The sequence below is a fragment of the Furipterus horrens genome, unplaced genomic scaffold (assembly GCF_987537825.1).
Source record: "Furipterus horrens unplaced genomic scaffold, mFurHor1.1.pri manual_scaffold_4, whole genome shotgun sequence".
In the NCBI taxonomy this organism is placed as follows: domain Eukaryota; kingdom Metazoa; phylum Chordata; class Mammalia; order Chiroptera; family Furipteridae; genus Furipterus; species Furipterus horrens.
Genome location: NW_028327174.1, coordinates 199,237,569 through 199,375,860, shown reverse-complemented (window position 1 = coordinate 199,375,860; position 138,292 = coordinate 199,237,569). Strand labels below are relative to the sequence as shown.

General features: G+C 51.7%; 4 protein-coding genes, 2 long non-coding RNA genes and 1 other non-coding gene across 22 annotated transcripts in view; 1 reads left to right on the top strand and 6 right to left on the bottom strand.

The window, feature by feature from the left end:
- Positions 1-46,196, bottom strand: part of SPTAN1 (spectrin alpha, non-erythrocytic 1) — a 52,413-nt gene extending 6,217 nt beyond the window's left edge. For both annotated transcript variants that reach the window (XM_090274836.1, XM_090274837.1), the window contains exons 1-49: positions 46,149-46,196; positions 38,636-38,875; positions 37,662-37,787; positions 34,761-34,901; positions 34,287-34,433; positions 32,914-33,047; positions 32,621-32,765; positions 32,388-32,542; positions 31,657-31,792; positions 31,133-31,234; positions 29,843-29,980; positions 29,134-29,244; positions 28,536-28,613; positions 28,245-28,400; positions 27,823-28,027; positions 26,988-27,169; positions 26,400-26,643; positions 26,092-26,214; positions 25,393-25,610; positions 24,261-24,353; positions 23,681-23,815; positions 22,383-22,531; positions 21,296-21,355; positions 20,009-20,207; positions 18,931-19,035; positions 18,478-18,501; positions 17,980-18,015; positions 16,964-17,011; positions 16,117-16,208; positions 15,832-15,976; positions 15,534-15,715; positions 13,898-13,997; positions 13,537-13,734; positions 13,294-13,440; positions 12,448-12,551; positions 12,177-12,339; positions 11,781-11,795; positions 10,031-10,162; positions 9,692-9,829; positions 8,651-8,755; positions 6,352-6,560; positions 5,419-5,539; positions 5,132-5,253; positions 4,675-4,807; positions 3,007-3,105; positions 1,984-2,143; positions 1,055-1,131; positions 389-598; positions 1-77 (exon numbers count right to left, since the gene is read on the bottom strand). The exon at positions 1-77 is cut by the window's left edge and continues 220 nt beyond it. In XM_090274836.1, coding sequence (XP_090130962.1) covers positions 1-77; positions 389-598; positions 1,055-1,131; positions 1,984-2,143; positions 3,007-3,105; positions 4,675-4,807; positions 5,132-5,253; positions 5,419-5,539; positions 6,352-6,560; positions 8,651-8,755; positions 9,692-9,829; positions 10,031-10,162; positions 11,781-11,795; positions 12,177-12,339; positions 12,448-12,551; positions 13,294-13,440; positions 13,537-13,734; positions 13,898-13,997; positions 15,534-15,715; positions 15,832-15,976; positions 16,117-16,208; positions 16,964-17,011; positions 17,980-18,015; positions 18,478-18,501; positions 18,931-19,035; positions 20,009-20,207; positions 21,296-21,355; positions 22,383-22,531; positions 23,681-23,815; positions 24,261-24,353; positions 25,393-25,610; positions 26,092-26,214; positions 26,400-26,643; positions 26,988-27,169; positions 27,823-28,027; positions 28,245-28,400; positions 28,536-28,613; positions 29,134-29,244; positions 29,843-29,980; positions 31,133-31,234; positions 31,657-31,792; positions 32,388-32,542; positions 32,621-32,765; positions 32,914-33,047; positions 34,287-34,433; positions 34,761-34,901; positions 37,662-37,787; positions 38,636-38,875; positions 46,149-46,181 — 6,392 coding nt within the window. In that variant the 5' untranslated portion in view covers positions 46,182-46,196. The remainder of the gene's footprint in view (positions 78-388; positions 599-1,054; positions 1,132-1,983; positions 2,144-3,006; positions 3,106-4,674; positions 4,808-5,131; positions 5,254-5,418; positions 5,540-6,351; positions 6,561-8,650; positions 8,756-9,691; positions 9,830-10,030; positions 10,163-11,780; positions 11,796-12,176; positions 12,340-12,447; positions 12,552-13,293; positions 13,441-13,536; positions 13,735-13,897; positions 13,998-15,533; positions 15,716-15,831; positions 15,977-16,116; positions 16,209-16,963; positions 17,012-17,979; positions 18,016-18,477; positions 18,502-18,930; positions 19,036-20,008; positions 20,208-21,295; positions 21,356-22,382; positions 22,532-23,680; positions 23,816-24,260; positions 24,354-25,392; positions 25,611-26,091; positions 26,215-26,399; positions 26,644-26,987; positions 27,170-27,822; positions 28,028-28,244; positions 28,401-28,535; positions 28,614-29,133; positions 29,245-29,842; positions 29,981-31,132; positions 31,235-31,656; positions 31,793-32,387; positions 32,543-32,620; positions 32,766-32,913; positions 33,048-34,286; positions 34,434-34,760; positions 34,902-37,661; positions 37,788-38,635; positions 38,876-46,148) is intronic.
- A 9,854-nt stretch (positions 46,197-56,050) lies between these two features.
- Positions 56,051-77,152, bottom strand: GLE1 (GLE1 RNA export mediator). The gene is made up of 16 exons (XM_090274833.1): positions 76,966-77,152; positions 71,610-71,840; positions 70,086-70,199; positions 67,676-67,824; positions 67,362-67,422; positions 66,879-67,133; positions 66,183-66,399; positions 65,482-65,594; positions 65,252-65,321; positions 63,172-63,314; positions 62,882-63,072; positions 61,997-62,126; positions 60,824-60,928; positions 59,373-59,455; positions 58,407-58,470; positions 56,051-57,158 (listed from the first exon to the last, which is right to left on the bottom strand). The coding sequence occupies exons 1-16, from the start codon at positions 77,062-77,064 to the stop codon at positions 57,090-57,092; spliced, it is 2,094 nt and encodes a 697-aa protein (XP_090130959.1). The 5' UTR covers positions 77,065-77,152; the 3' UTR covers positions 56,051-57,089.
- Positions 77,153-79,597: 2,445 nt separating this feature from the next.
- On the bottom strand, positions 79,598-105,726 carry ODF2 (outer dense fiber of sperm tails 2). 14 transcript variants are annotated; one of them, XM_090274823.1, is made up of 22 exons: positions 105,536-105,599; positions 104,291-104,511; positions 102,786-102,876; positions 101,789-101,905; positions 101,395-101,520; positions 98,032-98,202; positions 96,707-96,867; positions 95,898-96,027; positions 95,179-95,310; positions 93,027-93,122; positions 91,692-91,763; positions 91,469-91,585; positions 90,683-90,868; positions 90,097-90,206; positions 88,200-88,335; positions 86,434-86,544; positions 86,167-86,271; positions 85,028-85,186; positions 83,632-83,732; positions 82,049-82,211; positions 81,523-81,648; positions 79,598-80,862 (listed from the first exon to the last, which is right to left on the bottom strand). In XM_090274823.1, the coding sequence occupies exons 2-22, from the start codon at positions 104,320-104,322 to the stop codon at positions 80,674-80,676; spliced, it is 2,631 nt and encodes an 876-aa protein (XP_090130949.1). In that variant the 5' UTR covers positions 104,323-104,511; positions 105,536-105,599; the 3' UTR covers positions 79,598-80,673. The 14 variants fall into 14 exon arrangements, with proteins under 14 accessions (XP_090130949.1, XP_090130951.1, XP_090130943.1 ...); XM_090274825.1 differs by having other exon boundaries at positions 93,027-93,098; XM_090274817.1 differs by lacking the exon at positions 104,291-104,511 and having other exon boundaries at positions 105,536-105,726.
- Positions 104,875-106,811, top strand: LOC150013783 (uncharacterized). The gene is made up of 2 exons (XR_016510587.1): positions 104,875-105,088; positions 105,747-106,811. It is a non-coding gene; the product is annotated as an uncharacterized LOC150013783 (long non-coding RNA).
- Positions 106,812-115,510: 8,699 nt separating this feature from the next.
- On the bottom strand, positions 115,511-124,643 carry CERCAM (cerebral endothelial cell adhesion molecule). Its single transcript, XM_090274816.1, has 13 exons — positions 123,943-124,643; positions 122,439-122,549; positions 122,171-122,288; positions 121,547-121,681; positions 121,185-121,389; positions 120,460-120,579; positions 120,053-120,129; positions 119,835-119,941; positions 118,840-118,972; positions 117,457-117,584; positions 117,104-117,307; positions 116,345-116,597; positions 115,511-115,761 (listed from the first exon to the last, which is right to left on the bottom strand). Exons 1-12 carry the CDS (start codon positions 124,140-124,142, stop codon positions 116,345-116,347), a joined length of 1,791 nt encoding a protein of 596 aa, XP_090130942.1. The 5' UTR covers positions 124,143-124,643; the 3' UTR covers positions 115,511-115,761.
- A 192-nt stretch (positions 124,644-124,835) lies between these two features.
- LOC150013781 (uncharacterized) lies at positions 124,836-129,908 on the bottom strand. 2 transcript variants are annotated; one of them, XR_016510586.1, is made up of 3 exons: positions 129,785-129,908; positions 125,950-126,203; positions 124,836-124,887 (listed from the first exon to the last, which is right to left on the bottom strand). It is a non-coding gene; the product is annotated as an uncharacterized LOC150013781 (long non-coding RNA). The 2 variants fall into 2 exon arrangements; XR_016510585.1 differs by lacking the exon at positions 129,785-129,908 and adding an exon at positions 128,435-128,977.
- Positions 129,909-131,468: 1,560 nt separating this feature from the next.
- On the bottom strand, positions 131,469-131,683 carry LOC150013780 (small nucleolar RNA U3). The gene has a single exon (XR_016510956.1). It is a non-coding gene; the product is annotated as a small nucleolar RNA U3 (small nucleolar RNA).
- Positions 131,684-138,292: the final 6,609 nt, after the last annotated feature.

The window sequence follows — 138,292 nt, the reverse complement described above, 5'->3', positions numbered from 1 at the left end:
AAATCTTCCTCTGCGTTTTCAAACCAGCTGTTGAAGGCAGAAGCCTTTTTGGCAAAGGTCAGGAAGAGGTCCTCCACCTGAAAGCAAAGGAGATAGTGTCGTGACAGCTCCCGAGGCGCCAGTGGGAGATGGCACGTGGCTGGCTCGGCTCTCTGCCACCTCTGCTTCCGAGAAGTCCTCCGCCCGTCTCTCCTGCTACCCTTCCCCTCGTGCACGTGAATTCCGTCTGTCCCGGGTGCTTCTGAATGGCAATCTCACCTTCGTCGGAGGTGACCCCACACCCATGCAGAACCTCTGGGCCACGCGCTGGCTGCGCAGCACGCCAAGTGGCAGCTGTGCTGGCCCCCCCAGGCGCTGGGCCTGCTAAGCCCGGCCCGGGCCCCCTCACCTTGCGGAAGTGACCCTGAGCCTCCAGCAGCTTCTTCCTCCGGGCGGCCGAGTCGGCCAGCAGCTGGCTCCAGCGCCTCATGAGGGACGCGTGCCGGGCCTCGATGGCCTTGGACTGGACGTGCTTAGCGGCCAGCAGCTGGTCCTTGAGAGCGGTGATGTTGGCGATGCCCTCCTGCTGGAAGGCCTGCAGGCCGGCATCGAAGGTTTCCTGGAATACGAGCCACGGGTTAATCTGCAGTGACCGCAACGAGCCGCGAACCTGCTGTTTCTGGTGCCACGGCCCGACGGTCAGCCTGGAGTCCCCACCTTGTCCTGCCACAGGGTCACACTCGCCCTTGTCCTTAAGACTGTGGGCGTGACAGCAGCCTCTTCCCAGCCCCCTCCACCCCCACGCAGACTGCGGTCGGACGCCGATGGCAAGCCCCCAAGCGCATCGCGCAGCACACGCAGCCCTGCTCGGGCCCCCCCCCCCCCAGCGCTGCAGGTTCGCCCAGTGTGGGAGTGCCCAAGGGCCAGGGCCAGGGCAGCGTCATGTTTACCGCCGCGTCCCTGGGGCCTAAGGTGAGCACCCAGCATCTCAACAGAAGATGCTGAGCATCGTGTATCTGCCAGAAACCACTGCTTGAGCAAAGCTTAGTCCGTCAGCCAAGGGGCCACAACTGACCTGTTTGGTAAGGAGAGTCTGGACAGAAGACAGGTCTCGGCCATAATCGTCAGTCTTCAAGCTGTTCTCCTTTTCACCTAGAAACCGAGCATGGGAAATACAGCAGCCCCTCTCTATATCGCAGTTCACTTATGATGGGATTTAAAAAATATATTTAATTATTTATCACGGGTTTTTCGCTCTATCACGGGATTCTACGGTACTGTAGACGTGTATCGTTAAAATCACGTAGGTTTAAGAGTGCAGAATAAACGTAAGGTTGTTACTTTGTGGGGGGGTCTAGAACGTAATACCCACGATAAGTGAGGGATCACTGTACGCCTCTCCTCCGTGCAGTGAGATTAAAAGGAAAAAAGATACTGAGGCACAGTACTTTTATTTCAGTTTCAATATTACCAACGGCAGTCTCTGAATCCACATTAGCTGGCTGCCTCCTGCACCCCAGACCCCCGTTTTCCATTTGTGCCATGAAGACGTGGTTCAGTCTCTATGTGACAGCAACTACCAAGGTCACATGGCCCCGAAATCAGAGTCCAGCTCCCCCTTTCAGGAAAGCGGAGCGCACCTGGACCCATGTGGCTAGAGGCAGTACGATGCAGCCTGGTGCCAGCTGCTGTGATTGTTTTGTCCCTACTGTGACCTCCACTGCTCCTCCCATTGGCCAACAGCCTTTTTTTTTGGTGAACCCTTGTTGGCTCAGTGCCAGACACCGCCAAGGCCTCGGCTCTCTGGGTCAGGACACTGGATCCCTCTGGCTTCCGCCAGTGATCTGCCCTTGTGGCGGGGTCTCTGAAACGCCCCCATCTGAATAGTTTTTTCTCTGCAAAAGGAAACCCACTGTGAAGGGAAGAGACAAGCTGGGGTCTGGAACAAGCAAACCAGCTGCACTGGGGGGCGAGGGCCTCGGGGCCGTCTGAGGCAGTGCTCACCGATCCAGGACTCCACCACATCCGCCTTCCAGTTGAACTGAAGGAAGGCCGAGTTCTCGTCAAGCTTTGCCTTCCTCTGGGCGGCAGCTTTCTCCAGGTCGGACACCTTCCCGTTCAAGCCCTTCATCTTGGAAGAGATGTTCTCTTCATGGTGATTGTTCTAGGCCAGAGAGAAGGCAGGCCCAGGTCAGCCCCGGCACGCACCGTGGCCGCCCGGCCCGGGGAAGGCCTGCTCTCCGGGCGCTGGGGGGAAGCGCGGGCAAGGCCTCTGAGAGCAGCACAGAGTAGGGGCCTTAAAAGGACGGCCACTGGCCACTCCCCTTCACGGAGTTAACTCCAAAGGAGTCATCAGGAATGTACTGAAATGTGAAGTTACGATAATGTTCTATCAGCGTTAGTCTCGATAGCAAAATAACCGGAAAAAGCCTAAATAAAGGTCCCTTAGAAAAAACACTTTACATCCAAAGAATGGCTATTATACGTGCTCAGTAAAAACAGAAGAACGGTTCAGCAAAATGTTTTCGCACCGTGGAGACCAAACTTGTGAAGCCTCAAACGCTGATTCAGCTCGTACTTGGCCGTGCCGCAGAGCAGCCAGGTTACAGAACGGCGATGGACCGCCGCCAGGCAGCACCTGCCTCACCTGGGGTAGCGGCGCGTGCGGAGGAAAAGCCCGAACGCCGGGCAAAGGCTCGTACTGGTGGTCTCCGGTGTCGGCCGAAGGGCGGGGGCTATGACTTGCTTACCTGCATCTCCAACTCTATAAGGAGCTTTAACACTTGAGAAATAAGAGAGCAGCCACGTGGGAGGGAGCGCCGGCACCACAGAAGGAGCACCGGGGGCTCTCCTCTGCTTCATCGGCGCAGAGGCCACTAGTGCTGCCCCGATCTCTACGGAGAAACTAGCCAGCCGACTGTGTGGCCCCCCTTCTTTATGAAATGCAGAAACGGCGCCGCTGTTGGCTCCGTGCACAGCTCTGAGGACTGATTAGAAACCAGGGTCTCAGCGGCGCGCCAGGCTCACCTTTTTAACGAGGTCTTGTCCATTAGTGCAGACGTCGTTCACACGGTCCTTGTGGACAGTGAAGTCCGTCTCGAAAGCCTCATGTTTCTTCAGTAAGCCCTGCAAGGGAGGCGTGACCGGCACTGAGCACCAGCTGGCATGAGCCAGTGTGCCAGGTTGGGACAGAGGGTAACGAGCCCGGAGGTGTGGGCCCTCACACGCTTCAGCCTAGCGGAGGACTAAGATGGCAGACGGGTGCAGAAAAACGGGTGACTATGAAGGTAGGACCCCTGGGGGGCTGCAAGAGGAACCGGCGGGGGGCTGGCCTTGGGAACACCGCCAGGGCGGCCTTTCTGAAGGGGTCAGCTCTTGGCAGCCAGTTGGCACAGCGTCTCTCTTGCCCTCTGGGAGACCAGGAGTGAACAGAAAACGAGCTGGAGAGAACCTTCCTAGTCTTGTCCTCAGCACGACCAAAGCGTGGGAGACCGCGCTCCCAGGGCCTGAACTGCACAGAGGTGGGACGCCCTCACCCCATTTCAGTTCTAGCTCCTCCACCCTGACTAGCTGCACAGGGTCCCCACTGTGAGGGCTGTGGCTCAGGGGCTACCCCGATTCTTGGGAATGCAGGCTCTGCTTCCGCAGCTGGTGCTACACATTCAGGAACGTTCTAGCATAATGTGCAGCCCCTCCTATCAAGAGGGGAGTCTATTCATCCACCCGTGACCCCGGCTGCTTTGTGACTGCTTTGACCAACAGAAGGCAGCTATGTCGTGTCACGCCAGAGACCAGGCCCGAAGCCCCCTGTGCCTGGGTGATGGGTGCTGCCTAAGGAAAGCGGTCTGGCCCGCTGGGAGATGAGAGGCCGCGGGGACAGAACCAGCCTCCAGCTGCGTGAGCGACGCTCCTGGATCTCAGCCCAGCGGGCCTCTGCCCCACGGCAGCTGTGAGGGAGCCCAAGGGACAGCAGCAGAGGGAACATGACCCAAGCAACAGAACCATGGGAAATAAGAAGCTGCTGTTCTGGGGCTGTTACAGAACGACAGTGAACCAATGTATTTAGGGCATATGCTGGGTGTGAATTGTGTGCCTGCAAAAGGTATGACGCAGCCCTAACCCCTGGCACCTGGGAATGTTCACTGTGGTCTCTGCAGAGGTGACCAAGTTAAGATGAGGTCATAGGCTGGGCCCTGACCCAACGACTATGTCCCTGAAGCAAACGGAGCCCTGGACACGGGCACACCCAGAGAGTGCCCCGGGAAGGCACAGGCAGAGGGAGGACAGCCACCAGGGAGAGACTGAGACTGGAGAGGAGCAGCCACAGCCGGGGGCACCTGGGGCCACAGGGGCCGGGAGGGGCGAGGACCGACCTCCCAGAAGTTACGCCTCGCTCCCAAGACTTCCGGCCCCCAAAACCACAAGCACCAACTTCCGCTGTTTGGGAGCCCCCATGGGCGGTACTTTACGGCAGCCACAGACCACCGGGGCTCACCAAGTCAGGCCAACTTTGCCTGCAGAGGGACACTGACAGTGTAAGATCTCGAGGGCAGACAACAACCAGCGCGACTGCGACCCTGGCCGCTGGCTCTGTAAACCCCGGCTAAGAGCATGGCCACTCAATGCACCGGGAGGAAAACGGTGACCAGAGGCGGGGGCTGGGAGAGGGAGCAGGGGGCGTCTCCCGGCTCTGACCTGGATAGCGGCCAGAGTGTCTCCGTAATCCTCACTGGCCACCAGGGTCATCTTCTCATTGATCCATGCTTCTTCCTCTTCCACGTTGGCTACGAACTGCTGATATTCCAAGGATTCTTCTAGCCTCTGGCCCCTATTTATAGCAGACACAAAAAAATCAGCTGCGACCTCTTCCAACTTCGATTCCGGTAGTTAACATGTTTAAAAACACCGACAAGCTTGGGACATAAACGGTTCAGTCAGCCCCTCTGCTCAGTACAAAGACAGTGTTGGTGGGACAGGAAATTCTGGGACCCCATGCTGGGTCCAGAGTCTCATAACGGAAGCGGCCTGCCAGGGGCCTGTCAGAGGTGGCTCTGAGCAAGCCAGCCGCGGCCCCTGCACACGCAGGGCCTGGGGCTCCGCGCAGGCCTCCCGCCGCCCCCGAGAGGGACCCGTGTCCCCTCCGGCCGCGCACCGGGCCGCCGCCAGCTGCTTCAGCTCTCTCCAGTGCTCCACAAACTGCGCCAGGCGCTGCTGGATCTCCTCCTTCCCGATGGTGTTGTCGTCGGACAGCTTCTTCCCAGTGTCCAGGACGCCCTGACAGGCAAGAATGAGATAATAGCCATCTCCTGCTTCCAGATGCTTCCCGGAGAAGGCCTTGGTGTCAAACCCAGACGTCTGCCTGGTTGGGGCGAGGGGGTCACAGCCACCGGAGACCTCAGTAACGCCCCGCCGCCCTTGCCACCGGAAGAGGCCCCCCACCTGAATCGCAGGCTCGTGAGCTGCCAGCTCGGCCTCCAGCCGCTTGTGCTTCTTCCTCAGGTTCTGAACGCCCGTCAGGTCCCGGCCGTAGTCCTCGGAGCTCACCAGCAGCTTCTTCTCTCTGACAACACCAGCAGGCAGTCGGTGTCTGCGCCGCCGTGTTTTCCACCGGAGGCGTGTGGGCAAAACCGCCGGGAAGTTCCCAGCCCTCACGATGTCTTTCACCAACATCTACCCCTCTCTCTAGGAAAACCCCATCGGTCACTGGAAAACAAGTCTCTACTTTCCAAGTGAACAGCGACCGTGTCCGGGTGTGGGAGCACATACTGTGCCCGCCTTTGTGAGGGCTGGGTGTGCCCACGGCATTGCCCTTCGACCCACCGTATCAAACAGACACCCATCATACACGGAGGTAGAAAGACGCTGACGTTACTTTTTTTAAGTAAGAAATTAACAGACTTCCCCTACTTTGAATTGGCTTGTTTATATGCTACACCAACTAGAAAAGGTAGGCCAGACTTTTGGGGAGATGATTAAAAACAAACTCCGCTCCCTCCGTCAAGAATCGATCTTCCCCAGAGATCAGACGGTCTTTTCCAAGTGGAACTCACTAATTTCCCCAGGGATCTCAGGGCAGGGTCTAACCAAGGTCTAGTGCAATCATCATGCATCATGATCACTACCATCCAGAGGCCGCCACCCACCAGCACCACAGCGCGCCTGGATGTCGGAGAGGAGACCAAGGCGTTCCGCGGTGAGCGTGGTGGACAGAGCTGCGGCCCAGCGCAGCGGGGCTGCGGAGGCCATGCCGTTCCTGCCACCCCCGTCTCACCACCACAGGCCAGGAGAGACCCGCACCTCCTCACTCTCACTCAGCCCCACGGCCCCGACTGCCATCAGAGGCCCAGAGCATGACGTCCCAGGAGCACGTACTTGATCCAGGACTCCTCGTCATCCATGTCCCGGAAGAACTGGTGCAGGCGATGGGATTCATTTAGCTTGGCTCGCCGGGAGGTCGCCATGCTCTTAATTTTCTGGAAACGACCGTTGATAGTGTCCCGCTTGTCCTTTACTTGCGAGGTGTCGAAGGCACTGCTGGTCATCAGACTGTCTGCCTGACTGTTCAGGTCTTTTAGGCGATCCTGGGGCAGGAGACATAACGGGAGGAGGGGTCAGAGACCCGGGCGTCCATGAGCGCCTGCTTGTAAGAGCCCAGGAAGTGCTCCTCACTGGGGAGCGGGTTTCAGACACACTGGGTGTAGTGCTGATATTCTCAACGTGTGGCGTGTGGACCCCTGGGGTTCTATGCGATCAAAACTATTTTTGCACCCTCGGTGCGAGAGCAATGGCCATGTGGGTGGAGTGTGCGTGCTGAGGGCTCGGCTCAAGGCCGGGCAAACCGCCACACAGATATAAACTCCTCACTGCCCTGCCCTCCCAGAAAAAGGCTGCCTCACAAACACCCTTTAAAAAGCAGCAAGAGCTGTTAATTGTACTAAACATCCGTGTTTGAATACATGTCATGTAACATAAAATGGAAACACACACAGGCACTGCTGCAAACGCAGGGCCGGTGCCTGTCTCGAGGAAAAGCACGCGGGGCGAGTGCAACGGGGCTCTTTCTCCACGGACCACCGTTTTTATTCAAAAGGACCAACCCATAGACTATCCGACAAATACTGTGTCGGGTATAAAAAAAGTAGATCTGTCACTTTAAGGAAAACTGAGTTTGCCGCTAATGGTAACATTCAAATTTTCATGAGAAAATCGGAATTTGGAAGATTCCTGTCTACCTCTATGAGTGTGACAGCGTTCCGACAGGTAACGTTTTCTGTGTGGAGACTGGCTGTGATGTTACCCAACACGATGACTGGATGAAACGGGTCTGCATGTAGCAGGTCCATGTAACTCAGCGAACCAGTCTTTCCAAATGGTTCTGTTATCTCACGCGTGGGTAAAAGGTCCATTCAAAGTCCAACATGGACCGGTGGATTTTAACAGAAAATAGTATAAAAAACTGATCGATAAGACTTCCACATCCACTTTGCAATCTTTTTCTAAGATTTTAAAACTTATTTGTTTGTGGAGAGAGGAAGGGAGGAAGAAAAAGGGAAAGAAACATCAAAGTGTGGTCGCCTCTCATGCACCCCCAACTGGGGACCTGGCCCGCAACCTAGGCACGTGCCCTGACTGGGAATCGATCCAGCGCTTTGGTTTGTACGCTGGCGCTCAGTCCACTGAGCCACACCAGCCAGGGCTGCAACTGAACTTTAATAAACTACCACTTGCTGAATTGGGTAGCATCAAATATTCACATTAATTATCTGAATTAAAATATTACTCCTGTCTCAAACTATCTGTGCCAGGCTGTTGTGTCAGATGACACATCCTAAGAAACTGAATTCAGAAGCGGCCATGAGAGGCCAGTGGTCTCCTATTAAGCTGGACATTAAGATATTTGTAAGAATATAACCAATGCCACTCTTCTTACTCTATTTTTGTTTCTAGAAAAACTTAAATTATAATTCATAAAAACATTACTTATGTTAACTTGTGATGCGTTTATTATTATTTTAAATGAATCAATAAATTTATACTCCCAAGAAGTTGCAAAGGCCACACAGGCTCTGTGTGTCCTCCCACCAGGTCCCCCAACTGTCACAGCTTTCATAGCACAGGATCAAAACCAGCACCTCCACTGACTCTGCTATTATCGACCCACAGGCCTTATTCCGGTTCCACCCTCTTTATCTGCATTCATTTGTGCAGGTGTTTGTGACTGGGCTGTGTAGCCCTGTGCAGTTTTATCCTATCTGTAGATCGGTGTCATCGCCACCGAGACCAAGACACAGACATTGTTCTATCGACACAGGAACTTCTTGGGCCTTTACAGCTGCACCCCCACCCTGACCCCAACCCCTGGCAACCGCTCATTTGCTCTCCACCTCTGTAATCTGTCATTTTGATAATGTTATATAAATAAAGTCCTAGACTATGTAATCCACTGATACTGATTTGTAAAATTTAAACTTTTAAAACTTACTTTTAATAATGGTGACTTATTGATAAACAAAGCCCATAAGCTCTTCGGGGCCCCTCAGTGACAGCTGAGAGCATAAAGTGGTCCCAAGATCACAATGTTTGAGACCCTCGGCTTTGAGGGATGGACACCCTCTCCTTTCCCAAACGCACAGCCGTGTCCAGACACCGGCCTCGCCGCCCCTCTGCTCACCTCGTGGGCGGATATGTCTGCCTCCAGCAGCTGATGTTTTTTTAGCAGGTTGTTCACAGAAGCCAGGTCTTTGCCGTAATCCTCAGACGCCAGGAGGGCCTCCACCTGGCAGTGAAACAAAAGCGAGAGGCTACTGTACGGGGCACACGGAGGCTTCTGGGGCGCCAGGCTGCTCAGCTGCTGTTCCTGGTCCCGGCGAGGAGGGCCGCATACTTCTCAATCAGAAGTTCCTGCTGTGCCCACTCAGCTGGGTCAGCCCACGTGGCCCAGGACGCTCTCCTTTTCTGTCAAACACCCAAGCGCCTGTGAATTTAAACGCTACAGCTGAAGTCAGGGCCACTGAGCCTTCAAGGTGGTCTGATGACAAAATGCAGAGCAATCCCACTTCAAGGAAACTCCGCCAGGGGAAAGGTGAGCAGCGTGGGCAGAGAGCCACACAGGGCCGCTCACTGCCGCGCGACCCAGGGCACCAACAACTGGAGACCTGAACGGTCGGTTTCCGCGACAGCACAGCTAACTCTTATGGACCTGGGTAGCCATTCAAAAGGTTAGGAGGACTTTTAGGGACTTGGGGACAACACTCCCAACATATACTAACAAGAATTATACCATGAGCCCAACTATAGATAAAAAATATAGCTATACAGACATTCACGGAACTATGTATAGATAGGACACATAGTGTGGGTGACTCTAAACATTTCTATTTCTCGTGGCTTCTGTACTCTCTCACTTTCCTGTGGAGCGCACACTGCTGACGGGCTGCCGACTCCCTGCCGTTCTGGTTTCCATCTGCACTCCCTCTGGAGGAGTGAGCTCTAGTCCAAGGCCATCAAAGCTAAGGCCACTCTTCTCTAGAACATCCCTTCCCTCTGCCTCCGAGTCCCGTACAGCACGCAGCTCACATTCGATAGCGAAGGCTTCTGCTAACAGGGGCGTCGGGAGGGCCCTGACTCGCCCTGGTTTCAGGCTCGTTGACAGACCCATTGCCCCAAGTGACTAGACCTCTTCTGATGACAGGAAGGGAACACTTGGCATCACCTCGGAGAGCCAGAAGTCAAAGTCCTTGATCCCAGTGTTAAAGTTCTGCTGCTTGTTGGCTTCTTTCAGTTTCTGGCTCTTCTCAGCAGACTTCTGCACCAGGAACTGCCACTGGTCAGCTAAGGCCGCCAGCCGGGCCTGGGGAGGAGAAGGGAGACGTCAGAGATGGTGAAATCCATGGAGAACCCGCTCTGCTAAAGCTGATCCCACACACTCGCAAGGGGAGAACGGAGGACATGCAGCAGCCATTCCGCTGCACCCCGACGTGTAAGTGGCCCGAAGCCCCCTGGCCTGCTGAACCCGGCCCCTCGTCCCCTCGTGCAGAGCCGGGGGCCCTACCTTCACAGCATCCTCGCTGCCGGCACAGGCCCCGCGCTCAATCAGGGAGTTGCCCGTGTCAATCACGCCACGGATGCGGTCAGCATTCGCGTGCAGTTCTGCTTCGAAGGCCTGGTGCTTCTGGTGCTTGCTCTAAAAAGAGCAAAAATCACTTCTCAAAACCTGGTCCTGCACTTGACATCTCAGGGATAAGGGATTCTCCAAAGGAAGGGAGTGGTAGCAAACTTAAAGGATCTGGGGCAAGGGTTGGCACTTTTTTAGAGAACGCAGTCACAGTATCTGTGTGACTACGTGGGGGTCAGTCTGTTGGGGGTCCAGCAGAAGGGCTCGGCCAGCGGAAAGGAAATGCACCAGCTCAGGAATAGGTAAACTGAGTTAATTCTTAGATCAGTAGGACTGGCTATTTGGGAGTGAAAACCTGGAATTAAACACTTCCAAACATTTTTCAGAAGACCACAATGGCCAATTGAAGTTTGGACTCTATATGGACATCAATTTCCATCCACAGCTCTCTCCTCAGCGGACCGAGACTCTAACGATAACACACATACGAATCTCTCCTCATCTAAGGCAGCCATCACTAGGGAGCAATGCGTCTGATGGCCAGGCGGGCTCTCTGTGACGGAGAAGTCTGTGGCACTGCAGCCTGGGGCGTGGCTGGCTCCACGTTTGGTAGCTGTCATTATCAAGACTCCTGGATACTGTCAAAATCCGGGCTTTAGTCTAGGTAGGAGCTTCTCTTTGCTAAGAAAAGAGTGCGCTTGGGAGAGCGCTGGGCTCCTGAGGCTGGGGCCTGAGAGTGTGGTTAAGAATCCAGAGGAGCAGGAGGCGCGGGGACACAAGACACAAGCATGAGGACGTGGCTGTGGCAGTTCTGGGTGAGAAACGCAGGGTCTCGGGGGAGGATGTTATTTGGGGAAAAAAGAAACTAAAAGAAAAAAAAAGCAGTCTAGCTGGGGAAAAATTCTGCACCAAATGTTTCATTTCAGGGGCAGCAACTGTCAAAGGATGGAGCGGCCTGGCTGGCAGGCCACAGCAGCACTGACAGCGGGTACCCTGGCGCCTGCGCCCTAGAACAGGAACAAAACGTCTCGAATACCCACAAATCCTGATGAAGCCCAATTTACTCCTCTTGTTCTGATCACTCTTTGGCTCACATTCCATCTAGTCTATTACTTCTTTTCGTCCATCCATTTAAGCAACTTCTGAACTACATTTGGACGGAAACATCTCTTTCACAGCCGCTTGGGTAATGTCCCCCTTTTCCTCAGCCCTTTGCCCCAGTTCCTCTTAGGTTTGGAAGCAGGGAATCTACCTCTCTGGGGATCTCCTGCTGCCCCTCTCCTGTGACCAGCACGGAATCCTCACACTCCGCTAGACCCCCTGCTCTTAGGCCACCAGAGGCCAGGAGCTGATGTCTATACAGAAAAAGCTGATTATTTCATTTTTTAAAAGAAGCACTTCTAGAAAGAAAGCAGTCAGTTACTGCCCCTCAAATCAAACACTGCACAGAACTTGCCTACGTGATAAACTGGGAGAGGGAACGAAACGAAGGGGTGCAGGCCAATGACAACAGAGAAAGCCACATCCCACAGGGACACGTGGATGGAGTGATGGGTGATGAGAAACGAGCAGACGGATGGAGAGATGCCAGCAGACTGCGTGTGACCACGATCACAGAGTCTGCACAGAAGGACACAAATACTGGAGAGCTCATTAAACTAAAACTTTTAAAGAACAAAAAACTTACCAGCAGCTTGGAAAGCTACAAAAATAGATTGAAATAACAAGAGTTCAGTACACTGACGTGAATATACAAATCAGCTATTAAACAGAACCTCATTTTGCTGTCCTACTTCCCCTGGGAAGCCCAGCATTTGGGGACAGTACACAGAAGGGGGCTCTACAGACTTTTTAGAGCAGATACTGACGATTTCAACAGAGACGAAATAGCCTTGAAAGGGCTCCGACAATTCATTGGGACCTTCTCATCAGCTCAACTTACTAAGAAAATTTTCATTGGCTTCACCTCGGGCACCAAGAAACTGTTTGATAGGTAACCCCCCCTTTAAAGATGCCATACTCAACATGACCTACTCCAGAGCACCAGCTGCTCTAGAGGAAACCGTCACACCGCCCAGCTCACCTGGATGTTGGTGGGGTCCTTGTAGGACTCGTCACTCGCCGTCTGTAACTTCTCGCTGATCCAGGCCTCGATCTCATCCACGTCCCGGCTGAACTGCTGGAGGGTCTGCGATTCTCCCAGCCTGGACCTCTTCTCAATCATCTGGGTTTTAAGACGTCGCCATCTGAGCAAGGGAAATGGAGACCAAATGTGCACAAACGTCCCTCAGACAGGACTGGCCGGGACTCTCCCTCAGGCGCGGTGGGGTCTGTCAGCCCCGAAGAACACCCACCTGTCCAGAACCTCATTGCGCCGGCTAGAAATGTCGCCTTTGGCATAGTGGCCGGCAGCGATAAGCTGGTCAGCAAAGGACTGGAGAGCGGCAATCTTCTCTTCCTGCGGGCAAATGTCAGTGTCACGACACCGAGGGCAGAGGGGACCTGCTCGAGGTCCAGGTGGGTGAGGCGCCTGCCTGCCCCAGACTGCGCGTCTCAAGCAGAGCGGTTATTTTGGGTGACAGAAGCAGCCGGCGGCAGGATCGGAATACACTGACACTTTAGAAGCGGGAGCGCAAAAAGCCAGAAGAAAGCTTGATTTCAATCATTACGAGAGTAGAGTTTAACTCAAGAAGACTCCAGGTCGCACGGGGGTGGGGCAGGGGCTAGGACACCAGTAAATGCCACACACAAAACTGGGCTAAACAGGAAAAGGTGGTTAGATTTCCATCACAGTGGTTTATAAACCAAAGCGTTTTACATCTTCCTGATTTGCGTTAAGATGCTCCCTTACCTACCCACAACTTTGTTTTCCTTCCCTTTCACAATAAACGTTTCCCCCCGTGGCCCCGCCATCATCACGCCCTCACGACTGATGCGCGAAGGTAACAAGATCATCCCTGTCACTCGTTTCTCCTGGACAGCACAGAGTCTCCGGGAGCCGCGGCTGTGACTGTGCTGCCTCCTTTCTGAAGTTCACGTTGTGCACTGTGCTTTAAGGAAGCAGCCAGAGCTCTCTAGCTGAACTAATCAAGTGAACGACTACTTTTTATTCTCCTCGTCAGCAGAGGAAAGGAGAAAAGGCCAATGAAGATGTCAATCGGGGAAAGTACCGCTCAGACTCCCAGGGACAAAGGCCTCACCTGGACGTTAATGGCTTTGTCAAAGTCCTCATGTTTTTTGATCAGGGCCTCCACACTGTCCAGTGAGTCCCCTTTGTCTTCTGTATTCAAGAAGGCCTCCCGGGCAGCCATCCAGTTCTCTGCTTGCTCACAGTCCCGATGAAAGAGCTAAAGGCGGCGAGACAGGTGAGAAGATGGAGCCTTTGGCAGCGGAACACCTGGTCAGAACCTGGCAAACAGGAAGCCACTGCCCAGCACATGTACCTGCAGCTCGAGGCACTGGTCCAGCATCATCCTGCGCTGCACCCAGGCCTTCTCCAGGTCTGTCCGCTCCTGATCCAGAATATCCAGTTTCTCTTTGATCTCTGGGCTGGCATAGTGCCCATGGGCCAGCAGCTGCTGCCCAAACTGCTCAAATGCCTGGAAAGTGCCAGCCCTGGCATCAATTTCTGTCCGGTGTTCCTGCCAAGAGGAGGAAAGGGATCAGGTAACTGGCAGAAGACGCCCACTCTAATGTCAACCACTAACTCATCACAAAGGGCGACGGGAAAGGCGGGGCGGTGAAGGCGTCACAGCCCAGCTGCGCGACAGAGTTCCTGGCTCCTCAGCAGGCAGGCCCACCCACCTGGTGTCGCTCCAGCAAAGCTTCAGCTCCAGTGACATCCTTGGCCAGCTCATCCGAGGACACCAACCCACGTATTCCATTGATCCAAGACATGAGGTCCCTGGAAACCAGATCCACAGAGGAACAGTCATTACGTTATCTGGCAAGCAGGCTTTCTGCCCAGGAAAGGAGGACTACGTAATTCTTGTCTCAGAAGGCTACTTGGGGTGAGTCTAGTTAATCTAGCAAATGGGGCTGGATCTCTGGGCAATTATTTCAAGGCCTCTAGTTCATCTTACTGATAGATTTTAAAAGATCAAGAATTCTTCAGAGGAAAAATGAATAGGTTCGTTACGAAAATCTTTCCATCCTATCAAGTAATAGGGTCTAACCGAGACGAGAGCCGTGGTTACGGCCTACGGCTGCAAGTGAAAACGCCTTTCTTCAGGATTCAGCCTTGACAGTCCTGGGCCTACGCAGGCCTGTAGTCCAGCTTCTTACGGACGTGCCCGTACGAGGGCGCACAGACTAACCCAGAAGGCCACGCGGAGGATGCTTCCTTTCACATCATAAACCCAGAACAGGCAAATCCTCAGACATAAAGCGGGTTCAACGGGAAGCATAGAACGGGAGTGACTAATTATGGGGGTACAAGGTGCTCTTCTAAGGTGATGGTGAGTTTCACAACTAGAGGCAGGGTGACTGTATGACACTGTGGATACACTAAATGCCACTGAACTCTCTACTGTAAAGTGGCTGTTTTGTGACCTTCATTTCAAACAAAGGTAACAAAAAAACACACCTGGGCCCTCCTACTGGCAGAGGACATGCCCAAGACTAACACGCACACACATGACAGGAGAGCGTGAGGGTGCTTTTAGCACAAGCGTATTCAGGAGTGTCTGTCACACACGATATTAAACAAGCCACACATCACCCATTTGGGGGAATGGTATGCAGCCTTAAAGAGACTGAGGCCGCAGATCATGGGATGTTCTACCAGACAACTGGCCTGAACTTGTAAAAAATGTCAGTGTCACGACTCCAAGGGCAGAGGGGTCCTCGTTTAGGTTAAGGAGGCCAGACTACAAAATGCAAACGGTAGGTCTCAACTGGATGCTGGACCAAAAAGTAAGCCCTGCTTCAAATACCCATTTGAGACAACTGGAAAAGAACCAAATATGGACCCCAAATTAAAACCGTTGTGTCCGTGTTAGATTTCTTAGGTGTGGTAACGGAAACGCAGTCACGTGGCAGAAGGTCCCTGGCCTTAGGGGCTGCACGCTGACAGGCTGGAGGGCAAGCACCATGAACCGGCGACCCGCTTCCACGTGGTGCAGAGACAAAAGCCCAGATTTACAGAGAAAGCAGGTGACACAGAAGTTAACTAGGGACTAGAATGGTATCGATCACTGCCTGAGCCTTTCTGTTTCTCTGCAGACTTACACTTTTTTACATAAAACGTCTTCGTGGAAAAGACTAAGGTCTAACGGGTCTGAGGAAGAAACACCACCTGGCGGGGGCGGGGAAGCCGTGGGTGTGCGTGTGTGTATGTACACAAAGGTGACCGAGGAGGCTTATTCCGGTCTTTTTGGCATGAGTGTGAACGAAGACGACCAGCCCTCGGCCCCAGAGCTGAGAGCAGTGTGCACTTTACCGGAAGTCGCTCAGGAAACGCTGCAGGTCGTGGGAGTCGCCCAGCTTGGCCTTGCGCTGGTCCGCGCGCTTCCCTAGGCTGCTCCACGCCTGGTTTAGCTCGGTGCACTTTTCCTGCAGGTCCTCTGCTGACTCCGGGTGGGACTGGATCAGGCGCTCAGCTGTGTCCCCAAGGGAATTGACCTAGATGAGGACAGCAGAAAGCAGCGAGAAAGTGAGCAATCAGGAAGCTCCGCTCTGTGGAGCCCCAGGCCCGGCTCCGCCCCGGGCACAGCCGCAGCAGGACCGCGCGCCCTCGCCTTATCGCCCAGCGCCGCCAGGTCCCTCTCGAAGCCCTCGTGCTTGCGCTGCAGCGCCTGGACACTGGCCAGGTCGTGGCCGTAGTTGTCTGTGTTTAGGGCCTGATTCTTCTCTTCTATCCACTCTTTGGTTTCGTCAGCATCTCTGTGGGCAAGACATATTCACGTTGGTGACCAGTGAGGACAGCTGCCTTCGTTACAGGGCAAACGGGGACACTCTTCCACGGGCATCTGTCAGGGTTTACCACCAGTTGCTCCCAGCCACAGCCCGGCACCGGCCCTCACCTGTGGAATCTCTGCACCTCATGGGCGCTGCCCAAGAGCTGGCTCCGCTCCTCAGCCAGCTGCTGCAGCGACCGCCACCGCTCGTTCAGCTCCTGCGGGAAGACAGCAGAGTCGGCCCCTCTTCTATCAGGCCCGCCCCAGGCTCTGGGGAAAGGGCCAAGGGACTGGGGCCTTCACTTAAAAGGAAAGGCTGGGGCAGACAATGTTCTCCCTCCAGCCAGCCGAGGCAAACACATTCGTACACAGCTACGTGGAGAACGGGTCTGGACAGGCAGACCTCGCCAGAGCCACGTCCGACGGCGAGCACAGGCCACGCCCGGCCTGGAGTCCCTGCAAAGCAGCAGGAGACGCAGCGGACTCACCCCCACTCCCAGCTCCTAGCCTGGTGCCCACCACGGAGCACGTGCTTCATAAACGACTTTATGACAAACCCCGGAGTCCACGGCCTCGGAACACGGGGCCTGAGAAGCGTGGGAGTGCCGTGGGCCTTGTATGCTGGAGAGGAGCCTCTACAGACCCAGAAATGGAGGCCCAGACTCTCCTAAGAGGAGGCAAGATGGGGGGGGGGGCGGCGGCGGCGCTGCCTTCTTCGCAGCTGCTGGTCCTACCGGACCCACGGAGAAGGGAGAGCTAACTCTGGCAAGACCTGGTGAGTCTGTGGCCGGAAACACCAGCCTTGGTGCACAGAGAGTCAGCATTTGCCCAGGACATCCTCAGACCCAGGAGAGCGACCCGTGCTACAGCTCCCACACTACTCCGGACAAGAACTCCCCGAGGATGGGAGATGAAGCTGGTGAAGGAGACCAGGCAGGCCATGGAGGCAGGGCCGCTGGCCGAGCTTTCTTACCTTGATGGAATTAAAGGTGGCCACGGTGTGAACCATCAGGCGAGCAGACTGGTAGGAGTGCAAAGCAGAAGAGCAAAATGAATCAAATGTTTGTCAGCTAAGGGACAGAAACCTTAAATGCCATTAGTTAGTTCACAATTGTCAACCAAAATTATTTTAAAGGGATACTGTCAAAATTCCAAGCAGATGCATTAATAAAACTGTCAACCGCTAGGAAGTCACAAAAAATCCCAAGTGCACAATCAGACCCAACTCAATGATTAATTTTCCTTGATGAACAGTGGAAAGAAAATGGCGAGAACCACAATTAGAACAGCTGGAAGAAAACGTTTTCCCGCCTCCGTCACATCACAGGGAGATGCACGTTGATAAAGCAGAGACCTGCTCTATCTAACTCGCCTGCCTGTAACGCAAGTGATGTAAGAGCCAGGTCAGCAGGAAAGACGCTGAGCAGTTAGGACTCAGGAAACTAGCTCCACAATCACAGCTATAAACGCCTCACATCGCAAAGCTCCTGCCCTGGACCGCTGGCCAGGCGCCACCCTGGATTTGTTTGGGCGACTGTCCACTGTAGTTGGTAAACACCTCCTCCGCTTGGGATCAGCTTCTGTGCAGCCTCTCGGGGCACAGAAGGGTCAGGCGGACGGGCAGTGAGCGCTTCCTCTCCTCTACACCCTGTCCTTCTGGGCAGTGATCCTGCTGGTGGGACCACGCCTCACTGCGCGTTGCCACCTCTGCAAAGTGCATTCTGGCAGCGACGTGGGTAATAAATGCAATCTGACTGAACGCGTCCCCAGCCGTTTGCACGGGAACACTTTCCATCTGTCTATGAAGCATCACATTTCGAGAGGTAGAAGGATATAACGCCGGGACGAAAAGAAACCAGCCCAACAGCCCAGAAATGACCAAAGGCTCAAAACAAGCTTGAATACTCAGAAACGGGCACACCAGAAAAAGAAACAAAATACTTTTGTTCCCACAAAAGCTTCGGAAACCATTATTTGTAAGGTTCTTACCTTCCACGGGGAGGCCGTCTTGGAATCGGTATCATCCTGTGCAGAGGAGGAGGAAGAGTTTAGGCAGCCACCCAACTGACACAAAGCCCACCCGGCCTCTCCTCTGAGCCCAAACACTTTCTCTGATTTAGAGCCTATCACCGGCTGGTGGTAAACTGCTAACGAGCAGAAAAGAAAATTTCTAATTTTTTATGCAGAAGAAATAAAAAAATTTAATATGAAAATGATCAACGTTTATAGAAATTTTTTTGAAAAGGGGTAATAAATCTAATATTACTTTTAAAACGGTTTTAGAAAACTGAAGAAATAAATACTTTTGGTCTTTTGCAGAATGGCACATGAAAACCAACATCTGCTATTTCTTTACCAGATTCTTACATACGAAAGACATCTTTGAGGTTCAGAAACAGAAATCCTTAAGAGGGTTTAGACTTTCTATTCTTCCTAAGGCCTACTCCTTCTCATGGTCGAGTTCCGCGCGGAGCACCTGGGACTTACCCTGGGCATCATGCCGTGCACCTCCTACAAGGAGAAGGGAAAGCAGGGTTATTAGAGGAAACACACCCCGCTCAGCAATACTCCTGTCAAACCCAGAGTTACAGAAAGACAGAAGAACTTGCAGTTTCCTCGAGAGACCAAGTGATTACACATGAAGCCCTCCATTGAAGGAGTGCAGGAGTTTACTATTAGTTAAGGGTTCTGTGAACACCAAACAACTTCCCCAACAGTCAGTGATAAAGGGAGAAGACAGGCCGTTTCCGCTGAGGAGGGAAGGTAGGGGCTATCGGCCACAGACATTAAATGAAAAGGTTCGTCACACAGAGGACCTGACCTACACTCTGGCCACAACTCTGAAGGAGACACAGCCTGCTGGGCTATGAAAACGTGGTGAGGAATCAAGTTGCTTCTTTCTGACCAGAGCCTCCCCCGCGGCAGGACCCCCACACGCACCTGCTGCTGCACAGCCTGCACCTCCTCGGCCATCAGCCCTTCAGACTCCAGGTCTTCAGCCACCTTGTTAATGTCCTTCAGCCGGGACTCATTGGCCTTCAGATCCTAGAACACAAGAGTCACAATAATCAAGGCCCACAAGAACAATTCAAAGGAGGGCAACAGAGATTCATAAACTACAGTTTGCATCTATGAATTTCTGTTCAACAGGAATCCTAACAAATCGGTTTTTCTCAAAAGTGACATGAGTCAGGAAACCCTGTCACTAGCCTGGAAGTAAGAAAAAAGCTGGGTATTGCCAACTGTCTCAGACTTTCCTAATAAACTGTAGCTAATGAACCATTATTCTGATTGGATGGAGATTTTTAAAAAAGTTTCTTTGGGGGAGATGATACAATGTTTTAAAAATGATGAAATTTTAATGTTAGAAAAAGTCCCCCAACCTTTTTGATGGGTTGTAAGAACTCTTTTCAACTGAGGAATGAATAAACGAAGCGTGGACCGTGGCTACAATGGAGTATTACTTGGCCGTAAGAAGTGGTGGAGTATCGACACCTGCTTATAAGGACGAGCCCGGAAACATCATGCTCCGTGAAAGCAGTCAGTCCCGTAACATATGATTCCATTTACGTAGAAGGACCAGAATATGTAAACCCAGAGACCAAAAGCACATCTGTGGGCTGCCAGGAACAGGGCAGTGACGGGAAATAACTGTTTAAATGGAGTGTCGTTTCCTTTTGAAGTGATCAAAATGCTTTGGAACTCGACAGAGATGATGGTTGTACAAGACTGTGACTGTATCGTACCCAAAACTTCTAAATCATACACTTTAAAATGGTTAGCTGTATATGTTACATGCATTTCGCCACAATGGAAAAAAAGACTTGTACTAGTTTTTGTATTTCAGGGTTAGGAAAATCCTAAACCAATCCAAGAAAAGTCTGGGTTAAAGGCATTTAAAAATAGCTACACAGACGGTGGAATATAACTTACGTCATTGGCTTTCTAATAACCTGCAGTGAAAATCAAGAGCACTGAGTCTAAACAATTTTTGGCTCAGCAGCGAGCCCTGCCGCACCTTCTGGAAGTCGTCGAACTTCTTCTGCAGCACCTCGACCTGCTCCAGGTCTGCGCCGACCTCCTCGCTGGTCAGGGCCGCCTCCTTCTCGTGGATCCACTGCTGCAGCTCGTTCGCCTCGCGGAACAGCATGAACTTCTTGCAGCTCTTCTCCAGCATGCCCTTCCGCTTCTCACCCAGCTCCAGCAGAGAGTGGTACCTGATGCCATTCAAGAGGGTGACAAGAAGGGGCAAGGAAGGCAGTTAGCTTCCTACAGAGGCCATGCTCCTACATCGAGGAAACCATCAGACGTCGCGAAGACATGGGTCCAAGGCTATGAGTTTGGAATGAGGATGCCCTGGTGACAAAGTTATCAGAACACAGACGAAGATGAAGAGCCTGAGGACCCCACTACAGCCTCTGGGATGAGCACACGTGTCGTGGCACCGCTGGGTGGCCGGAACATACAGGCGCGCTCATCCCTGGGCTGATTCTGCAGCTACAACATCACGACCACGGATGAGGCAACCCAGCGCTCAGCAGTCACACAGGGCTCATGCAACTACAGCTGGGAGATGAGATGAGCTTGCTGGGTGGAATGTATGAAGTTTTTCTCCTTTCCTGCAATCGACCCTGCGAGCAGCCCCGTGAGGTGGGGCTTTAAATGCTCTCATACAGAACGTCAGTACCTCTGGCACAGTAGGAAGTTTCTAAAATGCTATACAGTATTTAGTTCTCAGAAAGTTTCGACAACTTCAGAAGGAAAACCAGGTAGAGTACAGAGTAGCTGTACCATCTCGTTAGCTGGAAGATTTCTTAAGGTGAACCCAAGAATATTCTAGCTCTTGGGAACCAATATACAAAAGGCTGAACTCCTATGTCTTTGAAAACATGAAATGACAAAAATTAGACTCACCATCAAAATCTAAACTTCCCGAAGTGCAATTTAGAAGGCAACGCATTACTAAGAACCAGAGCCCTGTAGGAGGTACTTAACTTCCTTCTCCCTACCAGGCCCAGGGCAGAACCGGCCTTCAGGTGTGCGCTGGGCCACCATGCAAGTTGACAGGAGGAGAACCAGCAACACTCTGAACATACAGCGGCACATGGAAGCCACCACAGAGCTAAGCGGCCATCAACTGACAGCTTCACCAACACCTCTACCCGTGCGAGCAGCAGCTGGGGCACAGACACGGTCCCACCCTCCACCTGGTCTTTCTGGATGAACAAGTGCCCTCACAAGAAGCGGCAGCAGATGGGCAGGCAGAGCCATGGACATGGCGCTCAGCAAGGCTGCGCCTACTCACAGTTCTTCCACCTGTTTCATACGCAGGGATACACTGCCGGCCTCCTTAGTTATGCGTGTCCTGCACAGAGGGGCACAGCAAAAGCATGCACAGGTTAGTGGGGCTCACCCACAGGGGTTAGACGTGGCAGCTCCAACGGGTGCAAGGATGGTGGGTGCACCATGGGGGGAGAATTAGGGAGTCATTCAAAGGCTCGTGGAAGCAGGCCAGGCCATGAGTAAAATCACGTAAAGGAAGAGCAGGAAAATGCAACCAAAGGGGTCAGTGCGCCTTTGTTTTCCTGGCAAGTCTGCCATGCCTAAGGCAGCCATTTTTCCTGTGCTGACATCCTGGGGACTTCATAGGGCAGGGCCAGGGACCGAAACGACATTACTGAGAGCCAAAAACACAGCTTTAGTCATTTTTGGTCCGCTTTTTTGTTCTCATTATTTATGATCCAGGCCAAAACCTCTCACTCTTGTCTTAAAAATATCCGAGAGTCTACGTGTACAAATAACTGAGCCTTTTGGGAACATCAGGGTCAGAAAAGTTCTGTTATCCTAAACTCTAGTGCAAACATGTTCTCTGGATCTCTCCCAGCGTGGGAAGCTGTTGACTTTACTAGCTAGCAGAGTCAGACACGCCCTGAAGGAGGGACACAGGTCGCCCTGGGGCTGGCTCTGGGAAAGAGGGCAGAGCCAATGCTACGTAGACTCCATTCTCAGAACGCAGCTACGGCACAGAGAGCAGCTCTCGAACAGGCTTTGAAAAGAGGCCGAGCTACAGAACGTCTGAAAACGCAATTTCAGATAGCAGCTCCTGCACCCGATGGTAATGCTCAGAAAAATGCTGTTTAGGAAAAAGAAACCATGCAGGGAGGAAACAGAACAAAGGAAAATAAAGCGACCGGTTAGGGGAGTGCGGTTCGAAGGGCACTGTGGGTTCAGAGGGACGTGGGAAAGCAGGAGGCACACGTCCCTGCGTGCGATGGGCACCAGAACACTCGCCCCGGACTCCGCAGGACGCGGTCTAAACCTCAGCCCGTGGGTGGTACCGATTAAGCCCCGAGCAACACCGGGGCCTTTGTGACCGAGTGTGTGGCCCTTACTGATTGTCAATCTGCTCCTGCCGCAGTGCTATGCTGCCTTGCTCCTCGAGGAGATTCTCCCGGGACGCTGACTGCGCAGGGTCCAACTTCTTCACGTAGGCAGCGGGCACAAAACCCTGGCGGTCATTCACTTCCACTTTCCACCAGTCCTGCGGAAACAGAGGCAGAGACGGCATGCTGAGCCCTTGCCTGAGAAAGGAGAAAGCAAGGAGGCCCGTGTGTCTGCACGCACGCTCACACGCACTCACAGGAGAGCTCTGATCATGTCAGGAGGGTCTCGTGAGTGTCAGTCACTTAGCACAAGGACTGAAATTTTGGTCCCCTTGTGACCTAAGCATGGAGAAGGTTGTGAGTGAAGCAGCAGTGACAGACACCAGCATGAAGGACACCTTTCTTTCTGCTTAGGCCCCGGAACTTACGTTCTATGCTGCAGCCACAAGCACATATGGCTAGGACAATTTCAGTAAATTAAATGAAAAACTTCAGTTGCACTTGTCACACTTGAAGCACTGAATCGCACGTGGCTAGTGGCTGCCGGAGGGCCAGCACACAGAGAAAGTTCTATTGGAAAACGCTGCTGCTGAGGAAACCAGAGGGTTGGTTTAGGTTTAAATTCACATCAACCAAAAGATACGAATCCCAGGTTTTCTCTAACTCTCACGACTAGGGTGGACCGGGAGTGTAGGAATAAGGACATTCTCAGCAGCGCCTGAGCACATCTGTCCCCCTTAACCAAGGTGGGGGCTATATCCCTTTGGATCAGTCAGATAACATGTGGAGTGTCATGTACCTCACTTCAAAGTCGCTGTCAAACAGAATGTCAAGGAAGCAAGGCTAAGAAACCAGGTGGCATTGAACTTTGAGAAGATGGAGCCTGTGGGGGACGTCAGAGCTGCTTCCACCACCTGCTGTGGCCGTACAGGCAAGATGAAGAAACAGCAGGTACAAGGGACAGGCCTGCAGTTACACACCAGCAGACTTCGGCTCATAAGAGAGAATCCTCCCGAAGTGTGGGAGAAACAGCTGTCACCGAGCATGCGGGTCACTATGCCCCCTGCAGTTACTCACAGAGACAGGCTGACTACCCCTTGATCATACACAATATAGGCAGGATATACTTATGTTAAGCAGAAGACCAACCCGGAAACTCTAGCATCTCTTCAAATTCTAAACCCGTTTCATTTTAAAAAGACAGAAGGACCCAAATACGCCCAACCTGAGCAGAACCGGTGGTGCTGATGGACACACACACGCACACACACGCGCGCACACACGCACACGCACTGCCTATGCCTTGCCTTGTTGGTGCTGTTGAGCAAGGTGAGAATATCTCCTTTCTTCATGGTGACCTCACGAGGACTCTTTTCCTGATAGTCATAGAGCGCCAAGACCAGCTCCTTCCCAGTCTCATCGTCCATGGGGGCCACTTGTTGCTAAAAATCCGAAACAGAAGCACGGTTAAATTAAGGGTGCTCATGACAAACCATGGACGCACAGGACAGAGTCCAACTTCCACAGCTGCACCAACTTCCCCAAATACACGCTTGTCAACGTTCCCTCCAAAGCTACTAATAAAATCTGACTCAGGAACTTTCTCTAGTGTCTTAAAAAAAGTTTCAAGCCATCTATAAACCTTCTTTTGGCTAATATATTTTTCTTCTCTTTTTTTAAACTTACTTTTTATTTTTCCTACGTTTAAAAAAATTTAGTTTTAGAGAGGGAAAGGGAGGTAGAAAGAGGGAGAGATACCTTTGTGTCCTAAGACTTAACAGTAAGGTCACAAGAATGTTGCCCACGACCGTGGCGCCGGCTGGCAAACTCTGCCCCCGCCTCGCCTCCCCGAGTAACGCGTAACCACGGGGGTCAGGCCGCGCTCACCCGGCACGACTGAGCTTGCTCTCGCAGGGCCTGAATGCTGCTGCCGTAGGCGCTGAGGTCAGACATCAAAGCCTCGTGCTTCTTCAGCAGAGCCTGGAACCAAAAGCGAGCTGTGAACCGGCGTGAGGGGCCTGCGCCCCGCCCCAGCTGCGTCAGCAACGGGCCGTCCCCCTCTGGGATCCTGTTGAGTCCCTTCATGCGCTACACTTTTTCTCCCCCCTGCTTTTAAAAAAGACTTTATTTCTTTTTAGAGAGAGGGGAAGGGAGGGAGAAAGAGAGGGAGAGAAAAATCAACGTGCAAGAGATACATCAATTGGTTGTGGTTGCCTCTCGCATGCTCCCAACTAGGGACCTGGTCCACAACCCAGGGAATCGAACAGGCGACCCTTTGGTTCGCAGGCCGGCACTCAGTCCACTGAGCCACACCAGCCAGAGCTCTCCTTTTAAAAAGACGTTTAATTTGGAGGAAATATTAACTGTGACACAGTATTTTTTCACTCTGCCTTTACATACTTAACACTTGAAATGCACAAGGAAGAACAGGACCGTATCAGCTGATCAGTGAACCCACCACCATCTTAGGAATAAACAACCAGGAAGTCAGAGCCAGCTATGGACAGGCCCTCCTGAAAGTGTGCCCAGCCCCCGCCGCGTTTGGCGCTTCTTCCTTCACTACCATTTCCAGAGCTTTTCAGTTCTGCCATCTTTGGAGAGAATCAAACATTGTTCATGTCAATGTTTCACTCATTCTGGGGTGTGTGTGATGATTGGCGAGAAAGTAGGTTAAGCAGGCTCAGGGATCGCACCTCGACGTTTATGAGTAACACGCAAATTTCAGTCAAAAACACAGAGGACCAGCAAAACAGTGTTTGTTAGCGCATGTATGCATGTAGTGGAGAGAAGAGGAAACAGGAAGAGCAAAATGTGGACGGTCACGCAAGGTAATAGGCAGTGTTCTCTCTCCTTCTGGAATGACGGAATTTCCATCATCAAAAGTAAAACAGACTCGAAGACACCTTAAAAAACCCTCACAACGCTGCACCTTCCACACCTGGTCCTTGTCCCAAGTGGCCCCCCAGCCCGAGCCCTGGGCCGGCTGCCCAGCCGCGCAAGGCTCCCCGAGCCCGCTCACCTCGGCAGAGTCCTCGTCCTTCCCGTAGTCGGTGCTGCCCACGATGGGCTCCTTCTCCCGCATCCAGGACTCAGCCTCATTGGCATCGGCGAAGTACTGCTGCGCCTGCAGCGAGTCCTCCAGGTCCTGCCGCCGCTGGGAGGCTTTGGATTTGAGCGACTCCCACTTCTGGTTCAGTTCATTGAGCTTGGCCTTCACATCCTCCGCGGCAAAGTGGCCTGGGAGGAAGGCAGGGGCAGGGGGTGAGGGAGGACAGGAAAGCATGTTGACATGCTGCAGGACAAAAAAGGTCTTCTGAAGTCTCAATTTCATCACTACACACTGGCGAGCCAGGCCCCTTATTCCCAACTTTTATGAGCAGGTTGGGTGGGTTCCAACCCTCTGACAGGTTTGCTCACTTTTGCCTCCTCAAACCACGAGCTCTCTCTAGACTCTAAGAATCAGATAGCCCCTTGCTGGCATCGATGAAGTCATCATAAAGAAATAAAAATGACAGTACTCCCATGTCACCAGGGGTTGTTATCCCTATTTCAGATAAGACATCTGGGCTCAGGGAGGCCAAGGTCAAACCAAGGTCACAGAGCTGGAAGAGAATGGAGATGGTCTTCAACCCCAGAGTCCAACCTGACTCACGCACTTAACCACCAGGGGGAAGACATGCAGAGCGGAAGCAAAGCCGCCTCCCCGGTGCCGGCTCACCCTCCTCCACCATGGCATTCCCCTTCTGGGTCACCGCTTTGATGCGGGGCTCGTGTCCAGCAATTTCTGCTTGGAGGGCTTGGTGTTTCTTTAGCAGATTCTGGACTCCAATCAGATCTTTGCCTGAAAGCAGAAGAGATCACCCCTGTCATCTAAGCCATCAAGAAACAAGCGGTGCCGTCACTTGCGGTGCCCACCGTAATGCAGTTTAATCTAGATGTGACCTTGCCCGTTCTGACGTGTGCCCCTTTAGGCTGGAAGGACAGAGCCTTTCCCAGCCTGACTCCTAGGCGACAGGGCAGACTGACCTCTGTTGGTGGATGCAGCGATGGGCTCCTTCTCGCGAATCCACGTCTCCTCATCCTCCACATCACGGAAGAGCTGCTGCAAACGCAGGGAGTCAGCCAGCTTCTGCTTCCGGGCGATCATGGGTTCCTTGAGCGCCTCGTAGCGAGCCACGAGGGCTTCCTGCTTCTTCTTGATGTTTTCAGCATCAAAATGGCCAGCATCCTGGAACTGGCGGGCCTGAATGGTGATGCCATCAATCCGATCCTGGGAACGGAAAGAGACGGGCAGTCTTGAAAGCTTGGACTCAAGCCAAGCAACTTTACTACTAGGCTGACTTTGTTACTTCAGGTATAGTTTGATCTCTACAAAGGAAAATTAACATGGTTCCTTCCCCCACCCCCACCATCTGTTTCCCTCACGCTGGGCTCCCAGAAAGCTCTGAGGGGACAACGGAACTGGAGCAGGAGCACACGCGGCACATAGGACTATGTAAGAAATCAGCACGTCTCCCCCCTCCCCGGCCAGCCTGGTCCTGCATCCCCACTTGCCATCCTTCATTCCTACCCGTTCTGCGCTCCCCGGCCCAGCAGCGCCCGTCTGCACCCTACCTGGTGGGCGGCCACGTCAGCCTCCAGCAGGGCGTGCTTCTTCTGCAGGTTCTGGACGTTCGTAAGGTCTTTGCCGTAATCATCGGAAGCCAAGTGGCCTTCCACCTCATACAGCCACAGTTCAATATCCTCAACGTTGCGGTTAAACTGCTGCTGCTGGTTGGCCTCGCGGAGCTTTATTCCTAGCCAGAGGGGCAGGGGGGTTTGTGTTATCATTACTTCCATCAATACACAAACGGTCAAAAGGAGGTTTACAGCTGGGAGTCTGCGCAAGAGCTTACTCTTGGATTATCTGTCCCATTACTGTTACTATTTCACGTCTTTAATGACGACTGGCAAGTTAACCTCCTGCTGCTCACCCGTTATGTCAATGAAGACCACGCTGAAGAACCATGCGGCAGGACCCTAGTTCCTGCCTCATTTTTCTCACAAAGGTGAAGAAAACAAATCGCAACCTCTGCTCTGCCTTCCAGGTGCCAACGTGGAATTGTTTAAAAAGCATTCGAACCCCTTTGAGCAGTATTAGGGTTGAAAATTAATGAAAGCCCTTGGGTCACAGCTGAACTCTGATTTTTAGCCATCAGGCCCAATTCAGAGAGGGTCGGTTGGTTGGCCCATCATCCCCTTCTCCCTCGGGATCTCCCACCAACCTGCATGGTCAACCACATTTACCAAATTGGAAAGCACTGTGGCCCAAGGCAGTAACGGCCCCAACGCCCAGGGCCATTCCCTCGCCTTCCTGGGTGGTGAGTGTGTCCCAAAGGCGCCTACCCAGGAAGGAACAGTTACCTCCCCGAACAACCCAACTGCAACCCCATGAACCATTTTCTCTCACCTTTCAGCTCAGTGGCCTCTAGCAGTTTCTTCCACAAACTGATGACCTCGTTCATCCGAGCGGCCACTTCCTCCTTGGCGTAGTGGTTAACGTCGATCAGCTTCTGCCCTGCTTTCTCCAGGGCATCGATGCGGCTCTGGTTTGCTGAGAGCTCAGCCTCAAAAGCCTGATGCTTCTGGACTTTTCCTTGTAGGTTGGATGGGTCCTGCCAATAAAAGAAAGAAGGGGGCTCCATCTTGAACTTGAGCCTGTTACCTCATGTTAGCATCACACTTATATTTAGGAGGGAATATGTCAAACGGTCAGTTTACATTAAATGGTATGGGGTTTAGAATGCCCTACTTTTCTTTAGCTGTAATTTATTTGTGGCCTTGTGTTTAGCTTACTACCAGTCCTACATGGCAATGCTAACAGAACATTACTTTATAAGCTTCATCTGTGGCAGTTTTCATCTTCTCGTTGACCCAACTCTTGAGCTCATCGGAATCACGGAAAAACTGTTGCAGGTGGAAGGAATCAGCCAGCTGGGCCCGGCGATACATGGCTCTCTCGTGAAGGGCATTGCGGCGGCTCAGGAGCTGGAAAACAAGGATCACGTGACGCTCCAGTTCTCACTGCCCCGGAGATATCCAGGAAGAGGCTACACTGCAACCTCTCTCTCAGAAGGGACATCATGGGGGGACAGGAAAGCCCAGGAAGAACCAAGAACTCACTGCATCTCGGCGAGTAGCCACGTCGTCCATGGCGTAGTGGTTGTTCTGAATTAGCTTGGTTGCGAATTCATCTAGTGCCTGGGAAGGAAGAAGAGTTAGTCAGTGGTGAGGGGACTATCCCAGAGCTTGGCCTCCAGAACAAACAGCTGAACAGCCACAGAACACGCTGAAGCTTCCCACAGGCAAGGCTGCTTGATGTTATTAGTCAGAATAACGCGGCCGGCTCCACGCAGGGCTGGAGACGTCACCTGTGTGATCTGACCAGCGTCAGACTCAGGCTAAAAGCCTTCCAGTCCCCACTTCTAAAGTCTGCTGCTAATGGGAAAGACTTTTTCCCTTATATTAATTCTTTACTACTTTCCTTAAAACGTAAACCTCAACTTGGAGGCTTATGTCAGGAAAATGCTTTCATCCTATCAGGCTGTGCTGTCTGCTCCCCGAGGGTGCATCATCCCCACCCTGGGATTTCCAGCGTGCACAGAAGGGCCTTTTGCACAGATGCCTCATCCCGTCTGCTCGGGAACCTTTCCAGAAAGAGGAGACCCCGGGCTTACTCTGAGGAGCCTCCGACGGCTCTGACAGCACCAAAGGGTCTTACCGTGATCTTTTCCTCCTGGGCACTCAGGGACTTCTCAAAGTCCTCATGCTTCTTGAGGAGCGCTTCCACGCTATCCAAGGAATCCCCCAAGTCTTCGTTCAGCAGGAAAGCCTGGCAACAGCAAACACAGGGCTCAGAAGATAGTCACGTTCCTTTCATCTCTAAGGCTGGAAAGCAAAGGCCACTTTCGCCAAAATACAAAAATAAGGAAAACAAGTCTTTGGCTGTTAAGCTTCTGAGGTCCCTTCTGGAGAGCCAAGAGCCCTTCCAGATTGATCTAACGACAGCATGAAATCCTGGTCCCACATTCTACGGCCATTTTTTTCAAATAGCTTCTGATTCGTCTATTGGATTTAGGCCTTAGGATTATGTGTACTCTACGGGGAAAAAAAAAAAATCTTCCTTTTAACATACAACAATTTCGAACCATCACACGTATCTAAAAAACTGGGGCCTTTCCAGAGGACCTGAGGCGACAGAGGCTGGCTCACCCTCCCGTCTTCCCTGCATCGGAACTGAAATGGTAATGATTTCCTACACGAACTAAGCGATCCACGGGAGGAGTGTAGGGGATGGGGAAAAACGCAACCATCCACAGTGCCGTAATGACAACAGCGGCCAACACTGAAAACCACGAAAGCAGCAGACAGAAGAAACACAGGGACTTGCCGCTCACGGAGCTGGCCGGTCGCCTCTGCTCACAAGTTACCTCCTGCTTGCTCATCCAGTTGTCCACCTGCTCGGTGTCACGGTAGAAGAGCTGCAGGTCCATGCACTGCTCGTACTGCTGCCTGCGCAGCTCCCACAGCTCCAGCAGGGCGGCGCGCTCCTCTGAGAGGACGGCCAGCTAGGAGAGAGCGCACGGGAGGCGGGTGAGACCAGTCGGTCCGGACGCCGCCGCTCACACAGAAGGCTGCCTGGGAAGTTCCAATCTCCCGCTCATCTGCAGGCCTACATCATATCCACCTGGGAATGCCAGCCAAGTCACGAGAACTCACGCAAATCCTGAGCAGCTTGCATGTTTACGCTCAATGAAAGAGGGATGGCCCCATTCTAATTAATCCACAATTAGTTATTGCCACATTATCACAAGGGATTTCACCTGAAAATACTAAGGAAACTCCTAGGCAGAAGGAAAAGGGCACCTATCTAAAAGTGAGGCAGGGGGAGCATTTGAGATCTTACTCCCTTGGGTATGTTATCAGTAACTCAAACTCTCAGAAATTTTCAGAGTAAAAATAGCCCCGGCTGAAGTGGTTCAGTGGATTGAACGCCAGCCTGCAAACTAGGGTAACTGTTGGTTTGATTCCCAGTCAGAGCACATGCCTGGGTTGCGAGCCAGGTCCCCAGTTGGGGGCATGCAAGAGGCAGCCACACATTGATATTTTTCTCCCTCTCTTTCTCTCCCTTCCCTTCTAACAATAAATAAATAAAATCTTAAAAATAAATTAAGTAAATAAAAGTGAGGCAGTATAAATGAGGCAGGGACTTTGAGAAATATGAATTGAGTGGGGTCTCCATAAAATTTTAGGTATTTCATGAACACCCTAGGCATAATTTTTAGGCTCCAAAGTCAGTGATACAACGAGATGTGTCTTTGAACTATCTCCTCTTAGTCTATATATAATACAGTATTTTAAAAAGTACACTTATCTAATGCTCCTCAGGCAACTTTATGCTCCAAGGTACTTTGAAATTAAATATACCCATTAATGTGATAAAAATTTGTTTCCCCTTGGCTCCAACTACTAACGCAGGACTCAACTTTCTGCAGTCTCCTTGAAGTAGGAAATATGTCACCTACATCCCAAATACATTGACTTTCTCTGTACAGAAATGCTGTACATGTATCTTTTTACGTGGGGAAGCTGCTCCTGAACTTTCCGGTGGACCCCTGCCTGAGTTTTCTCACGCCCCATGGTGAATGCCTGTCTGGACATTTAAGGCTGGGTAACAGCTTTCAGAGACTTTTAGTAAAAGAACCTTCCGCCTCTCTTACCTTCTCCCTCACTTCATCGGAGGCATAATGACCAGCGGCAAGCAGGGCCTGTCCAGATTCATCTGCTGACTTAAAACTGTCTTCATGAGCATCAATTTCACCCTACAGGGGAAAAAAGGGACAATTTATGCCCCAATCTTGCAAAAGAAAAATAAGTTGTGGAATTTCAACAATCATTACAAATCAGAAGATCACATCTAGAATGAGGAAGAGCTGAAAGACAAGGCCAGGTCCCCTGATACCAGCCCAGGCCATCAAACGTGAAAGCACCACTTGGTAAGAAGTCCTTTTCCTACTGGCTTTTCAGGTGTAGTTGCCACATTCACAGGGCCTGAGATCTCTGTCTTCTGTCATACCAGTCTATTTGTTTTCCTTGTGCCAAACAGATTCGTTTACTATGAATTTTGGTACCTGGCAGGGGAGCTACCCGTGAACCAAATTTCAACCACTCTGACCGTAAGTGCTACACCAATGCATTATAAGCCTATGCCTTTCCTTCTGAAAAACCCTGAGACATTAATTACCTTGTGCTCCTGATGCCTATCCAGAAGGGCTTCGGCCCCTGCCACATCATTAGCAAGTTCATCTGCATTGATGAGGGCTTTCATCTCAGTCACCCAGCTGGTGAGGTCACGGAAGTCAGCAAGGAAGCGCTGCAGCCTAGGGAAACCCAAAGAGAAGTCATCAGCCGTCTCCAGCAGAGCTCCGTGATGGAAAACAAGGCTCTGAAGTCTATGTTCTCAAAAGCCTAAGGAGCCATACAAATCCTAGTCCTAGGAAACATGGGTTCTCCCATCCAAAGGAGAGCGGGAGAAGCCTAAGGTCAATCCTCTACACTTGGGCTCTGTCCATCACCCTAATTCCTCAGTCTTGTCCCTCATTTTCAATTTCCTTGTCATTCCCAAATTCAACCCCTGGTTGGTAAGTCAGCAGCATTCCTTCCTTTTCCAGCTCTTGATTTGCTCTTTTAACAGGGCATTTCACATGGTCCTCACCTGCTAGACTACTGGTCCTAACAGTTATATAGAACAGGAGAGATTTACGAAGTTTATCAGGTGTACATACACACACTCGATAAAACTGCCAGTTTCCAAACACAACATTAAGGAGGAAAACGTGACCTGCATTTCCTTAGAGAAAGCTGCAGGGCATCCAGAAACCCTCAGACCACAGAACTGACCCTCAACCCCACCTTCCTCTCTTCTCTAAACAGCCCCACGATCCGGGTTGCTGAGCGCTGGGAGGGCCCTCCTACCTGTACGAGTCGTTGAGCCGCGCGTGTCTCTCCGCCGCCAGAGTGCGGATCTGCTCCCAGTTCGTGATCAGCTCCTCACGCTTCACTTGGCTCTGAGTGGCGCTCAGCGGGTGGGCCTGCTGCAGGCGGTCGGCTTCGGCGCACAGGGCTTTAACCTAGAGACACCCTCCATCAGAACTGCTCTCACTGCCCTTGGTGACACGTTTATACAACTGGCTGCTTTCAGAACCCACCTTGTCCTCTAACGCGGCCAGATCTCTCTCCAAACCCTCGTGCTTCCGAAGCAGAGCCTGAACACTGGCCAGGTCTCGGCCGAAGTCATCAGAGGCCATTAACTGCTCCTTCTCCTTAATCCAGCTGATGGTCTCATCCACATCCCTACAGAAAAAGCCACAATGACTGAGTAGGAGCGGGAACGCCACACCGGGCCAACACCCAGTTACCTCCGACCTCTCATGGGCACAGGTCGTGCACGCGAGCCCTCCTAGCAGTGGCCCGCTCCCCAAAGCCCCCTCGGGCACGGCACCTGTTAAAGCGCTGAACCTCCGCCGCCCCGAAGAGCTTCCCCTGTCGCTGAAGAGCCAGTCCCTTCAGCCGCTGCCAGGATGCGTTCACTTCATCCTGCTTAGTCTTGATCAGCTCCTCCTCTGGATGCTGCTCCTGAACAAGGAAGAGACGAGGAGGAGCCTTGGCCCACCGCCCCTGAGCCCCAACCGGCCTCCTGGGGTGGGCTCCCTGAGGGGTCTGCTTCAGTAAACCTTCAGCGTTCTAAAGAAATACTGGCTGTGTGGAGCAAGTAAAGCTCATTCAAAAAGAGCTGCTATTTCCCCGTATGTAAAGCGGGGACAGCCGTGTGCCTCCCTCGGAGCAGGACGCTCAGTCTATGGAGCGGTTACGTGCCTCAGCACCGGAGCCTGTAAGTTAATAAACACTGTGGCTCCAACTTCGGGGGACCTTCAGCAACGCCCCTGTCTCTGTCCACCTGGTCAAACTGTGGCCCTTCCAACCTTCACGATGCTGCTCAGCACGCCTGCCCGTAACCATGGCTCCAGGGCTTGCTCCTGACTTCAGACTGGAGCCGTGTCTGAGAGTACTACCCTTGCCCACCAGCCAGACTGTGTTGTTTCAATAACTCTGACATGTCAAGTATGAAGGTGAAGCATTTCGGGGCTCTGGGGTCTGTGCGAGACCTCAGGCTTGGTTGGCCTCACCGCCCCTCTGAGCACCACAGCGGGGTGGACCGGGGCTCGGGCAGGACCTCTGTCCCTGGAAGGATGAGTATTCCTGAGGAGTGCTGGCCCTCCTTTCATGCCACCGCTGATTAGAAGGGACACAAGTACCAGGCCTGACACAGACCCACACGTTTAAAATTTGTCCCCCCGATAACGTTTCCTAAAAGCAGCAGCTGCCCAGCTCCTACGACTGGAGGTCCTCGGGGCTCTCTGACCCTGCAGTGAAAGGTGCGGACAAGGGAGCAGCTCACAGGACCGCACACGCAGGACCGGGGAAGGGCGTGTCACTCCCCTCTTGAGGTGCCACAGCTCCCAGCGGGGAGCCCATTCGTTACAAGGTTCCCAGGCTCCCAGGAGCACCTGGGGAGGAGCAACCAGGCACCGGTGGGGGCCTGCCAACCCGAGAAGCATTCACCACCCCACCGTCGTCTGAGAAGCCCCGGCAGCCCAGTAGAGCTTTCCCAGCCCTGCGTGAGCGCGGGTGGAAGAGCTCCAATGCGCTCTGCCCTTCCAGCCCCGGCCGGTACGGCTGCCTCACTCCAACCTAAACAGAACTTAGACCTGCTTCCCAGAACTTGCTCCCTCAGAAATTACGGACCCGATCATCAAAATGTTCTGGAAACACTGGACAATATAAGGATGGGGGGAGAAGCACTTTGCTATTTACCTGAATGAGTTTGGCAGCAAACTGGTTCACTTCATTAACTCGTTCTTCATGGGCAGCCATATCTGTTTGAAACTCTTCAAACTTCTTCTGTAAAACCTCCACGTGCTCCAGGTCCTGGCCCAGCTCCTCAGAAGTCACAATTGCCTCCTATTCGGGGACCACAGCAGAGCCAGCGTCACTGACCAATGCTTGGTAACAGCCGCCCCGGAACTTCGGAACGAGGCGCCCTGGGCCCTGCTGGCTGCAATGGACGTGGTTTTCTGTGGGGTCTGTGGCCCCCGTTCCTGTCCCAGTGAAGATGTGACTGACAGCACGCCAGACCCCACGTTTCAGTCCCAGACCCCAACCACTCAGGGGGCGGCCGGAGCTGCTGCCGCTGCCCCCCGGCCACCACTCCCACTAACTCTGGCCCTCCGACGCAGATCCAGGGAGTCTCTTCCCCTTCCTCCCCAAGCCTTGCTTCTCAAAACATACCTTGTCGCTGATCCAGCCCATCGCGTCCTCACACTCCCGCAGGTACTGCACCAGCTTCTGGGCCTGCAGCAGTTTGACCCCCTTCTCCCGCATCTTCTCCAACAGCAAGTCCCACTGGCGGTGTAGCTCCAGCAGGCGCGTCTGCGGGTGGGAGGCCAGCCCTGCGCGTTACAGCCACTCCCACGGGGTCTGGCTTGTCCAGGGAGCCCCGGAAAGCCAGAAACCTCGCGGAGCTCTGAACAAGTCTTTTAAAAAGATAACCCATGGAGCTGAGAGGAAATTGTAAATTTAGCTGAGAACAGGAAAAAGTATACACTTCATAGTGGTCTGGTGGGCCTTAAAAGTACTGAGCTTTCATAGGTATATTTATCCTGGTTTACTTCAAGGAAATTATTAACTGTTATCAATTATGGAGTTTATAGTATTTGTAAGTATTTAATGTTATTATTATTAATTGTTAAATTACTAAAGCAGGTTCCTAGGTCAGAAAACTATCAGGGAAAGAAAGATGAGGAATTAACATGGAACCTCAGCAGGAATTACTGAAGGATGTATTCTAAATTCATGAAGGGAAAGGGAAAAATAAAACAAGAGGTCCAACAGACATCACAAATGTAAACAAATCGTTATGAGGCCCAAGGAAATAGGACAGCCTTAACATAAAAGCAGAAAAGATGGGGTCCGGAAACATCATCAGCTTAGCAAAAGGGTGCTTAGCAGAAAAGGTTTGGGAGCTTCTGTGAGGAGTTTGTGGTGCAGTACTTCTCACGTAAGGTTTCCTTCAAAGGTTCCCCAAGTGGCAGTCACAGGCCCAAACAGACTCACTTCCCAGCATCTTTGGGTTTTCACAGCACAGCCCTGGTAAGGACGTGTCAAGCACTGGGGGAAACTGACCACCAATCCAGGCTTAGGTGCTGCACCCTCAGATTCTCACCCAACCTCAATGCGCTGAGGAGGCACTGGTACCCAAGATACTGGGAGGTGCTGTGTAACACTCACGGACACAGCAAGTGAACACCACACAAGGTTTAAACACCAACGGGAGAGAAGTCTGGGATCCACCCATCGTTGAGAAGCCACTCCCAGCAAACTAAAAACTTGAAAGCCATGGAGAGTCAACATGGGTGGATTCTCTTAAGAGTGGTTTCTTTTGAAAGGAGAAAGCAGTGGGGAAAAAATAATGTTCACACACCTCACTCCCATCACTGCAATCTCTTCCCCCACGGATGGCTGAAACCGAACCCCCCCGGGAAGGAAGTGAAAGGCATTCCAAGGCAAGGGGAAGGCAACCCACAGCAACGCAACACTCCACCTACTCGGATGTGGGACCCAATGTGGGTGGCGGTGACTATGGGGCGCCACGCCGTCCGGTATGGTGTGAAAGTCTAAACCGGTGACAGACAGGTTACCCAGGACACACAGCGCCCCCGCAGCCCACCCACCGCCTCTACGTCACACCACCTGCCAGGCTGAGTCCCTGAGTTATGGGCCCGGGTGAGCTATCGGGCCAGGATCAACCTGGGGACTGTGAGCATGAAAATAGAGCTGACAGAGATGAAATGAGAGCCCTTTCCATCAGCTCAGATTAAAAATAAGTCCACAGGAAGTTAAAGAAAACCTCATCCTCAGGTCAGTCTTCCGTGTCTCACAAATCCCACGTTCACACCCTCAGTAATGAACTGGGACCCCGCCTGTCCCAGGCCTGGGACCCGCCCACTCCGGGTGTGCCTGATCTCGAAAACACTGCAGGTCACAGAGAGCGCAGCTTCCCAAGCACCCTGCTGTTTGAGCGCGTGAGTGGGCAGAGGCAGGGGCACTTAACAAACTCTCGGAAAGCTGACAGCGAGGAGGAGAAATCCTGGTTCTGACTCAGGCAGACTTCTCAACAGGGGCACGAGCAAGCAGCCCATGCTTCCCGAGAAGCAGGGCACAGAAGCTGTTCTCCCAGAGTGAGCGAGGCTGCTCTGCCGTGGCACGGCCAGGTGAGAGGGGGGACTGGAGAAACAAATCACGAGGGGAAATACCAGGGGTGGGCTATGCAAATGAAATGCAGGTTGGAAAAATAAAACAAATACTTGTGACGAGAGAAAGAGAACGGACTGAAACTCCAGTTCTGTCACCTGCTAGCTGTGTGAACCTAGGCAACTCAAACCTGTCCGAGCTGCAGGGTCTGCCCTCTACCCTATGGGGGTAATGGCTGCCTTGCTAGCTTATAGGGAAGATTAGAGAATACATAAGATTCCCAGTAGGGTGTCTGCACGTAAACAGTTACTAATATAGCTGTAACAAACAGAAGTCGAGCAGCACTTTTAAACGCTACTTTAATAAGATCCCTAAACAGGGAAGAAGTTACTTACTAACAGACCCGAATAAAGTGAGGTTGGATTGGGTCTCCCCGCCTCCAGGTTAATTACTAAAGCCAACACCTGATCAATTTCTCAGGCTCTCCTCTGTAGATGGGTTATATGACCACAGAGCAGCCCCTTTCATTCTGGGCAAACAACTCTATCAAGAAAAAAAGGCATGCTGATTTCATTTACTATGAGGTATATACAAAATAGCTGAAAAATGGCAGATAAATATTTGTATTTAATTGTAGAGACACATATTACATTAGCCAAGCAGGTTAAAAGTAATAATTGGTCACATGGCATTTAAAACTTACACTCTAATCTGTTTTACAAAAAGAATATTCATTTCCTCACTTGTTTATGTTCATAACTAATCATCACATTATAAAGGCAGGATGTGGGTGACTCCTTTAGGGAACTTCACGGAAGTCTTTAAAAACCTAGAAAAGCCTAACTTTGTAGGAACCCAAATTTAACGCAAAGCGCTAACCCATTCCTCCACCAGCCAGACAGATGAAGGCCACCCACCCCTACTAGGAAACACTCTTACCCTTATGGTTTCAGATGCAAAATGCCCTTCTGAGATCATCAGGTTTCCAGTTTCATCCAGCTTGACAATGGCTCCCGAGTTGGCCTGCACTTCCGCTTCAAAGGCCTGATGCTTCTGGAGCTTGCCCTGTGGGCAGACCACCATGTGAGCCAGGGATGCAGCCAAGCAGCAGCATCGTTCTGTTGTCCCCGCCCCCAGCCCTCCCCCCTAATTATGGACACACCGCTCAGCATCGCCCTGTCCCCCTACCTGCTCACTCACTCAAATACTCTCACTGCGCCTACACTGGCTCTCCTGCAGCTTGGCCACCGAGGACCACCAACTTACAGATGACAAGATGCTACAGAATATCCTAATGTGATTGTCTACCTGGAAGTAAGCCTTTGTGTGGACATCCAACCCCTTCCAGAACTACAGAACATACTGAGTCTTCCTAGCTTATAGTGTTTTCCCTTGAATGTCATCCACATTCACTCATAATACAATATTTTTAGCTTGTTTTAGAAGCCACGCTCTTTGATTAATTTAATTTGATACATTCCGTTTCTCAATACCTCTTTATTTATCAAACACTGAGCTGCGAAGGCGCCTGCCAGGCAGCTAAACTAGCATTCACCACTTGCTCTTCTTAGGTGACTTCGATAACGTGCATAAAAGAGCCATGTGCCCAACTACTGATCCACTGCTAAAGTCTTTACCAAAAATCAATGAATAGAAAGGCTGTCTTTTTTAAAAACAGCTTTACTGAGGTACAATTTACACCATCAAATGAACTTGTCTTATGTACCATTCAATGATTTTTAAAGGCTTTGCTTTTGATAGTGAGTTAGTCCTTTCTTATTATGTCTGATCTATATTCTTCTTGCTGCCCAATCTCCCACGGCCATAATTAAGTGACTTTTTTGGTATAATTTTTAGGCAAAAACATTTGAGCTCTTGAATTCTGGCACAAATCTGAGGGAGATCACACACACCTGCAAGTTGGTTGGGTCTTTATAATTCTCATCAGATGCAATCTGAAGTTTCTCCTGAATCCATTTCTCCAGCTCCTCGGCATCTCTTTGGAAAAACTGGAATCGATAGGAATCTTCAAGCTTCTGGCGCCTGAGGGTTGAGAGCTCCTTGAAGCGGTGGTATCTGTCTAGGACCTGCTGCCGCCGCTCCTGGATGTCCTCTGCTGTTTCCAGCACTTTGACCCCACTTGGGTCCATTTTCTGAAAAGAAAGAATGCTCTGAGACAAGCAGAGAACACCAACGTCGATTTACTGGAATTAGCCTCTCCGAAGGAAAGAAAACAAGTGATTGAACAGCCCTAGCAGACAAATGAACTGAGAAGGTAGCCCCTTCTCAGGACTGAAGAATGAAACCCGATCCTATTCCTTTGTAAAAAATAGCTACCCACGCCCTGCAACACCTGCCTATGTGGGTCCCTCTGAGGATGCCTAACCAACATGGCAACGAAACCAGGCGAAAAATATGAATAGGACTATGGTTATCCCGTCAATTCTGTAAGAGCTTTGAGAATTCAAGGACGTGCTGACTGTGGTGCTCTAAGAGTTACTGAGAAATCTATTCAAAGTCCTTTCATCTGGTCTGTGTATTTCATTATGGGGAGATTAGGTAGAATCTATTCTTAAGTCAGCTCTTCTATCTTTCTAGATCTCAGCCTGTTTGTTATTCAATGAAAAAACTGATTATGAAGTAACTGAGTCCTTAACATCAATAACCAATAGAATTTTCCTAGCTGATTCCTCAGTCACGCCAGAATGTCAATCCTACAGGCCTTCTCAGGGAGCCTGGGCAATGAACAAGCTTAGTTTCATCTGAACGTGCACAAGTGAAAGAAAAATCACACTGTAACTTAAAAAAGTGTGCTTAAATATTTACCCTACTTTACACCTCCTGCTTATTGCGGAAGGCAAGGAGGCTACCTTAAGTTCGGCATCAATTTCAAGTTCACCACAAATGCAGGCTGCCCAGGTAGGTGGTACTTCCCCATAACACTAGATCTGCCACAGCTTTAAACCCTCAGATTTCTGGACAATTTCACCAAATTTTAATGTCAGAAAGAAAACCTGACCTATTTATGGAAAAAACCCAGAACACACTACTGCTCTTATCAGGAATAAGCCATTTTATCCTCTAATCAAGGAAGCATCACAGAAGGAAACAGGTACAGACTAACGACAAAGAGCTTCTGAAACTGGCCTGTAACGCGGGCCTTCGCACAAGCCTCCGCCCTCTCTGAGCCTCCATTTCCCAGAATGACTGAAAGTGCCCCCCACCCCTCCCACCAGCTCCAGGTAACAGGGCTGGTGAGATCGGGGCCAGGTCCACGTGTCCAGCTCCTCAGGGAGGAAAGCAGCCCCAAGGCGTCTGTACCCGACCAATCTGAGGCCCCTTTCTATGCAGACGACCTTCCTAGGAAGGAGAGCACGGGGAGATCTCAGCCGCCCGCTGTTCCTTCTGAATGATTCTCTGTGTACTGACCAGTTATCTTTGTGAGTCTTTCTCCCCCAAAGTCCAGTTTATTTATTTATCTACAAAAAGGAATGTATTCCTTGCCATGTCACGCCCATGCTTTAGAACCCTGTCGTGGCTCCCTTCTGAGAGAGGAAAGACCCCACCCATTTCAGCAGGCCCTTCAAGCTGGCCTAGCACGCGTGAGTGGTATCGCTGCCTACCCTCCTGACGTAGCAATATTCCTTCTCCTCCCAAACACGCTTCTCCTGAAAGACTGCAAGCCACGTGCACAGGCTTCCTTCGTCTAGAATGTTCTCTGTCCCTTCTCTGTCTGGAAGACTCCTATTTATACCTCCACACCCAGCTGGAGCGATTAACCTGCAGGGTCTTGCCTCCTCACTGAGCCGTACCCACTGCTCCTTCCTTCCCTGGTCCTCAGATTTAATTACGCTTTTCGGAAGCACCTGTATATACTTCCCACAGTATAATTAGACCGTATGGTCTAATCTTTGTATCCTGACTTCCAGCACACAAAGGTCATTAAGAAACGCTTGTTGAATAATGATCAAGAGCATGCGCAGCCCTCAGTTTATTTGTAAAGAGCAGGAGAGAGCTCAATAGTCTACCCAAGTTTCATTTTCCCATGCAGTCAGACTGGAATCCTATCCAGGTAAAAGCTAGATTTGTGACAACAATCGCTGCACAACCAGGTGGCACCCTGGGGAACAAGTCTGGGTTACTAATCCTGGACTGACCACATGGCAGTTTACTCTGAGAAGCTAGCTGCTCTTTTCGCCCCGGTAGGGCGGGACCTCAGGGAACTAAAGCCCAGGAGGGCAAGTTTTGTGTCATCAATAGGTAGCTGTACCTGAAAGAAATACTTTCTGTCCTTAAAACAGGCTTCAGGAGAGTCCTTAAGACCAAAAGCTGAGGGTAACCCTGAAAAACTGAAGAGTCTGCGCAGAGCGGAGGTTCTGTAAGGACCGGGAATTACGACAAGGCGGTGCCAGTCTACGCCGGGGCCCCAAGCGGACCAGCCCCCGCTGGAGAAGGCAGACCGCTGCCTGACGAGGCCACCGCCGTCACCAGCCAGGTTTACTGGAACGGAAGCACGGCTCCTCTCACTGAGCTGCAATGTCCGCCCCAGTGTACGTCACCGCCAACCCCCTGCCACCCTAAGCTACCGGCCTGGGCAGGTGCGCTTCCCAGCTCGCAGGGTCCCCTCCGCAGGACTGTCCTCTTCTCCCCTCTCCCAGCCCCACCATCTGATACCTTACCAAGCCCTGCAGGTGTAAAGCAACCCCCTCGTCCCCTGGGAAGTCCCAAATCAGAGTCCTCACTCCCTCTGAGCTGCACCGCCCCATTCTGCTGTGTAATCACTGTTTTCTCCCTGCTGTTTTGTAAGCTTTTTAGGGAATTTAGAGTACCCAACGAATTATAAAAAATGCCTTGTCTTGGGGGGGTGGGACAGGGGAGAGAAATGGCGGGGGGCGAAATGGGACAACTATAATAGAAAAACAAGTTTAAATTTTTTTGAAAAAGGCCTTGTCTTGCTTGCCCTGCCTGGTGTGGCTCAGTGGATTGAGTGCCAGCCAGCGAACTAGAAGGTTTTGGTTCAATTCCTGGTCAGGGCACAGGCCTGGGTTGCAGGTCAGGTCCCCAGTTGGGGGCGTGTGAGAGGCAACCAATCGATGTTTCTCTCCCTCTCTTTCTCCTTCCCTTCCCCTCTAAAATTAAATAAAATCTTTAAAAAAACAAAACAAAACCAACAAGGCCATGTCTTACTCTCTGACCACACACCTTGGTGCATATCAGAGTCAATTACACTCTAAACTTGGAAATCGAGAAACGCTGTCAGTTCAGTACATGGGATACAAGGTCACCTGGTTAGCACGCCGCAGAGCCTAGAGCGACCCAGCGCGTCCGGTCCCCAGACTAGTATCTGCAACCAGTGATCCTGAACATGACTGGAGCGGACATAATCTTTACTGATGGCTGTTCAGTTATTTATTAATTCCTTTCACTACCTCTTACCTTTTTTATCCCCACTCTGAAGGGAAAAAGGAGAAAGATATACTAATCAACCAATCATTAAAATGCCTAAATTAGTTTTGTTTTTCAAAAAGATTTGAGTATCCTTCCCTGACCAGTGTGGCTCAGTTGGTTGGAGCATCGTCCTGTGAACCTAAAGGTTGTAAATTCAATTCCCAGTCAGGACATATGCCTGGGTTGTGGGTTCCTTCCCCAGCTGGAGCACATGCAGGTGGCAATTGACCAAAGTTTCTCCCCCTCTTTTCCTCCCTTCCTTCCCTTCTCTCTTAAAATCACAAAGCATGCCCTCCAGTGAGGATTAAAAAAAAAAAAGATTGAGTCTTCCTAAATTAGTAAACAAGGTTAAGAATAATTCATAAACTTCCCTTGTTCTCATCCCTCAGGAAACAGTTAAGATGGAAAAACAGCAGGCAATTGTATCTAATTTGCTTGCTTACATAATTTTCTTGCAAAGAAACTTTCCAAGGGCGGTACAGTTATGTCTGTGACAATAACTACCCTGCACGTGAGCTAAGTCTTTAGATTAATGCCCCTGGTGTTTGGCCTGCCTCCGCACATCACAGGATTCACTGCGTTTCTAAAGTCCTTTAACTGCTACAGAAATTTCCATGAAATCACACTGAGGAGCAGCCCTTCATAATGGAAAAAAGAATCCCCGACCTAACACTGCAAAGGTTCCACCTGAGCAATGCCCCTGCTTGGGTCCAGCTTGCTGATTTGGCCCTACCAATCCAGGGAGACAGTCCAGTGAGGCCCTGCTGAAATTAACCAACCTAAAAGGCCCTCTTTGTCACCCCAGTGAAGTAGAACGAGTCAATTCTATACCAAGTGCTTTGGTCAGGCAATAATGGACTTTTCTTTCCTGCAATGATCAGCTAACATCAGGGGGTGGGAGCGCTGCCAAGCCACGACTGGCCTTCTCTGGGGAGCTGGGCATCTGCAGCCAGAGCTCTCCCACTGTCCACGTTCCGATCGTGCATTTGCACGATTACAGGGTCCTGCATGGAGGTAAGTTTCCCCACCCTTAACCCAACAGGGGGCTGTCTCTAGTTTACCTGTACAAGTTTCCCGTTTCTTTTTGCTCCTCAGAAGGTATTTCCACAGACTATATTGAACACAGGAAATTTTTCATATCACCAAGAACTACTGCCACCCAAAGGTGCTATGTCACCTCTCACCCAAAGCTACGTGAGAGTGAGTGGAAGTCCTTGGGCTCTGCCAGTGTGCACCACGTTCCCTTCCCGACCAAGGGAGGCTGTGTGAGCTGTGAGCTCCACCCCTGCCCCGAAATATGCAGCTGACTGATAAGGCAGATTCCACAGAGAATGTTTCAGGCTGTTCCCAGCCTTAATAGGATTAACACCTCTGAAGAGCTGGAAGGGAGACTTTGGGACAAGTGCCATTAAAAACCAATCTCCAACCACACCAGCCTACCTATCTGTCCCACTGGCTGTCTGGAACCCCACACAGAAGCCCACTTCCCAGGACGACAATCAACTGACTGTTTATCGCGAAGCAGCAGGTCAGCTCTGATTTTGCCAGGCAGGTCTGCATACCCGGAGAGCGTGGGAGGGGACATGAAGCGCTGAGTGTATTCTCGGTATGTTTAAGGGCAGCTTCCCATCTAATGTAACCCAAGAAAAAAAGTCCTGTTTTTGCAAACACTGTTAGGCAAGGCTGAAGGCGCAGGCCAATTATAAAAGCTGCAATGCAGCAGTCAGAGCGCTGGCCGCATCATTCAGCAAGTCATGTGAATCGATCTCAGGGGATCAACAGGAATTACAACCACGTCCTCTACTGTAATCAATAAAAAGAACCTGTCAGAATTCTTACAATACTGCTAGAGCTCTATGAAGAAAGAGAGGGGTCTAACAACATGAAATCTGGGCCAGAAAGTTCTAGTTTAATCCGAAAGTATAGCGTGTCTAAGAATGACTGCTCTTATCAACACAAATGCATACACCCTGCCAACAGAAAATGGAGTCCTGCTAAAGCTAGCCATTAATCAATATCTCTGTCTCCTTCACAAGTGCCAGGAGACAGCTGTTTGAGACAGTTCTTGGTGCTTAGGGAATTTTTAAACACCTTAACCTAATCCACAGAAGCGATTTGCCCCTGTGCCAGGGGATGCATCTGTCATGTCTTTGGAGGATGGGGAGAGGCGGTGGGTGGGACGGATCCCGGGTTAAGCAACAGAAAAGACTGCAGACACGAACATTTTCAAGCCAAAGGTCAAACACTTTGGCCTCTGCAAACTTGGCACCTGTAGTGAGCGGTTTAGGACAGCCTCACCCCAGTCTGGGTGAGTGGGGGGAGTTCAGCTGCCAGGGCCTCTATGGAGCCTCAGGAGAGAGTGAAGCCGTAGCGAAGAGGAAAAGTCACTGAAACGAAGCACCGGGGCTGCCGGCATCTCACAGGCTGAGCGGGCCGGACGTAGAGGCCTTGGTAGCACTACAGGATGAATTCCTATGGCAGGGAGGACACGAGATACATGGTTTTGCAAGGAAAGGGATTTTAGGAACTAACAGGAGGAAGAGATCATTTGGCTCCAAGGGAAAATTCACAAACATCACCCAAAGCGAAAGGTCACAGACACCATTCGCCAGCTTTGTCTTCGTTGCTTAGTGAGAGCCCAAAGGTGCAGAACCGACAGTGTCCTTTTTCCATGGTTTATACAGATAGTTTATTTTACCAGATTCTACATTTCCAAAGCAAGAGAACTTTACACCCAGGGATGTGGAAGGGCTACCCCAGAACCAACCACCAAAGAACTGGTTAGCGCCCATAACCATGTTATACCAACTGATTCTCAGAGCAAATAAATTAACTCAAAAAACCAGCTCAGCTGCAGATTTTATTGGTGATCTGCTGATAAGCAGAGAGGTAAAAATTACATGAATTAAGAGTTTTTAACCAGAAAAAATATATCTTGGTTTAAACCACATTCCAATTAGGACTGTGGATCTGCACGTCAGCCTTCGAACTGATGCTTTCACTTGAACTCCTTGGCCGGACTCTGCAGAGGTGAGCAAGGACTTAGCTTTAGGAAAGCAAGTCTCATTCTGTATTGCATCAAAACCCAGAAACGAAGAGCAAGGTTGCAAAAAGTTACTCCCCCCAAGGCCCACCGCGCTGCTACTTACCTTTCGGCCTGTAAAACTCAGATGAGAGGTATGTCAGTGCAAAGCTCTGTTGCTGAGATGCAGAACAGGAGCAAGGTATAACGTGGCCCATTTTTATAAACCTCGTTTAAATAATTAACCAGGCTGATTTATAAAAGGGCCTGCCTTGGATTTATCACCCATAATCACTAGACATTTGCCAAGTTTGTGTTTCTCCTTGTGGGATATCAGGACATTAGCTTTAAGCATTTTTCGTTTTGAAAAAGTCCAATTTAGCAAACACTCAAAAGCTGTGCACAGACACAGTAGACATATGAGCTTCTTTTTAAAAAAATAAAAAATGCAAGCTCCACTTCATTACAAGGATTGTGGCGGAAAAAAGTCAATGGAAATAGGAAACAAACCCAAGTTTACAATATTGGTCCAATTTTAAAATACTATTTTTATTACATGTTTTCAGATTACTTTTTTCAAATATCTAAGATAATCTGTTCAGTCCTTTGGTTCTTAAGAACCAAGTAACCATCAATAAAAAGTAACCTGGCAAACATTACATGCAAAGACCAGGAGGGTGATAAGAAATGATATATTCATGCCTTAAAGAGAAGAAGGTAAAAAACAGGAGGAGGCTATGAGCACCGTAGAATAAATTTACTAAGACTTCTGTTCATATAACACCGAAAAAAAAACAAAAAACCAACCCCTAACAGAAACCTGAACAGAAAAGTCATGCAGGCAGAGTTTTCCCCCCTTTCTCTGGATCATTCAACCTCTGGGACACAAAAACGTCTTCACTGCAAACCAGGCAAAAGCGGAAAGGCAGGCGCGCTTCCTGCATGCGGGCAAGTACCTGGACTCTGCGCTTACGAAACGATGACAACATGACGGAGGAATGTGGAGTCTAGAGGGTGGGGGAAGAGCAAGATAACAAGCTTCTGAGGGCAAACAGAACAAAATCATTTCAAAGCGAAGAAAACAGATCCTTAAAAATACACGAATACCAATAAGAATCAGATTTCAGATACTTCCCCAGCGCCTCCCGGTGATAAATCCCACCAGGGATCTACCATGTGGAAAGAGAACCAAGGTTCTCTGGTCTCGGCGGTTCCTAGCTACGTAAATGTGCTACTGTGGCCAGGCCATACCTCTTCTAGGATCTCCATCTCCCCACTTTTCGAATAAAGTAATAATACTGAATTCACTTTTTTAATACTAAAAGTTCCAATGGATTGAGCCCTGGCTGGTGTGGCTCAGTGGATTTGAGCGCCAGCCCGTGAACCAAAGGGTCACCAGTTCGATTCCCAGTCAGGGCACAGGCCTGGGTGGCAGGCCAGGTCCCCAGCTGAGGGGTATGCGAGAGGCAACCACACACTGATGTTTCTCTCCCTCTCGTTCTCCCTCCCTTCCCATCTCTCTGGGAATAAGTAAATAACCCCCCCCACTTTTTTTTTTTGAAGTTCCAATGGATTCAGATTCCTGGGACTAGTAGATCCCTAAATCCTGTCCCATCCAGTAATTAAATAGCACAATTTCATGAAATCATCAGAACCAAGAATTCAAGCTACAAAGATCTGACCTGGGCCTAGTTTACAGGTCCAGGTCCACTTTGTCTACGAAATACTATTTCCTGCATAAAACGGGTGCAAGAGGCACGTGCAAAAAAGGTGGCAGGGAGGTACAGGAGCAGCTGCTCCAGTCCACGGCCCCGAGTGCGTTCCTCCTAAATTCCTGGGGCCAGCATTTGCTACCAGGGCCGAGTTCTGAATTCTTTTCCCTACCCTGACCACAGCTGACAAGCCCAGCAGGCCCAGCTGCGGACGGAGCGGCGCCCTGCAATAGGCCAGAGGGCTGATTACCAGGCAGGCCTCCTGCTGACTGTTCTCGGTGCAGGTTCGGTGGTGACAGCGCTGTGGACTATCCCTGACACCCGCTTCACAGGACTCACAGGGCGCCCCTCCCTTTGTGATGAAGGCAGGTAAGGAAGAGGGAGAGAATTCTAACCCAGGGAACCACCTGAACCTGTTCATCAGATTGCTTGACGAGCTCGTAGTAGAGCCAGTGACAGATCAGCTTTCTCCAATTATTAGATTAGCGCAGCCCAGAGCACGTGGGCGCACGCTGCGGAGCCCACGGTTAGCGCCGAGGACGGCGTCACGCCGGGCCAGCCCGAGCAAACCCTCCCTTCCAGGCGCGCCTCTCCATCTAGGTCCCTGGGTAACAGCTAACACACTTTGAGGGTCCTCTGAGTAATTACTGGCCCAGTTACTAAAAAGGGCTTATTGTTAATTTCCTGCACAGAGGCCCTCCCTGCAGCACATTCTTTCCCCTGCAGCACATTTTTTAAACTTTGACTTCGATGTGACCTTTCAAAAACGGTAGGACACTAGCCGCAACCGAAGGGAACACAAATAAATGACTGGTTTGCAGAACTGGACCCCGGGCTCCACGGCTGCACATCGCTGAGCGTCCCCACGGCTCTTCTGCAGACTTTCTTTCCCGGGTGCAAGATACCCCCCCGCCCCCAGTCTTTGACACATTGTTTTAGCAAAGCTCAATTGCTATGACGACGCAGTTTCTCCAGACGTTATGAAAATTCTTCCTACGGGCTCTCTTCTGTTCTTTCCTAACAGCCATCATGGTAACAAGTTCTTCTGAACTAGTACCACGATGGAGCCAGAACAAAGGGCCTACGGATTTCAGGATCTATTACGTAAAAGAGATGTGAGGAGGTGCTGCAGCGGTCCAAGCATCCGCTCAGCCCAGCTTTCGGATCCATTCGGGCTTTTAATGGAAAATCTCCCCAACCCTGGGCCTTAGCAGGCCCTTTATCTAACAGACACTTTACCCCGGGATATCAACGAGACTTTTCAAAGCAATTCTCTTCGGGAAACATCGAATCGAATATAGGGACGGCTTCCAAACAAAAGGCTGCTGCTCTATCATTCGACACCGGCATGGCTGTAGAAATTTTGACAAATAATATAGCGCCCTCGACTCGAAAAACCCGGTCTCGGGAAAAAAATAAAAAAAGGAACTCGAAGCTATGAAGGTGTTTGATTTGAGTCTCACACAAAGCAAGGGCCGCAGCGATCGGTTATTTTACAGGCAAATCACAACGGGGCAGGAAAGACGTGTTTATTGTAAGGGAAGAGAAAGAGATGGCAGCCCCGAACCTTCCTGCGTCCCGAGAGAAGGCCGAGAACGGCCGACCAGGACGCAATCACCCACCGAGGGACCGTCCCCTGAAGCTCGCGGCTCCTTCTGCAAAGGGGGGGCCCGCGGTGCTGGCAGGGGTTTGGGACGAGAAGCTGGAGCGACCCCCCACCAAGGGAGGCAGCTGGCTGCAGCGGGGAACGCGCTCCGCAGGAAGGGGACTGGCGACCGTGCCGCCCGGGGAGCCCCCGCCCCACCTGCCGCAACCGGATGGGGCAGGGCGGGGCCGCGGCCAAACTGGGGATGGGGGCGGGGAGCGACCCGGCGGCCTCGCCGCCACCCCCTCCGCCCAGTCAATGACATTCCAGCTGCCGACACCCGGGCTCGGCCAGGCGGCTCCGCCGCAGCCCACGCGCCACAAGCCGGTCGCGACCGGCTCGCCCGGCTCCCCGCCCGCCGGGGGAAGCTGCAAGGCCGGCGCGGCTCACCTGTCCGCGCGCTGGCCCCGCCCCTCCCCGGGGGCGCCCCGGCTCCCCGCCCAGGGGTCGGCTGCCCTCTGGCCCCGCTTCCGCCCGCGCTGCCCTGCTCCCCGTCTCACCGGTTCCTGCGCGTGAGGGCAGTGGGTGCGTGGGACTGGGGGGTTGCTGAGGGACCGACGCTCCTCCGCGGCCTCCGCTCCTCGCCGTTCGCTCCGCAGCGGGTAGTGGCGGCGACGCGCCCGCCCCGCCTCTTTTATAGGCGGCCACGCGCGTTCCGGCGGCGGGCGAGCGGGCGCGAGCGCGAGGGAAGCGCCCCGGCGAGCCGCGAGGGGCGGGGGCGAGCGCCGGCGGAGCAGAGGGGGCGGAGCTCCCACCGGCTTGCCTCTTGACCGTCGGACGGAAAGGGCCGAGCGCTCCCGGAAGGAGCCGAAGCGGCGGTGCAGGGGAAAAGAAGACTGCGGCCGCGCCGCGGAGGATGGGGAAGAAGGGGGCGCGCACCAGGGATGGGGGTCGTTGGTGCAGTGGAGTCTCTGCCTCCGCCAGGCGGACCGAGTGCTCCAGCCGCCCGACCCTCCCCGCAGCTTGGATCCTCCAATCCTGCCCCTCCCCGCCCTGCAGAGAATCTGCACCCCCCCCAACCCCACCCCTGGGAGCCCTTCCAGGACTGCAGCGAAAGGCGGGGCAGGGGTCATCGCCGCAGTCCTGGCTGGGGATGCTGCGCGCCCCGGCCGGAAAAACACACCCAGTCCCAAAGGATGAGATCACCGCGTGCTACTCTTCCTCCTGCCCACTTTCCCGAGGAGACGTCTGGGGCCGGGGCCGCTCGTCAGCCTATGCTGGTGGGCTCTGGGGTCAGAATCCGAGGATGATTTGGGGGCTCCGGGTTTGAGGATGTGGTAAGAAAAGGCCAAATCCGATCATAAAAAACAAAGTCGACTAATGTGGAATTGAAGTCTGTCATTCCGGGATTTGGAGAGTTAGTAACTTCTTATATTCTCACAGCAGAAGCTTTCTCACAGGTTACCAGTGGAATAGGATGCATTAGGTGTATTTTTAAAACAAAACATTAAGGTTCTGCCGGCCACAATTAATTGAACTTTCCTCGGGTGCTATGCTAAGCATTTCATGTGTTACTTTTCTTTTTAAGTCTTTGAGGCAATTTTATGAGATGGTTATTACTTCCCCATTTTGCAAATGAGCGCCCTGACAGGGAAGGTAGGAGCCTTGCCCTGCATCAGGCAGCTCGCAAGAGGAAAAGCTGATTTGACTGAACCTTCTCTTAAACGGTATGCAATACTGCCTTCCCATAGGAAGTGGAGGCATTGTGATGGTGGATGCTGGGGTGCCGGGAAAAGAAAAATAAGATTTCAGGAATTTGTTCCTTACAGTCTTGGCAGTTTGAGGACCTAGCTCTAAACTCAAGCCAGAGGCCTGGGTTAGGACGCCCTTTCCTCACCCCCACTGGGGTCACAGCTGGGCCTCAGCCATCGGGAGTGAGGCCAGGATCATTCCTGTGCAGTCAGGCAGACCAGGAGCTGTGTCTGCAGCTCAGGAAGGCCTCAGCCTCCCGGTTACCAAGCAGCCCTCCTCTTTAAATAAATATAAAGGCACTGGGCACAACACCAGAACTTGGGCCCGAGCCCAGCCCTGAGCTTCCTGATCCTCTGCATCCTGGCTTCTTCCCCTGTGCCTGGGGGATCTGCAATCTGGCTTCTAAGCCACCCTGGCTGTAGCCATGATAGTGAAGAAAAATTCTGCTCCCATAGTCCATCAGAGCCAAGAGAGGGGAAAAAAAAAAAAAAAGAGTGGCCACACCCAAGAAGCAGCTTTACAGAATCTGGAGGAAAAACGTAGGAGCTAGGAAGCATTTCCTGCAATCTTCTAAGTAGAGAAAACGGCCTGGTAACTCCTCCCTGGGATGTGCTCTTCTGGGAACAGCTGATGGCGGCCACAGCCTCTTCTCCAGCAGGTAACAGCAAGGAAATACTCAGCTCTGTGCAAAATGGCTAACACGATCATAGCTCTCCCAAACTTCCAAGACCTGCTCCAGCAAAGGAAAGGGTCTCCAGGCCGTGGGCAGGAGCTATAGAAGGGAGGGTTTTTCTTTTAAATCACTCTGGCCTCAGTGAAATGGAGGTTTTGCTGCCTTTGCCAGATGCAAAACAGATTGGACACCTTAGAGCTTCTGAGTCAATACAGAAACTAAAATCTCATTTGCTGATCCTTTGATCCGAAGATGTGGCCAAAAACAGTGTCTCCAGCCCCCTCCACCTCCCACTCACCCACCCACCCATTCAGCATTTGGCACTGGAGATGAGACATTAAAAAAACAACCACCTTGCTTCACAGGTTCTATTGTCTGCCTACCTCACCGCCCATCAGTTTCACCGCAGCCTAACACTGCTCAGTGTGGGCAGAGGGAGATGACAAAGCAGATAATGGCACTCTTTGTTGTCTGACACTCATTCAGAAAAAATTAAAAAAAAAAAAACAACACTGGACAGTTGCTCCTCTAACCAATCAAGTCCATGTCCTGAGTCGCATCGTTTCTGGCCCACTGAAAAACAGGAGGGAGGACTGAATTCTAAGTTCCTTTTCCTATCCCAGCTGTTCTTCAAAGGTCCGAGGTGTGCCCTAAGCCTAGGCATCTCAGGAGTCCCCATAGCTTTTCAAGTTGTTCAAGAGGTCAACCACTGGGAAACACGCTAAATGTAATAATGTTTTCATCATGTGTTCCAGCCATGGGAAGTTACTGCCCTCTCTCTGGCAGAGTCAAGTCTGTCTGTCTGTCTGTCTCTCACACACACACACAGCAAAGCAAACAAGCAAACACCAGCACTTCCACTATTTTTCGTCCCAGTGAGGGAACCCTGCTGGCAAGTGGGCTGCACTTCTTCCCAGATGACTGTCTGGGCTGGCAAGGAACAGCACAGAGCTTCCAAACAGTGACTGGAAAAACCGTGAAGACATGCTAAGTGAAATAAACCAGACACAAACAGGCAATTATTGTGGATTCCACTCACATGAGGTCCCTAGGATAGTCAAATCTGTAGAGACAGAAAGTAGAGCAAGAATTGCTAGAGGCTGTGGGAGGGGAAGTGGAGAGTTCGTGTTTAATGGGGACCAGAGTTTCAGTTTGGGAAAATGAAAGTTCTGGATTGGATGGTGGTGATGGTTACACAATGAGAGTGTACAACCCTGGCCAGGTAACAAGAGTCTGTTAGCTAGGCTGTGGGTTTGATCCCCATTCAGGGCACATACAAGGATCAGCCAGTGGGTGCATAGATAAGTGGTACAAATCCCTGCCTCTCTCTCCCTTCTTCTCCTCTAAAATCAATTGAAGTAATGTCAGGCCTTCTCAAAAAAAACAAAAAAAAACCCACTTTTTGGAAAAATTTGTATTAATTGATTTGAGAGAGAGGAAGGGAGAAACATCGATTTGTTGTTCCACTTATTTATGCATCATTGTTTGATTCTTGTATGTGCCCTGACCAGAGATCAAACCTGCAACCTTGGTGTATCAGGTCAATGCCTAATCAAGTCAGCTACTTGGCCAGGTCCTCAAAAAAAACTTTAGAAGCTCTTCATTGCCCAGAGTTGCCCAAACTGAGTAGAGATTCCAGAGGATCCACAAACTCATTCCCACTTCTTCCCAGAGCCATTTCCTAATGCTTTTCTCCAGACCTGAGCTTAGCCACTTCCTAAACAGGTTCTTTTATTTTTCCAACTTCATGCTTTTGCCTCCAATTAGAATGTCCTTTTTACTCCTGACATCCACCCTTCATTTCTGCCAGACAAATCTTACCCATGTTAAGTAGAAACTTTCTGGAAGAGCAATTTGGCAATATTGATCAGAATATAAAACTCATATGCCACTTGACACAATGTTATATCTAGGAATTTACCCGAAGGAGGTAGGACAAGATATATATTTAAGAATGTTAATAATTGTAAAAAATTACAAGCAACTAGTCACCAACTGAAAAAGTCCATTATGTATGATTCCTAAGTTCAAGACAATATTGGTGATATAGTTTATGATTGACTTCAAAAATATCTGATACACTACTGAATGATAGCAGGTGGCAGAACTTGGGAACTGAGTTTACTTAAGAACTATACTCCTCTCTGTACAAATGCATAGAGATGTTCACAGTGGGGACCTAGAATAAAAGAATTTTGGAACTTTTTAACAATTTTTTAAAATTTTTGAATATTTTTAAGTATCTGGATCAAATACTCTCTCCAAGATACTTTCTCGACCACCCTAACTAACCTCCAATTAAAGCATTTCAAAAAGTGTATTCCCAAAAATAGTAGGCCCAAAGAGAACCTCTGGGAATAGGGAGTTTCATGTTCAGTTTGGAGGTTAACAATTCAAAGCAACAAACTTAAGGCAACAAAAGGCCCTGCAGGAGAAAGTCCTTTTTTCCCTTTGATTTAGAAGTGAAACGTTTTGTTATGGAAGACTTCAAAGATAAACCTAGGAGACAGAATGTTACAATAACCCCCACCTTCAACAGTGACCAACACTGCCCTTCTCGTTCCATCTATCGCTTCCCCTCGCTGACCAGGAACATGGTACGCAATGCCCAGACTTCTCTGACCACTGAACTCTTTAGGGTCCTGCAGGAAAGTTTTCTGGGCAAACCTGCCCTAAGTGAAATGGATCTATCTTCTGAGCTCCCATGACTTGTAGCTCAAACCATCAAAGCCTCCAACTCCCTGAGTCACGTGTCTCCGCTGAGTTAAAATTCCACTCTCCAAGCACCTGTTTCACTTGACGTGGGAAGAAGGATCTTGTAAAACCTGTTTGGAAGCAACTCTCCACCCCTCCTACAGGCTGATGACGGCTTCAGTGTAACCTTCACTGTAGGTTCTAGAGCTTGATTCTGTCACCTCCTTAGACGGTAAGTATGTTTTTTTTGGTCTGTTTTGGTGGTGGTGGGGAAGAGGATTATCTTTTAATTTTGAAATAGTTTCAAAAGAAAAATACAGGAATAATACAATGAAATCCCATATACCCTACACCCACATTCCCCCATCTGTTAACATTTGACCAATTTGCTTTATTAGTCTATGTATTATATAGTTATCTATGTACACACACGTGCATGTGTAAACATATTCACCCCCACCAAATCATTTGAGAATAAGGTACAGATATCATGCCCACTCACCCCAAGTACTTCATGTGTATTTCTGAAGACCAAAAACATTCATTTTTATAAGTACAGTAATCAAAATCAGGGAATTAATGTCGTTGTCTAACAGACACCTTATTCAAGCTTTGCCACTGTCCCAATGGCCTTTATAAGACAAACACACAAATAGATATTTTTCTGGTCCAGGGTCACATAATACACTTAGTGTAATCATCCCTAAGGCACTAAAAGTGTTTCTTGAATTTGTCATCTGTATAAAGCAACATTAAAAAAGAAAAGCAGCAGCCTGGCTGTAGAGGATAAATTCCTTTAAAATGGGCATGTTTGTAAATCATCATCACACAGCTGAAGACCGCAGTTCTGGTCTGCTTTCTGCAGGTGCACAGAAAATAAATTTCAGGACTTCATTAGGTGGGACGGACAAAAGGGAGTGAATTTCCAGGCCTGTGTAAAGCTTCGGGGCTCTCTTGGTTGTCCCAGCACTGAGACAGCAGACAGTCAAGCTTAACTATGTCACTGCTCTTATCCCAGGATGCTTGAGAAGCAGGGGGAGGCTCCCAGTGCCTGGGGAGAAATCCACAGAACTCCATCCTTCTATGTGACGGATGTGCGGGATTTCGCTATGGGAATTTTCAATTCGTCAAGTTTCCTTTAAAATGATGTAGGACAATGATATGACAAAAATATGGGCACTCTGCCTAAGAAATGAGGTCAAGCCTGAAAGGAAGCAAGCAGGCAAGCGAGTACTTGAATTTAAACGGAATGCAGCCCTTCGTGCTCTCCTCTAGGGAATCTGATGCTACCAGCCATCAGGAGTTGCATCTACCAGCCAGCAGTCACTATCTCTGAAGATGACACCATGAGTATCAAAAACCCAGCGTCCCCAACACCCTCCCCTTGGCTCACCGTCAAGAACCCATTAGGAACACCGAGCATTGAACGGCATGTGCAACACTGCTGTTTAACACGTCCAGAGGTAAAACATTCAAATACTGGGAGAAGCGCTATCTGTGGAGTGACACAAATTCAAAGTAGCAGACACCTCGGGGATCACCGTGTCCAGTGACTTTTCACATTTTGTTGTGGGCAGAGGAACTTCTCCACATGCAACCTTACCGGGAACCCCAACATGTACAGCACAGAAGGCGGAAGTGCTGCGGCAGAGCGGCCCCTGGAGCGCCATCGGGGCCCCGCGGAGAGGGAGAGGTGGGAAACGTGAGCTGTGACGGCAGCCGGCACCCTTCCCCTCCAGTATCACAGGTTTTCAGTGACGAACAGGACGGTTTTCCAGCAGACGGCAGTGCCCCAGAGAAAGGGATGCCTGATGAAAATATGCATTGAAGCCTCCAGACGGTGACTGACTATAGAGCCCCATCCACTCAACGCCCCGAAGTCAGTGCTTCCCGGCTGTTCCCTGTCATGACACTTAGAAGATGATGCCATTTGTGCAGCACAGGTGAGGACAGGGAGTGCGAATGCCAACTGGCCCGGGGGCCGCAGGCGGGCCAGGGAGACCAGGGCACCGTGACACAGGCAGGAAGCTCTGCTACGACTCCGCTACGGAGCAGTGTGAAACCTGCTGACCTACGGGCTAGTCCAGTTCTCGTGTTCTGCAGGTGGGGGTGCTGAGGCTCGGAGGGCGAATGACTCACCCGAGGCCATAAAACCTAAAAGTGAGCCCAGCCCCAGTCTCCCAGCGTTCATTCCACTGCATCCACATTGCAAGACTTTAATTAATTTTCCCATTTCTGCTAGATAAAACAGGATCAGTTACTGACACCTAATTCTAAAAAGGAATGACAGTAAAAAAAAAAGGAATTTTCCTAAGGTGAAGGTCAAGAAGACAAAAAAGAAAAAGAACGGACAGACCTGGGCACCACCATGCCCCCCCCCAGTGACTGGCATAGCTCAAGGCACAGGAAGTCGACCACAGTGAACTAACCGAGTACCAGCAATGGGTTTTTAAAATTCAAGCTTTATTACTTATTTTTTGGTACCACAGTAAATAATCCATAGAATGGGTCACTTCAATAGTCCCCGGGAGTTCCCGCCCTCCCTCAAAACACCCACCTCCCCGCACATAATGTTTCGGAGGAAGAGACTCCGAAATGCCTCTGCCTGCTGCACAAACGACAGTGAGTCTCTCCATAAACAAATCTCAACTCTTATCTGAAAAGCCAAGCTTTGGATTTTGGCAGTGGGCCTAGTCAGGCAACTCTGTCATTCACTAGTCAGTAAAATATATGCATATGAAACAGTTCTCAATTCCTCCCTGACATTTTTACTTAACCCCTAACTCATTGCTTACGGGTGCTCAGCTCATGTGTACCGTGGCCAGTCCAATCTCAGCCCATCATGATTCAAACTGGAAAACAACGAAGAGGCACCTGCCCTGATTCACGCATCCCTAGCCACTCAGGCACTGAATTCCAACGAAGAGGGCAAACAGTGCTTCTTGGCTCAATGCAACGTGGACTAAGTCCTAATCCCAGACACTGAGCTATCTATTCCTGAGGCCATTTAGGACCAAATCCATGTCTGCATCAGGCATCTCCTCTGAGTTTCTAATGACTTCACAAGCTGAGAAAGGCGCAGCAACCATAGCCCAGATGTGCAAGTAAGGATTCAGACAACCACTGAGTGACATTTTAAAGTGGGGGTCTCACTTCAGCTCACAGTGAAATACTTACGGGACTACCTTATTTCTGAAAGGAAATAAAAAATGGGATCAAATGCTCAACATCTCTTCTCATAATTTTTGCAAAAGTGAGACAGGCCAAACCCATTTATTCAGTCATGTGGGTCCCTTAAGGAGCAATCAGACCTTGATTTTGTGACCCATGAAATCTCCTTTCTCAGTCATGAGGTATAAATATATAAAAATACGTATTAGTAGATTTCTAAATCTGACATGACTCTCCAAAATATAGCTATGTTTAGTTGCTTTATTATCGCCCCTGTGCAACTAAATGGTGACAGGGTGAGGGAGTGACATCAGGAATGCCAGAAGGAGGAAGTCAGAAAGCCCTTGGGGACAGGAATCTCCTTGTTCTGCAAACATTTCTGGTCAGGGAAAGAGAAAGAAAACAATGATTTTCTGATAACACTGCTTCCAACACTTAGCAACTGAAAGAAACTTTAAGGGGCAGCAAGCTTAAGTCCCAGAGAATGGTGGTCAAAAAGGAAAAAGCCAGGAGGACTAACAGTTGTGTATAAAGCTTCTGCTTCCGCGTGAACTGCAACAGAGGACACATGCTGTTACTATTACACCTGCCCCTCTCTCACCTCCCACAGCCTGGCCTCATCTGTCAACACCGCTGGTTTCCCAACTAGGCTACTGGGAACTAGAAGTCAGTAGGCTGCGTCGGCAGACCTACCACAGAGTTCTACGTTGTTTGCCAAAATTAACTGCTTAAAAATGTTGGCTCTTGGTCCTGCTTGGTGTGGCTCAGTTGGTTGGAGCGTCAGCCTGTAGACCTAAAGGTCATGGGTTTGAGTCCCAGTCAGGGCACATACCCAAGTTTGAGTCCCGGGTTGGGACACGCACAAGAAGGCAACCAATGTTTCTGTCTCACATGGATGTTTCTCTCTCCCTCCCTCCCTCCCTCCCTCCCAAAAAAACAAAACAAACAAAAAAAAGGAAAGAAAGAAAGAAAAGCCCTAACTGGTGTGGCTCAGTTGGCTGGGTGTTGTCCCACAAGGCGAAGGGTCGCCAGTTTGATTCCCAGTTGGGACACACACCCGAGCTGAAGGTTTGGTTCCCAGGTGGGGCACATGCAAGAGGCAGCTGATCAATAATTCCCTCTCGCTTCAATGTTTCTTTCCCTGCCTTTCTCCTTCCCATCCCCTCTCTTTAAAAATAAAGAAAAATTTTTAAAAAAATATAGCAATGAAAATACAATGTCCTCGGGTGAGGATAAAAATAAAAAAGTGGGCACTTAGAAACACGAGAGGGTCTGGCTGAAAGCGCAGTCCGCTCTCATGGAGAACAGTGAGCCATGGACCCGTTCTCGGGCCTGAGGCTGAGAAACAAACCCTGGCCTGCATATCAGAAATGTGTTGGTGAGACAAGGCTCACTGCACGGGGCCTGGTCATCTCACTACTGCCCACAGGTGGTGCGGACCATGACAGGTAGGAAGGAGGAATGGCAGCCCTTCAGGTTCAGGGGAAATTATGGACAAACAATAGGGTTCAGAAAAATCAAGAGGAAGAAACTACAAGCAGGGAGCCCGGATACCCAAGACCTGTCAGGCAGAAGCACATTCAAAGCCAGGGGCAACTTGGGACATGTTAGTCTAAGGGTACCTTACCTCCACGAACTGCCTGAGGCGTATGAAGGAACCCATCTGTCCTGGGCTTGTGATGGCTTCGATCCTATGGGGACAGAGAGAAGCCACGTGGTGAGGGACACCAATCTTTTGGAGAGGAGCTGGGGAAGGAGCAGATCAGATGACTCGCAGAGACACCTTCTAGACCAAGGATGCTGTTGCTCTTCCAAATGGTCTCAACCTGCTTTTCAAACAAGGGATTCAGGGAAAAGGGGGCTTGTCCTCTCCAAGGTCTTTGTGATTAAGCGGGATGGGCGGGTGTCAAGGCTTTTTCCTCCACTTGAAATGCCAAGAAGTGGAGAGGAAAGGGAAGGTACTTAAAGGTGAATGCCACACCAGAGTCAAGCGAACTGAGTGATAAGTTCATTTCTTAAGCTGATTTATTGAGGGGGTTTGACTCCTTGGTCTAATCCAAAACTGCATGTAAAATCACCACCCCAGATTATCTGGGGGCATTTGGAAAAGAAAATTTTTTTTTAAATGTCAGTTATTTGCCCTGGCTGGTGTGGCTCAGTGGATTGAGTGCTGGCCTGCAAACCAAAGGGTCACCGGTTCGATTCCCAGTCAGGACACATGCCTGGGTTGTGGGCCAGGTCCCCAAGTTGAGGCATGAGAGAGGCAACCACCCAATGATGTTTCTCTCCCTTTCTCCCTCCCTTCCCCTCGCTCTAAAAATAAATAAAATCTTTATAAAAAATAAAATAAAATTTAAAAAATGTCAGGTATTTGAATCTAAAATCTTCCTAATTCATATTTTTCATTTAGCCAATAATATTTCAGAGAAGCTCTTATTAGAGTTCAAAAATGTTTACTCAGGTATCAAAGGGGAGAAGGATGGAAGTATAAGATGTCACACTTAATGCAGGTGGCTTTAACAGCACCGAAGGGTATCTGATGTCATGAGTTTTACCTACCACATCCATGGTGTCTGCTCAACAAGTCTAATACCTGGGGCAGTAGTCCTCTTTGATGAGAAGCATCATCTTCCAGAACTGGGCCTGATACTGCTTCATGAGGGCATTCCCACACACCTGGAGGGAGACACGTGCCATCAGGGCAGGCAATGACAATTCACACTCATATGAGAGATCCAGAAACCACAAGTAGCCCCTTGTGTTTCACTCCCATCAAGAAACTCAGCCACAAAATGCCACTTAGCTCTCAACCAAGGGAATAATGGAAAAAATCCATCTTCTTTCTGAAGCATTTCTCTGCACGTGGCAATATCGCCATTTAAGCAGCCTGCCGAGTACATGAACCAAACTTAACTATCCTTCGATTTGACTGACTTTGCAAAGGTATGGGATGCCCTGCAGCCTTAGGAGGGAGGGTGTACAGAAACCTAGTTGTGTTCTCGATGCCTCGGGGTCACCGTTCACGTACTGTAGCTTCAGAATATTTAAGGTGACTAGAAACTATTGGCATTATAGGACAAGTGGCCCCAGATTCATGGGATGCGCCTTCTTTAACAAGCCTCCTCTCTGCAGAAACCCTGACCCTAACGCTACAGTGGTGGCCCCTTATAAGCAGATAGCACTGTACAGAGCCTTCTGGATGAGGGAGACACCCGACCCAAGCTGGTTAACCGTATTTTCTGTTCTGGGAATTAGGAATGACAACGGTGGGACACCTGTCCCACTAGACTGGGTGACCACACCATGACAGAGGGAGACAGCCCCGGAGGGACACCTTCTCCACTGTGCACTGAGGATAGAGAGAGCTGGCCTGTGGAGCAAGAATGAGGCAGCTGGCAGGATCGGTACATGCGAAACACGATGTGGCCCCAGGGAGAGACTCTTGGTACCTGGTGACATCCCATTTTCTGGTCCCAGGCTCTCAGGAGATTCAACAGTCCATCCTACCCTCGGTCCTGGGAGTCACTTCTCTATCCCTAAAACCAGTTCTCCTTTCCACTTGTGTCAGGGCGTACACTTTTCTGTTCTTTGCGATGAGAAGACATCCACATGGAGCAGGAAAGTACAGGGAAAAGAAAAACCAAAGGCTAAGCCTGCCTTAGGACTCAAGAAAAAAATCTGACACTGGACCCTAATGCACGCTGTTTCTCCATCACCCTCTCTTTGTCCCTCGTTTCATTTTTCTTTTGTGTTTCCTTCTTACCTCAGTATTTTTGTTTGTTTTTCAATTATCTGAGAGAGAGAGAGATAGAGGGAGAGAGGGAGAGAGGGAGAGAGAAAGAGAGAGAGGGAGAGAGAGAGGGAGAGAGAGGGAGAGAGATAAGAGGGAGGGGGGGAGGGAGAGAGGGAGAGAGAGGGAACAGAAACACAGAAACAGAGATTTGCTGCACGGCCCCGTCTCTGCGTTGCTTCCCCCCCACACACTGCATAGCAGCCCGAGACAGTTTCAACACTGGCTCTCTCGTGTGAGAACTGTACTTGTACCTCCAGGAAGTCAAAGAGGAGGGTGGCTGTCACATCTGTCAGGGGCTCCATGTTTAATATCTGTGCCAACCAGCGCCAGCCATGGTTTAAGCCATGAGGGTGAACCTGGGAGGAGAGAAACTTGGTCACAATCTGATCTCATTTTACGCAGAGGGCTAAACTCCCAACACCATCACCGGGCCATTGCCAAGTGGCTGTGCACCCCCAGATCATCTAACCCCAGCCCATGCCACAGGGCAAAACCAACACAAGCCAAACAAATTCTGTTTTTAAATGTTGCAACACACTGGAGCGCATACACTGCTTTTTTTGTTTTTTGTTTTTATTAAATAATTTATTTGTTTGTTTGTTTATTTTTAGAGAGGGGAAAGGAGAAAGAGAGGGAAACATCACTGTGTGGTTGCCTCTCACTGGTGCCCCCAACTGGGGACCTGGCGTGCAACCTAGTCATGTGCCCTGACTGGGAATCGAACCAGCGACACTTGGCCATACACTCTTTACAGGATCCCTGTAATACACATCTGTCAGCTTCAGTTTCAGGGATTCCATAGGCCAGCAGTTACCCTAACAGACATTTATCATCCTGATTCCTCAGCAAAGAACCTGGGGCATAACAGGTGCACAATAAAAACTTCTTGGATTCAATCAACTCAGGCTCCTTTCTCTTCAGGTCTCAAAGTCCATTAACGTCTCCATTTTGCTAAGCTGTACCTCTTGAAGAAAAAACTGGGCTGGCGGGTCAAACCTGTACCCCAGCTGTGGCTCTGTCATTGTCAAGAGTGTGTCACCACAGCTTGCTAAGCCTTCACCTGTCCACTTGTGAGTAATGTGTGTGACCTAGATGGCCCTAAAGGCACCACACCACAGGTCTAACATGACAATTTCTTATTCACTCCTCTGCTAATAAAATCTTCTAACCTTAATGACTGATTTACAACGGACTCCCGTCTGCCTGACTTATAAACTGAATTAACAGTTCAGCTGAGTCAGTTATTGAACAAAAAGCTCTGATGACCCAGAAGTTCCCTAACAATCAACATCAACTTCTCAAAAGAACCCCCAGGACGCAGCAAGTAACCAGAGGCCTCTCGGAAAGGAGGTCAGGGTGTCCTGCAGACAGAACACCGACTGAGGACCGGCCTCTCGTCACTGGTCGGAAGCCTGTCCTCCTACCTGTTGCCGGGTCCCATACGGCCACCGGAGCTGGATGATGGCAGCATAGAGACGGATCATCCCAGACATGCGCTTCAGGAATCTGTCCTGCTGCTCCACCTTGGAGTCTATCACTTGGTAGCCGAGCATCCTACATGGGACGAAAAACTTAGGTGTGACGAGGCCAAAATAAGGATGACAAATCAGATATTAGTTTTTATGGCCAGAAGTAACAATATGTTATTATGAATACACTATCTCATATTATTACACTTGTGGAATACTTGGTTTACAAAACACTCACATCCATGATCAAATCTGTGCACCACATAAGCCCTGCAAGGGCACACGTATCATTTAAAATAAGGAAAATGATGCTCAAAGAGGTCAAATGATTTACCCGATTTGCAAAGCTATTAAATGACAGAGCAGCCCTGACCTATCAGTGTGGCTCAGTGGGCTCGGCAGCATTCTACAAAGCGACAGGTCGCCTGGGTCGATTCCCAGTTAGCGTGTAGGTCTGCGCTGCGGGCAGGGCTGCTGGCTGGGGGCGTGCGAGAGGCAACTGACTGAGCTTCTCTTGCACAGTGATGTCTCTCTCCCTCTCCCTCCCTCCATTCCCCTCTCTCTAAAAATAATATAAAATCTTGAAAAGAAAAAAAAAGACCAAGCAGGGATAACATTCTAAGACTCCTGAATTCTAGATCCATTGCTCTTTCCACTAAGCTATATTTGTTATTGGCACCTCAATCCCCAAGTCCCAAAAGCTTCTCAGTTTGCATGAAAGACACTGTATTTTCTGATAGAACGTTCAAGGTACATAGAAACTGTGAGAAGGAGGAATCTATTTCTATCTCGTGAATCACCCTAGGGCCAGCAAAAAGAATGAAAGAACCACCACCTCACCTCTGATAGTCCTCCAGAGCCATTCCCTCCTTGAGAGCGGGGTAGAAAGGAACGGAGTACGGGCAGTTCTTGTGCAGGTGAGCGAGAATGAGGTCCCCCACTCTGGGGTGGAGCTCCCAGATCCCAGACGCCACCACTGCGATGGGGAACACTGCTTCACGATGAGAGGCTACTTCCTCCTCTCCTTGTCTCTGGGGACACAGAGACGGGGACAATGTTAAGACTCGAGAATGGCGTAAGTGCTGTACGCCAGCCTCTTCGGCCATACCTCCGGCAACAAGGCTTCTCACCACAAATTTCTCCGCCAGTTTGTACTGGACGAAGTCCAGGCCCTGAGGATTCAGTGTGACGGACACAGAGCGCCCCCCGGACTGAACGGGTTTTCCAGAGAGCAGGCTGTGGATCTTGTCGAAGATCTCCTTCAGCTTTGAGCCTGGGAATGAAAGAGTTAACGTGAGCTAAAGATACACCTGCGGGTCAGTCTATTTCTCCCCACTGCAATAAACACAGAAGGAATCTGCTGCCGAGACCCAACTCCACTCCTGCCACTAGGTTCTGTGAAATACCTCTTTATCTTTGAGGCAAAAGCATTTATTGATTGATTTTTTGCATAAGCAGATCTGAATTAGTTTCTGTGACCTGCAACCAAAGTTCAAATGAGCACAGCATCTCCAGCTTAGAAAGCCCCTGCCTAGATCCTAATTACGTTAAGTACTGTCACCCTAACTGGATGTGGAGAACGAAACAGAGGAGGCAGTCCGGGGGATGCCTCCCAGGTTTCCAATTAAGGGGACTGAGGAGATAACGGTGCTACCGACTACTTGGTGCCAACAAGAGAGAAGGCAGGCGTAAGGACGGTGACGAGGGCAGACCTGAACACACTATACCCGAGGTATCTGGGCGTCATCCTGGCAAAGATATCCCTCAGGTGGCTGGTCCCAGAGACTCTGAGGCTCAAAGGAACTGAGAGAATCAGAGGTAGATCTGGGAGCGGTCTGTATACGGGTCGCGTTGGAAGCCACGGGGTGCGTAGGATGAGAAGAACTGATGGGTGGGAGCAATCCCTAGGAAACACCTACAGCTGAGGTGGGGGGAGCAGCTCGAGGAACCCCCAGAGGAGGAAGACAGGTAGAGGGAGGACCCGGAAACGAACGCTCCATGGAAGCCAAAGCAGCGGAGCTTCATAAAAACGGCAAAACCAGTGCCGCATGGCAACATGAGGAAGACCGGAAAGTCCCCAGAAGCGGACTCAGAGGAAACATATTTTAGGATGTGGGTGACTTGTGTGTGCTTAAAGGCAAAGGGGCCGGTGCACGGGACTAGTCTGGCAGAACACAGGAGAGAAAGGCCATAAACGAGGAGGCCGAGTCTCGAAGGAGGTGGGAGGGGATGGGAATAAGGGCGGAGGCAGCAGTAAGCAGGGTCGGGAGCACATCCCATCCTTTGAAGTGGGAGCGAGAGGGAAGCACAGCGGGGACAGGCGGAGGGGCAGGCGGCGGCTGCTCTCACCCCCAACCTCTCGATTTCCTGACGAAGGAGCAAGGCAGGCCGTGGTCAGCTTGGGGGGAAGACCGGGGGGAAGCCTGAGGGGAGCGTGAAGGTGTGGGATGGCCACCAAGTCCCCTCGCTGCCGCTGCGACTGCTGCTGCTATCAAAGGGAAAGGCACTGCGAATCCCAGAAAGTGATACGTGCTTATTTATTTATTCACACCTTGCCCTGCTCCAGAACGAATTTCAGGCAGCCAGGTGATGTGCAGGTTCTGTCATGTAGCCTCTCGGGGGCAGAAAGTGCAACTCTCCTATGCTTGGTGGGCAGCGAGTTTATCAGGGGAACTGGGGTTCCCAGGTGTACACACTCCCCAGCTGCTCAGCGGCAAGTCTGTCGTTTTGGGGCTCCCACATTCAGAGCTCTGTAAGAAGCAAACCTGTTCTAAAGAAAGAGGCGAAGAAGAGCCTTTCCCCTGTCTGGTTCCTACTCTCTAAATCCTGGTCCTGGAGAGGAAAAGGAGGTATAAAGCATTAACAGGAAAGGCTTCAAGTTCGGAAAAGTGATGTAGGACAAAAGCAAAGAATACGCCCTAGGTTCCCTTCGTGGTGTTTTCCATAGTGACTTTCAATTTTAGGCAAGAGCCACCCTAAATAAACGACTATTAATATACAACTCATTTTTAAAAAATGAGTCAACAAGTTCATGACCATGACCTTCTATGTGCTGGGGAGGAAACAGAGGAGAGGGACACAGGACGCACGTAACTGACATACACCTGACGCGACTGTCAGCCTCTGGTGAGCGGACTCCGTTTCTAAGAGCCGTACAGATAAGCAGCTTTGGAGCCTCGGAGGGCCACGGCCTTAACTCCTCTGACCCACCTGCGATTGTGGAGATCTGGCTCACGGGGATGGTGGCAGCCTTCTGCAGGTCCGTCTTTATCCTTTTGACCTGCCGGAGGAGAAGAACAAGAAGGCAGACAGCTTTCTGAAGAGCTGAGTGGACGCCATTAGGAATAGGGAATATGACCCCTCGCTCCGTCCCTTCGGGACATGAGGCTGTTCAGCGCACTCTGACGCCCAGAAAATTCTCAGCTCGCACCCCTTCCTACCTGACTGTCTTTGCTGCTGGCCAGTCCCTCAAAGGCCAGCACGCACTGACAGGAGGCCTCCTGCAGCTGCTGGTACCACTGCATTGTGCTGTCTTGTGCCTTCATCTGGAGGTCTGAGGCGTGAAAGAAAGGCTCTCATAGTGTAACAGCTAGTAGTTACTGAACTCTTAGCATGAACCGGACACTGCTCTAATCACCTGATGCACATTTTAATGCTTCTACTGTCATAGTAACCCCATGAGATAGATATTAGTGTTACCTTCACGTTTCAGAAAAAGAAACAGATGTGGAAAGGCTAACTGATTTGCCAAGGTCACATTGCTAGGCAGCAGGGAAACCAGATTCCCACTGACCTGGCCCTAAGTCAGCATTCTCAACTGTTACGCTAGATTGATTCTTTTGTGTTTTATCAAACACGTATTTTGTACAAATTTACTTAAAATACTCAGCAGCAGCAATACCTGGAATAATATACCCACTAAATGATACAGAATTTCAAGTCCTCATGGAAGGTGCTGGAATGTGAAGTGAAGCTGCGCATGAACTGAAACCGAATGCACTTCAGTGAAAGTCCTGAATTTTACGTTATGTGAACATCCTGCCACATTTTCCTGTGGCTTCATAGTCAACACACATTCTCTCTCCTTTGCACATTCCAAACCTTACAGCACGGTGAAGGATCTTACCCACACCTAGCTCACCTCCATCCTGTTTCGCTCCGGGGCCCTGGCTGGGAGCAGAGGACTCCTTGCGGACCTCGGGTCCCTGCTGCACCTGCGACGCTCGCTGCTTCACCTGGCCCTCCTTTTCTTCCTGCCTTCTCTTGTCTTCCCAGGCCCTGGCGTTCGCACAGAGGTCCCGCATCTCCTCCAGCGCTCTCTCGGCCACAGCTTGGTCCTCCGCCGTGGGAAAGCTGTCCTGTCAGGGGACAGATGCAGAGCTCTGGGGTTACGCCCCGGGCGGCCTGTGGGGCTGAATCACACCTTTCACAGTCGGTACACGTCTAGAACTGGAACTGCCGCGTTCATGTTGTACCGTGACTCATCGGCACGTTGATACCTACTGCTTTCCTGTTCTAAAAGCAATGCCAATGACCATCACCATCCACTCACCAACCCCTCTGACAGGCTTCAATTTTTATCAGAAGTAGAGCAGGCGTTCAATATATATCAGTGGATGAACTAAAAGTATTTTGCAATCAGAAAACACTTTTTTTTTTACCTAAGATACTCCATCTATTTGGGATGGGGATAACACACACACACGCGCATCCACATGCATGCATGCACACATACATGTACCCTAAAGATGCACGCACCCCCACGTGCACGCACCCACCCACACCCACACACACGCATGCACCCTGAAGACGAGACAGGCCCCCGCAGCGCCCTCACCTCTGACGTGGCCTGGATGAGGCCGGAGATGAGGCCGCACAGCTGGTTGCCGCGGGTCCGGAAGGCCGACAGGCCCCCCCGCAGCGGGCCCCCGCGCGGGCCCTCGGCGTCCAGCTGCTGGCTGAGGCGCAGCAGCTCCTCCTGCAGGGCGTACAGGCCGCGCAGCCGGCCCTGGCCCTCGGCCCTGCGCAGCCGCTCCTGCTCCGCCCGCCGCAGGCGCTGCTGCTCGGCCTCGCGCAGCTTCAGGTTGAGAATCTACAGAAAGGGCCGTCAGGTTCCCTCTCTGAGGGGCTCCTGGGCTTTCTCTTTCTTCGCCCTCAGGTCCTGGGTGGGCTCCATCCTTTCACACGTGGGCCCAGAACAGGAAGAGGACCGCCCGGGGTCAGCCACACGGAGGCAGGACAGGGCCCCGGTCCCCCATGACTGCCTGCCAGAACCCGACGCCGGTGCCTGACGCACCCACACGATCCCCCAGGCTCTGACCTTTGCTCTGTGCCGGTGCTCAGCTTTGAGCTTCTCTTGCTGCCCCAGGGCTTCTCTGGAGCTGAATGAGGAACGGCGGGGAGAGCCGGTCAGGGGCGCTCGCTAAAGTGATTTTCTCCCTCCTAACAGCCTCCCTCTCTTGGTGGTCACCTTTCCCAGGCTGGCCGTTCTGCCGGGGTGTAAGCTTCTCCGCCTATTTCCTTTTGATACTTAAGGACTCAGAAGTTGTTTAGCTCTTTCTCTATGGGCTTCCTGGTGGGAAAGGGTTCCGGCTGCCGACCCAACATTTCTAGTCCGGATTCAGGGAGGCTCACCTCTTCTCCATCATCTCCCGCAAGTCCTGGAACTCTTTATGGTGCTTCAGCTGCTTCCGTTCGTCAAACCGCTTCAGTTGTTCAGACGCCATCTCAGAGAGGGCACGCACCTTCCTCTCCTGCTCGTCCTGCCACTGCCTCAGGCCCTCCTGGAAGGGTCAGAACTGGTCCCAGAGCGCCACGCCACCCTGCTCACTGACCTCTGCTGCGCCCACCTCCCGTGAGTCCCGAACTCCATCAGAGACACCCATGGGCATGGGATCACCTGTGTACTGCTCAGAACCTCTGCTCAGTCACCTCTCGCCTTTGGGTTGATTTCATTTAAATAAATAATATGTTGGGGTTTTTTTCCATTGATTTTAGAGAGAGAAGGCGGAGAGGGAGGGAGGGAGGGAGAGAAACACTGATTTGCTGTTCCACCCATCTGCATTCACTGCTTGACTCCTGTACGTGCCTCGACCGGGGACCGAACCGGCAACCTTGGCACACTGGGACGTTGCTCTAACGAGCTGAGCTACCTGGCCAGGGCCTCCTTTGGGGTGATCTTTAAACTCAGCAGTTTTGGAAAGCTCTTCCAATCTGCCCCATATGGTTTATGTCACTCCACTATAACCTGGGAAGGGACGAGTATTTACTTGTATCAAATAGTTCTGCACTTTTATGCTTCCACCCTGTGTATGCTTATAAGGATTTCAGGGTAATCTATCAAGACCCTTATTCCAACTCCATAAACTTGCTACGCGTGTTTCTGCCTCACTCCTTTCCTGGTGCCATTACTTCTGCCTAGAATTTCCCACCACCTCCACTTAGGAAAGTCCCTTTTCTTTATGCCTAAGGGTGTCAGGCATTTCATTTATTATTCTTGACAGTATTCTCATACGATTTTTAAGGGTAATTTGACATTTTTTAACTCTCAAAATTTGAAGCATATGTATATCCTTTGGCACTATTTATTTCCAAGTTAGGAATTTGTCCTGAAGAAATACTCGCAAATGGGTGCAAAGGTGTAGGTACAAGGATGTTCACTACAGCTCTGTCGACTATGGCAATAAATTTAAAACAAGTTAAATTAACTGGGGAAAGATTAACTATATTACAGTAGGTCATACCAGAGTATACTCTGCCGTCTTTACAGAAGGTGAGATGATGAGATGCTATATATACTGGCATGAAGACGTGTCAAAACATATTGTTACGATACTACTTTATTCTATTTTAAAAGTTATTTTAGCCCTGGCTGGTGTGGCTCAGTGGATTGAGTGCCGGCCTGCGAACCGAAAGGTCACTCGTTTGATTCCCAGTCAGGGCACACGTGTAGGTGGTGGGCCAAGTCCCCAGTTGGGGACACAAAAGAGGCAACTGATCGAGCTATCTTTTGCATGTTGTTTCTCTTCCTCCCTTCCCCCTCTCTAAAAATAAATAAATACAATCCTTTTAGGAAAAACTTCTTCAAAAAAAGTTATTTTAAAGCTTCCAGTGCAAAAAGGCAAATTTAACACAAGCATATACATCCTCTCCTCTGAGACTGTTTAAATAAGGTTTGGGAAGGATTAAAAACCTCAACAATTTATGTCCCTCAGCACACGAGGGAGACTATCAGCAGGGAAGTTTCTACACACGTCTGGAAGATACAGTCCCTGGAGACAGACACACAAACACACTCATTCATTCATTCTCTCTCTCTCTCTCTCTCCCCCCCCCCGCTCCACGGCTACCACCCTGGTCTAAGCAACCGTCACCTCCTTCTCTCCCGTGCCAAAGTGAATGCTTTCACGAGTTTTGCCGTCTTTCACTCAGATGACAATAGTCTTCTAACTATAGTTAACCTGTCTTGTTTACTTCTGTCCCTCCCCACCAGCACATAAGCTCTAAGAGGACATGGATTCGCGTCTGCTCGGTCCACTGTTTCACCCGGACCCAGAACGGAGTCTGGCACCCAAGTGCAGGTTAAGTGTCTGCTGACTCAGTGAGGAAATGAATGAGGGTAGATGCCAGACAACTTTCCCTCTACACACTCATGTACTTTTTAAAAACTTTTATAAAATCATTCATTGTTTCCCTAAAAAAATAAAAAAGCCAAATACATTCATTAAAAAAGTGCTACTCTTTTCTCAAGAGGCTGTTAAAAGGCCCACCTTCTCAGTACACTCTTATCTGACAACCCCAGATCACCTTCAGATTTTGGAGAGTCAATGGAAGCCAGGACAGCAGATGTCACTTTCCTAAAGTCGTGTGTGAGATAGAAGAGCAAGGACTGGACCCCAGATGTGACTTCAGGGGGCCCACTCAGGAGCTGCGAGTAGTGAGCTGGGCACGATGCTGAGCACACAGTGGGCACTCATAAACCCGAGGAACCACATCTACATGTGACCCCTGGGGTCGGGCCTGCCTTGCCTCAGGGGTCACTTACCATTCCTTTGATCCTGTGCACCAGCTCGTACATTCGGATGCAGCCTTCCACCCTGACGCCCCTGGAGGACTGCAGTGCCATGGTTTCTTCTGGATGCTGGGACTCCTGCTTGCCCTATAGAGACAGGAGATAGAAGAATTAAGCTTTTAAGATGTTATAGTTGGTGTTATCCCTTCTAAACAAAAACACTTATAAACAACAACAAAAACAAATAAGGTTAGGCCCTGGCTGGTGCGGCTCAGTGGACTGAGTGCCGGCCTGCAAACCAAAAGGTCACCGATTGGATTCCCGGTCAGGACACGTGCCTGGGTTGCAGGCAAGATCCCAGTTGGGAGTGTGTGAGAAACACATGATGTTTCTCTTCCTCTCTTTCTCCCTCCCTTCCCCATCTATAAAAATAAATAAATAAAATCTTTTAAAAAATAAATTAAATAAATATATATATTTTTAAAGCAGATTAGAACTAGTGTATTTCTCATGGTATTGACCTTGTTCTAATTGTTTTCCTTAAGAAACTGAAATGCCCAAAGCGCAGAAAACACCAGTTTCTTTTCTGCTTACTTGTTTATCTTAATCTGCCTAGTAAACTTTTCCCCTGTCTTCTGGTATGTGTCCATTTGTGCTAGGATGGTCTACGTGGAGCAACCCCAGTCCACATCCCCAGTATGTTCACCTTCTTGGCTTCAGGGGTAAGAATGTGATCAGCTAGCAAAGTCCTCTAGCCTCCTGTGGCCAGTACCTACTTCAGCAATGGAGCTTAGAAGCCAAGCCAGGCCAGAGTCCCTCTCTGGATTTCTCTGACGTAGCTACCTAGGGAGGCTTTCTCAGGGAACGCTCACCGTCAGTAACAACTCACTGTTTCTAAGTGAGAGAAACAGACTAAGGCAGGGACAAAACACAACTACCGATAGGGCAACAACTCATACAGAACCAGTGGTAAGGCACGTCAGCTTTAAGAGCAGGTATAAATTTTCCTCTATGCCTCTGGCAGCCAGCACAAAAAGGGAGACCTCACCAGTTAAGAAGATGCAAAGTTCACGGGGAAAACAATCCAACGGCTCATGACATTAATTCTTGGTACTAAAAATAGAGGGAAATTTCTCTTGGTCTTCATAAAGAGAACACTGGGTGATGTGGTCAGCACTGTAACTACAAACAGCTACAAGAACAATCGTTTTCTCCAGGGTAAGGTCACTGCCACATAACAATGTTACACAATTCAACTTTGCAACGCCCCCTTGTCTTTTGTTTTCAGTTAATTAAAAAACGTACCTTGGCCCTGATTGGTGTGATTCAGTGGGTCAGGTGTTGTCTCACAAAACAAAAGGTTGCTAGTTCAATTCCCGGTCAGGGTACGTATCTGGGTTGCAGGCCAGGTCCCCCATTGGGGGCGTGCGAGAGACAACCGATCGATGTTTCTCTCACATATAGATGTTTTTCTTCCTCTCTTTATCCCTCCCTTCCCCTCTTTCTAAAAATCTTTTTAAAAGTAAAAAGAAAAAAGTAAACAAATAAAAGCCTTACCTTGGTTTCATTTGGGGTTGCTGGTGTTCCTGAGGAGGCTGGCGAGAAGTCAAGGCTTCCGATGGAAGATCTGGGAGCAAAGGACGGTTGGTCTAGGCCTGAAGTAGATGTGGGGGATGCTGACGTCTCAGAGGGAGACCGGTTCTCTTGTGTATGAGGCAGGACATGATCTACCACCCATCCAGCGTAAGAAGACAGCTTGGGAATAGACATACATTCTTCTACAACATCCTAGAGAGAAGAAGAGGAGAAACTCAACTCATATGTGAACTGATCGAAGCAATCAAAGATAATCCATTATATGCCTTACTGAAAATCTAAGAAGGCACAGACACACGTATATACATAACATACATACCAAAGACCCAAAGTACCTGTATAACAATCAGTGATGAAGATAAAGTAGTTTCTTGACTAAACAACCCTAACTACAGAAAAAGGACCAATGCACAAAGACGGTCATTAAAGTATATGCGAAAGAAATCTAAAAGGCTGGAACAGAAAAGAACACAAGAAAAATTTTTAAGTATACATGTACTATAGCATACCCAATGGAACATCAGTTATTAAAAACGCTGATTGTGAATCCTATGTAGTAACATCTAAAGATTCAATTTTAAGTGAAAAAACAAGAGAATAAATACAGTAATCTACAATTACATTTTTAAAAAATGCTGCTACACTGAAAAAAGCACAAAGGAAATATACTAGAAATTATGCTTGGATAATAAGTGAAACATTTCTTCTTGTTCTAATTTTATATAAGGTTTTAAATGAACGTGTCATAATTTTTTAAATGAAAATAACAGACACTGAAAAGTAGTTACTAATGTAAAATCCGATGAAAGAAAATAAAATAGAATTTATAACAGAAAGATTACAAAAGGAGTCCTAGTAAATGAGCCCTGGCTTGTATGGCTCAGTGGACTGAGAGCCAGCCTGCAAACCAAAGGTTTGGTGGTTCGATTCCCAGTCAGGGCACACGCCTGGGTTGCGGGCCAGGTCCCCAGTTGGGGGCGTGCGAGAGGCAACCACACATTGATGCTTCTCGCCTTTTCTCCCTCCCTTCCCCTCTCTCTAAAAATAAATAACTAAAATCTTTAAAATAAATCCTAGACATTCTCCAATATGTGTGTGGACAACTTATTCAGCTGTACCAGTTAACTATTACATTATCTCTATATGTTTAGTGTACAGTGCTTTAAGCAAGAGAAGCTTATACCATTAAACTGTAAAGTACGCAGCAAATTTTGACTGGGAAACTTACTCAATGTCAGGAAAATATTACCAGGAAATATGGAGAAAACAGTATACTAGTGATTAATAGCACTAAGTTTAAAATCAGCCTTTTTTGGTTTGAATTCCATCTCTGAATCCCACTTACCTATATAACCTTGGGCAGGTTACCTAACCTCTCTGTGCCTCAGCTCCATCACTCTGAAATGGAATAAAAAAGGCCCTGGCTGACTAGCTCAGTAGGTTAGAGCATCGTCCTGATATGCCAAGACTGTGGGTTCAATTCCCGGGCAGGGCATATACAAGAAGCAACCAATGAATGCATAAATAAGTGGAACAACAAATCAATGTTTTTCTCCTCCCTTTCTCTCTCTCTCTCTCAAAAAAAAATCAATAAACTAGAAAATATATTTTTTGAAGATTTTACTTATTACTTCTAGAGAAAGGGGAAGGGAGAAAGAATGGGAGGGAGAGAGACATCAGTGTGCGACAGACACATCGATCGGTTGCCTCTCACACGCCCCTAACCAGGGACCTGGCCTGTAACCCAGCCATCTGCTCTGACCAGGACTCAAATTGGCAAACCTTCAATTTGCAGGCCAGCACTCAATCCATTGAGCCACATCAGCCAGGGTAAAAAAAAAAAAAAAGTTTAATGGAATAAAGGATCAATCTCAAAAGATTCGAAGGTGGGGTTTAAATGACTATTAAAAGACACAGAACAGTACCTAGCACATAATTACTCAAAAATTACAAGCTATTATTTTATCTAGATCAGTGGTTCTCAAACAGGGCCAATTTTAACCCCCAGGGGACATCTGGCAACATCCAGAGACAACTGGGAGGGTGCTAATGCCATCAAGTGGGTAGAGGCTAGGGATGCTGCTAATCCTCCTCTGATGCATAAGACAGCAGCCCCACCCCGAAGAATCATCCAGTTCAGCCCCAAATGCCAACAGTGCTGTGGATCTAGCCCTGGCCAGTGTGGCTAGTTGGTTAGAGCCTCATCCCATAACCAAAAGGTTGCAGGTTTGAGTCCCCGTCAGGGCACAGACCTGGGTTGCAAGGTTCGGGCCCTGGTCCAGACATGTACGGGAAGCAACCAATGCTTCTCTCTCGTATCAGTGTCTCTCTCTCTCTAAAAAGGCAATGAAAAAATGTCCGTGGGTGAGGATTTAAAAATAAATAAATAAATAAATAAAAGAAATGCTGATCTAGATTGTAGGTACATATACCATGTACAATAAACAGCTAATTAACCCATGAGGAGCAATCTGGACACAGAAGTGAAATGCTGCATCACACTTAATACAGTAATGAGGCTCATTTTAAAGACATATTAGAAATAATGTGGGGACAACACCTTTTTAGTCATTATACACCAAAATAAATTTCTGGGGCAAAGTTTCAAATGTAACAAATTTAAAACAAAAAAACAAAAAACCACCATAAACAGGCTGAGCTCGCGCCCAGGAAGCATGGCACTCTGGCGGGCATACCAGCGAGCCCTGACCACTCGCCCGCGGAAATACAGGTCCTGACAGCTGGTGGCTGTCCCTCTGGGACCTGAGCGGGACCAGAGTAGGCTACCTTGGAAGGCAGAAGCTCGCCCCACCACACCTCCCTCCCTTTTTGCTTCTATTCATCCCCCTTGAAGAACTGGCCGCCTCTCACCCCAAGCTGTTTCCAGTCCCCTTTGGAGGGTGGGTCCCGTAAGGAAAGGTGTATGCATAGTTGGCAGGATCTGAAAGTCCTCAGAAAGCTGAGCTGTCATCCCTTCAGGATACAGGTATTACCTCAGGAGGCCTTAGAAAACTAACCATAACAAATATTCCTCTAGCATTTTACAGTGTGCAAATCGCATTCACACAATTGTCTCATAGGGTCCCCACGAAGGTCTGTGAGCTAGAACTCCTTGAGTCCCCATTATATTACACACCTACTAAGTGCTGGAATCAGAATTCTTGCCCCACTTCATTTTTCTTAGTATTTTTTATTGTGAAATACATTCTAACATACAAAAGAACGATTAAGGCATAATATGCCTTGACCGGTGTGGCTCGGGCGGTTGGGCATTGTCCCACAAAGCGAAAGGTCGCTGGTTCCATCCTGGCCAGGGCACATGCCTGGGCTGCAGGTTTGGTCTCTAGTCGGGGTGCCTATGAGAGGCAACCAATTGATGTTTCTCTCTCACATTTATGTTTCTCTCTCTCTCTCTCTCTCTCTCTCTTTCTCCCTCCCTTCCCCTCTATGTAAAAATAAATAAAAATCTTTATAAAAAGAAAAACAAAACAAAACAGAAAACCCCACCATAAACAGAGAAAAAATTCAATTGACAAACTAGAAAAAAAAGCACATACGATATATATCACATATAAAGGTCTATCATTATTCCTTGGACAATTTAGGGGAACAAAACTCCAAAAGAGAAAATGAGCAAAAAATATTCAACAGGCAATTCACAAATAAAGATAGAAAGCTGTTCATTCTCAGTAAATCAAAAGAGAAACACATTATAACTACACTGAGACCACCCTGGCCAGTGTGGCTCAGTTGGTTAGAGCGTCATCCCATAAACTTAAAGGTTATGGGTTTGATTCCCAGTCAGGGCACAAACCTGGATTGCAGGTTCATCCCTGGTCTGGGCACACACAAGAGGCAACCGATTGACGTTTCTCTGTCACGTGGATGTTTTTCTCCCTCTCTTTCTTTCTCTCTTTCCCTCTCTCTAAAAATCAAAAGCATATCCTCAGGTGAGGGTAAATAAATAAATAAATTACACTGAGACTTTATGCTTACCTATTAGGTAAGCAAGCACGAAAAGTATAATAATATATTCTGTTGACCAGACTGTGGGCAAAGGTATTGCTGATTGGAAGGCAAACTGATACGCCCACTTTTGGGGGGGGATATGGAAATATATAACAAAACTACAGCTATGTTTACTTTTTGACCCAGCAATCTCACGTCTATAAGTTCATTCTGAAGCTATACTTCCCACAGAATGAAAATACACATACATAAGTTTCCAGTGGCTTACAACTCAGTGAATAAGAACCCACGAGTCCATATTGATACAATTAATTAAGCAGGGGAGACAAGAAAACCCTCCCTTATGGTAGCATGCCAATTAAGAAATGTAGAAGGAATGGTGAACACCGGAAAAACACCATATGGCTGCATCACAGAGGTGACTGATTCAGGCAGAAATCATTAATGAATGCTCCAGCTGGAGTTCTGATGCGAAAAAGGACTCCCATTCGTGTAACCTTGGAATACCTTCCCCCACAACACTACTTAATTAAAAAGGAAAAAATTATGAATTTTAAGTGGTGAGATCTAGCAGATACCACCAATGCGACCAGACGATCAAGGTTAGCGCCACCAGAGGTACTGGAATGGGCTGAAGCCTCCGTGTGTTTCCTGGCGCCTCTTACTGAGAACACAGCATCGTTTCTGTGCTATTCCTGTTAAGGATGCATAACCTGAGTATACACCAGACAGACCCATGCTGGGACTCCTCCTACAGAATGTAAGGTATTGTTCTTTAAAACGATCAAATATATAAAACACACGGAAATGCTTTAGAATTGTTTTCCATAAGGGTCTGAAGAGACAGGACAGTGGCTAGATTCCCAGCAACTCGGAACAGCAGCTATGCCTGAACTGTTTCTACACCCCGCCCCCTCCAGTCCAGCGATCTACTACAGGGTTTTGCGAATACAGCGATCACTCCCCCATTAAACTTTACAGGTCCAACCAATGTCACCTAAAAATCTGTTATTTCCACTTGCAACAATAGGTCATATTAATCGTTCACTGCTAAATCTGGTTCTCCTAGCACATTGTCCTGCGCAGAAAAATTAACTGACCGTGAGAGCCAAGGCTGCTCTTGGCAACAGGGTGGAGGCGTCTACTCCGACTGGGGCTAGAAATGAAGCCTTCAGAAAAAAGAGCGCCGAAGGAAGGGGAGTTCCCTCAATGGCTAGAACAGGCTGGAGAGGGCAGAAACCCTAGGACAAGATGATACATATACAGGAATCAAGAAACAAATGTGGACTATTAAGAGAGGACGCACAGGTTCCCGGCGCAGCGGCCGGAAGGGTCACAGCCCCCTCACCTCGCCCCGCCGTAGCCAGTCGCGACGGTAGCTGAGGCGACCTTTGTCGGAACTGCGCAGCGCCTGCAAAGTGTCCCAGCAGCGACCCTGGGACGGCATGACCCACGCTGTTGCAGCCCTGCAAAAACGCGACTTATGAAAACACAAGTCCTCGAATCAGCCGCGCGCATGCGAGCGCTCGTTTCCGCTTCCGGTGCACAATGAAACACCGCCCCACTTCCGGTGTCAACAAGAGAGAAAGCGCGCCTGCGCACAGGGTTTGGCTCCCGAGGAGCTTCAATCCCCGTTCCCCGGCGCTTCTAAAGCATGGATCCTCCTCTTGGCAGAAAGTGGAATGAGTAGCATGATGTGGATGTGAAGAAACTGGACCCACCCCACAACTGCTGGTGGGACTGTGAAATGGGGCATTTCCTGTGGAAGACAGTCGCGGCTCTTCAAAAATCTTTGTTACCGTTTGACCCAGCGATTCTCCTAGGCATGCGCGCACACCCGAGAGAGATTAAATGTGTCCGCACAAAAACTTGTTGAACGTTCCTACTAGCAGCATTACTCAGAATTGCCAAAAAGTGGAAACCCAGGTGTACATCAGCTGATGGGTGAATAAAATACGTGTGTCATGGAACGAAGTAGAAACACACAGTACGTGCTACAGCAGGGGTGAACCTTGACAACGTTGTGCTAAGCGGAAGAAGCCAGTCGTCAAAGGTGTGTGTTGTGTAATTCCGTTCATGTGGAAAGTCCAGAATGACAGATTCACAGGGACATTTACACTTTATTAGTGGTTGCCAGGGGCTGGGGCGAGGGGAATGGAGTGGCTACTGAAGGAGTTTTCTTTTTGGGGTGATGAAGATGTAAAAGTAGATAACGGTGATGATCACACAGCTTTGTGACTACATTAGAAAACACTAAGTTTCTACACTTTAAAAAGGTGAATTTTATGGTATGTGAATTATAGCTCAAAATAGTAAAACAGATGTGGTTCACCGTCACCCGGAGCCAGCTTTAATTAGGGTTAACTTTTGACATTTTTTTCAAATTAAAAATTTTTTTCCAAAATATTTTTTAGACAGGGGAAGGGAGGGAGAAAGAGAGGGGGAGAAACATCAATGTGTCGTTGCCTTTTGCGCGCCCCCATCTGGGGACCTGGCCCACAACCGAGGCACGCGCCCTGGCTGGGAATCGAACTGGCAACCCTTTGGTTTGCAGGCCAGCCCTTAATCCACTGAGCCGCACCAGCCAGAGATAAAATTTTTATTGATTTTAGAGAGAAAAACATTGATTTGTTGTTCCACTCACTCAATATTTCTGCAATCATTGGTTGGTTCTTGTATGTGCCCTGACCTGTGAGGGAAGCCACAGCTTCGGTGCATCAGGACAATGCTCCACCTGAGCTACTGGGCCAGGGCTTGACTCTTTCTTTTTCCTGTTTTATTAGATCAGTTTGAGGCAGAAAGGCTTGTCTCTGGAGTTTGTAGCAATATAAGCATTTTTCATTGTTTTGTTGTATTTTTATGAACTCTCTAAACAAAATAAAACAGAACGTCGGGAGTCCCAGCCATGGACTCCAAGAGAGGTGTTTCCCACACCATCATTTTAAGTACCAGTGCCCTGCATCGAGCTATTCGTTAGTCTGAGGAAAATAAGAATGAGTTATGTAAATAGGTATACACACATTCATGTAAGTTTGCCAACTGTCCTTTCTTGGGAAAATCAGAGATTGTGAATTCAAGCCCATTTACATTAAGGGTATGAGAACAGGCTTGGCTTTGTGGCAGTAACAGCTTGTAGTTGTTTTTTTCAAAACTTCCTTGGCAAAATTAACAGCAGGAAACTACAAATGTCACCAAAATGGGGCCCGGGATAGTTTTCTGGTCATGAAGTCCAGATGCCTGGGTGGGGCCCACTGCCCTTGAGGACACAGGGAAATTCTCAAGTTTTGGACTTGGGTTAGAGTTGCTGAGAGAGGACAAGACTGATCAGCGAGAAGGCCATTACCAACTAGAATGAAAAGGTTAGGGTTCAGCATAGTTCCAAATTTTTTCTCTCTAAAGAATTTTGTTACTTTCCCCTTTCTGCTCGGAGGAGGCTGAGGTGCGACTTTCTTCGGTCATCCTGAATTCAGGTACATCCAACACCTGCTGCCTCCACTATGCCACCGAAGTTCAACACCAAAAAGATCAAAGTTGTAATCCTGAGACGCACCAGTGGGGAAGTTGGTGCTGTGTTTGCCCTGGACCCCAATATCTGTCCCCTGGGCCTGACATCACCAAAGCAACCAGTGATTGGAAAGGTCTGAGGATTACAGTGAAACTGACCATTGAGAACAGATGGGCCCAGACAGAGGCAGTGCCCTCTTGCCTCTGCCCTGATCATCAAAGCCCTCAAAGAACCCCCAGGAGACAGAAGGAAGAAAAACAAAAACAAGTAGAAATAGCATGTTTGATGCAATAGTCAACATTGCCCGACACAGATCTTTAGCTAGAGAACTCTCTAGAACCATTAAAAGAGATCCTGGGGACCGCCCAGTCTGCAGGCTGCAATGTTGATGGCCGCCACCCTCATGACATCATAAATGACATCGCCAGTGGCTGTGCAGTGGAATGCTCGGCTAATTAAGAACTACAAAGGAAAATTTTTCAATTAAAGTTCATTTGACAACCAATGGAAAAAAATCTTTTTTCTTTTTCTTTCTTTTAAATACAGGAAAATGAAGAGAAAAACAGCCAATACATCCTTCAAAAACCAATTAACATTTTAAAAACAGTAATATATACAGATCTTATCTTTTTCCTAAGAGCTAAAGTGATCTGCCCCCAACAATGAGCAGTGCCTCCAGTCAGCCCAGAGAAAGCTCACAAAGAGGAAACTATCTGGGCCAAAAAGAAACGAAAACCCTAATGTTCCATGCACCAAGTACCTTAAAAATATTTCCTGGCTCCCTTGCAGCATTTTACTTAACCATTTTTAGAAGGCGGGTGAGAATGGGTAAAGAAAATATTAATTATAAGAGCTTTTTATAAAACAACACAAATATTTCAAAGATAAATGCATTCCTGAGATACAAACCTCGCAAAGAGAAACACAAATCAATGATCTTGGGATTTCTCTTTTAAAAGGCCAGCTGGACCTGAACTCTTGAGTGTCCACTGTGAAGTGTATGGGAGCAAGTGGCCTTCAAGGGAATTCGGGTATGAGAGGTTTGCCCTGGGCTTGGGGAAAGCACCGCCCCCATGAAATAAGGAAAAGAGGAAGTGCACATGCTCACACCCAGGAGGGGTGGCAAAGACCTCTACAGCTCCTGTTGGTTCAGGTCCTAGAATACTTAAGAAAGATCTTTCTAGAAAAAGGGCTATAACGGGACTGGAGGAAAATATCCAATCTAAACATTTTCTCTGGAAAGGAATGAGCAAAGTCATGGTGAGTTAAAATCTGGTTCCCTCATAGTAGTGGATTTACGAGTAAGGCCTGGCAAGGTAATTAAAACCTTCCATCAGGCAACTCCAGCAGAGAGGAGAGACTAAGTGGTTCCTGCTTCTTCATTCCCTGCTGCTTTAGGGACTTGCATGGAGCCAGTAGCTACGGACAAGATCCTGAACACACTTCACCAATGGAAGAGACAGGAAAACCAACAAGGCTTTCCAGGTACGGCTTGGCAACTCATCAGTTCCCACGGCATCAACGTGGGCTCCTGGCCCACGACGGGCGGCCTCAGGCAGGAGGAGATCTGGAGCGGATGGGGGAGCTGGTCAGGTAGGTGGTGTAAGGGCTGTCCCCAAAAACGTTGGCATAGGACGACTTGAGGAACTGGACGTAGTTCTGCATGCTGCGGTTGGTGCTCTCCGACTGCTCCAGGCGGTCCTTCAGGTCCTGCAGCCGGCTCTGGTAGCGGCGGTCAGCCTAAGCGGACAGAGATGGGTCAGGTGTGAAATGCCCAGAAAAGATGGCCATAGTGACACAGAGACTTTATTAGTGGTTGCCAGGGGCTGACAGGGAGGGGAATGGGCACTGACTGCTAATGGGTATAAGGTCTCCTGAAAATACCCTAAACTTAGACCAGGATGATGACTGCACAACTCTCTGAATATACTAAAAACCACCGAATTATACAAGTTAGAGTGAATTGTATGGTATGTAAATGATACCTTAACAAAGCTGATAATAATCATTTTTAGCCCTGGCTGGTGTGGCTCAGTGGATTGAGCGCCAGCCTGTGAATCAAAAGCTCACTGGTTCGATTCCCAGTCAGGGCACAGGCCTGGGTTGTGGGTCAGTCCCTAGCTGGGGGGCGTATGAGAGGCAACCACACATTGATGTTTCTCATCCTCTCTTTCTCCCTCATCTGTCTCTAAAAATAAATCAAATATTTCAAAATAATAATTTTTAAAAAAGAGATCTGCCTGGGATATCCTTCAGGGATGAGCAAATGATTAGAGAAAAACCCAACCATGTCATGTTCATAAAACCACAAAACACTTTGCTCTGCAGGCCCCAGGAAGCCAAAATCTCAATCCAGTCCCTTCTGCACTGCCCCTGCCCCCGACCCCCAGCCCGACTCACATCCTCACGGCTGCGCCGCAGCTGGCTGAGTTCAGTCTTGGTCCTGCTCAGCTGGGTCTCAAGGTCCAGGATTTTGCTCTGGGATGCTCGTTCCTTGGCAGCTGCGTGCTCCTTGGTTTGTTCCACCTGCCCCGAAGGAACAGAGGTGGAGGCGCCTACCTGACAGAGTGAACATCTGGCAGGAAGCCTGGGCCACTCCTGTTGTCAGGTCTGCACATCACCATAGAGAGTTCTTCGGAGCCTCGGACTGGGTGCTAACTATGGAGGCAACCTCAGCAGCCATCTTTACCTGCCCTTTCCTGTCATCACCTACGATGCGGCAAACCTGTCTCAGTCCCATGCAGTCAACAATAAAATGAGCAACCATGAGTCAGCTGCCAAGCCCTTTGCTCATTTAATCCTAATGGTGAATTCCCAAGGCAGAGACAACTCTATGCTCATTTTGCAGATGGGAAAAATAGGCTCAGAGAGAGTAGGTGATTTGCCCAAGGTCACAGAGCTAGTTAGTAATGGAAGTGAGACTGACCTGCCTCCGAGCATCGTCAATGGCACTCTCCAGCTGCCTTGCCAGGGCCCCACATTCTCGTGTTTTCTCCTCCAGCCGCAGCTGGGACTGGTGGATTGCCTCCTCCCTCTTGGCAATCACCTGTAGAAACTCGATATTCTGGGCACTGGTCGCCTCCAGTTTCCTAGGTGAAAGCACTCAATCAGATCCTGCTCATCCCGTACCTGTCCTGTTCCGCCTGGCCAGGGGGCTGCCAGGCACCTCTGGACCAGGGCTGTCCTCACGCAGGGAATCTCCAAGGAGTCACAGGACTAAACCAAAGGCATCTGGTCAGCCCAGCGGCAAGGAATTGCATCTGGAGCAGCTGGTGGGAGAACTGTATGAAAAGCGGGAGAAGCCAGCACAGACTGACCGCGGGCTGCGCTGCGTGCACACGTCACCACATGTACTGCAGCAGCGGGCAGCTCGGAAAGGGGGGTTCCCTCATTATCCCCCCTTCACAGCCTCAGAGATGTGAAGTCCAGTGTCAGCACAGCTGACGGTCCTGTCGCCAAATCTCATGCCCTCAACTTCTGTTCACTGCTGCCTCCTTCAGGAAAGGGACTTCAGCTGGACCACTCAGTAACTTGTGTGACCAGCCACGGGCAGCAGTGACCATCCCGATGTGCAATCACAGTCCCCACCGCACTTCTGGAACACGTTCCAATTTTAGGAGCTCTGCAAGTCCTGCTGAATCCAGCTGCAGGCTTGAGGCCAGCAAAGCAGAGCAGAGGTGGGGCCCAGGGACCACGTGGTGCAGGTTCCCACCATCAGGACGCCTGAGTGGTCACAGCCTCCTAGGACCTCAGGCCTTGCACCTCTCCAAAAAGGCGCTAGTCCTGATTTTACAGGCGCTAGAAGCTCTGAAGTAAGGGGGGCTAAGTTGCAGCTTTGCCAGGTACCAAGTGTGTAACCTTGGGCAAGTCACTTAACCTCCCCCAGAGCTCACTTGCCTCATATTTAAATTGGGATAATACCAACTACACACTAACTAAACTGCACATCTGTGTGCCAGATAATGTGCTAGTTCCTTAGAAGATGATCTCACTGAAGACTCACAGTAACCCCATGAGCTACACCATTTTCCCTGCCTCAATCCCTTTCTCAAGATGAGTGATCAGAGGTTCAAAAGGACAAAATAATGGGGCCCAAGGCCAGGGCTTCTGACTCCTAAAGGTGTAGTCTTCACCTGACTGCCTCCAACAGTCTACAGAATGGTCTTGGGAAGGATGATCAGGAACAGAGCAGAATGGAGAGGAAATGCACCCCCCTGCGCGTACAAGCCCTGCTGGTTTGCTTGGACAAAGCGTGCCTGACAGGCGGTGCCTATGGGCGATCTGATGGTGATCACACTGTTCTGGAGCCTGCCCCGAGGCCAGAGACCAGCTTCCTCTCCCTCACAATGCTTACCACTGCGCTGCAAGCAGCTCCTCCTCTGAGGTCTGCCTAGTACCTTCCAGGGCCTTGAGTCCCTAAAACACTTCCGCACACTAAGCCCAAAGCAGCTAAGTGGCCGAAAGTCTCAGGTCCTAGGAAGAGGACAGATGGGACCAGGTGCCTCTAACCTCTCCAGTTCATCCACCTTCAGACTCAGCTGTTTATTTTCCTTCTGGGAAGCCTGGTGTTTCTCTCTCGCCATCTCCAGCTTGTCCCCCTGATGCTCGATCTAAAATGACAGGAACACAGACTGGTTTACGAGAGAACTTCCCAGTACGGCCCTCCCTTCTCCATTGACCTGTGATCCACACCCGGGAAAGGCGCGCTGCCCTCAGCGGGCATCCAAGCCTTAACGCACAACCTGGAGGAGAGAGAGCAAGGACAGGTTAGGCACAGCTCCCCAGACGGTAGGCTTCCCGCACCGAGAGAAGCCAGGTTTGACCCTGAAGAACCGTGACGCTTTCTTGATCAGGAGAGGCCACTCAGTGGGATCCTGGGCAGACATGAGCGGGCAGAAGCAGACGGCAGCCCACATGACACACCGGGGAGCTTTCTACCAATTATTTCGTTGGCCCTGGTGATTCCCTTCTTCCCTTAACTGGGGACAAGGGCAGGCAAGGCAGCAAGAAGGCTATCGACTCTTCCAGGCCGGCAAGTTTGAGTTCTCTAGAGGGATGCTTTACACAGAAGCCTGATATCTGGGCTTGAAGTGCCCCGAGAATGCGCAGGTCCGAGTGGGCAGGCGACTGTAGAGTACCGAGAACACGGTCGTGGGAAGCAGATGGCTGGCTGGGCCCCAGGCCTGGCTGACCAGGTTTCAGCTCGGTGACCTCAGGAAATTACTTCTCCCCTGTGCCCTGGGCTGCTTTCTGTAAAATGGGGAAAATAATACCCCTCACGAAGTTCCTGGGAGAATTAAATGAGAGAAGGGTGGAGCACAGGGTGCGGGCTCAAAAATGGTAGCTACTATTACAAGGAAGCAATCAAGAGAGGGGACGGGCCTTGCCCAAGGTCACACTGCACAGGAGAGCCACATGCTCTCTTAGGCACTGCAGGCATGGTTCCGGTAACCCGGAGGCAGATTGCGTCTGGGACAGCGGGAGCCCTCTTTCAGGGCAGACTCTCAGGCAGTGGACCTGCTGGCTAGGGATGGCAGCTAAAGCAAGAGAACAGCGGGAAGAAAGGACGCCTGTGGCCTGGTGCCCGTCGTGCACAGCTGAGGGCTGCAGGGCAGCAGGAAGGGCAGAGGCTGGCGACGGGGAGCACTGAGGGCGGGGGTGACAGCAGGAGGGCCCAACGACTCCGATGAGTGACGGCTCCTAGCACTATAATCACTCCGTGCAAACACGAGGCATTTGGCACACCAGACTTTTATTTCACAGCACTGATGATAGCTCACTCCTTTCAGAACCAGCAGCCAAGAAAAAGGAAGTAGTCCTCCCTCGGGGGGAGCCGTGCAGCTCATCTTGGTAAGCGGGCCCCTCCTCGGACCAGTTCGTGGGACCCTTTCTGCCAGTCCCTTACCCGGCTGCGCAGATCTGATATGATGGCTGTAAGGTCGATGTTCTTCCTCTCGTAGCCCTGCAGCTGGTCTTGGCACTCTGCCAGCTTAGCCTCGGTGATCTTGAGGATATCAGGCAGCTGCTGCAGGTCGGCCAGCTGGGACTGGAACTGCCTACGTGCCTGGAAGGGAGAGGAAAAGCCCACCATTGGGAAGGGCCCAGCTGCTGAAGGGGCCAGGCGGAGCCCTTTGGAGTTAGGGCGGGGCTGCCCCAAGTCCCCAGAAGAGGACCCTGCAAGATCCACAGGTAAAAGTGCAGCTTGCCCTCCTGCAGGCCACTGAGCGTGTCCAGCTGCTCTCTGGGGAACACACTTGGATGCCACTCCTTTAGTCGTCACCACATACCACCACCAGGCCCCAGGCGCGGTGCCAAGGCCTCTCTGAATTACTCACTGAATTCATACAACAGCCTGTAAAGTACGTGCTGTTTTCCCCACATAAGGACATTGAGGATCAAGGCTCATTTGCCCAAGGTCACTCAACTAGGGTGGAAGATTTAAGCCTAGTCTAACTCCCATCCTCCAGAAAGGCAATCACAATGCTATGTCAGAGGGAAGGGTAAGAACTATCTGGTCTTTGTCCCCCGCCTTGTGTTAGCAGGGAGCCTGAGGACTAGGTAACTAGAAGGGGCAATGACTTGCCCAAGGTTATGCAACAAGTCAGTGGCTGAGCCTGGAATCAGCTGCCTCTGAGGTTACTATTCTGCAGATTCCCTTTGCCATCTCTAGAAGAATAAGGCTCTTTGGGGAACAGGATGGGAGGCACATTTTTTGAATGGCACAAAATTAAAGATGCCAAATGGAACAAAGCGGGCATGCCTAAGCATGGCATAGCCGTGCATCTGAATCCACTTGGGTGCTCCAATGAGAAGAGATTATTTTTTAAAAGGAAATTGGAGAAAGAAAAATAACCAACAGAGAGAGGAGATAAAGCAGCCCAATTGAGATATGATAAAAGATGGAGCACGGAGACAGCAGAGCGCAGCAGCCCAGCGATAAGAAAATTTGTCCATCTTCTTTGTCCACACCAGGGAGGGTCAGAGGCAAACAAGAAGGACAGACTGATGGACACAGAATTGGGAAGCGAGGAAGGGGAGCAGTACCGCCTCAATCTCCTTGTTCATCTCATCTTTAAGAATCTTGTTCTCTTTGTCACAGCGTTCCAGCTGGGCAGCCACTTCATCAGCCTCCAATCTGGTCTTCATCACCTAGGGAGCAACGGAGCATCCAGCCGTCTCGGACAGAGCCAATGTTTTGGTGAAGAATGCCTTCCATGCCCAGCCCTTCCCAGGAGAGGCCTCATGGTTACTGATCTCCCGGCCTGCTGAGAGGTGCTGCCTGGGCAGGGTAGGGCTGCCTGAGAGTCCTACCTGACTCTTATAGTTGTCAATCATCCCTTCATAGTTCTTAACCGACGCCTTCAGCTGCTGGACCTCGAGGTGTGACTGATTGAGTTTGTCCTCCATCGGAGCGAAACTAGCCTAGAAGAGGTGGCCCATCAGTAACCAACAAGAAGGTTCCAGAGCAGGTCATCACCCCACCCTCAGTTCCTACTCCAAGGGGCCAGCAAAGGGAAGCCCCACCTATTCAAACCCACACCAGAGGTTTCCTCAGAGAGGCACCAGGGCAAGCCCCCTAACATGACTAACTCAAGTGAATGTAGATACAAATAAGGACATGTGTTTTCTTGTTCTCATCACAAAAGCAATGATAACCAGTAAAGAAAATGGAGATACAGCCAATAAAAATGAATCAGATGGACGATATCTTGATTTATGGCTACATTAACAGTTGTGTAGCAGTTTTGCTCTTCAGCAAGAATGGGACGATACCAGACTTATTGCTTTGCAACATGTTACCAGCAATTACGTTATGAACTACCTCAAGGTCAATGAATATCCTCCTCCAACCTAAATGCTCACCTTAGCAGATGGGACAAAATAAATCATGGTATCTCAATACAATAAATAATAAGCAGTCATTTATAAGAGATATAACTTAAAAAAAAAAAAAACTGACCTAAAAGCATTAATGAGATATTGTTGAATTAGGAAAGCAAGCTGAAGAATACTGAATGAATATGTGTTTAAATATATATGTTAGTTTGGGGAGGGGACTGGAAAAATACACATCCACAGTTAACAGAGATGTTTACTTCTGTATCACATTTCTATAATGCTTTACATTTTTACTACGAGCAGATTTTACCTTTGTAATTATAATATCTAAGAAAATACACTTCTACACCCATCACTGAACAGCCACACTACATTACACTCTGCAGATAGATATTATCCTGTATCTAACCCAGCTAACTGTCTGACCTGGAGGCTGTCTTTAATCTGCACTGTGACAGGGAAGATATTACTACGCTCCCACCAGAGTGGCTAAAATGAAAGACCGACAGTGCCAAGTGTTGACAAAGAGACATGGAACAACTGGCAACTCTCACGTGCCCCTGATGGGGGATGTGCATTTGGACGACTACTTTATCGTATGGTATTATCTATCAAAGCCAAACTACACACACCACCAGATGACCTGGCAATTTTACTTCAAGGAGTAAAACCAAAAGATGTACAAAGATGTTCTACAACCCAAATCTCCATGCCCAGTGGAATATATTCTAGTGTGGTCCCACCGCACAGCACTGAGGATGAACAAACTGCCGCACACCACATGGGTAACTTTCACAAACACACAAACACCGAGTAAAAGCTAGGCACAACGTTCAGTAAAAAAAATTAAACCTAGTCGCCCATTTCTCCATCAGGAAGGACGGCGGTGTTGAGAATACAACCTCCAAGTCAGGTCTATTGCACGTGCAAGGCTGAGCGTGTCACGTTAGACATTTCACAAGCGTTGCCACAATCTCACAAGGACCTCACTGCCTTCTGCCAAGGAAACTGCAGCGACAAAGGGTGAGAGGTCTCCCCGGGTCCTGCTGCTAGTTAAGAGGGAGAAGCAGGACCTGAATCCGGGCCTTTCTGACCCCAGAGCTTCTTCCTCAGGCTGCTCCCTCCTGGCTGTCGTCCTCTGAAGACCCTTGTAGCCATCTCTGGGCCACCCATGAATACCCAGCCATCGGCCTGTTTGCCGTCCCCCATCTGCCCCGGCCCTGGCTCTCACTACAGACCTTCAGCCTCTCGTTCTCTAGTTTGAATGCGGAATACTCGGCAGTCTGCCGGTGTAGTCTCTCTACCAGGCTGTCCCGGTCTTCCCGCATCTTCTCCTCCAAGGTCTGCTGTTGGTTTACGAGATCTGTCACTCGGCTGCAAGGCGACAAAGTGAAAGCAGACAGGGAGAATCAATCACACAGGTGCTGAGGAGCCCAGGTCTTTGTGTGGAGTGGGATCAAGTGTTCCTCCCCAGGTCATGTCCCACCTCTTGGCCCCCCACCTGCTCCCCAACCTCCAGCCTGAAAAGCAGCTGCACTGTCCTGCCGTGGCTGCTTGTGGCATCCCCCTGTACCCCAGCTCCGATAACAACCTTTGAGATTTGTCTCCCATAGCGATCCCTCTAAAAGCCTTCTCCATTCTGATCCTCCCATGAGGCCACGGCACTCCCTGAAGACAAAGACTAGAGACTCGACTGCTCCCCAGCTCCCCACAGCAGCCCCTGGATCTCTCAGCCAATCAGGCCTGGAAGTTAGGACAGAACTCCACGCGGGGTGGTCAGGGATACCATGCCCCAGGCACCCCTCTCCCTCGGGGACATATCACACTGGGGTTCGGTGTCTCCCAGGCAAGGGCAGGATGATTGGCTTGTTCACGTGTGTGAGCACTCACCTGGCTCAGGTGGGCATTGCAAAGGATGTGAATGAAACGGAAAGAAGTGAACTCGGCAGCAGGCTGCCCCCGGCCCTTCTCCTTCCCCCCGTCACTCAGCAGGGAAACCACCCACGAACAGAGACTGGGCCTCAGAGGAGCACTGGCGCTCACAGACGCTCCTTGTCCGTCTTGACCACAGACCCGATACAGAACCTTTCCATAGTGTGCGTTCTCAGTATTGATCGATTACGGACCAGTCAGCAAATACTCCTGAGCACTGACTAGGCCCAAGCAAACACATCATGTTGTTTCACCCGGCAGACTCCTTCCTATTCATCCTTAACCCAGCCCAGGCATCCTTCCTCAGTGTTTCTCTCCGCTGACCCCTCTCATCTGGACCAGGTATCCTTCTATCTTAACGTCTGTTTTCTCCCGTTAAATGGAGACCTTTCCAAGAGCAGTACTTGGCACAGGGCCCAGCGCAGGTTCTTGGGATCCTGTCTGCTAAATTGAGTTCAATACAACAAAAGACAGTTCCTCAGGGAAAACTCTCCTGACCTGGAGACTACGGTGGTCCCCTGTGACTTGTGCTCAGCCCCGGGAGTCCAGGTCTCTGTAGCCCCATCTCCTCTATTTGAGCACAGAGTTACCTCCATGAAGGCAGAGAATGCACTTCTTTTTTTTTCCTTTATTGCTGTAACCCTAAAGGCCAGCACATAGCCTGGTACATAGCAGATGCTCAGTGAATATTTTTAAATGTGTGAACACATGAGTACACCTGCCACTGAGAATGTCCGAACAGTCACCGCAGAGTTCACAGTCAGCCCGCTTTTGTACTCCACTCCCAGGCCGCGCCCAACCTGCTGACCGGTTGGCCAAACAGCAGAGAGAGACACAGGAATCGCCAGCCGTCCTACTCCCCAAGGACAGGAATGAGGTGACCAGTGTTCCTGTGCCCACTTCCTGTGCTGTGCAGATCAGGCCCCACATGGGGCCCAAGCCTCTGTGACTAGAGAAGCCTGGCCCCTCCCTCCACGGAACTGCTGGGGGCCTAGGACCCCAGGACTGGGGCTGGAGCCAGGACCCAGGCTCCAACGAAATCCCACCCCTAGGCTGCTCACATCTCCGTCCAGTGCAGCCCTTGACCAGAGACCAAATGGCAGCCACGTGAGGGATATGACCTGAGTCAGGTCTCCAGGCCCTCCCACCTGCATGCCCACCTCCCTCCGTCGGCCCCCACTCCCTCTCCTAACACAGACGTACTCGTTCAGGACAATAATTTCCAGCTCGAGGTCCCCCTTGTCTTTCACAACTTGGTTATAGCGGCTCCTCCATGATTCCAGAGTGGATAAAGCTTCAGCAACATAGAGATCCTGGGAACACGGGACGACAGGGCCTGGCTGTCAGGGCTGAGGCCGCTGGGCCTCCCTGGGCAAGCCCCGGCCCCTTGCCCCTGCAGTCCCTCTCTGGAGAGCACCAAGAGCGACAGTGGGAGGCCGGGGTTGCTTCTAGGTCCCCAGCGATCACACACACCCTGTTTGCAGATCCTTCCTTAACCACCGTTCCTGCCTGCAACACCAATGTGGCTAAACTGTCCTGCAAGCCCCCAGTGATCGCCAGCCAGACACCCAGCCCCATTATCACCTGTTTACCCCCCCACCCAGCCACCCATCCTCCTGGCTCATTCACCCTCTGCTGCCGCTTTCCCTCCGCTCAACCACCTGGCGGCCTGTATCCAGATCTCCCACTCTGCCCACCCAAACCGCCGGCATTCAGCCACCCACCCACCACCACCTGCCTGCCCACCGCACCCCCACCTCGAGCAGCCCCCCTTGGGGAAGGCGGCTACCTTGTCAGCAAGTTGCACGTGCAGCTGCTCGGCGTACTCCTCGCTCTTCTCGGCCCGCTCCTTCTGGGCTCGGATGGCTTTCTTCAAGGACTCTTTGTCTCGGTCTCCCTTTTGCTTCAGTTCCTTCAGCTGCTCCATGATGGCCTCCACTTCCACCTTGTGTTGGTTCCCACTGCGCTCTAGGTTCTGGGAGCGCAGAGCCAGGGAGCACAATGGGGGAGAAGAATGGGGTGAGGGAGAGAGACAAGAAAGGCCAGGGGAAGGCAAGGCAGACAGTCAAGGGGGGAGAGGGAGAAAAGGGGACCAGTGAAAAGAGGGAATGAGGGCGAGGAGAAAGAACAGGTCATAAACCATGCAGGGGTGTGGTGGGGTTAGGACTCCCCAAACACAGAGAGATGAGGGCCGTCCCAAGCTGTCCACAGCCCCTCTCTGGATCGCGGAACCCATCAGGTCTTAACATTAGAATTCTCCTGGAATCTTCCTTGAGGTCCCAGCATAGTCCTCAGAGATAGCCCTGTCACTCAGCAGAGCTGTGACTTCAGAGGGTCCCTGGCTCACACATGCAATCAGCATTTGAGACCATCCGCCCTCCCTAAGGGATAAGCCCGACCAAGTCACTGCTGGGGCCACACAAGGCCTTCAGGCCCACTGCCAATGTCCCAGAGTCTCTCTGCAGCAAAGTGCTCTGGCAGCAGCTGCCCCACAACCCTTCCTGAGCGTGACGGCCTTGGCCAGACCACCACCGCTGGCCTGCCCACCTTCCCCGCCCGTGGGGCCGGCAGCTACCTTGATCTGCATGCACAGGCGAGTGTTCTCTGCCTCTTTACTCCGAAGCTGTGCCTGCAAATGCCCACGCATGGTCTCCATGGACTTAGAGAGCTCGGACGCTGACTTTGCTTGAGCCTTTGGAGAGATGGAGAAAGTGACAGAACCCAGGTCTCCAATTCCAGAGCGCACTCCACCCGCGGAGCTCCACTGGCCAGTAAGGAGCAGCTGCTGGGGAAGGTACCTTCTCACACTGTATTTCCTGAAGGAGCTCTTCCACCTCCTTGTCCTTATCTTGCAGCAGTAACAGCAGCCGCTGCAGAGAACACACACTCGTGAGCTCCCTGGGAAGGGCAATAGGCCCAGCCCAGAGGGGAGAGGCACTCCTGTGAGCACCCGGCCACCAGCACCCAACGTGCCCAAAACACTGGCCCCTGTCACAGAGCCCCTGGCGGGAAGCACCTAGCATGTGTATTAAATATTTAAGACAGTAAACGTGTATTTATTTTGCAGTTTAAAATAAGGTAATGTTGCCCTGGCTGTTGTGGCTCAATGTATTGAGCACCAGCCTGCAGACTGAAAGGTCGCCAGTTCGATTCCCACTCAGGGCACATGCCTGGGTCGCAGGCCAGGTCCCCAGTTAGGGGCGTGCGAGAGGCAACTGATCACTGTTTCTCTCGCACATCATGTTTCTCTTTCTCCTTTCCCCTCTCTCTAAAAATAAATAAAATCTTAAAAAAAAATCATTAAAAAGTAAAAATAAAAATAATAAAAAACAAAATAAGGTAACGTTGACTGTGGAAAACACTGAAAAACACACAAAAATATGCTAAAGGACCCCCCCAACCCCCAACCCAGAGATAACACTGTTAACACACAGTAAGAAGTAATTTATTTTATTCTGTAACCTACATTCCCACATTTGTCATAACGTGATTAAATCAGCCACAGCTTTTGAAACAGCAGCTTAATGTTTCAACGTACTGATGGGTCACCGTCTGACAAGGCCTCTCAAGCCGGGAATGCCAGGTGAGGCATCATCACCATGATGTTCAGCAAGGCACTGAGAGCCAAGGGCAAACCTTGGGACCCATGTTGGGCACTAATACACCAAAGGCTCCAAGAGGTCCTGGAGTTAAGAAACAGGCTGAACTTCTTGCTCAGGTCAGTCGGCAGTTTCCCAAACTTATCTGGCCATGAACTACTCCCCCCTTTTATGTTTGGTACCCATTAACATCTTCAAGAACTTGAGGTTGGAACGTGCTGCCTCGGGATGCATTCCTAGAACTAGAATTGTTGAGCTAAAAGCTTATACCTTTTGATGGCTTTTAATCCGTAGTACAAATATAGAAATTCAGGTGACAGACGGTGATGATTTGTAAATTCATTGTCATCATCACCTGATCAGCTAGACAGGCCCAGGGGAGCAGGGAGGACAGGAGACACCAGCCCATTTTATGGATCACGAAATTAAGACCCGGAGGAATGTCAGGGGGGGGTGTGCGGCCTTCCTGCCTCCACTCAGCACCCGCAGCTTGATCGAGGGGACCCACGAGAGCAGGCAGGGCGCCTGACGTACCGCCTTCTCGGAGTCTGCCTCTGCCAGCCGTTTCAGGAGGGCTCCTTGTTGCTCCATCAACCTTCCAGAATCCTTCCAGGGAAGGCAAAGGGAAAGCTACGTCATTAAGCAATAAATTCAGGCAGCCACAGCCTATCGATTCTGTCTGTTCCTCTTCCAAAACTACACTTCTAACTATGAAAATAAGAAAAGCATCACACTCTCGTTATAGGATATTCCGTGAACACTGATAAAGCTGAAGTCCTCCGCACCCGCATCCTGCTGTTACTGGCTTGGTGAGCATCCTGCCTACCCTTCTTCCATGTGTTTCTATAGCAACACGTAGAGAAATAGTCTCTTTTGGGGGGTAGAAAGGGATTCACGTGTGTTACCAAAGTATTTTCATACTGATTTTTGTGCCACAACTTGATTTTTCAAAAAAGTTTTACTGAGATATAAATTCACATGCCATATAAGTTACCCATTTAAAATATACAATTAACTGTTCTGGGTACATTTCATAATTTTTAAAAATTGTGGCAAAATATTTCTAACATAAACTTTGTCGTTTTAATTATTAAGTGTAAAATCCTGTGGTCTAGAGTACATTTACAGTCTGTGCAATCCTCACTACGATCTAGTTCCGGAACATTTTCATCACCCCACCAGGAGCCCCTGCCCCTGCCCCTGTCCCTGTCGAGCAGGCCGTCTCCATGTCCCGCCTCCGCCAGCCACCACGCATCTGCTTTCATCTCTAACGTGCCACTGCGCTTTTAAACTCTCCTCCTGATCTCTGGGCAGTAAGGTTTGGCCCAGGCTTTGTCCCTGAAATAGACATTGCTGCGCATGTGCGAAGAGTCTCTTTAGGGCTGAGAGCAAGAGGGGGCTTTCTGCAGTACATTTCAGCTGCCCCAGATCAGAGACGTACAAATCACCCACCTGAAAACACTGAGCTTAAGACAAAGCAGTTACATATTATAATTTTAAGAGTAATTTTGCTATAACTAGTAAAATTCATAGAACTGTTTTCCAGAAACGCTCATGCCCACCAGGATAGTGTATGTGAGTGCTCAGGATAACACTACTTGTAATAGCTAACAACCCACACTAGGTCCTCACTGACAGAAGAATGGATACAAAAATTGTGGTACTGTCATAAAATGGGATATAGCAGTAAAAATTAATTATCTTAGGGCCACAAGGATAAAAATGGATGAATCTCAGGGGGAGGGGGTGTGGGTGGAGATGGAAGAGTATATGGGGGGGGAATAAATGGTAATGTAAAAAATACAATTAAAAAAGTATATAAAATAACTTAAAAAATTTTTTAAATTACAAAAATGGATGTATCTCATAAAAATACTGAGCGAAAAAACAAACTCAAGAGCATATATGCGGAATAGTGCCATTTATGTACAGTTTGAAAACATGCTCAACAGCCCTAGACGCTGCTTAGGGTTACGTACGCACAGGATGAAACTATGGGATTTGAGATCGAGGTCCCCTCTGATGGGAGGGCGACGAGGAGTCATCGCCAAAGGACACACCAGAGGGATTTAACCATATGGATGAGGTTTTGCTTGGGAAGCTGGACAGTGGGTACAGCACATTATTCATTTTAAATATTAGTTTTTAAAAAAACAAACAAGAGAGATTGACAATGTTGGGGGAAAACAACACACTAAAAAAAAAAAAGCTCAGCATTTCATCAGCACAGGATTTTGAGACTCTTGGTATCCCTTTGGTTTGAATCAAAAGAAAGCCAGCTGTTTATACTGTCAGCCTTTTCGGAATTATTGGCTAACATAAAATATATTTCAGAGGCCATCTTTTAAGAAAATGAAGTGATTCCATACAATTCGTGTCTGCCAGCCACTAGTCTTCCTCCTGCTTCACCAAAGCTGTACAAGCCCTGGAAAAGGCTGAACCCCCCTGGCCGGATCCCCCTGCCCTTCTCCTGACTCCGAAGGCCCCTCGTGTGCCACCAGGTCCTGGTGCCAGCACTTTATGTGAATGATTTTGTCAAATCTTCTCTACAGCCCTCTCCGGTCAGGCAGCACAGCGTTTTCTTTTTACAGAAGAGGAGACTGAGGTTCAGAGAGGATGGGCACGTGGCGCTCGAGGGGCGCAGCCGGGTCAGGCGCCCACAGCAGGGCAGGAGCCAGGGGCTCACCTCTTTGCAGTGCTGTTCCCTCAGCAGGTCTCGGAGGGTGCGGTTGGTCTCCTCAAATGTGCTCAGCTTCTGCAGGAGAAGCTCCTTCTGCCTCGTCAGGGTGTTGATGTCCGTGCAGGTCATTTGTTTCTCCTGGAAGACAGCAAGCAGTCCCACATGGTATGGGGGAGAAGGGGAGCTGGCAGAGACAGGCCACACGGAGGACTTAAGAGGAGCTGGTGCCAGGAAGCCCAGGCAAGAAAAGGTGGGCTGTGTACAGGGCCGGGGTGCTGAGGGCAGGCGCCCCGATGTGGTGGACTTGGAAGGACAGGCAGGATCTGAGCCTGCTGAGCACGACAAGTGGGGAAAGTGGCCGGGGAGCTCACTGTGGGCGAGTGCAGTCGGGGCAGGCTTCCTGGAGGAAACACAGGAAGGAGGACAGTCAATACCTGGTCGTTGGTAATGTACTTGCAGGAATCAGATGGTTCAGCGATCGCAGGAGACCCATGATGAGGTCTCCCCTCAGAGGCCCTGGCCACCAGAGGTCATTCTTGACCTCATTCTTGAGGGTCAGGCCTTGGGCATGAGAGTGGGGGATGGGGCTGAGGAGTTAAATGTGCCCTCCCCGCGCCTGGAGATGTCATAAAGCCAGCCTGATGACTGCGTACAGCCCCTACCCCACCTTGTGTGCCCCCGCTCCGGGACCAGTCCCGGAGCTAGGTGGTCTGCCTGCCACCCACCGTCTTCAGCTTTCCGATGGTGTCCTTCAAGGCCATGACTTGCTTGGCAGCAGCAGCCCCATCCATTTCAGCCTCCACCAGCTTGGACATGAGGCACTCCTTCTCCTGCTGGAGGTGTTTCTTCTGAAGCCTGGGACCAGAAAGAACAGGGCTCTTTGAGCCCCCACAGGCCCCTGCCCCCCCGGAGCTCCGGGGCTCGCGTCACAATGCCCTGGCCAGGGGACAGTGGGGGAGGGGACAGGGCTGGCCCTCTGGCCGGAGTGGCCTTCTAGAAAGACAATGGGCACCAAAACAGGACCTCCACACCAAGGTCACAGGATGTCACCTGCAGTCCCACTTGTCTCTCAGCCGCTAGCCTCACCTCTACCCCTGGCTGACCCCATGGCCTCCTAACCAGCTTCAGGTTAGCTTCGGAGCCCTCCCATCCACTCTCCACACCGGAGCAAAGTCTGCTCACACCACTCCCTGCTCTGAAAACCCTTCCGTGGCTCCCAGCCGTGCTCAGCGCGGACTCCTCGAAGTGGCTGCTGTGAGCCGGCCCCGGCCAAACCCCGTGGCGCGCCTTGTCCCCGGCCCACCCTCGCTTCTCCCTCTGGCCTGCCGCGGCGCCCTCCCATCTTGGCGCCTTTACACGAAATGGTCCCCAGCACCCACTGCCTGACCATCTACAGGACTCCCCTCTTAAATGCCGCCTTTCCCAGAGGGGCTCCCCTGACCCCGACCCGCGCACTGCAGGGGGACAGGCCTCTGCCGTCCCCCCGTGAGCCAGGTGACCGAGGGGGGACGGGACCCGGGGCGGGCCGCCTTACATGGTGTAGTCCTTCTCCTCCTTGATGCGCTCGATGTTGTGCCTCAGCACCGTGTTCTCATGCTCGGTCTCCGCCAGCTCCTGTGCCACCTCCTCCAGCTCCTCCTTCCGCTCCTCCAGGAACCTCTTGGCCATCTGGCGTTCACCCTTCTGCATCTTGACCTGTGCAGGGGCACGCAGGCAGGGGCCACTGAGGCGTGGCCCTTCGTCCCTGCCACAATGCCAGGCCCAGTGCTTCGGGCCAAGTTAAGGGCACCTCCAAGGGAGGGCTGCACAAGCACCTGGTGCTTCTGGGTACAATCTTGGTTAACTGTCACCAAGACTCTGGGCAGACACCAGTCCTCTCATTCCCTCATTACCGCAGAGACTGAGCAGAGACAGCCTGAGTGGCTTGCTGGTTGGGGACAGAGCCAGGACACAAACCGTGGTTCAATGGGAGGAGAGCGGTGACAAAAAGGCCCCTATGCTGTGGGCTGTGGCAGGAGGAGGGGCTGTTGCCAGGCAGCCAGCCAGTCCTAGGTTCTCCAGGAGGGACCGTGGGCCCCGAGTGCAGGCCGGAGGGTTAAAGAGACAGGCCACTCAGCCAGCAGGGCCTGGCTTACACGTCAGCCATGCCAACTTCCCAGTGGGGGTCACGGTCTTCCAGGCATTTCCAAACCCACTGCCATATCCCATTCACAGACACAGTCCAGCAGCTGAGAATTGATTTCCTTCACCTCTTTGGGACTTTGTTTAAAAAATCTTTTGTGTAAGATGGAAAGCAACCCTGGCTGGTGTGGCTCAGTGGACTGAGTACTGGCTTGGGAACCGAAAGGTTGCCGGTTTGATTCCCAGTCAGGGCACACGCCTGGGTTGCAGACCAGGTCCCCAGTTGGGAGCGTGCGAGAGGCAGCCAATCGGTGTAGCCCCCCAACACTGATGTTTCTCCCCCTCTCTTTTCTCCCTCCTTTCCCCTCTCTCTAAAAATAAAAATAAATAAACACAATCTTTAAAAAATAAATAAATAAATAAAATGGAAAGCAGAGGCCTCAGTGTCCCAGTCACTTCATTTCTAAAATGGGGACAATAATACCACCAAGTTCATTACTGTTATAAAAAATTGAGACAGGCCACCCATATAGAGCAGCAGGCAAGGTCAGGGCCAGGCACCCGCTAAGTGTCCAATGGAGAGGGATAACAGGGTGCCCCCGCTAGATCTTCAGGGGCACCTGAGGTCCTGGGAGGCCTGCCGAGAGGCAGTCAGGAGGAAGTGACCGCCACGAAGGCACCTGGGCGGTCCCACACAGCCTCAGGGCACGGGCTGTCTCAGCCCTCTACGCCCCTCACCTCAGATTTGAGACAACCAACCGCGTTCATTAGACTGTCAATCTTCTTATCATAATGGTTCATTTTGCAGTGACCTGAGTCATCATCTTCTGTAGAGAGGTCACTTAACCGCATCACTGAGACCAACTTTTCTGACGATGGCGGCGTGATCTCCAGGCAACGAGGTGGATTCTGACAGAAAGGAGGGAGAACACGTGAATTCGTAAGGCAGAAAACAGCAGCACCTGGCTGTCCGCTGGAGGCGAAGGGCCAGCCCAGGAACCCCGGGCGGATGGACATGCTGTGCCTTCTTACAGGAATGTCACCTACCCCTGTTCAAATGTTCTTGAAGATTTTCTAGTACAGAAATGAAGTTTAAAGTAAAGGGTATAACAAAAATGGCAAAAATAGTAATTCCTCAATTTGGCAAAAGTCTGGGGCAAGAGATGTCTTCATATGCCTAGGGTAGACGTGAAAGATGTCAAAAGTCTTTTAAATGAATATGAATGCCTAATAGTAGATAGTTGCAAAAGTAACAAATCTTCTACAAAAGGTATTTTAAGGAGAAGTGAAGAAATTTGAGCATGTTCCAGATAATATATATTTAGAAATAACAATTTTAGGAATAATCACTGTTATTTTGGTTATATAGAAAAATGTTATTAGAAATGCATTCTGCCCTGGCTGGTGTGGCTCAGTGGATTGAGTACTGGCCTGTGAACCAAAAGGTTGCTGGTTTGATTCCCGGTTAGGGCACACGCCCAGGTGCAAACCGGGTTCCTGGTTGGGGGCGTGTGAGAAGCAACCAGTTGATGTATCTCTCAGACACTGATGTTTCTCTCCCTCTCTTTCTCCATCCCTTCCCCTCTCTCTGAAAACATATAAATGAAATATTTTTTAAAATAAAAATAAAACTAGAATCCCCCCATACACACAGCAGCTTCTGGGTCCACATTCCGCTCCACCAAAACTTCCTTCTCGGGTCTTTTCTCTCCTGTCCAGAATGGAAGGAGCCAGGCTGGGGTCTCCCAACAACATGGAGGGCCCCTGGAAAGTCAAAAAGGGCTGGCCCAAATAGCATGAAAGACAGCTGCTGTTTGAAAGATGACCAGATAACAAGTCACCTCTCTGGGCCCCTCCATTTCTGGATTCTGTCGCCCCAGAACTGGAAGGGACACTGAGCTTTCCAGAGGAGACCATAATTCCTAGCAACCCGTGTAACAGGTAGTCAATTTCCTGAGCGGCATAACTTTTGATACTCACTTTGAAAACCACTAAGTCTTCTCATTCCTTTGAAAAGCATTTTAAATTATAAAATATAGTATGCTTGTTATAAAGAAATTCAAGTGGCCCATTAAAAAAATACATTTAAGCCTCCCACACTCCAGGGGTAATCACTGCCTAACACTTCCTGTGTATCCTCCCAGAAGATACTATGCACATACAAACACACCCACAACACAGGGACACACAGACGACCTTTACTGCACAAACTGGGTCAAACTCTACGTACTGTGTGGCTCTATGATTTGTTATCATGTATGAATACTACCTCAATCTCTAACATTTGCATGGTATTCCATGAATGTATCATCATTTAACCGATACCCTCCTGATGGACACTTACATTGCTTCCCATTTTTCTCTATTACAAACAATGCTATAGCAAACACCTTTCTACACAGATCCCTGTGCTCTTCTGTGACTTTTTAAGGATAAATTCCTAAGTGTAAAACTATAGAATCAATGCTTAGACAGATGGTGTCAACCTGAAACGGTTGACTCGGTTTCAGGATCCTCTCAAACTGTCCAGAAAGATTCACTGATAGCCCGTATGCTTGTCAATACAAGACATTTGTCATTTTTTCAACTTTTTTCACTTTAATACATGATAGCTTTTTGATTTTAAGATATAGTTTGTTTTTAATTTATATTTCATTGATTTTTAGTGAAGTCCTCATAGTAGAAAATATAAAACATCATTTGAATTCCAGTTTTTCTTGTATTTTATATACAGACTAATCAGAACACGTTTCATTTACTCCCCAGAATACTCCACACTCCCTTAATCTCTTAGAGAAAAATTGGGAAATCAGGATTATAAACCTTAGAGTAATTACTTTTATTTATTTCTAATTTTTAAAGTCATAAGCTATCAGAAAAGACTGAATCTTTCAAAGCAGATCCTATATCATCATTTTAAAGTAGTCCCAAGTCATGTATTTGTCCCAATAATGAGATCTCTGTCTCGTCTTATCACTGAGTTTTTTCATTGCAATTGACTAGAATGTCAGCAGACGGTGAGCATGTCTGCCACGCCACAGGTGCGTCCCCAGTGCCCAGCAGACTGGCACAAGTCTCAATAAACATGCGCAGCATGAACTACTGCAGGGATGCACGGACAGGCAAAACATGTGGCTAAAATAAAGACGACAGCCCTGGTTGGCATGGCTCAGTGGGTTGAGTGCCAGCCTGGGAACCCAAAAGGTCACTGGTTCGATTCCTGGTCAGAGCACATGCCTGGGTTGTGGCCAGGTCCCTGGTTGGGGGCGTGTGAGAGGCAACTGATGAGATGTTTCTCTCCCTCTCTTTCTCTTTCCCTTCCCCTCTCTAAAAATAAATAAATAAAATCTTTTTTAAAAAGGAAAGAAAAAAGATGACAGTTCTCTTGGTATCCTGACAACTCAATCTGAAGGCAATTATGCCCCAGGGGACTGACTGTTCCAAAAGTGGCTTTGAGGACGTTTGTGGAACATGCTCATGGTCTTGTGGTGACTACCTGGGAAGAGGCGATGCTTTCCTGGATACGTACATTTTGGTCTATGTGTATATTTAGTTATGCTTCAGATACTATCACAGTTACATGTAAAAAGACATGTGGCTCCTAACATATAAAGTAGAGAGAACAAGAGTGCCCTGGCCAGGTAACTCATAGTTGGCTGGAGCGTCGTCCTGATACGCCAAGGTTGCAGGTTCGATCCCCAGTCAGGGCACATATAAGAATCAACCAATGAATGCATGAGTAAGTGGAACGACAAATCGATGTCTCTCTCTGTCTCTAAAAATCAATTAAAAAAAAAAAATTACAGCCTCTAGAACGAGACCCCCTTCCTAACTCCAGCTCTGCTCCTTTCTCTGTGAGCCTTCACCTCTCAGGGCCTTGGTTTTCTCATCTGCACATCAGGAAAGCAGGACCTACCACATCACAGTGCTGTGAGAGCTCAGGAGGACTCCCGGACTTTCAGGGTTCGGCAAGGCTCTCAGTAAACATGACCCGCTGGACGTCTAACAGCCACGGCCGACCCTGAACACGGCCGAATTTGATGCCTGCTAGACAGACCCTGACCAGGCCGAAAAGAAAAGCCTTAACAAAGGTGAGCCTACCTCCCGCTTGCATCCCACATGCCGGGAGGATGATTTTCCAGGGGGCATCCAAGGTACCTTGGTTTTCACCCGGACACTCCGCCGCACATTCACGGTGTCCCCTTTCATTCCGCGCTTATGAGATTTCTGTGGAGAGGGACAAATTCAGGGTCACTTCCCCACAGCTAGCAGTGGCGTCACTCTGGTGGCATCCATCTCCAACTCTGCTGGGGAGCCTCTCCTGACCACCGCTGCCATTTCCAGATGACAGTCCTGCCTACTGTGGAACCAGGCGACTGAGCTCCGAAAGCAGCTGCGTCTGCCAAACCTTTGGAGTTGGCAGGGCACGGAGGCTGGGCTGGGAGGAGGCACCCTGCTCCGCAGCCTTCGCCTCGCCCCACTGGCATGCTCCTACCTGGCTGCTGGTCGCGGGTGGTTTCGGGAGTTTTTTTATGTGGACGTGGACGGGGGTGTTCTCATCCACATGAACATGTAAGGGGGGAGTTGAAGAGCGGTCCTTCATGGTTTGCTTCTGGCAGGCCGGGGAAGACAACACAAAAAAGGTTGATCTGTGGATGAGTAAACTGGGCATAAAAAACACAGCTTGTAGCCTCTGGGGCCACTGAAAGCCTAGCCACCAAGCAAGCAGGACAGCTACTAACTACTGGCATGCAGGCAGGAACCAAGGCGGCAGTGCCATTCAGCAGGCCCCTACAGAGATCCCAGCGGAAGACCACCAGAGAGATCCAGGTCCACCTTAGAGAAGGGTCCGCAAGACCCACAGGAAAGAGCCTGAACCCAAGCCCCAGGGTCCCGAGAGCCGGATCTCAGTCCCAGCCTGTGGAATGCACAGCTCTTCCTTAGACTTGGTGGAGCATGGCTGGGAAGCAGGTCAATCTTTCTACATTGTAATCTGAACGGGGCATGCGCGTTAGCACGGCAAACACACAAAGGGATCAGGGTACCAAATAAATCAGGCAGCAGGCAGGTGAGAGGGGATGAAAACAGAGAGCTGGAGGAAATGCCAAGCTGAGAAGGTTGTACAGATTCTAAAAAACACATAAGCAAGGCCAAACCCCAGCCACATACCCCTTGCTCCCCATCAGCTCTTATCCCCCAGCCCAATCTTATTTCCTTCATTATTATTAAAGACTTTTGGAATTTGTTTGGAAGGATAAAGACAACCTTCTTGCACCTGGCAGCCTTACCACAAGCAAAACGAAAACAAAAAACAAACAAACAAACAAACAAAACCAAAAGGAAAAACAATCTATCGATATGCACGAAGGCACCTAGCCAGGTGCCAGGCTACAGCGGTGTCGGCAGGGTAGGGCAGCTCCTGGAAAAGGTGTGCCGAAGCGTTTTTGGCAGGGCTTCAGACGGGAGGGCTCCTCCCCGTGCATGTCACCTACCGTCACAGTCACACTGGGTGCACCACAAGGTGTCCTCAAGGCCTTTTTCTGCGTGAGACTTGTTACTCCGTTCTTCCCACACGATGGAAACCTGCACCCAGGCACAAGGACCAGATTAGAAGCAGAACATGAGGGTTCTTCTATTTCTTAGATCTCCCAAGATTATAGACTACGTATGATGTGTTAACAGGTTGACAGCAAAGAGAACCAGCAGGAATCACTGGGCTCCTCCTACGTGAGCATCAGGCACGTATGGTGGGCCCCGCAGGAGGATGGAAACGGGGGGTGACGGGCATTCACAAGGCTGGCCTTTCAACCTGCCATCGCCTCACACGGATTGTGACCGTTAGTGGAAAAGCCCAGATGTCATCCTGTCAGGTGACAAAAAGCAGGCAGCACATGAGCAATAGCCACGGTACTAGGTCTGGCCACGGGTGAAAGTGCCCAGGACAGTCCCTGGGGCAGAGGTGGCTCTGGAGAAACACTCAGTGAGTGACAGACATAAAAAGACGGAGCGGTGAGCTCGGGAACCGAGTCCCTGTGGCCCAAATTCACAAAATTCACAGTCAGATACTCAACTAAAAGGATGAAAAATTAGTACAGTTAGTTCCCAAAATATCCCACTTGCTACTCTTTAAGCTCCTAAGAAGCTGGGTCATTTTTGCTTTGGGCTCTTTAAAAACACCACGTGTCATTCATCTTGCTCATACATAAACAGCCCCATCACCAGATTCGCAAATTTGGCAAACATTTAATCTCCAAAACGTGGCAGCCACACATCCAAGAGTTCCAGGATGGGAAGCTACTGGAAAAGTTCATCTGGTCCCTCCCACGGCCTTCTGACAGCCGCAAAATGCGGCTGCACCCTTCCCACAAACACCTGGGCAGAATAATGCAACATAAAAATGCAATACAAAAATCGAGCCATTTAACACGCATTTTCCTGTCTTCTACCACAACTTGATAAAAAGGAAAAACTATTTACTGAGCCCTCCACATCATTTAGCTGAGAAATATCAACTCTGATAGGTTTGTGGCTTTTTCCCCTTGTCACTTAGAACATTTCCAGGCACCGGAAGCCAGCAGGTGCGGGTCATCTTTCCCCTTGAGCTGACCTCCCGCCAAACCGCTTGGGTTCCCCGGACGCCTTGCTGACTGGGATGACACACCCATCTCCCGCATCGCTGTCATCTATTTACACCTGGTCTCCTTTCAGAAGGACCTGAGCCTTGTACTCCATCGAGACAACAATAGGGGCTGTATTTTGCTACCAGGAACTGGGACAACTGGGAGGAGAGGGAGACAGGGCGGGAGCGGGGAGGGAGCCGGGACTGTGCCGCATTATTTTTTCTCCTTCCCCTTAAAAATGGTTTCCAAATATCTCGGTCCAGACTGTCAATAACTGAACAGAGAAGCTGAAAAGAGAAGCCTCCAGCAAGCCTGGCCTGGGGGCCCCTGACCACCGCTCCCGGCCCTGGTGGAGGTGCCCCCCACGCTGGCAGTACCTGGGGGAGCCGCCCGAGGATGAGGCAGACATGACTAGGCATCAAAGCCGCAAGGGTGGGCTCTGCTCGGGGGGACCCAGAGGGGCTTGTCAATGAGACTGTCAGGGGCCCGGCATCAAACGTCCTCTCTGAGGGGAGGAGGGTGGAAGCTTTGGGGGTAGCAGGTGGATGAAAAGTTGGGAGGCGCTCCTCTCTACTGTCCAAGTCGCACGGCAAATGTCCTGCCAAAGTGGGGGAGAGAGCAGAGGCTGAGCGACCTGCGGGGCGGCGGGCGGCCGCCGGGCGGACAGGAGGCGCAGCTTGGAGGGAAAAACCACCATGCCCAGCTCCCACCCGGGAGGAAGGGTGGGGGGCACCAGGCGGGGAACCTGAGGTGCCAGCTGACGTGCGCGGAGGGCGGGAGACAACCGCTAGGCCCCAAGTGGGCCCGCCAGCGCCGAACCGGCGGAGGGAGCGGGGGTCGGGGGGATATTCGTGGCGGGGCCAGGGCAACTGTCTCCTAGGAGAAGGGGCGTTCCCGGCTGAACAGACACTCGGAGAGGACCAATAGCATTGGAGGGAGGGAAAAGCGGAAGCAACCGGGGGAAAGGGGCGCTCGGCCGCCCGTGGGGACCCCCGATGGCGGAGGGAAAAACCCTCCAGGTCGCAGCAGCGGCCGCTGGGGTCCAGCCTCCAAGTGAGAGCGAATTAAACGCCGGACTGTGCAGGGAGCGGAGCGGGACCCCCGGCGGGGAAACCCGTCCCCGCGGGATCGGGAGCCCGGAGGCGGTTCCCCCGAGGACAGCGCTGCGTACGAAGGTGGGGCAAGTAACTGTCAAGACGAGGCCCCCCGGGAGGGAAGGGCGGACCGGGCGACGACCGCAGGCAGGCGAGAGGGCGCGGGGCCAGTGTCCGTCGGCGGGGAGGAGGGCCGCCTACCCACCGGCGGGCGGCTGGGGGTCAGTTCACGCCCATAGAGAGAAGGGCAGAGCCCTGCCGGCGGGCAGCAGAGGGCGAGCCGGCCGCCGGCCAGTTACGGGAGGAGAAGGCCCGCGCCGGGGGGCGGGGCGGGGGGCGCCCAGGTTCCGACGGGAGCCGTACAGGCGCACCAGAGGGCTGCAGACGGGGAGCGGCCCGCGGTGGGGGGCGGGGGCGGCGGGAAACGGCGACCCCGGCGCGGACCACCCCGCCCATGGGGACCGGCCCCAGTGGCGGCCGCTGGGCGCCCCAGAGCGCCCTGGGTCCCGCCTGCCGGCGGCCTCTCACCAGGAGCGACACGGCTGAGCCCAGAAACGCCTCCTTATGAAGTCGTTGATATCGGTGGCCAGGGCCGTGCCATGGAGACGCCGCGGCGGATGTAGTCCAGCTCCAGCGGCGGCTCCTCCCCGCTTCCGCCTCCTTCTCCGACACACGGTCGGGAGCTCGCCCATTGGCCAGTTCAAATCCCCCGGTGAGCCTTTCGGGTTTCGCCATTTAGGCTCAGCCCCTGGCGTCACAGAGATGGCCCCGCCCTCTCTAGGCTCCGCCCACCCCCGGGCCACGCGGCTCGTCGCCATGGAGACACGCGACGCCACCAGCGGGCCTTGCCCGGGCAGGCCCCACCGTTCCAGTCCTGCTACCCTCGCCGCCGTTTTCGCCCTGCCTTCCGTCTTCCTTGAGTCCGAGAACTCAGAGGAGCGCCACCACTCTAACCTGCTCCATTTGCTGTGGTTTAGAAAACTGGGTGCAGTGACGGGACACAGAACAAGTTAGGGGCCCGAGCTGCACCCTGCTCCTGGGAAACCAGCCCTGTCTCTACCCCGCTGTTGGTGCAGAGATGGAGCGGGCCTCTGCACACCACCCGGCCTGTCCCCTTCGCCTGTCTTTGTCCGGACAGGAGAAAGGGTCCCAGTTCCCCCTGCTCCTCACTGCCCTGCGGGACACTGAGTGCACTGTGTGATCAGACCTACGTTGATGAAGTTCGCGCTCAGCCGCCATCTTCTCAGCTCCCTGTCAGCCAATCATTGGGGGGGCTGTCACGTGGCCCACAGCACCGCCCCGGATTCTGGGGGACTCGAACATCCTCAGGGCCAACCTGGCTTCCTGTTCCGTGACGGGCTCATCTCCGTGACCATTCCCCCCGCCTCAGCCATGCACACCCAGGCTCACACCACCGATCCACCTGAAATTTTAAGTCCCAGAGTCCCCTTCTCCAAACGGAACCTGCTTTTCTGCTTTGCTCTCACAGTCAAATGCCTACTCTATCAATATTTTCAACGTCGGGGAGCATCTTACTCCCTTTGACCCGTTCATTTTCTCCCTGTTGAATAAACCATGGATTCCCAATCCCTGTAACCCAACGTCTGAGGCTCTGCAGAGACCAAACCCACCCTCAGCTGAGCCCTAGCAACTACCCAGCAATTGTTCTATTTGTCCCCAGACCTCTCCCCTTCCCCAGCGTGGCTTTTATAAACCTTTGCCCCTTCCCCATCCCACACTCCAACTAACTCTTCTTTTTCATAGAGAAAAATAAAGCCATCAGGTAGGATTCTACCTGCCCTCATCTTTGTCTTTCTCCGCTCTTAAGTCCCCCCCACCCCCCTTCAGAGGAAGAGGTGTCCTTCTTGCTGCCCGAGATAAAGTTCTTGCTTCCAGTCCTAGGTCAAACATCTCTGTAAAATGCCTCTTGCTGCCTACCCCAAGACAGAATTGTCAGTGCTCCCACCTTCACAGAAGCAATAAGTCCCTACTATGCTCTAAACCCAGTGCAAGGGACACTGGGCCAACACATCCCACCAGTCTCCAAGGGACCCATGGCTGACCACTCTAATGAGACCAGATGGTATAAGTAAAGCTTTTCCCCCGCCACCCACTGGAGAATCTTGCCTGTGTGGTTTTGTTCCCTCCCCACCGCCCGAGAAGGGTCCTTCCGACACAGAGCCCACAGGCTGTTCATATTGAAGCAGAACCCACAGGCTGTTCCGTGATGAGGAGCTCGATTGCTCGCCACCAAAAAGCATAACTTAATACCAGAGTTTGGTGAAAAGAAAAGGAATTGTTTATTTAAAGGTTATACAGATTTTGATTAATGGCAGATTTCTGCTATTGAGTCTTATTTTCTCTCAGACACCCACATAGTTCTGCCTCCCCCTGCCAGACCAGGCTAGTTTTAGAATAGAAAAAGGTCAGAGGTACCGTTTCCCTCTAGGGAAATAGAAGTCCATGGCTTTGTATTTCCCAGACACAGTTCAGCTTTGCCGGCAGCTCCCACTCATTCGTGCCTGTTTGGGGAGGTTTTGCCTGTGTCTCGGTGTTTGTCAGCTTTTAATCCAGAACCACATGGCACCTTTTTACCCACCGACCTTAAAGCTGACTAGCAAGGTGCTTTTGCTCTCTTTCAACCTGTTGGCTCTCTCCTACCTCCTTGCAAACCGCATGGAGTTTTTTCGCTTAATGGCTGCCTCCTTATTTTTAAATGGCTCACCTCAGCCTGTGGCACAATCCATGTGTGGTGACTAGACATGGCCACCTGTAGCCTTTTATGTAGGCCCTATAAGTTTTTTGTCACTATTCTACAGTCAAAGCCCCTCCCATCTCCTTGGCATGAAATGGCCATAGCAATTTACATATTAAGAAACTAGGTATTTCTTAGGAAAATGGCTGTGCTCCACTGAGTCCCATCCCCCATCCCCAAACCGCGGATGCTGGGGAATTTGGGGGACTCGGCTCTCTAACACTTCCATGTCAGTGCAGGTCTTTGGGGCTTTTGTGGTGGAGAATCTGAGACGGGATTGAGAGGACACACACACACACACAGCTGCATAGGAAGGAAAAGGAGGGAAAGACCTAGAACAATGAGGTGTTGGGGTGTTGGGGTAGGGATCCTGAAGACAGGGCACACAGACACCTGTAGTGTGTACAGGATGTGGGATGGGCAAGAAAAGAGGAATTTTAAAAGTAGAGCTGTGGGCTGGGTATCTGTCCCTTTTGTGTTTAAGAAATGTGAGAACTTGAGTTATTCTGCTGTTAGTTTGGATTGCTGGACCCTGTGTTCTGAATGCAAACCAAACCACTCTGAGACTGGCCAGCAATGGTCATTCTTTTTATTTATTTTTTTATTTTTTAATACTATATTTTATTTTTATTTTTATTATTTTTAAAGATTTTATTTATTTTCAGAGAGAGGGGAAGGGACGGAAACATCAATGTGGGAGAGAAATGTGGATTGGTTGCCTCTCACATGCCCCCACCTGGGGACCTGGCCTGCAACCCAGGCCTGTGCCCTGACTGGGAATCCAAACACTGAGCCACAGATCAATGTAATTTTGAATTCACCCTTCCTGACCTTCCCAAGGGGGTGAGAGACTTAGGGAAGAGGTAGAAAGGAGTCTTGTCAAGCTTGCCTGAGGGCCAGGCAGAAAGAAGCCTCCCCATGACCCAGACTTGTGGACCAGGAAACTTTGAGGAGTTTGGTGCAAAAGTCAATATGCATTTTATTGTCAGTACGTGCCCTGTGCATATGAGTTCTCTGATGCCAGGATGTAGCGTGGTGCAGTTAAGAGTACAGAGTAGTTAAACAATAAAAGTAAAAAACACAGAGCACAGTTAGGGCGGGGCCGTGGGAAACTAACCTGAGACTTCTTTAAAATGGCTAAGGTTTGTGGGAGGATGAAACATCAGTCAGCTCTGACTGGTGTGACTCAGTTGGTTGAGCCTTGTCCTGCAAAGCAAAAGGCTGCTGGTTCGATTCCTGGTCAGGGTTCAGTTCCTTGGGTTAAGGGTTCAGTCACTGGTCTGGATGCATACAGAAGCAACCAATTGATGTTTCTCTCTCACATCGGTATCTGTTCCTTTCTCCCTCCCTTCCCCTCTCTCTAAAAATAAATAAAATCCAAAAAAGAAAAAGAAAAATCAATTCAGCTGCTCGATATGTTATATATATTCAAGGATTTATATTACATATATTCAAGGGAATGCTAGAGAATCATTAAAAATAAGACATCTATTGTTCAGACATGGAAAGATCTCTAAAATCTAGCTAAGAAAAGTAAAAGGCAAGGCTGTTAGTCACATAATACTGTAAGTTGACCATGATGCAATTTCAGCATGAAATTGGAATATGTTTCTAGTCAGAAAACCAACAAATTAAAGATGGGCCGGAGAAGATAATCATGACGTATTGGTTGGAAAAACAGGCTGTAAAACGGGGTGTTCAGTGAAGCCTACGTAGGAATTTGGGGGCAGGGGGACATGCAGGTGTAAATTCATACAGGAAAAGACTGCAGATTTTGGCGGAAGGTACATAAATATTTCTTACTGTGAACTATGTATTCCGAAGAGGGTATGTCGTGTGCGTTAGTTTGCCGGGGCTGCCCTAACGAAGTACCGCAGGTGGCATGAGCGCCACAGCAGAGATGTCTTGTCTCACAGCTCTGGGGCCTGGGACTCAGATCAGGGTGTCTGCCGCGCCAGCTCCCTCTGAAGGCGCTGGGGAAGGAGCTGTTCCAGGACACTGGCTTCTAGTAGCTTCTTGGTAGCAGAACATCAGTCTGCGCATCGTATTGTCCCTGCGTGTGTGTCTGAGCGCACATGTCCCTTTTTTATAAGGACACCAGTTATCCTGCATTAGGGGCCCGCAGAATTCCAATACGACCTCACCTTAACTAATTCCATGTCCAATGACCCTATTCCCAAATAAGGTCACATTCTGAGGTTCTGGGGGTTCGGTCTTCCACATCTGAACTGTGGGGGGACACAATTCAGCCTCCGCAACATAGTGAAGATATTCAATTGAAAATACATAATAAAATGGACACTAATGGGGCCACCGCCCTGTTTAAGAAATAAAGGACATTGACATTTTTTTAAACCAGGGGACGCTATCTCAAACTGCTAATACTGACAATTTTCTCCTTCTAGTTTTCTAAATTTCATCAATGAGCGTAGGCTTCCTTTGTTCGTTAGAAGTGCCCAGAGGTGAAGGAGGAGCTGCATCCACTCCAGCCCCAGCCCCATGCAGCTCGCAGCCCCTGGGTCCTCCCGCTCAGGCTCCAGCCTTTCCATTTGCCCGAGGGCCTGATTACCGGTTATTTCTATCCAGGAGCAGCTCCTCCGGGGACCTGACGCAACTCAACTCCCGCCACACCGCCCTGGGGAGAAGGAATCTGTGCTCCAGAGTGGGGCTGGCTTTTTCTTTCAGGGGACGTGAGAGAGTTCAAGACCTGGGTGCTGCTGGAAGAGAACATTCTCGGAGGCCCCACCAAGGTCTGGCTCCTCTTGGACTCTCTGACTAGCCACTCACTGGCCCTGCCTCTGAGGTCGGCGGGACGCTGGGCTTCGCTAAGGGTCCTGGTTCTGCGGTTACCCAGCCAGCCGTCTCTCAGCTGGGGTCCTGAGCCCGCAGCAGCAGCAGCACCAGGGAACTTGTTAGAAACGCAGCTTCCGGGACCCCAGCCCAGACCCGCAGAGTCAGGAACTCTGGGGTGGGGCCCAGACGCCTGGGCTGTAGTAAGTTCTCCGGGTGGTTCCGATCCCCTCGAAAGTTTGAGAACCACTTCCCAGGGCATCGAGAGGCCCCTTCATTTTTTTTTCCTGGGCCAGGCTTCTCTTTAGCGCTACTCCACCCCCCCCCCACTTCCCACCACCCCATAAACTCCATAAGGGGAGGGGCCCTGTCTGCATTTCTCACCATAGTTACCCCAGCGCCTGACACAGAGCCGGGGAACTAACAGGCACTCAGTACCTGCAGAGGGAGGGAGGGAATGAGTAAGTGAAGTAAAAAACATGAATTCGAGACCTGGCTGCTGTGGCTCAGTGGATTGAGCGTCAGCCTGCAAGCCAAGTGTCGCTGGTTTGATTCCCAGTCAGGGCACATTAGTAGGTTGCATGTCATGTCCCCAGTTTGGGGCGCAAGTGAGAGGCAACCACACAGTGAAAAAAAAAAACAGAAACCTGAATTCTCCCAACTCGGGGCAGCCTGAGAAGGGTGCGCCTTCTTTTTACAGAGGGGGAAACTGAGGCAGGACCTGGCTCAAGAGATGTGGATCATTAAGTGGCAATTCACATGAAATAGCAAGTGAGGTCATCTGTTTTCAGAGGCTCCACCCTTTGTTCTGACTCAGGCAGAGCTCCCAAGTCTACCCTGATCCACGCTGTCACAGTCTGGAAGGTCACTGTGACGCCAGCGACCGTGAAGGCAGCAGTCCCTCTGTGCCAGGCACCGTGACACCTGCACTGGCTCATGAATCCTCACAACACCCAGTGAGACTGGCACGAGGGCTGGACCAAGGCCAGGACACTCGCCCAGGGTCACAGAGCTAGAGAGGGCGGAGACAGGACAAGCTTTCTCTGCCCCCAGGGCCCACCCATGTGGTAGCTAAAAAGACCACACCGAGGTTCGCAGACACCACCACCATCTGGGAGTCCTTCCCCTGTATCTACAGTTCGGCCAGGAAACCAGGAGGGGGACAAATCTCCCTGAACAAAACAGTTGGCGAACAGCCAATGCCCAAGAGCTGGTGACATTTACTCACACGAAAGCCCCTTTGTCCCTCGGTCTGCACACAATTGTATCAATGGGGGGGGGGGGAGCAGAGCAGATTAGAAGCAGTCCGGGACTGACCACACCCCCACTTTCTCTGCCATCCATGCCTCCTTCAAACGGCAGACGCGCCTCAGGACAAGGCTTCCCCACCTCGCAGCGGGGCACACACAGAAAACGAAAGTATTTGCGCAGCTTCTGAGTAGTCTGGGGGGTATTGGGGGGTGTTTGGAAGTCTCGATGAAAATTTCATAATACATTCTTCACAATGCACATGCAGATTCGAAACTCTAGTATAAAGCATGAGGGCAGTTATCAAAGCTCAGTTTTGTAATAAAACTTCCAAATAAAACATGATGCTGGATAACAAAGGCAGACAGTACGAAAGTCTGCGTCATGCATGATTGCACCCTTACGGCAGTTTGGAAAAGGCAAAGCCATAGAGACAGAAAACAGACCAGTGGTTTCCAAGGGCTGGAGGGGGAGGGGGAGCCGACTGCAGAGCAGCAGAGGGAGACTGGGGGGAAGATGTGTTATGTCATTACCTAGATGCCCTCTCTGCACTGGATTGGTGGCGACATGACTGCATACATTGCCAAAAATCATCAAAAGTAGATGTTACTGTAGCCAAACCTGTCAGCTCCTCAGAATGACCTGGGGTGGTCTGGTTCAAACGCGGTCAGGCTTCATCCACCAGCTACCGTATCAGAACCCTGTAGAGGGGAGACAGGAGCGGGCAGGGATCTGCATTTTGACAAGCTCCCCAGGTAACCAGTGGGGGAGTGTGTGATTTGGGGCCAGGACCTCTAGGTCAGGATGGGTTTCCGCGCTTCTAGCACCAGCCCAGACTTGAACCCTGAATTCCAGACTGGGGTATCCAACCCCTACCTGACATCAGTACCTGGATCTCCACTTTAGCACGCCCTGCCCCCACCCAGCCCCATAGTCTTCTCCATTCTTGCAGTAATTCTGCCAAAAACCGGGGCACTGTCTTCAATCCTCTCCTTCTCTTTCTCCCTCTCTCTCTCTCTTTGTTGTTGTCCAGTTTTTATTGCATAATTATAAACTTAACTCGTCAGTCCAGCTGGACTTGGGAGGGGTAGGGACAACATGGAACCCAAAGAACTGCAGTGAGAGCACAGGACGGTGGATACTGAGCGCAGCAGGAGTGGGGGTGCCCTCCTGCGCTACGGAAGGGATGGTCTCGTGGTTAAGATAAAACACGAGCCAATGTCACCATTGTCCACGGCCAGCGATGGTGACCCACTACTGGTCTTGCCATTCCTGGACCCAAGGCGCCCCATGGCTTCCGCTGTACCGAAGGCCACATGCTTGCCGTCCAACCACTCGGTCTTTGCAGTGCTGATGAAAACTTGGGCCCGTCTGTGTGGGTCCAGCTTTTGCCACGGACAGGATGCCAGGACCCATGTGCTTCAGGATGAATTTCTCATCATCTGATTTCTCCCCGTGGATGGACTTGCCGCCGGTGCCATTATGGTGCATGAGGTCACCACCCTGGCACATACATCCCAGAATTCTGTGAAAGCAGGAGTCTTCATAGCCAGATCATTTCTCGCCAGTGCTCAGAGCAAGAAAGGTCTCTGCTGACTTTGGAACTTGGTCTGCAAAGAGCTTGAAGGGCTCGCCAGCAATGTCAAAGAATGTGGTGGGGCCCTGGCTGGTGTGGCTCAGTGGATTGAGCACTGGTCTGCAGACCAAAAGGTTGCCAGTTCGATTCCCAGTCAGAGAACATGTCTTGGGTTGCAGGCCAGGTCCCCAGTTGGGGGTGTGCGAGAGGCAACTGATCCATGTTTCTCTCCCTCTCTTTCTCCCTTCCCTCCTCTCTCTAAAAAAAAAAAAAAAGAAAAAGAAAAAAACATGGTAGGCTTGACTCCGGCTAGGGCGGCTCCTGGCGTGGTGGCTTCGGTGTCTGTAAAACCTCCTCCTCTCTTGAAACTGTGGGCTTTGCCTCCTTACCACCCCCACTGTCAACGTCCTGGTTGCTGAGTCATCACTGTGTTTCCCCTGGATTATTTTAATGGGCTCCTAACTGGTGTCCCTGTTTCTACCCTGGACGGCCCTGCAGTTCATTCTCAGTCCAGGCACCAGGGTGATCATGTTAAAATGGAAGTCATTTCTCTGCCTCAAACCCCCCGGGAGCCCCTTATCTCACAGTAAAAACTAAACTGGTCTCCCAGGTCCTCTCTGCTCTGGCCCTGACCTTAGATCCCTCATCTCCAGACCTTGGCTCCTCCTCGATCACTCTGCTCCAGCCACACTGGCCTCCTTGCTACCTTTTGAACATGCCCATTCTACTCCTGCCTCAGGACCTTTGCATATGCTGCTCCCTCAGCCTGGAATGAACTTCCTTCAGATTTCCGCATAGCTTGCCCCCTCACCTCCTTCAAGTCTTTGTGCAGATGTTAACTTTTGAGATCATACCTGATGTCTCCTCCCTCGTTTTTCTCTATCTCACTTACCCTCTAATTGTTACGTGTTTTTCTCTGCCACCCTCACTAGAATGTCAGCTCCACGAGGTCAGGGATTTTTTTTTTTGTCTGTTTTATTTACCACTGTATCCTTGGCACTTAGACCTGACCAATAGGAGGTGCTCAGTAAATGTTTGAAGAGCTCAGGGGATACCCAAAGCCTGGAGAGATGTGACTTGCTCAAGGTCATGGCCATCCAGAATCAATGGCTTTCACTCTTGGAACAAACAAATCATTGATCCCACAGTTCTGGCCCGAAGTCCTTCTCACAGCCATGCCAGGTCCTGGAACCAAAGCCCCCAGAACAAAACGAAGGATGGCCCAGCCTCTGCGGGTACTTGTCTGACTCTGCCAGGACCCAGGTGCTTACACAACCAAGTCAAGCGGCTGCCATGGGAGAGAGGCTCTTCTGGAGAAGGAACCTAGAGCTGCCTGTGCTATGGTCCTGTGCTGGTGGAGCGCAAGGCAGCCGCCTGCCCACCCCTCCAGCTGTCTTAGCGCGGGCGCCGGAGACAGTTGCTAGGCCCGGAAGCTTGACTCTAAGGGGTGAGAGGTGGGCTGGGTGGAGCAAGGCCACTGAGTCGCCCACAGCACCGGCTCCCTTGCCCATGTAGGTCCCGTACCAGCAGGGAGCGCCTGAGCCCGCAAGGTCCAGACTCTGCTGCCTGGCGCCCTCTGGTGGCCACACTGGTTCAGGCCAGAGGGGAGCTCTACATCTTCTTCAGCGACGCAACCCTGGGCCTCACCTGGGCCCACCTTGGCCAGCAAGGTGAGGCCCGTGATGACCATGGCAGTCCCGATGGGTGAGCACTCACGGTGGGTTGGGCTGCTCTTCCCATCTCCACTTTACAAACTGGTAGACAAGGAAGCCAGGTGGACCTGACTCCGCCTCCAGGCAGCCCTCCCCTCCCTGTCTCTCCAGCTGCTCATCCACAGACTCCAGACCGAGTAACAAGCAAAGAGACTCACCCATAAGTTAAAAAATATAAAGTGTAAACACCAGCTGGATTTTATTGAGGACCTACTGAGCGCTGGATCCTCCTCCCATCTCCTTGCACTTCCACTGGTCAGGAGAGGGGTGGGCCCTGGCAAGTGAGACCCAGGCTTTGAGCTGGGAGTTGGGAGGGGTGGGCTGAGGTGGAGGTAGAAGTGGGTGGAGGGGCCCCAACAGCTGGGTCCTCAGGGAGGGCAGCTTAAGCCTCCCACCTTCCCTCCACCCCAGACCATGAGGCAGGCAGGCAGGCAGGGTAAGAGGCCCTGCAAGCCCTGTCCTTCCACTACGTGACCTCAGGGAAGGGGACCCATCTCTGGTTTCTCCCAGTGAAAGACAGCACTAGAGGGCAGAGTGGCCGTGCGCCCGGTGGCAGCCAGGTCTCCAATGGATCTATGGTTCCTGGCGGTGGCTCCTGCCAGCAATCTTCATCTCTGCTCCCTGGACAGCTTTGGCCTCCTCCTGAGTTCTCCTTCGGAATCAACACCCAGACCTGGTGGGACAGGGAAGCCAAGAGGAGAGGACAGAACTGGGGTCGGACTATGAGAGGCAGAGGCAGAAACAGACACAGAGTCAGAGGTGAGCAGAGACAGACAGACAGACAGAATCAGAGACAGAGACAGACACCAATGGATACAGAGAAACAAAGAGAGCCAGAGACAGACATAGAGAGAGGAGGCTCTAGAGGCAGATAGAGAAATGCAGAGACAGCCAAAGACACAAAACAGACGTAGATGGGGTCAGAGAGGGGGAGGGGGAGGAGGGGGGGGCGGGAGGGAGAGGGAGAGGGAAGACAGGCTAAGAAGAGGAGAGCAGCCCTGGCTGGTGTGGCTCAACGGACTGAGTGCCGGCCTGAGGTCCGATTCTGGTCAGAGCACATACCTGGGTTGCGGCCAGGTCCCCCGTTGGGGGCATTTGGCCGATGGATGTTTGGCACTCCCTCTCTTTCTCCCTCCCTTCCCCTCTCTCTAAAAGTAAATAAATAAAATCTTAAAAAAGGAACAAAAAAGGGGAGGAGCAGATCTGGACAGACCCAGAGTTGACCACGAAAGGCTGCGAGTCCCGCCCGCCCGCACCTAGAGCTCATCCCTGGGGCGGGACTGGAGGCGGTGCCCACTGCTGCCAGCCAGGTCCAGGCGGGGGCCTCGAAAGGTCTTGTGAGAGCCGCTCCAGCTGATGAGGCGGCCGCTGTCGTCGTCCCAGGGCGAGGATGTCTCCGTGTCACTGAGCCACTCGGCATCCCCCGCATAGTGAGTGGGCTCAGCAAGCAGGGGCCGGACAGAGAAGGCCCGCAGGTCCCGAGGCCAGAAGTGTGCTTTGTACTGCTCGCTGGGGGGGTCGGAGGGGCAGACGGTTTAGGGGGCTGAGGTGAGCCCCAACCCAGACCTCGTGCCAGCCTGGAGCCAGCCCCTCGCCTGGCCGCGGCACCACCCTGCCCTCCCCATCCAGGCCCCACAACAAAGGTGAGAGGCATAGTTTCTCTCTTTTTTCATTGCTTTTAGGAAGGGAGGGGCAGTGAGAAACATCAAACCCACCACCTTTTGGACTATGGGATGATGCTCCAACCAACTCAGCCATATGGCTTCTCTTAGCCCCATCTCCCAGATGAGGAAACCGAGGTCCACAACAGAGAAGTCGCTTAATAAAAACCACAGGGCCAGCAGAGATTTCACACCTAGGCTAGCCTGAGTCCAGGGTGAGGCTGGACCCCTCAACTACTCCTTTGTGACCCGGGAGTAGTGAGTCAGCCTTGCCAGCCTCAGGCTCCCCACCTGCCCAGCCAGGGGCTCACTACTTGCTGAGGTGGGCCTGCACTGCCCCCACCTGAGACTCACTTGGGGTGCTGGTCAAACATGATGGGCAGGAACTCGTCCACGGGCAGCATCCGGCGCAGGGGCTGGGAGGCCAGCAGCTTGCGGGCGCCAGCCAGGCTCAGGGCATATGCCAGTGTCCAGTAGGAGTACCCGGCCACAACCAGGCGCGGCAGCCCCTCCACGGCCACCTCCTCCTCAGGGTTCACCTGCTTCCGGCCAAGGTAGCTGCAGGTGACATCAAGGGTCCCAGGAGTCACTGGAGGTCCTGGCATGTCCTCCAGGACCAGGATAGGGGAAGGAAAGCTCCAAGCAGGAGGAGACAGACCCCCAGTGGCCTGCCCCACTCCCTTGCCCCGAGGGTGCGGGCTGCCTACATCAGGTCCCAGGGAAGTTTCTCTGCCTCCACCTCCTCCATCAGCCTCTCCAAACGCGCCTTGAAGTGGCTCTCAAAGCGCACGTCATCCTCAAACACCACGACCTGGGTCAGGCCCCTGGCCACCACCTGTGGTAAGAGGCAGGGTTGGGGGTGGTCCTTTAGATTCAGGCTGTCCCCTTCCTCCTGGCCAACACTGACACCCTCCCTGGCCTCAGTTATGTGCCAGAGGCTCAGTCCTGGTCACATGCCTCAGCTGCTCCAGAGCCTGCTGGGACTCCCACCGACTAGGAGCTGAAATCCCGATGCCTGGCTCACTCTGGCATTCAAGGCCCTCCAACTTAGACTCATGATGGACTTCGGAACCCAAGCTGCATTCATGAGTGCTACTATATCCCAGGGGCCATAGTGCCCCTGCCTATGGCCAGGGACCCTCAGGGGGCAGCACATGTGATGGCCCTGGACTGCAGTAAGGAGACAGAGACTCAGGGAGGACAAACCACTCATCCAAGGACACACGGACAGGAAGTGGCAGAGCCAGGATCTGAACCCGCACCTGCGGGACTCCAGGGCCCTGGTCCCTACTTCCAGCCTTGTGCTTTCCTAAAGGAAGCTGGGCTGGGCAGGGGTGGGGAGACCCCGGCCCCCAACATCCCTAAGAAAAAGCACTTTCTGCAACTTTTGGAAATGCGGAAAGAACATGAAATCAGCTCACTGAACGGTGAAATGTATGTCATCCGTCAGTCGCTTTGGAGATGGTGGAAAACAAACAGGACTACGAGCTCACACACACAGATCTCGGCTACGGCAGGAAGTAAACACAAGGAGCGCGTCTGTGCACCGCCTTGGGGGCCAGGGTCCAAGCAGTGGCCTCTCGGCCTCACTCACTCACTCACATCCCTGGCGCTGAGGCCTTTCTTCTTCCCAGCCCTAAACACAAGCCACTTCTTCCTGCCGCAGGGCCTTTGCTCCTACTGTTTTCTTCTGCTGCATAGGCTCTTTTCACAGCCTATCAATGGCGAGGCCCACGCTAACCCCATGCCAGGCCCCAAGTCCAGGCCAGACCACACTCTAGAGCATCCTGGGCACCGCCCTTCCGAGGTCAGTGGGTTCTTTCTGGTCCCTGAGCCCCGGGAGGGCCAGGGCTGCATTCTTCTGGTTCACCTCTGTAGTCTCAGAGAAAACATCTCCTGGCACACAGCAGGTGCTGAACAGAGACTGTAGGATGACTAAGACATAGGGCTGGACACACAGCAGGTTTAAAGCTGCTGGTCATCTCTGTTAATGGATTCATTCGCCCACCGTTCACTCCAGGGCTGGGCATAGGGCAGGGACTGGGGGTGCCTGCTCCCCTGAGGGCGTGCGCCGAGCAGCGGGTCCTCACCTCCTCCCAAATGGAGTAGTGGCTCAGGAAGCAGCCCACCTCGCCCTTGGTCAGCGTGCGGCCTGAGTAGGGATCCTGGTAGCCCGGGAGCAGGCCGACGCCGAGGCTCCTCATAACACTGCTGTTGAGTGTTCTGAGAGAGAACAGGTGTGAAGGGGTGAGAGGCGGCCACCAGGGACCTCTCCCCCCGCCGGGGGCGCCTGGCTGGTGCATGCTGGGTCAGTCACACGGAAGTCTGGTTTGAAGGTGGTTTCAGCCTTGTGACTGCTTCGTATGGCCTGAAGCCATCAGCGATGGGGTCGGTGGGGGGAACCATAGCTGCCTCAGGCAGGGGTGACCCACAGGGGAGGGGGAGGCAGCCTGGGGGGGGTGTGCCCCAGGATGACCATGGGGAACATGGCAGAGGCCCAACAAAGGATGGATGTCCTCTAATCAGAAGGGCTAGGGACATATGCAGCAAACAGCAGTGGGCACGTGGGGCTGAGTAACCCTGGGTTCCCCTGGGGAGTGTGACAGGTCTGGTCCCACCCCACCCATCAGGGACCTAAGTCCAGGATGGGGGAGGATAACCCTGATGATTATCATGAAGACACCTAAGCTTGGAATACTTACTGCGTCAGGCCCTAACCCCTCACAAACCCCTGAGAGGAAGCCGCCATGATTCACCGAGTGAGTACACAACAGGGCCGAGAGGCGGGGGTGACTTGTCAAAGTCACCCAGCTGCTAAGCGGCAGAGCTGGAGCCCAAGCTCAGGTGCTCCAGATCCTGGGCCTTAACCACCATAGTCGCCTCCCTCCAGCGGGCTGCAGATGGGTGCCCTGTCCTGGTCTGTCTGCCCTGGGACTCCCTGAGACAGAATTACTCAGGCCCTGTCTGAATACCTCCTGGAACAGGAAACTCGCTCCACTCATTCCTCTGCCTTTCCCACACCCTGGGAGCTCCAATGGACCTCACTGCCCCCCACTTCGTCGTCTGGGGCCCCCGGGAGCCTCACCGGCCATCCACGGCTTCCACCACCCGCCCAGAGATCTCCATTTCCCAGAGCGAGCTCAGCATGCGCTCCCGGCGGTCGGGCCTGCGGGCCAGGCTGATGACAAAGACCTGGAGGAGGCAGGGGAGGAGGGATTGGAGAGGGGGTGCAGTGGAGGGGAGGACCCACAGGGAGAGCCCACCCGCTTCCTGACCCCAGTCCTGCAGGTTGAGGAAACTTACCTCATCAAACCCCATCTTGGTGGGACTCTTTGGGGGCCGGGACACATGAGCCGAGGCCCACATAGGGGGCCCGTCCACTGCAGAGGAAAGCACCCCCAATCATGAGTCCCTCTGGTTGTTGTCAGCAGGGACCTTGGAGTCCTAGCCCCCCACCCCAACTCCTGCCCCCTCAGCAGAATGCCCAGTAGGAGGGGCCCTTAAGAGGTCACGGAAGCCACCTGCCTCCATCGTACAGATGGGGAGACTGAGGCCCAGGGGAGAACAGGACTTCCCGTGTCAGGAATGAGTTAGGGGTGAGGCTGGGACCCCAAGCCCAGTGCCCAGTCAGGTCTGGGGGCTCGGGGAAGGAGCACATGGGAGGCAGGGAGCGACGGTAGCAGGCGGGCACCTCCGCTCCCAGCCCTCACCTAGCGCTTCCAGGATCAGGTGGATGAAGTTGAGCTTCTCGTCCTCCAGGTCCTGGTGGGACTTCACGGGCACGTTCATGTACCCGTAACGGTGCTCGTTGCACACGTGGACTGAGACGCCTGAGAGACAGGCTGGGTGAGTGCTGGCATATGGGGGGCCCTCAGAACCCAGCTGAGAGGTCCTGGGCCCAGTCCTGCCATGTCTGGGTTGCAAGCCAGGTCCCCAGTTAGGGTCATGCAAGAGGCAACCACACATCGATGCTTCTCTTCCTCTTTCTCCTTCCCTTCCCTCTCTCGCTAAAAACAAATAAAATCTTTTCTTCTTCTTTTTTTTTTTTTTTTTTTTTTTTTAAGAAAGAAGCTCTCCTTTTTGTCATGGCTGTGATTGGACATTGATTTGTGTGCTCCTTTGAATGATGGGAAGGAGGCTCCAGGAGGGCAGGGGCTGCCTGCTTTTACTCATCACTATCTCCCCAGTATCTGGCACATGGTAGGTACTCCATAAATATTTGCCTAGTGAAGGAATCCATAAAAGTGCCACAATGAGGACAGCCAGAAGGAGGATCTAACCCGCTGGAGCAGTGAGCTCAAGAAAGACTATATGTGACCCAAAGGACAAACAGGAGTTAACAAGATGAACTGTGGAAGGACATGCAAAGCAGAAGGAACAGCATGTGCAAAGGCCCAGAGGCTTCCAAGGAATGATCAAGGAGAGCTGTGCTCACCAGCAGCCTGACAGGAGTAGGCGAAGACGATGATGTCATCAAAGGGCCAGGTGTAGTTGGGGTGAGGGGGGTAGAAGGCGAGCTGGTCTGCCCCGTCCGCCCACAGGGATACCAGGAAGGTGGAGTGGACCATGGGGACCTGGAAGCAGCCCCAGCGCTGGCGGTTCTTGGTGGGGAAGTACTCGGCTGTGCGGCGGTAGTAGCCCTAGGGAAGGTGCTCTGGGCAGTGAGAGGGTCCCCACCATCCCAAGAACACTGCTCCCCACCACGGCACACAAACCCTGAGGCCTTCAGTTTCTCTGCTCTTCATGTCCCTCCTCCCAGAACCCCAAGCTTCCTGGGGACCCCATCCCCGGCCTCACCTGTGGCGTAATCCCGCACCAGAAATTGGAATAGTAGGTCTGAGAGTCCAGCATTGGGGCCACCACAGCCAGCCTCTGCTCTATCAGGAGCCGCAGTGTCTGGTTGTTGGTCAGGATGTTGTCTGTATCTGCAAACTTGGAGGACGGGCCTGTCACAGACCCCAGCCTTGCCTGGGCTGCAGCCCTCAGGGACTCATGATTGCCTGAGACCCACAGTGGCCCCCAGAATCCAATGGGGGTCCCTCAGAGAGGTCTAACCTACAAACTAGCAGATCTGTTTCTGGACCAAGGATCTAGTGTGGGGCACTGGCTCAGGACTGGGTCCCAAGATAAGACCCGAGTTGCTGATCCCAGAACTTTATCTGAGAACTGACTTAGGGAGTAGATCCAAAGGCCTATTCTGAGCTCTGGTTTGGGGAACTAGGCTCAGTGTACACTTTGGGATCTGTTTCAGGAATCCAGGCTTAGGATCTAGTCTGAGTTCAAGCACAGGGGTCCAGGCTCAATATCTGGTCTGGTTTCTGATGCAGGTCACTAGCCTAAGGGAGGTTGTCACCCCAAAATTTGTCAGGGAACAGATCCCAGCACATATGGGAAGCCCAACCCTAGGTGAGTCTTTCTTACCAGGATATAGTCAGCCCTCAAGCCCCTGGCAAAGGTCAGGGCTTCCTGCTTCAGCTCCATCAGAAACTGGTGCCTTTCTTTGGTCCAGTGCTTGGGACCCTCTTCGTCTGGGTAGGGCCTGAGGGGTAAAGACATGAGATGTTCCCATGGGGTAGGCGCTTCTCCCTCTCTGCAGGGCCGTGGACAGAGCCTAGCCTGGAAACTGTGGCTCAGGCTGTCCCGTGTCCTCTCCGGGTGGCAGCTGTTGCCCGTCTTCCTAGATCACCACCTGCGCTCCCCCTCAGGCCTCCAGAGCACGGCTGCATAGTCCTTGCGCACGGCGGCCAGCCACTCCTGCAGCATCCCCGTGGTGTTGTCCGCGTTGTGGTCCGTGGCACACCTGGGGACACAGGGGGAAGAAGAATGAGGGGGTGCAGCCACAGAAGGACCAAACTCCGAGGAGCCTTGACCCTCCGGAGCACCGAGAGCTGTGAGGCCGGCAGATCCTGCTAGGAGCAGTGGCGGTACATATGCCACAGAGGGTCTGAGAGCAGGCGGCCATGTCCCCAGCACAGGTCTGTGATCCACTGTGTGACTGAAGGCAAGTCCCCGTCCTTCTCTGGGCTTCCCTTTCTTCCTCGGTAACTGTAAGATGCCCTGCCGAGGCTGGAACCAGCTCAGCAGGCTGAGATAACAGAACTGGAGTGCATTTCAAAAGATGTAAAGTACCTCAGCTCTGAAGAACATACCTGCCATGTGGCCTGGTTCCCTTCCTTCCTTGCTATGTGACCAAAGTTCAGCCCTTTACCCCGAGTCAGGACTGGACAGAGGGCCTGATGCTTCTCTCCGCCCGAAAGTTGTCATGAGGACCAAACCATAGTCTGAGCGTCCCTGAGAAGTGCTGATGGGCCCACAGAACAGACGCCACAGCACATGGCTCTCCTCTCCTCTCCCATGACCCAGTGGGGGTTGGGGGCTTAGCCAAGAGCCCAGGTTTTAGGTGACACTGTGCCTTTAAGCTAATTCCCCAGACATGAAGACTAACTACGTGTCAAGTCCCATAGGGGTGGGAACTAACAACTCCCAAACTGTGGTAATTGCGGGCAGCCTCCCCAGGCCACGGCTCCACCCCCAGCCCAAGTTTGGTGTGTTGTGAGCAGCAGTGTGTCATTTCTCTCAGCTTATCCCCAGCCTCAGCTCGGGGCTCCTCCCTGTCCTGGCTTCCACAGACTGTGGCCTCTGACTCCACTGCCCCGTGGGGATGACTGCGGGGCAGGGGGGGGACACCAGAGGGAGGGCACTGCCAGCAGCTGGCAGGACCAACCCTCTAAAGAGAGTCTGGAACCAGCTCAGTGGGAGGGGTCAGGTCTGACTCCCCTGCAGAGCAGCCTGGAGCCCAGGGCTGACAGCACCCCCACTGCTACCCAGGAACACCCCCACCCCCCCAACCCCCCGTCCTGCTGATCCCTGCCACTTTGGGCCCCAGGGAAGCCAGCTGTTCCTGTCTGCTCCACTCAAGTCAAGCCAACCACAGGTGTGACAGCAAGAGGGGCTAGGCCCCCCTTACACCCAGAGGAAGAGGAAGGGCCAGGGTAGGTGCCCGAGGGTCAGCCTAAGGCCTCAGGGGTTGGTCTGCAGGGCCAGGGGGCAGGGGGTGCTGCCTGGGCTAGGGGCTGCGCAGGACTGTCTGCGAGGGGAGGGGCCTGTCTGGATGGTGTCGGGACAGGCAGCAGACGGGGCGGGGGGCGGGGGGGCAGATGCCCAGTGGGTGCCCATGACCGGGTCTCTCTCACCAGAGGGCCAGCCGGGCCCGGGGGTAGTCCAGCCGCTCCAGAGCGCCCAGGTAGTGCGGCAGCGAGTGCTCGGCATTGCGGGCCAGGATGGCAATGACCACGACGGGGGACGGCGGCTCCGCGACGCCCGTGACCTGAAGCCGCGGCCCCAGCAGGAGCAGCAGCTGGAGCAGCGGGGCGGCAGCGGGGGCAGCGCGCATGGCTGGCGCTCCGTTGGCGGCGGCGGCCCCCGGGGCTCCCGGCTGGGCCGAGGGGGAGTGGGCGGTGCGGCGGGCCCGGGGCGGAGCCCGGGGACGGGGCGGGGCGGAGGCGGCCAGGAGAGGGGTGGGGGGAGCGTACCCCCCCTAAAGTGGGCTCCCACTCCCCACCGTTACACGGAGATTTTCAAGGGATCTCTCCTCGGCCAGAGGCACCGAAGGGCCAGGGCCCGGAGACCCGTCCCAGACGCGACCTGGGAGCAGCCCCCTCCCGGCTGCACGCCCGAGAAGGGAAGGAGGAAAGAGGGGAGTCTGGGGTGACGGCATCCGAGCCGGCCCGGCGTCTGCGAACGCTCCACTTCAAATCCCTGAGCGGGCAACCCCCGGAAACAGGCTTCACCGAGCGCCCGACACCCCAGAGGCCGGGTTCCCCGGCTCTCCGTCTGACCCTGGGACCTCAGCCACCCACCCAGAAGGGCAGGACCGACTCCTCGCCGCGGCCCGGGATCCCCGGCCCCGCCCCCCTGAACCCCCCCTGCCCCGGGCGCCCTCTGGCGGGCCCAGACGGAACTTCGCAGAGCCGCGAGGCAACTCGTGCTCCTGAAAGCGAGACCGGCTTGGGGGGTGCGGAGGGCGTCCTCCTGACCTGGGCGCGCCATCCCGCTGCGGTCCAAGCCTGGCGCCGCCGCGCGTCCTCGTCCTCGTCCTCGTCCTCGCCTCTGTCGTCGGTGCCGGCACTGCTTCGACCCTTTAAGAGAGCCAAGTCCACTCTTAGACTGAGTGCAGAACTAGGAAGCGCCACGCAGCCCCTCGGGCGCGTCCCAGCCCCCTTTCAACCTTCCTTTGGGGCAGAGTTGGGGTCACTGCCTGATACAATGGAAAAAGCACCACCCCCCAATTCACGACGCAACTACCCCTGGGCTCCAAATGCCATCCCCTTGCCCTTCCTGGATGGCTCACCTCCCTCTCTTCTGGACCTTCCTTCGACATTCCAAAGGACTTAAATCTCCCCCAACTTAAAATACAAAACACCAAGCTTCCTGCCGGGCCCCCAGCTGCGGCCCTCCCTCCAAAACTCTTGGAGGGGATTGCCTTGCCCCCTGCCTTGCTTCCTTATCTCCGTTCTGAGTTTGACACAGGCCAAGACTGCTCCAGCCAGACCGCTCCTGCTAAGACCAGCATCCTCCTGGCCACTCCCCACAACGGATGCTTCTTCCTCGCCCAAGAGGGCAGCTGACCACATGGACTACTAGCTCCCGGTTTCTGGAAAACTGACATGCATCTCTGCTACCTACCTATATCCACAGTCCATCTGTCCAAAACCTGCTCCCACTCTGGTGGCCTCTCAACTATAGGGAATGGCACCTCTTCCCACCCAGTCCCTCAACCTGGAGACCTGGGTGTCCCTGATAACGAGCCCTTCTCTCTCAGCTGAGTCCATCACCTCACCCCCCTCAATGTCTCCTGCACGTGGCCACCTCATCACTCAGGCACTGTCACTTGCCTGGCTCAGGACATCAGGACCACTTACCTGGGTCCCTGCACCTCCCAGCTCCCCGCACCCCCTGGCTTTCTCCCTGGAAACCATTCTGCACCCAGTGGCCCTTCATTAATGCCTGACATCAGCACGCTGGATGGGATATGCGGGGGACTGCCCATGGCCCTCAGAGAAGAGCTCAAACCCCTCAAGGGGCAACGAGGCCCTGTGTGGCCTGCCTCTTCAACTCCTCTGACCTCTTCTCCCACCCAGTCTTCTGCTTCGGCCAAATTGGACTATGTACGGTTTCCAGAACACTCCATGATTCAGTACCTTACCACATCCTCTTTTCTTGTCCATCCTCTGCTTGAACTGGCCAACTCCCAGAGGCCCTCCAGTCTCAGCTTCAACTTCCTTCCTCTGGGGAGCCTCTCCCAGTGTCATGCCTAAGGGGCGTGCCCCTACGTGGCATCCTGATAACCCCATTCATTCAGCAATTATGTACAGGACACACGCTAGGTGCAAGCAGGGCTCTAGGTAGTGGGGTACACAAGGCAGACCATGTCTGTTCCATGGGCGCTCACATTCTGCGGAGAGCAGACGGGAAACAACAGGCGATAAAGGATCGTTTCAAAGAAAGTAAATGCTATAAGCAAAATAAAACAAATGAATACAAACAGAGAGCAGCCAGGGTGGGAAGTAACATTGAGTCGAGGGGTCAGCGAAAACATCGCAGAGCATAAGGGGAGCCAGCCAAGGGAAGTTCTGGGGGAACAGTGCTCCAGGTGGAAGGAGCAGGTGGGGCCCATGTCATTCGGTGGGAACAAGCCAGGAGGTTGTGGTTGGAGCCAAGCGAGCCAGGGGAATGTGGGAAGAGGTGAGGACCACCTCAGGCCTTGAAGCCACAACAGGATATTGATTTTTTTTTTTTTTAAGTGCACCAAAGCCCTGACTGGTGTGGCTCATGCATTGAATGCCTGGCTGCAAACTCAGGGGCTGCAGGTTCAATTCCCTCAGGGCACATGCCTGGGTTGCGGGCCATTATCCCCAGTTGGGGGCGTGCAAGAGGCAATTGATCTTTCCCACGTACATCCATGTTTCTCTCCCTCTCTTTCTGCCTCCTTTCCCCCCTCTCTAAAAATAAATACATAAAATTTATTTTAAAAAGTGCAATGAAAAGCTCCGGGTGTGTATCACAGTTGGTCAGAGCATCATCCCGATATCCCAAGGTTGTGGGTTCAATCCCTGGTCATAGAACATGTGGGAATCCACCAGTGATGCATAAATAAGTAGAACAACAAAGCGACTTCTCTCTCTCTTTCTCTCTCTAAAATCAACTTGAAAAAGAAGAAATTTAAGTGCAATGAAAAGACATTAGAGGGGATAAGCAGAGAATTGAAATTATTTGTTTTTAAGAGATTGCTCTGGCTACAGCTCAGAGGGAGGACCAGAGGGCAAGGGTGGAAGGTGGAAGACCCTTGCACAGGGAGAGGTGCTGGTGGGTGGGGCTGAGGGGCGTGATGGGATTAGGTGTGGGAGATGGAGAGAGGAATCAGGGTGACCCACAGCGTTTGCAACCCAGCTGGATCGTGGGCTACTTTCTGAATGGGGAATACCTGAGAAGGTGGAATGTAAACTGGGTTCTGTTTTGGGCCTTATTTTGAGCTGCTTTTTAGAATTCCAGGTGAAAGGATCACACCCAAGATCTACCTGGCTGTGAGTTCTGAGGCAGGGACCAGTCCACCTCCATCACCATTTTATTCCTGGCCCTGGAGCAGGGCCAGCCGGCTGATAGGAAGGTGATGGAATAAATCACTGTGCAGATGGGCTGATCAGGCACCTGCACTCCACTTATACTCATTGGTTTTTTGCCCCAAACTAGAATAATAAGGCATAGTCTACAAAGGTCATATTAGGCCACACTCACAGCAATTATAAAGCAGTGCTTCTCAAAGTATGGTCCCTCAATCAGCCAGCATCAGTGTTACCTAGAAATTGCTAGAAATGCAAATTCCTAGGCCCTCCCCATCCCTACTGGATCAAAAACAATGAGCCTACTTGAAGCAGGCTAACGGGTGAAGCTGCTCTTTATGGGGCCTAAGGCCCTGTTCTCCAGGTCATGAAGGATACGTGTCTGGGGAAAAACGGGGCCCATCTGTCTGGTTAGGACACAGACCATCCTGGACCCACATCTAGCTGCGCACTGGCCCCCCCCCCGCCCCCCCAGCATCTTACCTCCCCCCCCCCGCCCCCCCAGCATCTTACCTCCCATCCCTCAGCCCCTGTAGTTCTGGCCAAAGCCGGGTGGTGGCGCCCGCGCCTTAGGCTTCGCTCTGGCACCAGGAACTAGAGACCCCAGAAGAACTGTCCCCCTCCCCAGTACCTTCTTCCTGCTGGGAGCTGAGCTCCAAGGCCTGCCCACTGGTAAAGGCTCTGCAGGGTGGCCTTCATAGGAAGAGGGGCGCTGAGGTTGGTACCCCCAAGGTGAGGGCCAACCCCCTCTTCCTGGAGATTAGGAAGGTGGGCTAGAGGCCACCCTAGGTCAGAGAGACATTAGGGGTGTCTAGCCTGTAGGACTTGAGGGTCCAGAGCCTAGGCAGGGGGCTCCGGTCCAGTGGGCTCTGCCCACACTCCCATTAACCCTCTGCCTACCCTGCCCAGCCTCATGCGAGGTCTCAGGTGCCGCTTCCCTGCCAGTGGGAGAGCACAGCCTGGAGGTACCCCACGGCCCCCGCAGGGCCCCGGGGTTGGGGTGTCCCAAGCAGGTTGGGAATGGGGCCCACAGCTGAGAGGATGCTTGGACGGAGCTCTTTCTTACCAGCTGCCAGCTTCACATCGCCTGGGTTGGGGGCTCTCCGGGCCCCTGTCCTGCTTTGTGGTCAAGGGGACCCAAGATCCTGGCCAGAGGAGGAGCCCACACCCCACTTCTGGTCCTGGTGTAGCTCGGCAGATAGGTGTCTAGGAGCCCTGCCTGGGCTCTCTCCCACCTCAGTCTCCCAGCCCGGTTCCCAGAGGACCCGGGGCTGAGCACAGGCTTGCCCCACATCTGCTCCCCTGCCTCTCATCTTTCCTGAGGGGAGACAGAGCCCCCCAAATCCCGCTGGAGTCACTCTGCCCACTCTGTTTAGACTTAGCGTACCTTGGCCTCTCCAGGAATCTGCCTGCACACCCTCATCTCCTGCAGTCCCACCCAACACCCACACCCACTCCAGAGGACTCCCTCTTGGCCAGGCCTTCCTCTCCCAGGACCCAAGATGCGGAGCTGTCCTGCGAAGCTCTGCCTCCTTCCTCAGGAGGCTGGGGCCAGGCCAGCTGTTTTCCATGGCCAGCCAGCTGTTTTGCCCATCAGGGAGCAGCCCTGGCTCCTCTGCGAAAACCGTTGCTGTGGCTGGGCTGCAGCGTGGCAGCCCGGCTGGGCCAGGGCCTGGGAGCTGTTAACTCCTCTGGGCCCAGGCAGCCCCTTCCCTCCCCCCACCCCAACACCACCCACCCCTTCTGCCTCCCCCCTCCAAGCCCTGCAGGAGTATCTAGTCAGGAGACTTCTAGAGACCCCAAGAAGACCAAGCATTGTTATCCCCACGCCCATCAACAACTGCTAACTCTCCCCTTCCCCTCAACAGAGCCTTGTCCTCAGGTGACCCCAGGTGAGGAAGGTTCAAAGGGATCAGTGTTACCCCATTTGGAACAAGAACAAGAACAGCTGTTACTAAATGACTGCTGTGTGCCAGGCACGGTGCTAAGTGCTTTAAATGTATGATTGACTTAATTTTCACCACAATCTTGGGAGGTGGGGAATGTTTTCTTTTCTTTTTTTTCTTTTTTTAAAATCCTTACTCGAGACATTTTCTCATTATTTTTAGGGAGAGAGAGAGAGTGGCGCATTGATTGGTTGCCTTCTGGTACGCATCCCGCCGAGGACCAAACCCACACCCCGGGTATGTCCTGACTGGGAATCGAACCCACAACCTTTTTTTTAGTCTATGGGACGATGCTCCAACCAAGTGAGCCACACTGGCCAGGGCTGGAGGGAATATTTTCATTTAACAGATGAGGACACCGTAGTGTGGGAATCTGAGTCAGTCAGCCAAGCTCACGCAGAGCTGGGGTTTGAAACTCCCTGCCTCTCTCTGGCCGGCCCTGGTGGCTCCAGAATCACCAAGTTCCTCACCCAAGGCTTTCTTTTGCCGGTCTGGGCCTCAGTAGCCCCATCCGTGAAATGGGAAGACTGAGGGGTAGACTTGGCATCACCACCAGCTCCCGTAGGCTGAGTCCGGAGCTGTGCCAGGCTCTGTGTTCAGTATTTATTAGCAGATCATTGCTCCTGGTGGCGGCAGTCAGCCTGGGCTCGGATCCCGGCTCCGCTGCTTCCTGGCAGCCTGGCTTTGGGCCAGAGACTTTAGCTCGCAGAATCTTGGTGTCCAAAGCTGGAAAACGGATATAAGAATGTACCCAGTGCGTCCTCAATTTTGTTGTGAGAAGGGCTAGATAACGCAGGTAAAGTGGTTAGCATGGTGCCCAGCACGGAGGAATCAGGTGGGAATGTTACCCCTTACTAATATGGCCATTAACCACACCCTGGAAGTGGCCCACCCACCACTGTGCACCCCCATGCTCAGCACAGAGCTGGCACATAGGTGGCCTCTGTGGTTACTTTGTGAATGAATGAACGCTGATACAGTGGTACCCACACGGGGACAGCAGGCTGAGACAGGCCCAACCTGCCCAAGAGCACAGTAACCAGAGGAACTATGGGGATCCCAAGGTACCCTGCTCTTACTCCTGCACCCCTATGGCCTTCCTTCCTGAGGCTGGACTCTGGTCTGGTGGAAGGTGAGGACGGGCAAGGGAACAGGGACAATCCCAGGGCTGAGACAGCCCAGAAGGTGGCTGGGTGGGACCTCAGGGTCTGGGAACGACCCCTCAGGATGCAGTGACCCGTGCTCTCCCCCTCTGTCCCCTCCCCCTGCCCACCATGGGTCAGCTCCCTGGTCCCAGCCTAGACATCTGGAACTGGGGCAGACAAAGGACTGCAAGGAGGGACAATAACCTTCTGTCCATTTTCAGATGCCGGGCCGGGCCTGGCCAGGGCTGGGGGCCGGAGCCCCGGCGAGGCGGTGCCAGGCCCCCCGTGGGCAGCGGACAATGTTGGCAGTGATGGAGAGGAGGCATTTCAAAGCGTTTTGTTCACACTGACCCCCGCCCCACACATCTCGACCCAGCTCGGGGTGAGGCCCCAGCCCCACCCCCAGCCACCCAGGCCCCTGCTCTAGGCGGCTTGGGGACTGGCCACATTCTTGACCTCAGGGGAAAAGTTTAGACTCTTTGGGCCCTGGGCAACAATAACGGTGTCACAGAACTGATTTAGGGGCAGCACTCACCGCCACAAAGCAGCAGACAAAGAACCAGGGCTGAGAAGGCGCAGGGGCTCAGAGCGTGGGGCTCCAGGCTCTGCTCGCTGCTCTCCTGGGCTCTGCCTGGGGTGGGGGGGGGCGGCTGGGTGCCAGTGGAGGCCTGGAGGTGGGAAGGGGGCAAAGGAGAAGAGATCCCAGTGGGAATGGGGGCGCAGGGCGGGGCTGAGCGCCACTTCCTCCTCCACCACCAGTTTGCTATGTGATCCTAACAAGTCCCCCACTCCGCGCCTCAGCGTCCCCACCTATAATAAGGAGGCTAACCTGTAAGGCCAAAAGCTGGAGGCTCAGACCTTGCAGTCAGAAGTGTGTTGATGATGATGATGATGAGGGTGGTTAAGTATTTACAGCTTCACGCTGAGCCCGTGTCACAGGTGCCGGGCACTGTAATCACTAACCCTTTTTGGGCCTTCATCCTTTTTTAACTACGCTGGAGAGAGAGTGCTCAGGTGGCCCCCTCTCCCTCTTACTCTCCTGGAGGAAGAGGGGAACGATTGATTATCAACGGCAAACGGCAGCTGCGGGAACAACGCCAAAGACAGCTTCACACTCAGGAGAGAACACTGTGCCTCCCGGTCGTGGTCTCCTGTGCGCTGTTCACTCACAGAAACTTCTCCAGTAACAAACTACAGAGAAATGACCTCTGAAAACATAGTCTTCTCATCCTTTTTTAATGTTCAGTCCTCACCCAACCTCACAAAGCAGGCGTGTCATTAACCCCAGTTTACAGCTGATCGCTGAAGCTCAGAGAGGTTGAGTCACTCGTCCAGGCCCACACAGCAGGCAGGTTGTGGAGCCGACGCGAGCAAGGCTGGTCCGCCTCTGATTGATTACACGGCAGCGGGAAGGGGAGAGAGGCAAGGAGGCAGCTGGACTCTGGTGAGTTCTGGGTGGGAGGGCCTCTTCTCCCAGCCAGAAGGCTATGAATAAATAAATGTCTGATTACTCCCAGGGGGAATTCCACCCTTGGAGCAGGTGCCTTTAAAAACGAGATTGATTCTTGTCTGCGAGCAGAGGTTGGCCTGAGCAGACACCCAGATGCCGAGGACTGGACGTGATGACCTCTAGTGGAGACCTCTTAGGAGAGAACATTTAAGGACTCAGGGCTATGGGTTCAAAAGCCAGCTGGATTTCTCCCGGTAGTGTATCCACGGACAAGTCATCTCACTGTTCTGGGCCTCAGTTTCTCAATCTGTACAGCTGGCCTCGCTTTCTAGGAGTGTGGCGACCATTCAGTGAGGTACAGGGAAGGCCTTAGAACAGCTCCTGACTCAGGGAGTGCCGCCTTCTTTCATTCGGCAAGGTCCTCCCAGCCACCAGGACACAGCAAGGTGGGCGCCGTGACATACAGTCAGCTGTTGACCTTGCTTTCCAGAAAGTGGTTGGGCTTTGATGACAGCGTGAGAGACTATGGTTAGACACTGAGAGCAAAGGGGGCCCTGTTCTTCGGGATCCGTAAGGCAGAGGCCAACCACGGCTTCCCAGACACAGTTAAAGGAGACTGTGGCTTCTCTGGTGCCTGAGCAGGACTGCTTGGCCCTGGCTGTGATGCCTGGCAAGAGCACAGACAGAGAAGGGGGCCCTGGGGGGGGGGGGTGCTGTCCAGAGCCTTCCCCCTCGCCCTTAAATCCGGAGGGACCAAACTGTATGTGGAGAGGGAAGGGGAGGTGGTCACGCGTGGCGTCCACAGCACAAACAGTACTGCCCTCGGCGCCTTAAGGGGACTGGTGGGTTTGAGTCCCAGTTCTGCCAGCTTGCTGCGTCACCCAGGACGAGCTGCTGACCCTCTTGTGCTCATTCCAAAAACCTTTTAGAATCCGAAGTGCTCTCAGGAGGCGTCTCCAGGATTCCACAAGTGTCGTCCAGAAGTCGGCTTGGAAGCCAGGAGTCCTGCTCCCCAGACTCCAGCCCCTCCTGTCTCCCCTCATCCCCACTTGGCCTCCACTTGCTCAAACCACCCCTTTGGCTTCCTCACCAAACTGCCAGTGTCACATGCGCCCCAGACAAAGGGCAAGACAGTCCAATGGGAAGTGTCGCAGATCCTCAGGGACTCCCAGACGGGGTAGGGGTCTCTGGGAGTCCCAGTAAGGACAGCCTCACCCTTCCTCACTGTCTGCCATGGGGGAAGAGCAGCACTCACCTGGGCAGAGCGCCTTGGGGTCCCCCTCGGCCCGGGAAGGCGGATGGCACTGCTGGGCCCGTCTCTGGCACAAGGTGACTTCCCCACCCAGTTCCTGCTGCTGAGAAGGGCTGGTCAGGCAGGCCCGCAGGTGCCAGACTGCCCTTCCTGGGCACTGACTTTCCTGGCCTCTGCTGGGCAAGAAGGCTGGGGGCGGAGCAGTGGGACAGGAAATGATCCCTGGGAAAGGGTGAAGGTGTCTCTTACAGAATTTGTCCTCCCCCAGCCCTTAAACCCATTCCCCTTCTGGACATTGTGGGGCAGAGGTCCAGAAAGCCATGGGCCCTCAGGGGCCAGCAGAGAGCTGACGAGGGAGGCTGAGATGAGCCCAGGCCTTTGCCCCATCCTGTCCCCCCAACCCCACCCCAGCAGGCCAGCATGGCCCAGGCTGTGGTGTTTGCTTTTCCTGTCTCTACACTGAGTCCATTCAGGGCGGCCTTTCTCCACCCCCAGCCAGGGGCCAGTGAGCCAGGGCACCAGGGAGAGAGATCACCACCCCCTCTCTCTTTCACAGCCTCTTCCTGCCACCTTCTCTTTGGGGACTGTTAGCTTTAAGGGCTTCCTAGTTTTTTCAGGGCGGGGGGGGGAGAACCACAGAAGTAGGAGGACTGGGGCAGAGGGGCCCACCCCAGACAAGAGAAACCAAATGGAGAAGAGGATGGAAGGAAAAGGGGAGCATGAAGTGAGGTGGGGAAAGCAAGGAGGACAGGGGATGGAGAAGGACTAGTGGAGAACAGGGCTCCTATTGGAAGAGGCCCCAGGCAGAGGTGGGCTGGGGAAATGGAGCACAGAATGGGGAGCCACAGGGCAGAGGCTGGCACCAGAGGCAGGGAGCATCCTTCCAGGCTGACCCAGGACCCCCGCCTGGCTCTGTGCCATCGAAGTGGGCAGGGCCTGAGATGGACCCCGAGGCTGGGGCTCCTGCCTCCCACCTGAACACCAACCTCCTCTTCATCCCTGGGCCAGGGACCAAGCAGGGCCATGACCTGGTCTGGGGCTGGGGGAGGGTGAGGGTGAAAAGTTTCCCCAAGTCAGAAGGCCATTGGGGAGGCATCTCAGGGGGTCCTGCTCTTTGCTCTCTCTGACTGTCACATTGGTACATAAAGGGGGTAGAAAGGTCAGATGTGGCCTTTCAGGCCCGTGGGAAAAACTCTGCCCATTTCCCTAATCCATATTTATTGGTGTGAGACACTGGGGTGGGAGGGAGCCCCCGCCCCCACCCACCATCGCAGCCAGGCCAGGTTAGCAGTAAGAACAGGCTCCATGTCACCCAAATCCTACTCTTTGTCTCCAGATCGGCTCCAGAGTCCTCCCCCTCCCCTCCTCCACTCTGCTCCCCCCACCCCCCTTTGGGGTTGCCAAGCAACTGTGGAAGGGTAGCTGAAATATTTTCTTTATTACAAGCAAAAGCAAGACAGCATCATGGCCCCAGGAGGGGAGCAGGGTGGGGGCTGGGGAAGAGGGCATCTTGTACTCTGGGGGAACTTGGTACCGCAGGTGCCCAGGCATGGACAGCGGGGAGACCGGGCCTCGGAGCCCAGGAGAAGGTTGGGGGAGGGGACAGAGTGGTGGAGGTGACAGGAGTGAGTGGGCGTACAGACAGCAGCCCAGTCTACATAAGGCTAGAGGAAGCAGTGCCAAGAGATTCAGGCCACAGACCCTCACCTGTCACCCACCAGCTGTGTATTCTGGGCCCAGTCACTTCCCTTCTCCAGGCCTAAGTTTCCCCCTTAATAAAGTGGAGATAATGGCATATATTATCTCATTTAATGCTCACATTAACTCCATGATACATTTATTTTCCCGCCATTTTACTGGTTAGAAAGCTGAGTCGGAGAGATGGGAAAGGGTGTGCTTAGCAGGTACATGGCAGAGGTAAGATTCCTGAGCCTGAACTCTTTTTTTGAGTAACAGGTTTATTGAGATATAATTCACATACCATAGTTTTCCCATTTAAAATGGACAATGCAATGGTTTCTAGTGTATTCACGGAGTCGTGCAGTCATCACCGCCATCAATTCTTAAACATCCCCATCACCCGCCCCAAAGAAGCCCTCACTCATTTCCCCCAACTCCCCCTCCCTCCAGCCCTAGGCAACCACTAAGCTGCTTTCTGTCTCATAATTTCCCTATTCTGGATATTTTTATAATCAGAATCAGACAATATGTCTGAGTCCCAGCTCTTAACTTCCAATGGCTTCAGCCTTACTGGGGTGACAAGAGTGAGGTGTCAGTTGGTGGCAGGGTTAAGGACATTGGCTTTGCTGTTTAAAACCTGGCTCCGTCACTCAGTAGCTCTCTGTACCTGGGGGGAAGTTGCTTCTTCTCTCCAAGCCTCAGGGTCCTGGTCTGCCAAACTGGGAGAGTAATGGCATTTCTCACAACGTAGTAGTGATCCACCCACGTGCCAGCCCAGTGCCCAGGGCTTCACATACAGCACTGGTAACTGGGTGACGACGATCCACGCACCTGTCTGTCTTTTTATCCCTTCACCCAGGCATTTAATAAAAGTTAGCACCTTCTAAGGGTCAGGCCCTGTTCTAGGTGCTAGGGATATAGCAACGAACAGGACGCGATCCCTGTCCACATAGGGCTGACATTCTGGTGGAGAGACAAGACAGCCAATCAGAGGCTTTCAGAGAGTGACGTGTGCCATGCATAGCATCACGGGATGAAGCCACCCAGGTGGGTGGAGGTGGCTGCTTCAGTTTGAAAGGCTGCCCTGCTCTGCCCTTATCTATCTCAGGGAGGGGAACCTCCTTTATATACGGAATCACATTTTGCAGGGCAGAGGGTTCTTAGGAGCCTATCTGAGTGAAGACAATGGCCTGGATTTGTCATCTTCCGAGACTGAGGACATGAGAGATTGTCAATTCATTATTTTTTTAAGATTTTTATTTATTTATTTTTAGAGATGGGGGAGGGAAAAAGAGAGGGAGAGAGAAACATCCATCAGTTGCCTCTTATACACGCCCCAACCAGGGACCGAACATGCAACTCAGGCATGTGCCCTGACCAGGAATCAAACGGCCACCTCACTGAGCGACACTAGCCAGGGCACAATTCATTTCTGAAGGCAGACCGCTTGGCTGGTCACCATGTAAGAGCATTGGCTACTCTAGGAGAACTCTTAGTACGAGTGGGGCAAGTGGAGCCCGGAGCAGGCAGGGCCTGTCCTGGGGGGCTCACCAACAGTGGTAAAGGGTAGAGTTCTTTTCTGTATCACAAACTGCGAGGCCAGGCTTCAGTGAAGCCTGAGTTGTTGGGAATATTGGGGGACAGGGTTGGAAATGTCTGGCACATAGGTGCAGCCTGACTGACCTGTCACCATAGCTGCTCTTCCGGCACCTGGCTGTTATGCTCTGGGCCTTGGGCCTGCCTTTGAAGCCACGGCAGGAAGGAAGCCCCCATTTAGCCCCTTCAATGAGCCTCACCCACAGCAATGCCTCTAGTTCCACACCTAGAATCTCAGCTGATTGGCTCCATTCATGCACCCAGTCAATTCTTTATTCATTCATCTTTCACTCGTGTCTCCACATGTTTTTTCATTCATTTATCTATCTGTCCATCTACACATTCATTTAGTTATTACTCCAATAAGGCAGTCATTCATTCATTCTTCATTCATTCATTCAGCAGACATTCACTGAGCAGGTCCTTTGTGCTGTGCACAGTATTTGGTCAAATGCCAGTTCTAGGAGGAGGGACATGCTTAACTGGCGGTGTGGACAACTTCACTACATTCTTCCTCAGTCTTGATGTTAAAAAGAATGGAGAGAGCAGAGGCTAGGAACAGTTGAGCGCATGCATGAACCTAAACATGTATCCTGTGTGTGTGTCTGTGTGTGTGTGTGGTGTAGATAATGATACTTTACTGCACGCAAATGCAAGGTCTGTTTGGATCCTCCAACACCACAACCATCTCTAGGGGTAGGACGGCCTAATGGGCCCATTTCATGGAGGCAGTAACTTGAGAGTCAGTCTATCAGAATTCACTTACCCTGGCACCCCAAGGCAATGTGGCCTCTTCCAGAAGTTTTCCCACAGCCTCCCTGTTAAAATGAATAACTGATCTTCTGTAAGCCCAGAGACCTATGCCAGTCCTTCAGTTACAGCGTTTTCCTGTGGCTCTGCTTCCTTCACTGGGACTGGCTGGGCACCTGCGTGTCTGCCTGCCCACTGGGTGGATACTTCTAGAGACACAATATCAGACTCTATGTGTCTTTCTCTTTCCCGTCCCCTCAGCCTCCAACATAGAGAGTACACCTCAGGTGCTCATTAAATGTTACTCCTTGCCAAGTGACCTACCTGAGCCCACCATGGCTGTCAAGAACACAGTTTGGAACCCTGTTCTGCCATCACTTAAGCCCAGGCCACCATCAGTAGCCAAATTGGCCTCCTATGGTCCAGCTTGCCCCAACACCCCTCCCCCATTTCCTCCTCTACACATCAGCTCTAGCAAACCTTTGAAGATGTAAATCTGAACTTGGCAGACCTTTTAGGATCCCCGCTGCGGTTAAGCTAAAAATCACAAAGCCCCTAGAGTCGTACAGGGTCGGGCAGGGTCACCCCAGGCTTATCTCAAACTTCCTCCTTCCCTCTGGGCCCCCACCATGCCAGATTTTTCTTTCCCAGAACTCACCACTCTCTCGCTCGCTAGCTTCGCAGCAGGCTATTCCCTCTGCCTGGCACAGGGTCGGCATGGGCGCCCCGCCTACCTTCACCTACCTCCCCACTGCCCAGGGTGGATCCTGCCGCCCCCTCCCTGCACTTGACCTGCCTCCCCCGTGCATCTCCTTTGGGAACACCTGCTCACTGCTCAGCCTGCCACGAGCACACAGGAGGCATTCTATAAATATCTGTTCAAGAACTAGCAGTTATTGTCTCCTCAGTTTCCCTGAGGGTGAGAATGAGGCAAAACAGCCCTTTCCTGCCCAGGACCGATGGCTGTAAAGAGCCCTGGCATCGCGCAGAGGCTGACGAACCCTCCTGGGACACCGCTGCCCAAACAGGCCTGAGAGTCCCGCCACCACTCAGAGACCACCCCGGCCATTCCCGCGAGGCTGTGTTCCTGCCAGGCCAGGGTGGG

What these genes read in the sequence shown, in the direction of transcription:
- GLE1 (XM_090274833.1), bottom strand. Translation starts at nt 77,064, where the DNA reads ATGCCGTCCCAGGGTCGCTGCTGGGACACTTTGCAGGCGCTGCGCAGT. An exon ending in CCAGATCTCCACAATCGCAG is followed by an intron (nt 63,315 to 65,251) that starts GTGGGTCAGAGG and finishes TTTCATTCCCAG; the next exon opens with GCTCAAAGCTGAAGGAGATC. An exon ending in GCCTCAGGCAGTTCGTGGAG is followed by an intron (nt 57,159 to 58,406) that starts GTAAGGTACCCT and finishes TTCCCTGACCAG; the next exon opens with AAATGTTTGCAGAACAAGGA.
- ODF2 (XM_090274817.1), bottom strand. Translation starts at nt 105,699, where the DNA reads ATGGGCGAGCTCCCGACCGTGTGTCGGAGAAGGAGGCGGAAGCGGGGA. An exon ending in ATGTGGGATGCAAGCGGGAG is followed by an intron (nt 98,203 to 101,394) that starts GTAGGCTCACCT and finishes CCTTTCTGTCAG; the next exon opens with AATCCACCTCGTTGCCTGGA. An exon ending in TGCGGCGCAGCCGTGAGGAT is followed by an intron (nt 80,863 to 81,522) that starts GTGAGTCGGGCT and finishes CTGTCCGCTTAG; the next exon opens with GCTGACCGCCGCTACCAGAG.
- CERCAM (XM_090274816.1), bottom strand. Translation starts at nt 124,142, where the DNA reads ATGCGCGCTGCCCCCGCTGCCGCCCCGCTGCTCCAGCTGCTGCTCCTG. An exon ending in TGAGGGCTGACTATATCCTG is followed by an intron (nt 121,682 to 122,170) that starts GTAAGAAAGACT and finishes CCGTCCTCCAAG; the next exon opens with TTTGCAGATACAGACAACAT. An exon ending in GTGGAAGCCGTGGATGGCCG is followed by an intron (nt 118,973 to 119,834) that starts GTGAGGCTCCCG and finishes GTTCTCTCTCAG; the next exon opens with AACACTCAACAGCAGTGTTA.